Here is a 144,179-nt window from a genome sequence, read left to right as displayed (position 1 = left end):
TCTCACAAATGTATCAAAGTCAAAGTCAAAGTCAAAGATTATTTATTCCATAGGTAAAATAAATTTACACTTCGACACATCCGTAGAACAAAGGTCTACGTGTAAGACTACTTGTTCTCAGGACATAGTACATTTCGTTCGTTCTTCTTCGCTGTGGATGTCAGATCGACCGTTGTTCGATTTTATATTTCCGAAACAAAATAAGATATATAAATTCTCAAAACACCTTTACATAGACCTTGGTTTGAATAACGAAATTGTTCTCGTAACGTACTTATTCTCTTTTCGTTATATAATCACTTCGGACTCTGTTCTTCGGATGAGTCGACTTGAAATCGTCACATTTAAGCTACTGCTCGTTCACTACGCTGACCTCCCTGAGAAGAACGAGCAAGAAACTCTAGGGATTGCTCTTTTCAAATAAACTTAAATGCTATGGAATACACTTTGAATCAAATTTGTGTGGATTCTGGAGCCATGTCGTCTTTCCATACATGTTTATCTAACACGCAGTCTTCAATTTTGTAATATGATTTTTCGATGAAAATATTTTTAATGTAGTTTTTAAACTTAGGAAATGATAAACTTAATATATGCTCCGGAATCTTATTGTAAAAACGTATACAGTTCCCCATAAAAGAGTTGTTTACCTTGGTTAAACGAAATCGTGGTACCATGAGTTTGGACTTAGCTCTAAGGTAAGTATAAATACTAGAAACACCAAGGATCAGACAAGGCGTTAGACGGGGTTGTCCACTCTCACTCATTATATTTAATATCTTTATAGAACATGCAATCAGAAAGGTAGTAGAATCAGAGAAGGAGGGTGTCAAGTTTAATGGTGAAATATTGCAGTTCATTAAGTTTGCAGGTGTCATAGCTGCTTTAGCCGAAAACGCTCAGCAGTTGCAAGAGCTAATATCGAACATGGATGTAGTGTTTACAGAACTTGGACTGAAGATTGATATTAATAAAACAAAATTACTCACCAGTTGTAAAAAATCCAAAACCCTATACCGATAAATCAATCATAATGCTAAATAACAAACCATTGGATGAAATAACTAACTTTAGATACTTGGGCAGTTTGATAAGCAGTGATTTCAGGTATACTTTGGACATAGTTTCACGAATTGCAATAGCTAAAAAGGCTTTCAATAATAAAAACAACATCAAGAAACATAATAGAAAGGAAGATCGAAGGAAAGAGAGGCAGAGGAAGACCGAGACGAAGTTATTTAGATCAGATAAAGGTTAATGTTGTATCGTATCAGGATATCAAGGCTAAAGCTCTAAACAGAGATGATTGGCGATTACTCCACAGACAAGAGCCTAGCTTTTAAATAAGAAGGAGAGAAGAATAAGTGGAATATAAATTTCGATTTCATATTACAGCGTTTGTTCCTGGGTAATCAATTTCTAATTGGTTCTAACATAATAAAACAACGAATAACTTTATTTTATTGCAAAAATTTTCCTTTTGCAGTCTGAACAGTGAAGTTGAAATTTCCGTACCTATGTTACGCATAAAGTAGATATGGAAACGGACACGGGTTTCTTTTTATTTAAATACAAAAAGGAAACATTATATTTCAATTCAATATTATATTTCAACCAAAATTCTACAAATTTATGACAAAGACCTAGAAATGTTATAGATTTACGAGATTACGTAAATATCACTACGTGGCAATGTAAGTAGGTTGTTATGTAAATGCCACTGTGACAGCTACAAAAACAAAGTTTCAAGGGTACAGTTACTCTTTTCTATATATTTACTGCTAAATAAAACAGAAATCAATACTCTCAAATCAGAAACAGTACCTGTTTTGCAAATTTGTTACTTTGTAAATCAATATCACAGTATTACAATTTAAAACTAATTACAGGCACATGGTACTTAACCAGAGATGGGCAAGCACCCGGGTTTTAGCCCGCTTTGTTAACGCCAGGTTTAAATCGTATAAAATTAACTAACTAGTTCAAATTACTAACTTGACTATAATAAAACCTTCGGCCAGTTTTCTTCTCATTGCAGCCATAGTCGGTAATGAGAAGCAAAAAGGCCCTTCAAAAAACCCTCGGGGGATTTTATTTGGGGCATTATTGTCAAGTTTTTAACTATTTACGTGCAAATGTGATGAAAAACATTGTACGCTTCACGGGCGGTACGGGAATTACGAACGTCGACTCCGAAATTCCTCAGTCTTCGCCTTCGGGCTTCTAATAGAGTCTCGTTCGTAAGTCTGCATATAGTTATGTAATAATACTATTATCCTTATTATTCAAATCTGATTAAAAAGTTTATAATATTAGATATTACAGTATACGTTGCTCTGATCCTAAAATAAGTAACACAAACACTCAAACCCGAAACAATATAGAAAAATTTCGTTTTTCCACATTGACCCGAGACCAAAGAGATGGCGATACCATGAAAACAGGTGTGCAAGCCATTCTATCACGGAGGTGGATATAAAGGATATGAAGGACTTGAAATATATTATATATTTTAATATGTATTGGCCGTTTAGTTCTTTTATTATTGTACTTTTTTATGATACCATGTAACGGGACAAACGAGTCGTGCGCCTAATGGTAAGCAACAGTGCCACTCAGAGCTTTAAATCACAAAGATCTGTGGGGTACTGCCACTGCGGCCGTCACCCTGAGACATAAATTGACAAGTCCCACGCACCTGTAATTTCACCAGTACTCCTATTAATAGGTGAGTTGGCAGTACATCCCTGGAAGAACTCTTTTACAATGAGCTCTGCTGCGACTAAAGTTCGTGGACTAGGAGGTTTTAGGAGCCGCATCAATCGCCGCAAATGACACTTGATTTGTATACATAAACACTTAACGTGAGTTATTTTTCATTCAAATATGAAAACGTCCCTAAAACCACCAAATATGAATATTGTAGTCACTTGATACATAGGTTGCAGTATGCCAGGGTCGTAACCTTGCGTACTACGGCCAGTGGCCTTTACGCCGTACACTCGAGTGCAAAAAATTAAAGCCAATGTTTAACATTGCGGCCAGAGGAGTGCGCGTGTCCACGTTTTGAGAAATTTTGTGGGAATTATGACGGAACTTACCAACGTAAGAACATTTGGAAACGGGAATAAACGCGTTTACGTTCGAATAGATATTTTTCACACCTACCTAGTTTCCCGACGTTTCGGCCAGGTTGCTCTGGCCGTGGTCACGGGCTGACTACTACTAAGTAATACTCGACCAATGTCAAGTATGAAGCTTCATTCGAATTATGCATCTTATAATTCGGCCGAGTTTTACTTATTTGACAGTAATTGTTTTGGACGGATGTCAGATGGAGAATGGGAGTGGACACCATGAAAGAACTTGGTCTTTAGTAGAATTGGCAAATAGTACATTACTGCAGAGGCCGGGAAGTAAGGGATTGCTGGACGAGTATGAGTTACAAGGACGAGCGCCAGCGAGGCCTTGTATTAATACGAGTAAAATTAAAATATATGCTGCTAGCCGAACATTTTTGTGATAAAAGTTTACAATCTACCTACAGTGGTGAAATGAAGATGCGAAATGTCTATAATAATAAATTGTTGATACCGTCTTATCGAAATCTTTATGATAAAAATAAATTAAAATATATAATACCTTATCTAATAAACGTGATTGAAATATATAATAATTATAACCTTCTAATTTGAACTAACAACATACATAGGCATTAACTTTAAATGTATTATTAAGGTACTGTTCACAACCATTTATTACAATAGGCTCGTGTTCAGCGGTGGGATGTATATACAAGGAGCAAGGTTTAGTGACACCATATAATAACGTCTCTCACGCACACTAGAGGAATGTGAACATGCAGCAGTACGAACGAACACACTACACATAAAAATTATTTGTACAACTAAAAAACTAGAAAAATACTTTGTTAAGTTTATGTTATACTGGAATGTTTTGTTTTTTTAGTGCTTTAAATGTAATAAATAAATGAAAAAATAAAAGCAATCCTCTTTCCCGCCGAGGCATGTATAGAATTTTTCTCAAACAATGCGAGGAAATAATAAAATACTAAAGAGAGGAACACGTATAATAGAAAAAGTAAAAAAAAATAATTAATTAATTAACTTCTGATGATCTGTTTGAAAATATATCTTATTATTGTACTTTCGTGTTCGCTCTTCTCACTAGCACTCATTTTCGCGACCAAAAACAAAAAGAGGAAAAAGTAAAAGAATACCAAAACACTTTAGTTTACGTGTTACCGCCATTTTCTTTTTTTTAAGTAAGCGTAAGTACAGATACGTATTTTTATTTCTCGCAGTTATGAACACTGGGCAGTTGGCTGTATGAGTTTTTCTTTTGCCTGTTTACATAATTCATTGCTAGTAGGTAGATTTAAAAGTTTAGAGAAGATTACAGTAATGGATTTTCATGCTTACTTTAAAGGTGTATTCCCTCTGGACGGGGAAACTAATTAAATCCGTATAAATCTCTGGAAAGAGAAGAAACGACGGAGCACTTCTCTCCTGGGCAATTATGCCTCTCCTGGGTAATTATGGGGTGCAAGGTTGAATACTATCTTGACACACTTGGAAGTCTTTAAATAGACTGCGGGCTCAAGTCGGCCGAAGCAAGGAGAGCATGCACAGGTGGGGTTATAACTCTAAGAGCGCATGTATTTGTGGTGTCTCTCCCCAGACTATGACACATCTTTTGTCTTGTCCTGCGTGCCCCTACACCTGCACAGGCGAGGACCTGTTCAACGCCACTGATAATGCTGTGTCAGTCGCTGAGTACTGCTCCTCACAAATATAAACGTCAGAGTCGACACGCTAAGAAGAAGAAGAAGAAGATACTTACTTTGCAGGCCTTGGCCGGGAAGAATTAGGACGGTCCATAAATGACAAACTTTCCGTGTTCGTTTTTTGAAATTAACGCAAACATTTCCGAGAAAAGGTAGATGATTACTTGCCAGTTTAATCAACTTAATGGTAAAACAAAAACACGATTGGGGAAACTATTCTAGACGGATTTATATTATTTTCACAATTTTTAAAATATTTTTTCTTTGTAAGCCGTATTTTAGGCAAATAAATCATTCATGCATTCTAATATCATTCACTCATCACATAAACTCTGCCAGTAAGATACTTATTTGTCCTTGAAAGTCTTGGTCGTGTCCGACACGCTCTTGTTTTTGAATAAATGAATTTTAATGGTTTTCATGAGTAATTAATTACGACTTTTTGTATTCTTTGTTGAGATTATCACTTTTAGAATTAAATTGAAAGGACTTATTACTTGTAAGTGTATTACGAGGTTTTGTTTCAGAATATCTTCTAGAATCTTAAAATTTTGAGCTTATTACAGGTAAGGGTGTCATCACAATTATTAAGTTAAAGAGAGCATTTTTTATTTTTTTCATGATACCAAATGTTAGCCTCAATAATATATTCTCTAATAAATATAATTCTATTCTACTGCTTAAATACTTAATGTCATTACTATAATAAAAGTAGATTTAATGTTACTAAAATTATGTTCCGCTAGATGGCGTCACAGTGTTCCTTATACCGCTTAATATTAGAATGTTTACTTTTATGTAATGTAATGATTGACTTAGATAATGATACTTTAAATAATGTTATTAATAATAAGAATGTACCTTAATAAAATAACTTCTGCTAATTTCTGTTTTAAATAATTAAGTATGTAAATCACTGGCTGATTTGAAATAGTGCTTCTGTTAGATGACGCTAGCGGGAGTAGATAAATTGGAATGCGATATCGTTTTTTATTCAGACTGGATTGTATTTTGGAAGTTGAAAGATTGGAATTGTTTGAGTAGAAATAAAAGCTAAGTACAGTATCACGTGTGTTCTTCCGACATTTTCCTGCTAACACAAGTAACAGGACCAGTCGTGCGTCTGGTGGCAAGTGACACGCCTGTCCATAACAGTTACTGTGCCACTCAGAAGCTTTAAATGGTAAAAATATTAGGGGCTGGTCACTGTGTCCGTCACCCTGAGACATAAGTTGACGAGTCCCATGTGCCTGTAATTTCACCAGCACCCTTACTCTTCAATACTGGAACGCAGTAATGCTCACATTTCCTCTTGGCGTCAGAGATAGGTAAAGTGGCTGTACTTCCTTGGACGAACTCAGCAATAGAGCTGCTTGTGAATCAAGGTACTGCTACTATAAACTTATGTCAAAGTAATTTCTATTTTTATTATTTTTAGTTAATACTTTTGTGATTGACTGTCAATGAGTAAGTGAGGATCGCCGTGTAGTCATTAGGACAAATGTCAAATTTAACTTTAGTCAACTAATATGTTTGGCAAATCTATTATTAGGTTTCAAGGAGATTGTCGCCTACAACGGCAACTTCAATAGACTAATTTATGTATTCAATGACAAACATTGATATAAACAATGTTCAATCCTTTTTTCTACTCCTGTACGTCAATCATCGCTCTTTTTAGTTCTAAACCAAAGTCCTGTTTTCTATGGTATTTACTCGCTACTGACTTGAGATAGTACATTGTGTACTAGAGACGGTAAATAACTTATATTCTAAGGAGGGTCTATTAGAAGTTTCATAACTCGAGTTTTGTATGTTTTTACAAAATATCGCACTGCAATTTCAATAGTGTTGTAACTCGAAATATGTGAAATTGGAGATTATACTATTCCTGAACGTACAATTTGATGCTCTATACGTCAATAGAATATTGTGAGAAACAATTAAAAGATATCCACTTAACTCATAACGAGAGAAACTTTTTGTGAGCTAGTTTTAGACAAATATTGGCAAGGGAATTGTCTAGATGTCTCTTATAAAGTTTAACCCACATTTTTAAAGTTTGACATAAATTTTAATAATCTTTCACGGGAAGTGAGTGATTCGTTTCTCATTGATTCTGAAAAAAGGATGAAAGTTCCGAAACAGATTGATTATTAAAATTATTTTATTAAATAATATCTCAAAATCTTACTTGACAAAGGTACAAAGGCTTAAACATTTTCCAAAAAACAACTATTTAAAAACAATATAAAATATTAAATATGTATGACACTTCTCAAACCCTCTACCTGCACAGGTTCCCAAATTTTTCCGCTCACCGCCCATTATATAGATAATTCAGGTTTTCTTTTGAAATGCATCAACGCCCCCCAATTGCGTCTGAGACCCCTACCCCTTAGGATTCTTCAGTGCCGACTAGGGGACCACTTTTGGAAACTATGATCTATTGCCTACTGATAGTTGAATTTTAAGTAGTATTTGGCCAATCACGGACACGCTTTTATTATATCACATAATTTTTGTTTGTTTTGTAGCATTTGGCTTCGTTTGTGTTTGTTATCGTGGATTGTAAACAAATAATCTTTAAATAAGTATTGGGTTCATTATTTTATTGAAACACAACAAAGGGGGTGCACGAAAGGAGGAGGAAAAAGTATTGTATGCAATCATTAGATAATTAGGTCTTAAAATCTCCTATCTTACTTAGGCCCACGAGGCGTTCGACTTTAAGAACCGTCATTATGCAACGATAGCACAAGATACTGTTTTAAAACAGCAGAAAAATAGTATATTATAATTACATAACCGGCGTGGTCGAGTGGCTTGCATACCGGTTTTCATGGTTCGCCATTTCCAACGTCCCGGGTTTGATCCCTGACCGGATCAATGTAGAAATACTGTCTTTTGTGTTGTCTCGGGTTTAGTGTTTATGTGTACTGTCGATGTTTCCGATTTCTATAACACGAGTGCTTAATTTTTTCAAAGGCCCGCGCTAAGGAAACCCTGTATCGCGTGTGCCATGGACACACTAAGAATACCACAAATTACACCCAAACTGACAAGAGAAATAAATGTAGGCCATAGAAATATTTCCCCCGGCCCTGGAATTGAACCCGTCGAACAAATCGAATGTTTTATCTTTAGGCGTAAATTTATAAATCTGCTTTTACTTGTCAAGAATGACCCTACCAACAATGTATGATATTTTACAAAAGATGGTTAAAATAACTGGCCTAGAGCGGAGATAGTTCTTTGACATGTGACCCTAGGAATACGCGGGTCAAAGTTCGGTTCCGGGTTGGTTCCGAGATGTTATAAGGATGGTAATAAACTTTAAACAATGCTATAGGGCGTGTCAGCCATTTGCGAAGTGTTTTTGGTATTATGTTAGTGTTAGGTTGTAGCGTGTATACGTCGCTATATTGACCTAAAGCCATCGAGTATATAACCAGAAATAGAGACGAAATAAGGGCCATCGATCTCTGGCAACTCATCAGGAAAACTGGTCTTATATCACTTTTAAATATCAACTCTCGTTTGCGCTGAAATAACAAATTAGAAAACTAAAATAGTACAGCGCCAACAACTGACCTGTGTGTACGTCTCCGTATATTCCAAAAATACTCTGTATTTATTGTATATTGTAACAATGGGGGTTGTCTGTGTGTGTGGGAAAAACAGCAAAACATCTAATTACAAAACAAACGCAATCACATTTCATCGGTAATTAAATGTGTAATTTTTCAAAGTTCGTCCATTATGGCAAAGCTCAAGTTAAACTAGCCGATTTGAAGTGAAACAATTGACGACACCCGCCAATTGTTTCGAATTTGGGCTGGCCAATCGGGGTGCAGTTGTCGACGTAATGATTTGGCAGAATAGTTTTCAAATTAAATGACATTTCGTCTCTATTTCTGGTTATATACTCGATGCCTGAAGCATAGTCTAATGTTTGACAAGCCCAATTTACCTGTAATTTCACCGACACCCTCATGTTACTGCTTGGCGGCAGAAATAGGTAAAGTGATGCTTAAACCTTAGGTGGCGTACTTCCCTGGACGAATTTACAAGGAACTCTACTGCTATTAAAGGCCTATATCTCTAAAGTACCGAAATACAAATGCACTAGTTATGAAGGAGGGCAGAATTTAGAACCTCCAGCTTTTTTGAAGTCTGTTACAAAACGACCAAAAGATTGCTTAATTGAGAAGTATTTAATTTCAAAGTTACGTACATTTTTGTAAATGTTTAATGGAAAACATCGTGATGAAACCTATACAACCTTTGGAAAGCGTGTGAAGTTCCCAACTAGTGATGTTTCAAAGTAGGTTATATATATACGAGTATAGAAACTCATAATTGAAGCGTTATATGGCCTACTTGTGACCGTTCTGAGGAATAGTCAAAAAGTGTTAGACCGTCTTCCACGAGAGGTGCAATATAACATTAAATTTAATTAAAATTAAAAACTTTAAACTAAAGGTTACTTATACAGCTTCTGCGTACTTGGACAAAAGAATCCGTGGTCAATTTAAGATGTTTGACATAAATATTGTAAATAATAAATGTATTCAAATGTATATTTAAAAAGACAAGCAACCCCTAGAGTTTCTTGGTAATTATTCTCAGCGGAACCTGCCTTACGAGTAGAGTTTAATCAGCATGACTATTTCAAGTCTAATTTGCTAGCCTATGAAATAAGATTATTCGACTATGACTTTGTGTTTTCATTTATTTTACATGCTTATGCTAGCAACCTTAGAATAAAAATGAATAGAAACGTAGTCCGCACACGCTAAGTGAGGCAAATTGAAGCGCGCCCAAAGGGCCTACACGAGCGGGCGGGCTTTCAGTGCTCAAGGTCAACTTGCACCGCGAACAGATCAAGAATTTTAGCTAAAAATGACGAAATGTGCGGTAAATGAGTGTAAAAGTACGTCAGCCAAACTTAAAATAGATACTAACATCACATTCCACAAGGAAGTAACGCGTTTCAATTTGTATTTTTGTATAAATATTCACTAAAACCGAAAATTAACCTACTACTAAAACTAGCCTACATGAATTTGATTTTTGCCTCACTTGTGACAGTTCGTTTGATATGAAACTAACGTTCTATGCGTTATTATTCTAAGCTAGCAACTATCATTACACGATTAACCTAATGCAATAGAGTAGCCAAAATTATCCCTTGTTCCATATTAATATTATTATATTAATATGGAACAATTATAACAATATGGAACAAATATATTATATTCGACACGCTCTAGATTCCACACAAATTTGATTCAAAGTGCAAAAAGTTCAAAGAAAAGAGCAATCCCTAGAGTTTCTTGCTCGTTCTTCTCAGGGAAGTCAGCGTAGTGAACGAGCAGTAGCTTAAATGTGACGTTTTCATGGCGTAAATGATTCTTTAATTTTGACTTTGATTCAAAATTATACGATAACTACTAAATTATATTGTACCATATATTACAAACTGTAATTATATTCCGTAGCACATTACAAAATAAAGCTATTTTACTGAACCGCGTGAGTGAGAGAGAACAGACAAATAGGTAAATTTTCCTGCATCAATAACATTCAAAGTCCTCATCTCTCGTGTCAGTGGTACCCTGTTCAGGAGGTTGGTTCTCATATTGAGCCATGACCGCCAACTTATCGTAAGTGATATTTTTACATAGTATAGTATTTTAAACTCTACGCGTAGACATTTTCCGCCAAAAGGTAAATTTATCCTTAGTTCAACTGTTTTTTATATTTTAGTGTAACCGACAGAAAAAAAACTATTCCATTATTATTTTGTCAACCTCTTATAAGAGGGAAATGATATCTAAGCATGTATTTCAAGTTTGTACTCATTAGTAATACTTTGACATGATAATGTCAGTTGTTAAGAGCGCGGCAAGTCAGAGAAAGGGTTATTCATTTTCCTGAACAAAATTTCAAATTAAATGTTAAATTTTATGGTCTTCCTTTTATTTAAGATGCTATATTATTCAGAAGAAAATAAAATTTATGATTGAGGATTTCGGTCAGTATAGTTCTTTTTTCACATTTGGCGGGTTCGGTTCCCAATGTGATTATTTAAAAATCTTTGAATGCAAATTATAAGAAATGAAACTATTTTTCCGGATTTAAATCGAGTATACATATTTTTTTCCAAACAAACCAACGTTTACCACCTCAGTCAACCGTGACCACGGGACCTGTAAAGGGCCGGAACTTTGGTTTGTTTAAAACAATAAATATATCTACGCGATTTAAAAAGGTTTCAAAAAAAAGGAAAACTAGTTTCGTTTGTTACGTGTAACAATCGCAAAAACCTAAGAACTCGATATGCAGTTAGAATCGTTTTTAAAATCAAAATGAATTCTTCTTTCAATAAAATTTTCTGTTCACGGTAATTTCCCTCCGTGTGACATAGCCGTGTCACGCCTTGTATAGTAAAAATATCAGATCATAGTAAGGGTTAATCATAGTTTACAAGCCTGGGTGCGAAACTGACAGTCACACAGCCACCGAAACAATTAACTTATTGTAAACCAAATTTGTGTAGTGATTAACGTAATAGACCCACCATTTTGTCAAAAAGTGATTAAAAATTTTGATAAAAAAATCGACATCTGTAACTGTGGTCGTGGTGGACATTTATCGGATATCATTTTTCGTTCATAATTGCCCTACCTTACTTTTTTAATACAATAAAAATTTGAATCACTGTCATATAAATTTGTTGTTTTTTTACAGGTGTCCAGCTGTGTGATTGACAGATGCTGATGTAGAGCACTAGATATTATCATTATTACATAACGATTACAAAAGCTAATGTACAGAGACACTGGAAGTCAAAAAAATATTTATATGTCCTCATTTGAATACAAAAGTAAGAAAGTATATTGACTATTCATATTCTTAAGTGAAAGTAAACAAGGTACACGTTTACCTTATATAATTACCTGCCTAACTGATAATCAATTTGTATGGTTAGTAAAAGTTTGTGTTTTCCAGCAATTACATTGGAATTAATTTTGCTAAAATATTGTTGAAAAAATGGTGACATGTAATTCATATTCTCAACGTCATAATATTGTAGTAGCAGTAAAGAAAGAGCTCGTCTAGGGAAGTACTGCCACCTTGCCTATTTCTGCCACCAAGCAGTAATGTTTGCATTGTGTAACTACAGGCACATGGGACTTGTCAACTTATGTCTCAGGGTGACGGGCACAGTGGCAGTACCTTTCAGATCTTTGAGATTTAAAGTTCTGAGTGGCATTGCAACTGTAATGGACAGGCGTGTAGCGTATAAGTATTTAAGAAGTAGGTATGCGGCTGAATTGCAAAAAAAATTCTGTTTGCACAACATTTTAAGCGAATGTTTTAATTTTGAACTAAAATAATTAATTTTTATTTTGATAATAAACAAGTACATATCGAGTTCTTAGGTTTTCGCGATTGTTACACATAGGAAATGAAACTATTTTTCCGGATTTAAATCGCGTATATTTGTTTTTTCAAACAAACCGACGTTTCGGGCCCTTTACAGATCCCATGGTCACGGTTGACTGAGGTGGTACAGTCTTCAACCAGTTATGTCTAATATTAATGCAAACCACCCTATTTTTTCACTATAGTTACAATAGTTATTAATTAAATACCATATTTTTAATTTTACAAAGAAAACATTCCAATTTACGCTACATTAAGTTTTACAAATTATTTTATTAAATGAATTTTTATTATTAATTATTAATAGAAATTAGAATAAACTAAAACATATTAATTAGTACTGCAGTCTTATGTCTGTATGGGATTTTTCATTAGAGGAAATACTGGATCCCAAACTGGTGGTACGGAGAAACCATCTTCCCTGTTGAAATTAGGATGTTTTTTAATTTCAATGGCCTCTCGCAGCATCCTGGGCAGATAACGGACTTCTTTTGCAAGGACCTGGGGTTTGTCAAACTTCATTGAATGTGTAGGTTTATCTATGACATGCTCGCAGACTGCAGACTTGTTTACGCGACGGTGTTTGACATCAGCTATATGTTCTTTGACGCGGGTACAAATATTTCGCTTTGTTTGTCCAATATAAGAGAGACCGCACTCACAGTCAAGCTTGTAAACTCCTGCATCCTGTAAGCCGTTGCCGTAAACCGTCGCGTAAACAAGTCTAGGGTGTAATGGAAAGAAAAAAGTCCGTGGTCTTTATTTGGCGCATTATAGTCAAGTTAGCCACCATGCAATCATATCATTTACGAGCAAGTGTCATGAAAATAATATATACTGCGAGCTTCCTTCAGCGTTAAACAAGTTCTATCAAAGTGTAGACAGACAAAAAAATCTACAAGAGAATATAATTAAAGGTCATATAAAAAAAAAGCTTCCGATAACTAGTTCCACAAAAAACGTATAATATTCTTCCTTATCCATTGAAGTATGAATTATTTTGATGATGAACAATAATGCGTGGTAAAAGAGCGTAAAATGGAAGGCAATGCGTGGTAAATCATCTTAATTGGCTGTTATTCACTCGTATCAAAACAACTGGAGGTGTCCACCAAAATATACAGGTTAATACATACATAAACTTACATAGTTGGAGACAATCGATTGACACTTAGCACGATTTTGACAAACCTTTCCTTCGTTCATTTATTTATTTATTTACTTACAGCTTTACACCTACCATTACAGTAATAAACTCCAATGCGGCAGTGTACATATTCAAACGTATATACTTATATAATAACTACATTACACTAAACATATACTAAAACAAAGAAACCACAAATATCAACTTAATACATTACAAATAACATATAACATACAAGGTCATTCTTGTAAATTCACACAGAGTGCATGAGAACAAGTCTATCCTGTCTGCAACATCATTCAGGATTCGCAGAGCTCTTGTGAACGGGGCCTTCTGGATTAGATTAGTTTGGCCGCGCGGGACTGCCAGTAAGCGCGGTTTTCGTCGCCTCACTACGTAAACATTAGGTACACACAAAAACACCCGCTCCAGTATACTGGGGTTAAAGATTAACCCTCTGATTATTTTAAAAAGTATCTGAGCTAATGCAAAGTCACGGCGTACCTCTAGCTTATTGTAACCAACCATGCCGTGTAAGAACAAACTTGGATACATCTGTGGGTAACATGGGTAAACATATATTTTGGCATACAAATGTCGCGTTATTAAGGCGAACCTTCGGAGGAGAAGCGGGCAAAACTGTTTTGCTATATCAAATGGTTTTGGCGTATTAAATAACGGTATTTCAAGAAGTATACGATACATCCAAGGATATTGTCTAAATAATGTGCTAATTTATTACACGATAGGATGTACTATAAACGATCATATAGTCAGTAGATCTTGTGAAACGGTTCGTCCAGGGAAGTACTGCCATCTTGCTTATTTCTGCCGCCAAGCGGTAATGTGAGTGCGTTCGTGTTTTGAAGGGTATGGATGCTAGTGAAATTACAGTCATGGGATGACGGGCGCAGTGTCAGTGCCACCCGGACCTTTGTGATTAAAAGCTCTGAGTGGCACTGCAACTGTTAAGGACAGGCGTGTTGATTACCACCAGGCTTGTTAGTGTCATAAAAAAATGTGTAGAAAAAATCACAAAGTCTGTTGACTCGATCTGTAGCTCAGTTAGGTAAGGTACAGTCGCAGAATACGATTTGTGTTTTTCTTTTTAGAATATCAAGTGACTATGAAGTAAGCTACACACCTGTCCATAATAGTTGCGGTGTCACTCACAGCTTTAAATGACAAAGATCTGGGGGTACTGACACTGCCCTCGTCATCCTGAGACACAAGTTGACAAGTCCCATGCGCGTGTAATTTCATTAGCACCCTTACGGGTAAGGTGCGTTCGCATATACCAATATTTCTCCCGGGAATCGAACTCGGGATCTCAGCCTGGAAGAAAAGGACCCCGATTCAGTTCGACTGGATATCGTTCTCCAATCGAAGGGCGCTTTCCGAGTTATTCAGAACATTCGGATACGATATCGTTATTCAACAGCCTTTACGGAGTTAGTCGGTGAAATTGATTATAAGAAAAATTAATATCACTTTTAAGACTTTAAAGGGGTAAAATTTAGGAATGCGTTTTAAAACAATAGGAGATTTCCATATTATGTTCTTGCTTTGTAAACAATAGGACATTCGATAAGTGTGTTCTTGGTTCTGAATAACGTTTGTAGCCTTTGGCGGTCGAGAAGTTCGAGTAATTCTACGGGGGTGACGTCATTTCGGTTCGGTCTCGAATACGACAGTTTGACGTTCGATTCTGGTGTTGTGAATAAAAATGAAAAGAAATCGGTCGACAACAGAATTATCGTAAGATTCTGAATCGACCCCCAGTATGGTAACCGTTCAGGCATCGTGGCAGTTAACAACAAGTCAAACAAAGGCTTGAAACTTATAACTGCCCCTTTTTTGCGTTGGGGGCCAAAAATTAAAGTCACTAGAACAGTTAGCAAGGTGTGTGTTAAATAGCGCTTGAAGATTGCTTCATTGTTTTAGATATAGAATATAGTTATTGTCACCTCGTCAATCACGTAAGTATCGCTAAATAAACACTCGACCATTTTCACCTTACCAAAGAAATAGTAATGTCATTCACACAATTTCTTATTATGTCATACATACAACTCATACAATGTAATATAACAAATTGTGTAAGAATTCAATAGCTCTAAACTGAGAATTTATTGGTGACAGTTGCGACCGCGTGCGGTATTTGTATGGCATGTTTTAGTTCTCTTTGCGGCCGCTAGGTGCGTTGTAGGAAATGAGTATGTGGAGGAAGCGGAAGTGGTACCTACATCAAAAGCATAGAGAGTTGGTATCCATATTATTTGCTTACCCCATTGATAGACAGTCGTGATGGTGTTCATGTATTTATTATTTAAAATATAATATTTTTTTTGTGTACGCGAATCATTTATATTTTTTCTTTTTTTTTTATTAAAAAATTATGTGCATATTTGATCTTATGGAAAGATACGATGAGGTCATCGATAGAATAATGCCTATTCACTCACGCCTTGAAAAGGCCCAAGTTATATCGTTCAGGGAACATGTCTGCAGGCAGGGAATTCCACTCCATAGCAGTTCGCCTTAAAAATTTGGAAGCGACACGTTTCGTGCGAATTCTTGGAATATCCACAACACAGGGGTTAAACCCCAGCCTACGTCTAGCGCCCGATGGAAAGGGGAATTTGGAATTAAATCGTGCAGTACTGTAGAATACCGATAAGCAAGAAACGTAACGTAACGTAACGTAGGCTCACCTCTACTAATTCCGACTCACCCATAAAAATATATTTATTTTCTTAATGAAGTAAAATACAGATTTTTTTAAATAATTTTAAGTGACGTAACGAACAAGCCGTGCGCCTGTTGGTGTGATACACGCCTGTCTGTAACAGTTGCAGCGCTACTCAGAGCTTTAAAACGCAAAGATCCACCTTGCCTATTTCTGTCGCCAAACAGTAACGTTAGCTTTACTTCGTTCCGGTTATCAAGGGTAAGGGTGCTGGTGCAATTACAGGCACATAGGACTTGTCAACTGGACTAGTGTCGTCAATTGTTTCACTTCAAATCGACCAGTTTAACTTAAGCTTTGCTGTAATGGACGAAAATTAAAAAATTAATATTTAATTATTACGAAATGTGATTCCGTTTGTTTTGTAATTAGATATTTATAATTTTTTCCCACACCAATGAATGGAACAGCACGCCATTATTAGAGATATTGTCTTTATTATAATAAATACAGAATATTTTTGGAATATACGGAGACGTACACACAGGTCAGATGTTGGCGCTGTACTATTTCAGCTTTCTAATTTGTGATTTCAGCGCAAACGAGAATTGATATTTAAAAGTGATATAATGCACATAATATGCCTGATGAGTTGCCAGGGATGGATGGCCCTTATTTCGTCACTATTTCTGGTTATGTACTCGATGGTACCTACTTACGTGGTTTAAAATATTTATTACTTTACAGAATCTCTCTCTAAATAGAATTCAAACATTCATTTCATCATAAATACAAAAATGTAAAAAAAACCTTATAAAAATGAAGGAACATAGGATTCGTTACATACTTTTCCCATTCTACTTATATCTTGATTTGGTAACACGTCCTGACATAAACAAATCAGAACATATTCACAGTTACACAATAATTTTAGCACAGTTTCAAAATTATAATATTGATATAATTATGCTAAACAGCTAAAGGTCAACAATAATTAGGCGTCAATATTTTTTTAATGCAGGTCGTCAGCAATATTTTTTTGTACGCGGGACGAAGAAGTCGTGCCCCTGATAGGAAGCCTGTAATTTCACCAGCACCCTTACCCTTCAAAACCGGAACACAGTAATGCTGACATTACTTCTTGGCGGCAGAAATAGATAAGGTACTTCCCTGGACGAACTCTTTCACAAGGAGCTCTACTGCTACTAAATTACGTAATAGAACTGAATTTAAGAATAGCTGTAAGTATTTTATTTTGATCACGTGCCTACTAGAGGGCGCCAGGGTATTGATTGGGTGCTATGCCCACGGCATTACCACGTATATATCTATCTATACATCATCTATACGTGTAAAAACTTTTACCGTAATTTTTTTCTGCAGTTTTGGATTTACCTTATAATTTGTTTTCCGATTTATTCTACGTAAAGTAAAATCAACAATCTTTCACGAATATTGCAAGTACGTATTTTGCACACTATCTACCATTTTCTTGCACGTTTATATCAAACTATCTTTGAAACATTATTCGCGGGATCTTTAAATAGCTATAAAATTGAGACTTTATATAGCATTGCATTTTTTCACTTTTAAAATGTATGACCAATACTAGAATAACCATCTAACTATATAATATTCGTATTGACAAATCTTAACAAGTGTCCATAGTAAAACAAAGATATTATTTTTTCCACTAATAACAGTGTAAACACTACAACCGTGCAGACGCCAAAGTAATTTTGACTAGAATAAAATTTAAAAGAGGTTTTTATTAATTTGTGGTAAACTATCAATATTTTTGTTTTTCATATTTTAATAAAAGATATAATGTTTTTTAATCTTTAATTTGGTCATACATTGTGTTTAAGTATATCCAATCACAAATGAGTAATATACTTTTTAAGTTTTTAATCGCTCCTGCCATGTTGCAGATTTTCCTTTACCGTTAATTCGGTGGGGCCGTCGAAATGAGCTAGCACTGGCGCTTACGTAAGAATAGATCGGGAATTTTCCCGATGTGCAATATTTTCAAGCTCATGCCGCGTCTATAACTTATTGCATTAATAACTGATGTATTTAATATGTATTTATGACAATTTAATATGAAACTTGATTAGTCAATATCTAAAAGTCACAGTTATTGACAACGTTAATAAAATTTCTTATTTCGGTTTCATAAATACATCAGTGAATAACACAATAACATATAGACGAGACAACAACCTTCGGATATATTCATGGATCCCGAATTTTCCCGATGAGCAATATATACGACCTGATACTGTATTCCGTATTCTCTACGTCCGAAGGACGAGCTGTGATAGTGAAACGTATTTATATTCCGAAATGTATCCGATAGAAACATGTAATTGTAACAGCCTAAACAGGCTGACATGGTGGTAGAAGCTGTGGAAGCTGTTTTGCACCGTTTCCGTTCTACGCAGTATTCTATAAAACACAACCACTTCGTGTTACAATCGATTAAACAATTTCACAAACACTTCAAAGTCAAGATCATGACTTTGCGTGTTTGTGCGAAATTTCTTCCAATAAAACTAGAATTCTGCAATTTTAAAGTTTTAATTACCGTAGCAATTCACGGATGAAAGTATTGATAGAAATTTTGTGTTAGCTTATCCAATCAATTTGGTACAGGCAATACATATTAAATAGATAATGGATAACAACTCCAGGCACTTGACTAATATATTCCTGTATTTCTTAATTATATTAACACGAAACCATCCGATGGCTCTCGCTGTCACACAGAATTTCACTGTGATTTTATTTTTGAAATTCTCCGTCCAAACAAAATGGATAACAAATTATCCAAATGATGGTAAGTGGTGATAAGCATTTTAAAGTAAATAATAGATTAAACAATAGTTTTTGCTAACATTTGGTTTCACTGTACTAAAGAATAATTAAAAATAAATGATTATTTCGATCCGGTATGTTAATAAAAGCGTCAACAAATCAAAAAATGAAAAGTAAAATTAATAAGTTTCTGCGAGTCACAGGTGAATCTTCGTTGCCAACGAGCTTTCAATTGAAGCCTTTAGTAACATGGTTAGCTATCTTTATAACCGACTTCAAAAAAGGAGGAAGTTCTTCATTCGACTGTATTTTTTGTGTGTACATGCTACGCGATTTCTCTGTAATTTGTGAACCGATTTTGATGATTATTTTGTTGGAAAGAGCATCCCTCAGCATTAGTCCCATTTAAATTTGATGAAAATATTCCACCTCTAAGGGTAGCAAATTAGGGGTTAAATGAGGTTGGATTTCAAACACTTTCCGTTAACCGTTTTCAATAACTTTTGGTAAATAGATGTCATTTCACAAAGTTTTGAAGTTGGTTTAGTTTTTTAATAAAAAAGGTGTAATTATTGTATAAACACACAATAAAGTTCCGCTTCTCCGTTTACGGAAAACTAGCACCTTCCCAAATTCAAGTAGAAGAGTCCGCACCCTTTCACTGCTGTGACTCGAGTAGACTTCAGTATAAAATAAAAATTTGGTTAAAAACGCAAAATAAAATCAAATCAAACACGCCATAATATTAAAAGAAAAATAAACATTCATAAATATGACTGATATTAGTTTTGATCTTCTCGTTAAAAAAAGCTCTATTCAATGCAATCGAAAAGAAACCGAGTCTATATCTGTAAGACTATGCGTTTGTGCACGCTAGTCTCAACAAAACTGAAGAAATTTGTTAACAAAAAAAAATTAAAAAATAAAAACCTTAAGACGTAATAGTTGACAAGTCCCACGTGCCTGCAATTTTACCAGAACTTTTACCCATTTCAAATCGTAACGCAGTAATGCGTAATTCTTTCTTGTATTTTAGTTATATATCTATAGTTAACTGTCTCCGTGGCCGAACGGTTACCATGCTGGACTACGACGCAGAGGTCCCAGGTTCGATTCCCGAGCCGGGAGAAATATTTGTATGGCGTTTATTTATTTTTCTCGTGAGTTTGGGTGTAATTTGAGATTGTCCACCTATGTGTGTGTAATGGCACCCGCGACACAGTGTTGAGTGTGTGCGTTATTATTCTATATTAATTTGACAGAGCTCGATACTATTGGACATGAAAATAGTTAATTACAAAAAAATATTTATCATTACAACCTTTGGAAGCAGTACAGCACCTCGTGCAAGAGTTAATCCAGGGAAATCGCTTTACCTAATGCTGCCGCCAAGCTCACATAAAACTGCGTTCCGGTTTTGATGGATAAGGGTGTTGGTGAAGTTACAGGCGCATGGGACTTGTCAACTTATGTCTAACAGTGACAGACGCAGTGGCAGTGCCTCTCATATCTTTGCGATTTAAAGCTCTGAATGGCACTGCAACTGTCATGGACAGGTGTGTTTACCATCAGGCGCACAACTTGTTCGTCTCAGGTTTGGTATCATAGAAAAAAAATTAAACGACGTCATCGTTACAAGTCGGCTTATGTTACCCTATGACTACTAACTAAGGAAGCATTTTTAATATCGCATTTGGGTTGCCGGTCGTTAGGCATAAAGTTTAAAATCCTTTGTAATTATACTAGCAGTCTTTGAGGATAATAAGGAAAACGAAATTTAAAAAAATACATCAATCCAACGCAGTAAACACTTGTGCTTAAAACGCAATAACAAACGTAATGACTCTAATGTAGGAGCTGAATAATGGACGACCTTATATGCAATTTTAAATACACGCTATGTGCACCGACGAATCGTGTTACGGTTTTAAAGACTAGGAAGTGTGTTACAACCAGATTTAACGCATATTTGATACGGTTTAAGGCTTACAATCATCTGTTTTATATATAGTCCATTTTGTCATAATTACACGTAGCTTAAAATGTCGACGGCAAAACTAAATCATGTAAAGGTTTAGATATAAAACTTATATTTTCGGATCTCCAGACAAGAATTCCCAAGAATCTATCTAGTAAATGCATTGACTTACAATTATATGGACGTCGGGTCCGCGCTACAAAGTGTCCGAACTTATAGGGCGTTAAAATCGTATACAGAGCGTCATTCACGCTTTAGTCTTCGTTTGTTCGACTGACAGCGAAGCAAGCAAAATTAGACAGTACTGAGATGACATTACAATTTAAATTCAACGTTTTAGCTTTTTCATATTCCTTTACATGTCACTACGTTTAAATAGATTGACTTGGGACATTTTTTTCGTGGTTTTTGTATTAGACCCGTCGTCCATTTATTTGTAAGTCAATGAGTAAATGTCAAAGTCAAAGTCGAATAAATCTTATGCCCTGTGGGCCAGCTATACCTAAAGCTCGTTCGGAGCCCTGCGTATGCAAAATAATAACGCCTTCAGGAAGCTGCTGCGGCTGCCAAGGTTCTGTAGTGCGTCTGCTATGTTTGCTGAAGCTCGCGTCGACAGCTTCATGGTACTGTTACGGAAAAAGTCAGCGTCTTTATTAAACAGAATACGTGGCAGCAGTAATGGCCTATTGAAGACTATCGCGGATATCGTAGTAGAATTTAATTACGAGCTATTTTTGTTAATAACACTTCATGGATCCATGTTGTCCGCAATAATTTTTTTTTTATGACTATCATTATTTACTTATTATTATTTATCATTACAATATTTAATTTAAACATCGATCAAGTCTACCTGTAAGAGCTAAACACAGAAGCTGTATTACTTTTAGATTAAAGTTTTTAAATTAAATAGTCGGAAAAACCAGAGCATCACTGCAACTGTTATGTCGTTTACCATCTGGACCCTAAGCTTACGCTAAACTACGCTTGAAATCATACTCAAGTCCTGACTGTCTGTGACAAGTCTGTTAATTCTAAATCATCTCGATCATCGATAGAGTGTCTGTCAATAGCAACTGATTTTATACGTTTGGGATTCTTCTAAACTTTAAGTGTAGTGGTTTGTCAGTATTCTGTCAGCCATCGAGCTATTACTTATTATTATGTACTCGAGTAGTCTATGGGTTAGACATACACAGCGTACATACCATTGACTTACAATTATATGGACGTCGGGTCCGCGCTAAAAAGTGTCCGAACTTGTAAAGCGTTAAAATCGTATACAGAGCGTCAGACTCCGCTTTAGTCTTCATTTGTTCGACTGACAGCGCGATACTGCGATGACATTACAATTTAAATTCAACGTTTTAGCTTTTTCATATTCCTTTACATGTCCCTACGTTTAAATAGGTTGACTTGGGACATTTTTTTCGTGGTTTTTGTATTAGACCCGTCGTCCATTTATTTGTAAGTCAATGGTACATACAATTCAATACGAGTACAATACAATAAAATCTTCAGGATGCTGTTGGGACTGCCACGGCACTGCAGGGCTGAAGTTTTTTGAAGCGCGTTTGCTGAAGCGCGAACAGATGACTTTTATGCCATCAGGCGTAAAAATGTGTCGTCTCTGCTAAAGCGAGTGCGTGACAGTGGCAATGGCATCCTGAGGATGTTTGCCCATCGTTTTGACTGTACAATTTTAAAGTTTTGGGTAAATATTACAACTGGTCAAATTAAGTAATAATTGTGCATTTTCCAAATTTTAATATTTAAATTTTCTGTCAATATCTCAAAATTCAATGTCATCCTACTAACATAGTTCTAAGGTTTTCTTTTGTAACTAACACCATTATCTTAAGGGCTATGGCCTGAAATAAATGGTTTATTATTATTATTATTATTATTATTATTATATTATTATTATTATTATATTATTATTATTAGTCAACTGTCATTACAAGTTTTTTTTCTAATACCAAGTGACGGTACGAACAAGCCGTGCGCCTGGTGGTAAGCGACACGCCTGTCTATAACAGTTGCACTGCCACTCAGAGCTTTAAAGCGCCCGTCACCCTGCGAAATGAGTGTGCCTGTAATTACACTAGCATTCTTTCAAACCGGAACGCAGAAATGATCACATTCCTGATTGCAGAAATAGGTAAGGTGGGAGTACTTGCCTGGACGAACTCTTTCACAAGGGGCTTTTTTGCTACGAAAAGCTTTTTGATATTCTGCTCTTCAGTGGCGTGTCGATGACGTAGTCTTCTAATTAATTCACATAAAAACTACATTCAATTTGAAGACTAATTTGCGCTAAACGAGATAAATATTAAGTTAAGCATCGGTAGTTTTATTAAGGTTTTTCTTGCGATTTCGGCTTCGACTCATTACAGTGGCGTAGGGCCCTCGCGCAATGGTAAATTTCTACCGTACGTGAACTAAAATGCGGCTATGTGACAAAAGAATTTTTGAGATATCGTAAAAGACAACCAATAAAAGAAAAACCCAGTTTTAGAATACTCAAATTATGTAATGTCATTTTAGCTATGTATATAATTAGGGTAAGTACGATATGTCCGACACGTTAAATGTCTTTAAATAGTAACTGTTTTTAAATAGTGAATTTTCTCTATATCTTGTGCTATTAAAAACGGATGTTTGAGCACTTGTCACTTAGCCTAGCAGATTTGTCGTCAATATTATATCGCGGTAAAATGGACACCGCTTATTTACTCTAGCATTTGCTGAGGCTGTTTGTGACCTATAGGTGTGCGTGATGCCACGTGCTGCTGGCTACCCGGGGGCTAATCCATAAATAAAATTTTGTAAATAGATGTTATTCTAGGAACTTTTGAGGTTGGTTTTTTTAGTACTCTGTAATGAGATTATTTAATAACATTATTGGATGTTTGATCAATAGAGGTGCGCGTTTAAACGAAAAGCACTTAAAAAGCCTTCTTTTTAAAATAAGCGCATAAGCACGCTTTTCATTTTAAGCGTAAGCGTTGGTCACTGGTCAGTCTATGCGCTTAAACGTTTTCCTAAACGACTTTTTAAGCGTTTAAGTGAAAAGCGCTTTTACAAGCACGCTTTTTAAACGTACGTTTTAACGTTAAAACAATAAGCGGTTGTTTCCATTTCAACGGTTAACAACTACAAAAGTTAAACAATTTATGTTTTTGAAAGCTTTTAAACACCAATAAACAAATTGTTACTATAATAATGTTATGTCATAAATAAAAATATAACTCGTTTTTTTCAAAAAACTTATCCTAAAACCTTTAGTGTCATACTCTTGCGTTTCGCTATCAATACAACGTTGCAAGCTTTTTTTAACATAAAAGTTTTATGTGCTTAAACGTTTTCTAAACGATTTTGGTAGTTTCAAACTAAAAAGCCATTAAAAAGCACGTTTTTTTAAAAAAGCATAACGTTCAAACGTTTAAAAAAAATAAGCAGTTTTTCCCATCTCTACTGATGAATAAGAAAGTGTTTGGACCAATGATGCCTGTTAGTTTAATTCTGTAAAATGTATTGTGTTTTTTTTATAATGTTTCATGATTGTTTCTGTATTTGTAGCGACTTGGATTTTTTATCTATTATTTTACAAATGTAAACGATTCACCAAGGTAAACGACTCTTTTATAAGGAACTGTATACGTTTTTATAAAAAGATTTCGGCGCATATACCCATTAAGATTATCATTTCCGAAGTTTAAAAACTACACTAAAAATATTTTTATTGAAAAGTCATATTACAAAATTGAAGACCACGCGATAGATGAAGATGTATTGAAAATCAAGTTTCCACATAAATTTGATTCAAAGTGTATTCCATAGCATTTGAGTTTATTTCAAAAGAGCGATCCCTAGAGTTTATTGCTCGTTCTTCCCAGGGAAGTCAGCCTAGTGAACGAGCAGCAGCTTAAGTGTGACGTTTTCAAGTGTTAATTTATTTTACCTATGGAATAAATGATTCTTTGTCTTTGAATGTTATATAAATAAATAAGGAAACATCGATTGGGGCACATGTCCATGACTTGTTCATCCCGTTACATGATATTATATTTGTATCGTAAATTGTAGTACTTCTCGTGACCATAGCGGTCACGAGAGGGCGCTGTTTAATTTGTTACTTATAATTCTTCAATATGTCACGTGTACCATAGATATTATATTCAATGTATGATTTTGAAATACATCTCTATAAAGAACTGAGATTCCGGTCTCTAAGACAATCATTAGACCAATCATGATATCTGGATGCTGAACACTGATGTTGAAGGAGGAGAACGAGCTCTTATTGGTGAAAAGGAAAATCTTTAGGAAAATTCTGGGACCCACTAGGGATGCAGATGGAGCCTGGTGAATGAGTAAATATGTAGAGAACGAATATCTGGTAAAAGGGGCAAACATAATGGGAAAGATCAAATCAGCCCGACTTTGCTAGTTTGACTATGTCGAGCGGATGGGTGAGGATCGTGCAGTCAAGAGAGCATATTTGGTAGAGCAAGTCCATAAAGACCTGCGTGAGCTTCAAATAGCCAATTGATGACAAGCGGTATAGAAGAGAGAGGAGTGGAACATCTTAGTAACGGAGGCTTATTTTCAATTCGCGTCACTAAGCCAGCGAAGTTACTAAGTAAAGTACTTAGGGCGCACTATAAGTTTCCGGAACTGGCCACTTACATAAACAATATTTAAAAAGTAATTACAACATTTGAAAATGGAACTCTTTGGCTGGAGAATACAGTTTGTTTCATCTGACTGTCACTTGTTTTTACATTGTGACGTCATTTTAGTAATTGGTTGTCTACATCACCATGGATTTGACTCGTGAAAATTTTCGTAATATGTTTTTTTACGACTTAAAGTGTAATTTAACAGCTCAGCGGAGCTTTCCTCGGCTTCAAACTGCTTTTGGCGATGAAGCACCATGCAAGACGACTATTTATAGCTGGTTTGCAGAATTCAAACGCGGTCGTGTGAATTTCAGTGACGAATTTCGTGATGGTCGCCCGTCCACTGCTGTGAACAACAAAAATATCGATACTGTGCGCCGTATAATCAAAACAGACTGGCATGTGACATACCATGAGATTCGGGCGTGTTTAGGCATAGGCATGAGTCAAATACAATCAGTACTACACAAACATTCGGATGTGAAAAAGCTGCGCTCTCGGTGGATCCCACATAATTTGACTGAGGCTCAAAAAACGGATCGCGTCACTTGGTGCAATGCCATGCTTACCGGATTCAATGAAGGGGCGTCAAATTTGGTGTGGGACATAGTAACAAGTGACAAAACATGGATTTATAGTTACGATCCGATCGGCACACGACCATTTGTTTGCCGGAAATTATTGACAAACTCCGTAAAAATAGCCGTAAACGCCGTATCATCTTGGACCACGATAATGCCAGTTCTCACACGGCCAAACAGACAAATGAATTTTGAAGGTGAACAACATCGACCTTATGAGCCATCCCGCATACAGGCCCGACCGGGACCTTGTGACTTTTATTTATTTCCAAAAAATTAAGTACCAGTTACGCGGTCAACGATTTTCATCACCTGAAGAGGCTGTCGAAGATAATCTCTGCAATATAAAATACGTTTCAGAGATTGTCACGTAGGAGTGGCATAAATGTTTTCAAAATAGGTTCATTCGTATGAAAAAGTGCGTTAACGCTAACGGAGAATATTTTGAAAAATTATGAATTCATGTATGACCACTTATAGTATTTTTTTCTTATTCATTTCGGAAACTTGAAGTGCGCCTCACGTATTTTGAATTATCTTTTCGCAATTCGTCAAATAGAGAAGAACGAGTAAGGAAATCATCCCACGTAACAGCACTAATAAGCCAGTCACATAAAGTTTTACATATTCTTCATTGAAATTTAAGTATTCTTTACGGAAATGGTGAGCCTTTGATTTCTAAAAGAGATCTTTTCCAGCCAACCCAAGGTACAAGAGAGAAGAAGGAAAAAAATAATAAACGTAACCGATATAAGTAAATCAGTAAAAAAATACCAACGCATAAAAATACCAACACTTATAATAAGTATCATAAACACATAAAATAGTTAATGTACATATACACCAATACACATATTATATAAGACATATAAGAAACGAGAAAGTGCGCTATCAACCTTTTCCTGAAGGAAGCGATCGAGGGGTTAGTCTTGTATGTGGGAAGGGAGTCTGTTACACAACTGAGCTGCTCGAGAAGAAAAAGAGTTATCTAAAGAGTCAATACAATCTCAAATAGCTTTGGTTGATTTCACGTAACAGTGAGAGTGTTGAATCAATTAACTTGTAACAAATATATAGTAAAATTGAGGACTTACACACACACACATGTACGCACGTACTTACGCACACACCCGCACACATACACCCACATACGCACGCACACACATTTTTGCACTAGATAGCCTATGCTTTATTTTGTACTTTATTTGTATTTTTGTATTAAGTTTATGTCACGTTTTCTTACACTAAATGAGGGAGTGACCCTGGTGATCTCTTACACAGGTTTCCAACCTAGTACAGACTCCATCTGTCACTAAGGCACTTGATATTTGTTATTTTTATTTTTTGCAGTTAATAATTGTATTTTTAATGTATTCATACACTGTCACTATAACCTTATTTAGAGAAATAAAGCATATTGTATTGTATTGTATTCAATAGGTACTTTACATATACCAATTTCTTTTTCTGTCATTCTTTTAATGTCAACTGAACTAAATAGAACATATATAACATGCGATATACATTTTTCAAATGGCTTTATTTTTTTAAAGCCAGTGTCCCTGCCATTTTGCCCAAGCAAAATGAACCGTTTTAGTACAGGAAAAATTTAATTTCGGCCTGAGGTTACCGACTCTTACTTAATATTATCTCATAGCGAAACACACATCTTTTCAGATACCTTACTTTGGCTTAGTTACTTGTAGCGGGCGTCTTTATTTCCGACCGAGATCTATATTTACTTAGTTGCATAACTTGACAAATAAAGTTGCTTAATGTGAAAATCACAGTTATGTACTTAAGAAGAAATCGGTAATAACACAAAACCATGATTTTTGAAATACAAAGTTACTTACATAAGTAGGTAATTACTATGTATTCTATGTAGTCAGTTTTATGATTAAGTCAATTTGAACTGTATGTAAATCATATTATATAATAATAAAATTTTTGTAGTATGTTTCGATATTGAACAAAGAGTTTCTGTAGGCTGTCTGTTAGCGATTGTATCTCCGATAAGGTATTAAAGTTTCTAACAATATAATTTGGCATTTTGTTTATGTAATTTTGTTATTATACAAAATCTTTATTACTATTTATTCTGTGTAATGTCATTGCCTTACAATTATATGGACGTCGGGTCCGCGCTAAAAAGTGTCCGAACTTATAGGGCGTTAAAATCGTATACAGAGCGTCATTCACGCTTTAGTCTTCGTTTGTGCGACTAACAGCGAAGCAAGCAAAATTAGACAGTACTGCGAAAACATTACAATTTAAATTCAACGTTTTAGCTTTTTCATATTCCTTACATGTCACTACGTTTAAAAAGGTTGACTTGGGACATTTTTTTCGTGGTTTTTGTATTAGACCCGTCGTCCATTTATTTGTAAGTCAATGTGTAATGTACATATATTGTCACGTTTGTGCTGCTCTCGCATCGTCGCCGTAGCGCCCAATTCCACGAGCCGTGGCTCAGAAGTTGTTGCTGCTACCGCGTCTTTATTACACACACGTCCATTGTTACCCAGGACGCGCCAGACGAACTGAGGTGATCCCAAGGTGGCAGAAATAAATATAGTATCAGTACTCAGTCAAAAGCCAATAATCATTTTTCCATAGGATAAATTTTTACACTTGAAAACATTGACTTAAAATAAATGGACGACGGGTCTAATACAAAAACCACGAAAAAAAGTCCCAAGTCAACCTATTTAAACGTAGTGATATGTAAAGGAATATGAAAAAGCTAAAACGTTGAATTTAAATTGTAATGTCAGCGCAGTACTGTCTAATTTTGCTTGCTTCGCTGTCAGTCGAACAAACGAAGACTAAAGCGTGAATGACGCTCTGTATACGATTTTAACGCCCTATAAGTTCGGACACTTTTTAGCGCGGACCCGACGTCCATATAATTGTAAGCCAATGCTTGAAAACGTCAATTTTTAAGCTATTGCTCTTTCACTATGATGATCTCCCTGAGAAGAACAAGCAAGGAACTCTAGGAATTGCTATTTTCGAATAAACGTAAATGCTATAGAATACAATTTGAATCATAATTGGGTGGAATCTGGACTCTTTTTGTCTTTCCATGCATCTTAGTTTGGGCTTACTTCTAAAATAATATTATGGACTTAGAATAATAACGCATAGAATGATAGTTTCATATCAAACGAACTGTTACAAGTGAGGCAAAAATCAAATTCACGCGTAGGCTATGTAGGCAATGTAGGCTAGTTTTAGTAGTAGGTTAATTTTCGGTTTTAGTGAATATTTATATAAAAATACAAGTTGAAACGCGTTTCTTCCTTGTGGAATGTGATGTTAGTATCTATTTTATGTTTGTCTGACGTATTTTTACACTCATTTACCGCACATTTTGTCATTTTTAGCTAAAATTCTTGATCTGTTCGCGGTGCAAGTTGACCTTGAGCACTGAAGGCCCGCCCGCTCGTGTAGGCCCTTTTGGCGCGCTTCAATTTGCCTCACTTTGCGTGTGCGGACTAGGTTTCTATGCGTTATTATTCTAAGATTATGGATATCTTCTTTCTCAATGAAATTATGTATATTTTTACGGGCATACAAAATATTTGAGTAAATGTACTGTGATGCCACAGTCGTGATACCAGTCTCTTTAAGCTTTTATCTGAGAGAAACCCGATAGATGTTAGAATTAAACCAATAAACTACCTTTGAGAGGGATACCCTCTATCACCGTCAATATGTACTATTTTCCTGGACGAAATCTTTCATATATTATATCATATCATATCAGTCTCGAATAGAGATAAACAAAGACAATAGACCTCTACCGGCTACGCTTTTGGCATACGTTTTTCGCTTTCTCATCCCAGCGTCCACTAATGGTCATACAGGGTCATATAATCGTGTATGAGGTAATTGGTTATTTCAACATGACGCACATAAATTTGAAGTGGCATTTCCTATCATCGATCATAATTTCATACAATGTCTTTTAAGGTGCTAAAAAGAAAATTAGAATCACTCATTTTTGTATTTTATTCGTGTTCAACAGTATCCGTATTGTGATTTGTTGTATCACTTACATCATCATCGCTATAAATCATCATCAGAAAATATAATAGATGCGTTAATGTCATTTGTGTGTATCAACACATATTGTGATTTTTTGTGAATAATAGAGGTACGTTTGACCTCAATTTTATCACATATTAAGCGATGATGTCACCCTTATTGGTATGTCGTTTCTGTAAAAAAAGCCTATACTTTCTAGAATTGAATAGTACCTAAATGTAGTTCTCGGGAAACATAGTGTATGCCATTCTTCGGATGATCCATAACAAAACTTAGTGTTTGTAAATATATAAGCATCTTCACATCCTTAGAACGTAAATCTTTCATTAATTTGCGCTCGGATAAGATGTAGGTAGTTTTATATTATGTCGCCGGATGGCGAATCTCCCTGCATTTTTTCTTATATTCGTGCGGGAGGACTGTTCGACTTCGGGCTCGACCGAGTGATTTTATATGTGCACTTCTTCTCATTCATCAGTAATTTTTATTATTCAAAATCAAAATAATCTTTATTTCATAGGTAAGCATCGTCATGTTGGTTAAACTCTACCGCTCATTCGTAAGGCGGATTCTCCTGAGAAGAATGAGCAAGAAAGTCTAGGGTTTGCTTTTGTAAATAACATTTAACATTTCTACACATTCAACATTTACAATAAATATGAACACATTCAACATTTACAATAAATATGAGCAACCCCTAGAGTTTCTTGCTCATTCTTCCCAGGGGACTCTGCCTTACGAATGGACAGTAGAGTTTAATTAATATGACGATTTCAAATGTAATTTGCTTGCCTGTGAAATAAAGATGACGTGATTTAGATAATTTGTAAAGATAAAGAGTTAGATAATTTGTTTTGTTATTTCATTAGAAAATTTGGTATAATGTTTGATTATGTTTGACTAATAAAACGAATAAGATTTTCAGTATTAGTAAAGATCCACTATCCACTAAGTAATTTCTAATTTAAATACCTAGGTAGTAGCACTTTAAATACTTTAAAACTAGCAAGCGTCAAATAGTTACTATGTTTTGCACTGGTTAAAGTGACTTAAAAGATTTTTGACTGGTCACGAATTAGACTAGGTGTGCCACTAGGTTTTTAATGTTATGAAATTTCTGATAAATTGTAGAATCTCTAAGCGGCTGTCACCGCCATTAGGTGAGTATTTACTGTGGGTGTAGTATCTGTCAAGTAATATCAGCATTACTTTCGGTTTTGAAGGGCTAGGGTGCTGGTGAAATTACTGGCACATTTGACTTGTCAATATATGTCTCAGGGTGACGGGTGCAGTGGCAGTGCCCCTCAGATCTTTGCGATTTATAGCTCTGAGTTGCACTGCAACTATTATGGACAGGCGTGCCCATAATAGTTTGCACCATCACCAAAGTATTCCATTAAAAAACGATTCTCAAAAAAATTATCCCTGTTTTTCGTGAGCAGCCATCTTTTGTCGTACGCATTAAGAACGAATCGTGTTTTCTCGATTCCATAATTTTTGTGTTACAACAGAGTTTGGTTTCGTGTGTGATTTATAATGTTTAAGTTTTTGTTGTAAGAAGTATGTTTAACCATTGGTTTCGTATAGTTAACCAACAATGCAGTTAAAAGATTATACGTCGCTCGCTACTCCTTCATTACATGTCGTTTGTGTAGAACATTAACATATTTAACCTGATACACTGTGTACTCAATGCTTTCAATTTCGTAAATAGGACTCTATGTTATTATATCTTATATTGCTTACGGATTAGATAGAACGGTGGTAGCCCAGCCTTAGCAAAATTAATGAGAATGCAGAGAAGAAAAAAAAGGCTGTAACAAAATAAAATTATATAAAATAGTATATTATTGCAGAGGCCGGGAAGTAAGGGATTGCAGGACGAGTATGAGTTACAAGGACGAGCGACAGCGAGGCCTTGTATTAATACGAGTCAAGCAATCCCCGTTCCCGCCGAGGCATGTATAGATTTTTTCTCCAACAATGTGAGGAAATAATAAAGAACTAAAGAGAGGAAGATGTTTAATAGAAAAAGTAAAAAAAAATATTAATTAACATTAAAAGTAATATTTGACGTGTTAGGACAATTTCTAAAATAAAAAGTTATTGTTTTTTCAGGCATACTAGTTATTAGTCTGCTGAACTTCTGAAAATGTGTTTGAGTGTGTATCTATTACTGTATTTTCGTTATCGCTCTTCTCACTAGCACTCATTTTGAGACCAAAATCCAAAAAAGATGAAAAAACAAAAGAACACCAAAACTCTTTTAAGGTACAGGTACGTATTTTGAATTCTCGCAATTATGAACACTGGGTACGAGTTTTTCTTTTGCCTGTTTACCTAATTCATTATTAGTAGGTAGATTTAAAAGTTTAGAGAAGAGGACAGTAATGAATATTCATACTTACTTGGCTTTGGTTGGAAAGAAGTCGCATGGTCTATAAATGACAAACTTTCCGTGTTCGCTTTTTGAAAGTAATGCAAACATTTCCGAGCATGTTTGAGAAAATACAATTAATATTCTGCCTTGCCTTCTGAGCCGATGTGCGACTTCATACCGGTCACGATCGACACGAGGAGTCGGGTCGCCGACTCAGAGACAGTCGGGCTTGGTTCAGCAAGTGTCCATTGCCATCCAGAGAGACAATGCTACCAATATAATGGGAACTTTTGAGTATGGTATAATACAGGGCGGGATTTTTTTTAGGTTAGATTAGTTTTTAGGTTAAAAATCATTTGCAAATCCCAAAAATATTGGAGTAAATGTACTGTGATGCCACAGTCATGATACCAGTCGCTTTAAACATTTATCTGCGAGAAACCCGAGAACCTAAACCGCACACAGAACGAATTGCTCGTTTTTGCAATACAAATATGGTTTGTGTTTTTTTTTAAACACCAAGCGACGGGACGAACAAGTCGGGAGCCTGTCAGTAAGCGACACGATTATCCATAACAGTTGCAGTGCCACTCAGAGCTTAAAATAGCACAGATCTTAGAGGTACTGTCACTGCGTCCGTCACCCTGAGACACAAGCTGTCAAGTCCCATGTGCTTGTAATTTCGCTACCAACCTTACCCTTCCAAACCGGATCGCAGCGACGCTCACATTATTGCTTGGCTGCAGAAATAGATAAGGTGGCAGTACTTCCCTGGACAAACTCTTTCACAGAGCTCTACTGCTGCTAAATGTGTGTCTGTCGCTTTACTCCACATGAGAATCCCGTAGGACATTACAGTTACGTAAATATAAAGTCGAAGATCTGGAAAATATGGTTTGCAGTTTATCTGTTCTCTTCAATCGACCAATTGCTCTGACACATTTTTTTTTGTGTAATAAAAATGAGTTCACACTAATTGGCGCAGAATCTTATACCGTATCTTATAAGGAAGCAACATAACGGTCGTATGATTGAAAAATCCAGTCTCTATCTATAACTTTCCTAAGCATATATAATTTGTATACGTAAGTGTCGAGTTTAACAAAAACAATAGTTTGTCAATTTCATTTATCCAATTACGTAATTCAATTATAAATCAACGCCTCCAATGAAATCATCTTCATTAATTTATGCTAGTTGGGCTGCAGCTATCTGTACAACACTACCTTAAAAAAGCGACCCCTCAAGTACATATAACAGCTTCCTAAACTTAGGTCACGATATGCTAGTCGACGCCAAAAATAAATTGATCCCCTTAAAAGTGTTAAATGTATGTAACCAAAGGTCGAGCCGGGTGGTGAAAGCATTACCAAGAGGTTAAAAGCGTTGCTTGCGCGCCGCACGCGAACATTCGCCTCCCATACATCGACCAATCACGTTGCATTCCATTTTTGAAAAGTTTTCTGTGTGAATGTGAGTTTTTTTAAGGATATTTTCTTTCGGCCAGTGATTATAGTGTTGTGATTTTTTTTTAATTTTTACAGTTTTACCGTACCGGTGTTTTTTTTTGTAAGAAAATATTCACGGTGAGTACTCATTTATTAACTTTTTTTTAATTTTCTATTATTCACTGTATAATATGTAGCAATATTATATTGAAAATAAATTTGTGATTTGTACAAAAAAAAAAATCAATATAAAAATGAAATTGAATCTTGTTAACTTTGAATCATGGCAAAAGATACAAAAAAATGGACATAACTACATTTTTCAAATTAAAGAATTTTTTTTCGGATCTATATCATTTGTATATTTGTTTTTTTTTTTAAAACAATCGAGGCTTTTCCAGCTCGTTCATTAGACATCCGTCCAAAACAATTACTGTTAAATACCAAACATAAAAAAATTAAAAATACAATGGCAATTACGAAGACTCATTCGCATCATGTGTCTTAATTCGGTAGAGTTTTACTTATTTGATGGTAATTGTTTTGGACGGATGTCAGACAGAAAACGAGAGTACAGGGCTGTCCGAAGTGAGAACGTTGGTTTGTTTGAAGGACCAAATATACGCAATTTAGAACAAAAAAAATATCATAACTAATTTACAGCAACATCGAAAACTCAAGAATTCGGAAAAGTAAAAGTATCTACTACTCTGTTCGTATGTGGAACCTTCTCCCAGTCCAGGTCAGACAGTCACCTTCGGTTCGGGCTTTTAGAGATGTCCTTTTGAAATGTTGGGATTATTCAGACTCCTCATGTTAGAGCTTAGAAAATATTTGTTTAAATTTCACATATTTATTTATAGTCTTATTTCATGCATTAATTTTACTATACATTTTATATGTATTAATACATTTGATATAATAAAATCCTTAGTATGTAGAATTAAATTTAATGATTTATTAGATTTTATTGCCGACTCAGGAGCCAACTTTCCTTTCAATTATTCAAAGGTTAGCTGGAAGAAATCACTTTAGGGGATGAGCTCGCATTTGTACAATAACGTTCTATTTCTTTGTTAAAAATATGTAATTTGTTTGTTGTACAATAAAGTGTTTATATACATACATTATTATACAATATATAATAAACGATTAAAGTACATCACATACTATCGGGTAACAAATTAGCACATTCTTTAGCCTACTTATAACAGCTAGATACAAAAAAAAAAAAAAAAAGTTTAGAAATAGAACATTTCGTCGAGGGCCGTACCCTGAGGCTACGTGCCCAGAAGACTAACAACATTTCCTCTTTGAATGGTTAAACTTATTCCTTGGCGGAAATAGCTGCCAGTCTTGTGGTCACCGGAGGCTTCCAAGAGACGATCCGACAGCTCGTTCGCCAGAGGTTTCGCCTGTGGCCCCCAGAGAGTCAGGGTTTCAACCGCAAAAGCACAAAGCTGTAACACTGGGCAAGGTTGGCCTATTTGAGCCCTTTGCGGTTCTCGCTTGCAAGGACATGGGCGGGGGCTACAGTTTCCACACAGGTTGCGTCTCACACTAGCTGTGTCCCCAGTTTCCATGGACCGACAGACATACCGTCAGGCCTCTTACCGTCACTGCGAACTCGATACCAATATATTTTTTATATAACTAGGTATATTTCTTACAAACTATTCTGCCCTCCTTAATATGATAAGTAACGTAAACGACATTTTAGTGAAATTGAGTAATTAACACATCTGGAATCAGTGAAACAAGACCTACAATCCCCTAGAAGCGTTTATTTTAAATCTTATTTAGTTTCAGTTTTATTGTTACAAGTTCATACTATCTCATCTCGAATTTTTTTTTTCTCGTACTAGTGCGGTTAATTTTGCTTGGGTCGAGATTTCGAGATGATTTTTTTTACAAACGAAATTATGCCATTTGAAAAATGTATGTATATCGCATAGTATACGTGTTCTGTTTAATTCAGGTGATATAAAAAAAAATCGTTCCTTGGAAAATTTCGAGGTACGTTTGTGTTTTTTTTCCTATCGTAAAAATTTTTAGGAACCGTGTTTTCACACCATATAGTAATTAGTGCATATCCTCAATTTTACTATATATATATATATTTTTTTTTAAAGTGATTATGCAGAACCAACCAAAGTCACTTGAGGTAGGTTTAGAATCTTTTAGCAAAATCTGCCAATATCTAGAAAGTTATCAAAATGCAAACGCGTTAGTTACGACAACTTGTACAAATTAAGTAACGTTTATTTAGTTCTTTCTTTATTTATTTTTTTATTAGCAACACTAACAATAATGTTAGGATAATGGATAATGGATTTCATCCCTAGTTTGCCACCCCTAGAGGTGGAATATTTTCTTAAAATTTAAATGGGACCATTTCTGAAGTACCATCTTTCCAACAAAAAAATAATAATCAAAATCGATTCATAAATTACATATAAAAAAACATGCAATTGAATTGAGAACCTCCTCCTTTTTTTAGGTCGGTTAAAAATAGATCTTATTGATAAGTCGAAATAGCTCCAAATTTTACAGACCTTTCCGGGTCAACCCGCATGTTACTAATATAATTTAAAAACACAAAAGTAAATTGACGACCTCGGCGGCCCTCTAGTTAAAACGCAAGGTGCTAGGTTAAATTTTGTTTATGATACCAAGTGTCATGATGAACAAATCGTGCGTCTGGTGGTAAGCGACACGTCTCTCTATAACAGTTGCAGTGCCACTCAGAGCTTTAAAAGAAATAATATGAACTGCATGAAACAAATTAACAATTAATTTGAAAAAAGAATGGCTTCAATTGTCGTTTGGTTACGATTAAATAATTAAACCTTTTTTTAGACGTATACTTTCGAAAATTTTAAATATTTTTGATACAAAAATCGAACATAAGAAACACTCCTTCGATCCAGCTAGATTCGAACCAGTTTTCAGGCACTGTATGCCGAAAGCGCTGGTGCGAATCCAACCGGATCTAAGGTATTTTTCTTAATGTTCGATCTTTGTATTAGTAATTATAAGAAACTAGTGGAGTAATTTCACAAAAAATAATTGAATATCACGGCAGTAAAACTTCGTGATATTCAAGAAACCTAATATTATTGAAATTTTTTATCAAACGAAGATGTTCAGACAATTACATAACACTGTAATAATATTCATAAATATAAAAAAGACATACGACGATCAATTTTGAAACCGGAATGAAGATCGTACATCTTATTCAGTTACGACAAAGTGTCAGATACGACAGCTAGTGAAGAAAGGTACGATGTTATCTAGATTACTTAGGCGGTTACATAGTCTGTGAACCGATGGTATCGAGGTCACATAATGTCTTTCTAACTCTGCTGTATTGTAGTCTAAGCCAAGCAATCGTGATTTTTATAAGTTAAGAGGTGTTGTTGTGTTCCTAGTTATACATATGATCACCTCATTTTCTTACATTTAGTAGAAGTAGAGCTTCTTGTGGTAAGGGTGCTAGCGAAATTATAGACACATGGGACTTGTGGACTTATGTTTCAGGGTGACGGGCGCAGAGTGGCAGTGTCCCTCAATTCTTTGCGATTTAATGTTCTGAGTGGCATTTCAATTGTTATTGACAGGCGTGTCGCTTACCATCAGGCGCACGACTTGTTCGTCCCCTCACTGGGTATCATAAAAAAAGAAGTACAATATGCTTTAAACAATGTTGTTTTAATTTCCCCTGTTCAACGTGCATATTTACAGGAGATCATATTATTAGTTCACACTGATAGAGCCCTCCGTTCCTGATCGATGTGCAATGTATCCTTAACTGTAATCAAACTATTATTTTATAAGAAATGAAACAATTTTTCGGAATTAAATCGCGTGTATATGATTTTTCGAACCAACCATCGTAATGGGGGTCCTTTACAGATCTCATGATCACGGCTGACTGAGATAGTATAGTTATCAACCAGTTATGTCTAATATTAATGCAAATTAACCAATTTTTCAATATACTTACGAAAATTGTTAATTAAATACTTTTTATAAAAAAATATTAATTAAATTTTTAATTTTCCAAAAAAATCAATTCCAATCTAAAAAAAATATTAATAATTAATGATGGATTATTAATTATTAATTTAAAAAGGTATTTAATTAATAACTTTTAAAACATAGTGACAAATGGGGTGGTTGCATTAATGTTAGGCAGCTTGTTGATGACTTTACCATCTCAGTCACCCGTGACCATGGGACCTGTAAAGGGCCCGAAACGTCGGTTTGTTTGAAAAAACAAATATACCCAATTTAGATCCGGAAAAATAGTTTCATTTCCTATCAATATCCTAACAATCGCTAAGAAGTCGATGTCATTTTTGATCGACTTCAATAAAAAGGGAGGTTCTCAAACCTACTATATTACGCGATTATTCGGATCTTTGTGAACCGATTGCGATGATTATGTTTGTGTCGGAAAGAGGGCACCTCAGCAGTGATCTCATACAAATTTGAAGAAATATTCCACCTCTAAGGATATTGGATTTCACCCTTTTCATTAACCGATTTCATTCTTCTTATTGTCAACTCAATGCCAAAAATCAGTGGAAGTCTTGTATTATATAAGGGGTTAAAGTATGAAATTGCCGTTTTATTGCAATAGGTTCTTTGAATTTTCATAGAATCTTCATGGTTTGAGGTTTTCGAATGAAACTTTTTTCAAATGGTTTCTGTGATTTTTTTTTTAAATTTGAAACATTTGAATATCGACTTTCAATTGTTTTTGTTATTCGATTTAGACAAGAAAGATGGATACTGCGAAAATTCGAGTGATTTTTGAATACGAGTTCCGACGCGGAACTAACGCGGCAGAAACAGCCCGCAATATCAATGCTGCGTTTGGAGAGGGGTCTACTAATGAACGCACCGTGCGATTTTGGTTTAAACGCTTTCGTGATGGAAATTTCGACTTAAAGAACGAGCCACGAGGAAGACCGCCCACACAGGTGAATAACGATGAATTAAGAGAGATAGTGGAAGCCGATCCTAGTCAAACTACCCAGGAATTAGCGGCATGGTTTAACGTTACCTTACCCACAATATTGACTCACTTGCGTCAAATCAATAAAATAAAAAAATACGAAAAATGGTTGCCTCATGATTTGACTGATTTGCAGAAAGAAACGCGTGTTGAAACTTGTGTTGCCTTGTTGAACCGGTACAGAAATGAAGGAATATTGGATCGAATTGTAACATGTGATGAAAAGTGGATTCTTTATGATAACCGGAAAAGAAAAATGCAATGGCTGACCCCAGGTCAAATGCCACAACAGTGTCCTAAAGCAAAACTTACCAATAAAAAGGTAATGGTAACTGTTTGGTGTTCTCAGCATGGTGTTATTCACTATAGTTTTCTCCGATCTGGTCAAGCAACAACGGCAGATGTCTATTGTGCCGAACTCCGAACCATTAAGACAAAACTAGCAGTAAAACAGCCCCGACTCATGAATCGATCTTCACCATTATTGCTCCACGACAACGCGAGACCTCACACAGCACGAGAAACCATTTTGACCCTTCAGGAACTGCAGTTAGAAACCATTCGTCATCCTCCGTATTCACCAGACCTTGCTCCAACGGACTACCATTTTTTTCGTGATTTGGACAATTATCTACGTGACAAGAAGTTTTCTTCCCAGGAGGCAGTACAAAATGCTTTCACACAGTTTGTGCAGTCTAGATCGTCGGAGTTCTATCGCAAAGGCATTAATAACCTTCCCATTAGATGGCAGCAATGTATAGATAATAATGGCAACTATTTTGATTAAATAAATTTGTTAAAAATTTAAAAAATAAACAATTTAGATTTTCAGTACAAATCGGCTACTACGGCTACTAAAGTACTTTAACCCCTATTATTTCTTTCGCCCAGTAAGCCAATTTCATTAAAACTGGCCAAAAATCTATCTATAGATAGTAGATATAAATCTATGTAATTATTATAATAAGATAACGGAAACACCGTACAAGGTGGTCCTATTTCATCTCTGAAAACCCTAAAACCGTACACTGAAGTTAATTTTAAAAAGAACTAAAGGTAGATTGCATTAAACCTTCCCTAAATAGCTCTGCTTATCCATTAGTCAATAAAAATGGCGGATGCGTCCAATCTTCATTTGAACATCATTATTTACGCAACGTGTATGAATATTCTATGCACAATACTAACAAAAACATTATACTTCTTATTCCTATACAGTAAAGTTTAATTTTAATTGTGTACAGAATGTCATTTCGTCTGTGGTTTACTATTTTCGTAAGTATTTGCAATAAATGATTATAATTTGTATATAATATGTTTACAAAGTCGCATATTGCAAAATTTTTAGGAAGTGATTATTTCAACTAAGAACATAAAGATTTATGTCAAAAGTCGACTGTAGAGATATACAATCTGTTTTTTTAAACTGTGACAATTCGGGAAAATTCGAAAGCATAGAAGACACAGTAAAACTGCCTTAGGAACCTAGGGTAGGTATTTTTTTTTGTGAAAACAATTTTGACAGTTTGACACAGTGAAATTTTTCATCAAGCGTTGTCTATAAAAATGAATAAAATTATGTTTTTTTTTAATGCTGATACATTTAGTTTCATGTTAGGATAATTTTATTGTATTGAAAGATAAAATAAAAAAAGCAGAAATTAGTGAAATTAAATAAAAAGTTTTTTTCATACAAAATGAACAACGTTTCGTATAATTTGAGCACCTTCTGCTGTCCCGATTTTCTTTTTCAAATACAATGAAATTATCATTACAAGAAACTGAGTCTATCAATATTTTTTCATACAAAAAAATTTTTTGGATGAAAAAATATTTTATAAAATTTGACCAACTTCTGCTGTCCTGATTTTTTCTTCCGATTCAATTAATCGATCTTTCCATAAAACTAAGTCGACTAGTACTAAAAAAAATCTATCAAGCTTGACCAAAATGGTTTTCACAAAAAAAGACTCAATGATCCCTACCACAGTTTCTAAGTATCTTCTATGGTTTCAGATTTCCCCATACTGTCCCATTAAAATCACACCGTGTGTTATACCATTACATTATAAATAATTATTTATAAGCATCTCAGTAAATAATGGCGATTGGTTGGTAGGTTATTCAAGGCAGCTGCTAGCTCTACAGTCCGCCATTCGATCAGTTAATGTACATTTAATGTTTTTGTGTAATTATGGCCATGTATATAAGTGTGTATTTACTAATGAAGCCTGTAGAGGACATCATATTGTGAAGTGAATGTATAATAATAATTAATGAGTTTTAACACGTTAGTTGACATATAGACACACGATTTAACTATAGTAACGCTAATGCGTAAGTGCGTTTTTATACACCATTAAAAAAATTCAAAAAACTTAACAAAATGGTTAATGACACTGTGTGCATGCGTGATGGGTTGATATAGCTATTTGAAATATGTAGACGGATTTTAATGTTAATCGTTGCATGATGTTGTGTGTACTGCTAGGTTTTACTAAGTCACTCCAGTTTGTTAGAGTTCGAAATTATTAAGATATAATTTAATATAATAATAATTTATTAAGATATTATATTCTTTGATAATAATTATCCGGTATATATTCGATAATTATTCATGCTGATTTACAGTTTTATCTTTCTAATGACAAAAAGTGTGAAAACTAAATAAACACAAAGAAAAATCTTTTTGAAAATGGTTTTGGTTTGTGACTTTGTTTTTAAGATTAATTTTTGATACGTTTTGGTACGTCTCAGATACAAAAACATGACACGACATTGCTAGCGATAGCATTTTCTTGTTCTAATTAATTTTAAATCAAGATAAATTATCAAGGTTATTTATCAAAATAATTATCGTAATAATTTATCAATTGTAATCCAGTGCCGGGGACTTTATACGTCATCCAAAAATTATGAAATTTCTTCTAAAGAAGTACTAAAGCAGTTGTTAAGTTTCTTGAATTGCACGACGTTTGACCACCATGATATTTAATTATTTTTGTGAAATTACTCCATTAGTTTGTTATAATTATTAATACAAAGATTGAACACTAAGAAAAAATTCTTTCAATCCAGCAGGATTCGAAGCAACGTCTATATTCTATTAAAACTACAAAACTCTAATTTTTTGAGTCGCGTGTGTGTGTAGTAGCCCTGCATTGGAGAATCCTGTGTCGCAAGTGTAATCGACACTTAAACAGATAACCACAAATTACACCTTACGAGAGAAATAAATGTAGGCCATACAAATGTTTCTCCGGGCAGTAGTATTGCATAGTAGTATTGTAATTACACGACCGTAGTAATTTTACTAATTTTCGCCCTTTCTACAAACCATCGATAACATATAGAGTGTGTTACTTAAGCATTTTAGTATTTAAGACCTATTTTTTAACATTCGTGCCGTGCCCTTACAATGCTCAATGAGCTCGTGGGTAAGCACAAAATCTGTATTTATTGTCCTTTTCCCACTATAACCTATGGGATACTCTTGAAGTCCGTCAACGAAAACACAGGCCTGTTGAAAACTGTCAAACGGGCACTTATAACGTTATCAATTTAATTATTATTATATATCGTATATCATACAATGTAAAGTTTACACAGCAAACAATTTTGGCAGCTACTTTGTCTATTTCAAATTCTGGTAATAATTCAAGCAAAGAGCAAAAGTCAAACCACTTCTGACAAAATTAAATAACTAAGAGACAGTAACGAAGTACCATTGCTGCGTTAGAAATTGTTGTTTTACACATCGACACTGGATATAATAAATTTCAGGTGGAGATATTGTCCACTCTATTGTGTATTACTTCCTTGAAGCTTAAGTAAACATGCCTGGTAATACAGCAGCAACGTAGAAACAATGGCACTAAACTCCTCGACATAAACATAAAACTACCTTGACATTACGAGCCTCTCAGCGAAATCGAAAGTAAATCCCAGGTTAGGTCTTAGGTCAGGGAAAGTTCTAGGCTAGGTCTAGGGTTAGGAACTGGATAGACTGGTAATGTCCTTCGATGGTTCGCGGTAACCGGTAGTTCAAGTATGATGAGTATGTATGTTACTGTAAATAAATAAATGTTAGAAACTCAGAGTTCAGTCTGGATTCGAACTCATGGCCTCTGCTTGACCGGCGGTAGGTTACCACGGCTTCAAAAATAAGAAAACAAAAAGTTAAACTAATTCAAGCTTTTGATTTATACGAACTTAATCCTCAAGCGTTGACTGATTATTTAAATAAAATACAGGTTTTTTTTTAAACGGTCTCCCATTTCATTTTTATTCATTTTGTATGAAAAATCATTTTAATAAATTTTCCATAATAATCATCCTTATAAAAAGCTGAGTTTATCAGCATAAAAAAAAAGTAATTTTGCTTATTTTGTTTGGAAAATATTTTATGACATTAGACCAACTTCTGCCGTCCTGATTTTTTTTCCCATACAATAAAATGATCTTTACACAAAACTCCATTGGTCAGCACTAAAAAAACATTTGTCAGTTGTATTAATTTTTATGGACAACTTACGCTTCACCAAAAAATTTACTATGCCAAAATTGTTTTCACAAAAAAGATGTCTTAATGGTTCTTATGACAGTTTCCTTGCGTTTTCTAAGGTTTCGGATTTCCCCATAACGTCCCATTAAAAACACTGCAAAGTTTACCATACATGTATAACTGTTCACAATTTTCTATACTGTGCTCTAATGTTGTTGAACTGGGAAGATATTATTGTAATATTTACGCCATTACATCTAACGGACAGGTTTATGCATCGGATTCACCGGATTTCCTTTTCACTTATAGATAAATGTATATATTAGGTTTATCCGGAGAAATTTTATACGTTTTATTAGGAATAATTTCAGGTACACGTAATTAATTACACGCGGTTGATTTTGCTTGGTCAAGTGTAAGACTCTTTGAAAGTATCCTATCTACATTGACTTACAATTATATGGACGTAGGGTCCGCGCTAAAAAGTGTCCGAACTTATAGGGCGTTAAAATCGTATACAGAGCGTCATTCACGGTCTAGTCTTCGTTTGTTCGACTGACAGCGAAGCAGGCAAAATTAGACGGTACTGCGATGACATTACAATTTAAATTCAACGTTTTAGCTTTTCATATTCCTTGAAATGTCACTACGTTTAAATAGTTGACTTGGGACATTTTTTTCGTGGTTTTTGTATTAGGCCCGTCGTCCATTTATTTGTAAGTCATATCTATCTACATAAATTTGCAACCTTTGGGCCACAGAGGTAGTTATTCTTCAAATTACTTTTCGGCACACTTGCTCGTAAACCGTGTCATGACATGCAGGCAAAGTCGACCGTACTGTCCAAATTATGCACATGGGCTTTTTCATTGCATTATCGCCCTATGGATCTTTTACTTTAAGGTTAATGCCAAAAAAGTTTTGACTTTGGCTCCGCCCACACTCCTCGCTACCCGCACCTATCATTCGGCGCCCGCTACCAGGTCCTCGCAGAGCAAACTGATCAAAAGTAATTTTCGCGCGCTTATCGTGGACTCGTAAACATTGAAGCCATAGAGTCGTATTCGACAACTTAAAATTTTTATTACACTTCTTTATTCAAATAAACGTATTATGTATTTAAATATCTAACTCTAGTTCTAAAGTACAATTTGAAGAAAATGATTGAACACACTGCTAAATTTTAAATTTATTTATTTGTTTGTAAACTTTACAGCTTTTAAATTTAGTTTACAATTCTGAATAATTACATAGCCAGTTACAAAGTTTGTCAGATTACAATTTATTTTTTTACGTTATATAAAAACTAATTCGCTGCCAGAACGAAGCGACTTAAAATATTGTTTATCAAAGAACAATGTAACAAATTGAAATACATATTGATAATATATTATAATTGAATTCCGTTGTATAATAGATTTAGAGATTCGTTTTTAATTACTATATTTTTTAAATAAAGCGACTTATAAACAAATGGACTATAGTAGAGTATGCGCATTTGTGTGTCTACATGTGTCAAGATGTATGTGTACATGTGTGTATGTCTATGTAAATATCTGACAAATTTCTGCGAATGTTTTCATTTTTGTTTATAGTTTTTTTTTTTCTAAGCAAGCCAAACGACAAGGCTGCAATAATTCATTTCGTTGTCGTTTTCAATTAAAATACAAATTGATAGAAGCCATGCAAAAATGTCAACCTATTAGCATATTAAAAAAGATTAGGTTCAATATAAACATTGAAGAAAAGGAAGAGAAAATATGTTCTACAATTTACTTTAGAACAATTTAACAAGTATTATTTCTCAATTTAAAATCTTTAATTTGCCAAGAGCCCAGGTCCCTGCACATGGACAAATTCATATATTAAAGGTGATAATTTACCTTTAGTGCAACGTTTCATATGCATATGCTTTCCCTTGTCACTCTGCAAATAAGTTTTTCGCCGAACAATATCACCAACATTAAAGTCATACATTTTACGATGACGATTATAAGGACCACAATTCAATTTCTATCATGCGACTTTATTAAAGACTTTGTACATGATCGAAATTTTCTCTAAGTTTATCCACCGGTATTTTCCGCATATTCGCCTCTAGGCGTAAAAAATTCTTCGGATTGGTCGATATCAAGATTGTGGGAACAGCAAACTACCAATTCTCTCCAGTCGTGATGTTACTAACGGCAATATTGAGAGCAAATTGATTTTTTGGGACATTCAGATCCCAAGATCTGTGACTGTGATCATCGTCTATGAACGTGGAGAAAATATAAATGTTGTATCTCTATTTGGATGTTCCACTAATTCCCATATTCTTACGAATTGTAAACAGACACACGAAATAGTATGCTTTAAATATGGAAAGAAAGGCATTAGTACCCCTGAGTGTCCAGTTTGTGGTAAAAAAAATCAATCCATGAAGGTAAATAATTTGGATTGGAGAAACGGTAACACTCAGACTGGAACGAATGACTTAATTTTATAACTAACTTCTCGACTAGACATTCAGGGTCTTAAATCTTGGGAATTGATCCATATTTGAAGTTTGAGTGAAAACCGCTACAATGTCAATCCTTTATTGATGGAATATTTACATAACTGGTATCGAATTATTTAGAAACAAAGTGTCAGTTTGCGTGATTATAATTTCATAAACCATATCACAAAGGGGCTCTTTTTAATTTTAACCCAAATTCTATTGTCTAATGTAAAACATGTAAATGGTATCGTCATATCAATCAAGTGGCCTGCGAAAGCGGGAATAAACTAATTTAAATGTTACTTGGCATATAATAAAAATTAAAATCGTCTGCACGATCTTCACTCTTATACCGGTGAATTTATAGGGTCGTATTCCAGAACTCTACTCAATGCTCAAGTCAGGATTTGAGCAGACTTGAGTATGATTTCAAGCACTGGAAATGCGATCCTAATGGCAAGGGCTTGAGTATGATTTTCAGTACTCACTGCAATATTCAAGTCCTGACTTGAGTATTGCGTAGAGTTCTAGAATACGACCCTCAATCCTATTACTGATGAAATCAAAATTCGTAAGTTCTAAGTGCGCTTATGCACATGAAAATAATATTTTTTATTTTACCGTTCAACATAGGTAGGTAATTCACAAACATACCTTCGACAATTAGCCATAAATATTGATAATTTACGATGACGATTAAAAAGCTCAGCCGCAAAATTATAATCGATAGTGACTAATTTGTGAAACAAATATTTGCTTGAAGTTCCCGTGACGTACGACAGGAGATGTTGTCTTTTGCGCATTAAAAATGTCGTAAATGTCAAATTCGTTTTACCGGAATAACTTTAAAACTAAAGTGATTTAAAAAAATCTGTAACGACAGTAGTCGATCATGCATAAATATCATTAATCATCTAATTTTTGTCCTAATAATCCGTAGTATTTCGAGAATAAATCGAAAAAATGTGAAAATTAGAGGTTATTTCGGGATTTTTATCTATCGAGGAAACTTTGTTGTTTTATGTTTCTGATTAATGTCCATGCTTGAATATATCGTGTAGTTACTCGTACAATATTTTATTTCTAACTTTAAAGTGGATTTACCCCTCCAAAATCAAATCGAAGATTAGGAATTTATCCTCTGCTCCCTCTTGAGCAAAAAGTTTTTATGCTCGAATAATAGGAACGTTTGCAATTTAATTATATTTTACTAAATTATTCTATGCAAATTTTGCAATATTTTTAGAATTTGGAAATTATTTATTTTGTATCTAGTACATTGTGGCCATATGCGTCTGAGACTTTTATGACATTTTAGTTCGAGTTGTGTTACCTACGGAAGAATAGCTCGCAATCAATTGAAAAAAAGAAACAAAAATCCCTCCATTTGCACAATACATTTGCGTAAACGTTGTGTTGTGAAGTGATGTTTATTAATACATGAAAAAAATTATCGTTGTATCTATTTCCTCGCACAAACTACTTACTGTTTTGAATATAGGTTGCGTATATAAGTATGTAGTTAGTCATATCATATTATGTGTTATATTTATATTGTGTTTAAACTGTATATCATAATTATTTATAATATTCTTCCTATCTGTTTTAATGATCATGTTATGTACCCCTGTTCATTATTTTGAACCCAGCTCTCCAGTTGACTGATAGAGAATGCTTAATGGCATTAAGTCCGGTATGTGTACTGTTTTGTGTGCAATTAAGTTCAAATAAATAAATAAATTACGATCCTCGAGTCATTAAAGCCCTCAGCTTTCGGATTTGGGTTTTTAACAATCTCTTGTTAGTAATTACTTATTTATCGTCCTTGATACACGATGTACTATTGCAGATGTGTGCAGTTTCCTCTCGATGATCCTCTTCACCGAAAAGCTCATGGTAATTTCAAATTAAAAAAATCCTAAACTCAAAGGTTCAACCCCGGATTCGAACCCACGACTCTCTGCTCCAGAGGTGGTAGGTCAAACCATTACTGTGAGTGATAGTTAGACATGTGTAATGCAGATAAACTATATTTACGTAACAATAGATTGTAGTTTAAAAACGCCTTTAAATTTCCATGGTACGTTGTAATTAGTGCACAATCATTGGCGTATTAATCATTGCACAATATTTGTATTCAATCGAACTTGTGATTAAATGTCACAAACATTGCCAATTATGTCAAAATGTCAGCGGACTTATGACGTAACGAGTGATATAAGATTGCTAATTGTTATCTAATCTGTATAATAAAAATGAATGTTTGTTTGTCCCGTATGGTTTCTATTGTTTTTCATCCGATTGCGATGAAGCTTCCTTGAGTTGTTCTGCCTACTCCAGCAAAAGTTTCTAAAGTATTAGAAGTCTTTTAAAATATCTGATGGGCCTATTGTTTCAACAAATGTGTCTATAGTTGAAAAGGTGGTTCTTTTAATTACTTTCTTTATTTTAGAGCCATCATTAAAGTACTTTTTTATGATAAGTATTTGGACGAACACAAGCGACACCCCTGCTTGTAATCAGATGCAATTTCATTCAGAGCTTTAAATCGCAAAGGTTTAAGGACGCTGCCACTGCGCCCGATCCCTCCTTTACGTTGATAAATACACTAATATACGAGGAGTTTTTCTTATTACGTCACTTAGTAACCATCTACAATTTCCTCATTGGCCGGATCGATAGCTCGACCCAAGATTGGTCAATTTTCACCAGTTACGCCTCGTAGTTTGAATTTAGAACAGCTGCTTATTGGTCACGAATATGATTTTGAATTGCATTATTGTACTGCTACTGACGGTTTTCTCTCTAATTTGGTTTGAAATATGAGTATCGTTCGTCATAATATGCTCGCCTCTCTTTACATTTAAAGTTCAAATTCTATCTTTTTATTTATAACAGAAAGTGTTATTGACTGCGCAATTTGAGTAAAAACATCTTTGTAGAGGAGTGCTTATAACAATCGGGTCCTAGGGTCGTATGATTGGTGAAACATGCAATAGGGATAAGTGACGGTAAGTGGGGGTAGGTGACGTATGTGTGCCATTTATCGACTACTATTTCTTTGTTAATCGTCGCTTTGTTATGTTAACGGTAATTTATATTCATTAATATGCACAATTTGCAATATATCTCAGAGTTTTAAAAAAAAATTCTTATTACCTTTACCAAAGCACCTACCAAAAATAAGCTTATAGGTACCAGAGCATCAGGTGGGAATAAAATATATAATAAAAAAAAAGTATGCAGAAGTGGAAAAATGTAATGTATGTATGTTTGTATAGATGTACTACACAAACATTTGGGCCGTTAATGTCCTTGAATGTCCCTTGATTCGTAATTGTTAGCATTCCGGGTTATTCCCATCTGATCCCCTCATACGGATCCCCTTTTTATATTCCAATCGGATACCCCACCCAGGAGATCAATAATAAATAATTATATTTTATTCTCACCTGATATTCTGGTACTTACAAGCTTATTTTTGGTAGATGCTTTGGTAAAAGCAATAAGAAAAACTTTTAAAAACTCTAAGAGATGTTGCAAATTGTGCATATTAATGAATATAAATTATTCTTAACAAACCCACTAACAAAGCGATGATTAACAAAAGAAATAGTAATCCACAAATTGATACATGTTACTTGTGATTTGTTATGTCAATATTAATGACCTGTCATAAAAAAATGTCTGTGATAATTATAACATTTGATCACAATTGCTCAATTAATGGATACATGATATTAAAACTTATTTTTCCTTTGGCTGTGCGTACCTTACAAATACAACGAATGGATCAGTTGGGATTTAAAATTGTCGGTGGATCAGCTGTTGGGGATCAGATGGGAATAACCGTCCGTTCTTACCGTCTGTCGTAACACAATGTACTATTAGATTCAAGTATTTAAAGGTACACAGACGTAATGCTAGTATAAAAACAGTAATCAGTAAGCGAACTTTAAGATCTACTAATATGAAAGTCCCACAGCTTAGAACACGCCCGTATATGCGTTCTCCCACGCCTATGGTTATGCAAATTCACGATTAACTAATATGTCTTGATAAAGTGTCGTATACATTGTAATATTGTAGTTATACAAAATTGTGCCTTGTTGAAAACTAAAAAAAAAACAATTAAAATGTGTCAGACGACAACACCTAGTCTCAAACTAGGAAATTCTCTGTAATACCAGTGCCATAGTAACGGAATTCTAGGGCACTTCCCAGAACACCCAGACCAGAAAGAATTTAGAAAAGTTCATTTCTCAAATTAATAATTAAAATAACAAATAGTAGCAGCAGAGCTCCTTTTGAAAGGGGTCGTCCAGGGAAGTACTGCCACCTTACCTATTTCTAAAATGTGAGCATTAGTGCGTTTCGGTTTGTCTTAGGGTGACTGTGAGTGGCTTTACAACTGTTATGGACAGGCATGTCACCATCAGGTGCACGATATGGCCGTCCCGTCACTTGGTGTTTTAAAAAAAGCACATATACTTTATATTTAACAATGTGTCAAACTGTCTCACAAAGAGACTGGGTTAAGTTGCGCTTGCGCATGTGTTTAATAGTCTATTGTTGTTCACTTTTGGGAACGAAACTAACAATTAAGTAGAGGCCTTGCGTTGATCAACCTGATTGCGACGAGGTGCGGAATTGATGACATTTTCTGTCTTCAGTTTTTTTTGTATTTTTTATTATTATTTATGGCCTAAATCCATGCCTGAGAGAAGACCCGTGCCCAGCAATGAGACGTGTAAATCGGTGACTATAGAGTATCATGGACATTTAAAGGTCACACTTCTCCTCCCGATAAAGTTTTATGAAGTTTGCGAGAACCTCATCTTACTTGCAGAAATGTCATTGTAAAGTAAATAAATTTAAAGCTCTACACGTCTTGCTTTTTACGGTGCATGACTTTTTCTTTACATTTTTTATTTTTAACAGACTTCAAAAAAAGTAGGAGGTTCTCATTCGTTTGTATATTTTTTTTGTATGTGTGTTACACGATTGCTCTGGTATTTGTGAACCGATTTCGATGATGTTGGAAAGAGGATACCTCATTATTGGTTCCATTTAAATTTGGAGAAAATATTCCATCTCTAAGGGCGGCAAAGTAGGGGATGAATCCGGTTTCGCGCACTTGGCAAACAGATGTAATTCTACGAACTTTTCAGGTCCGTTTTTTAAAGAAAAATGTTACACTTGTACTAGGTACTAGATTACAACGAGTATAATCAAAAGGTTGGTCCAGAGAAGTACTCGTATTGCCAACATATCCACTCCTATTTCTGTCGCCATATAGTAATGTGAGTTTCAATACTTGTTAAATACGAATCTAATAATCTAAATGCCCGTATTACGCGAAACACACAACGTCTTTTTGGCTCTTACATAAATTTATTGCATCCAGCGGTACCGATGACGTTGTTATACGTGTCACGGCTTCATTATTCCACAAAATCTACGGAATTTTGTGGAGTATATACGGGTGAAAGCCAAAGCTACCCTGAGGTTTCCGTTTAATTCATTTACGGTGAGATTACCAACTCAACACCTGTCGAACTTCATGAAGGAGGAGTTACGGCCGTAGGGTGTCATGTATCGACGTTTCCAAGGTCGGTTACCGGACACCCGAGTTTCGTCACACGTCGCAGTCTATACGTGTAAATAAATAAATAGTGTTTTATTATAGTGTTATATTAAGTTGTATATATATTAGTCCTTATGGTATTTACTTATTTAAATACCATAACAGTTCACAAACCATGTACAATACTTAATATTAATTGAATACTACAACACTCTTTAGCTTGGAACATATGACAATTGTGCACAACATTGAAGTGAAACAGGTTTAGTTAAATATTCTATTTAAAAATAAAAATGCACGTTTATAAAATTAAAAGTAAGCAAAAAGAAGACCTAGTTTTGAGACCTCATAGACGCTATAAATGATTTTAAAGATTAGTGGAATATATGTACCTCAGTGTTAACCTTATTATAATTCCTGCACGTACGAAACAACGGATTATTGTACGACACGTTGTATGTTGTAATCCCAACCTGGTCTAACAATTCACTAGCATCCCGCACGGAGTTAACCAATTTATAGGTATATATTATATAAGTCATATAGCCTGAACGAAATAAATAAATAAATAAAAAAAAATCTTGGATCACGGTTGGGAAAGAATAAAGTATGTTAACACACAAAATATAACCGAACTCGTGACTTCATTTAATTAAGAAAACATTGTAAACAATACTCTGTTAACGCGATATCCATCTTTGAACTTCTCCAATTGAAGATAAAAATAATCTAATTATCACTACAATAAACGGAATGCAACAGATTTTAAACAAAGAATTACTTCACATTTATTTTCAGCTACAGACAAGATGGCGGCAAAAGACTCACAAAATTGACCTTCAAATAACCTTTCGCACCACAAAAGTTACGTCGAATTATTATGTAATTTTGTAACTTGTGCGTAGTTTTCGTCACGCCATCTTAAATTTTGTTGTGTTAGGAGAAATTTCTCTAAACACGCACTTGTATAAGCGGTAACTGAGATACACTGTCAATATTACGCCAAGCACCCATAAGCAGTTAATGGTCCAGTTGGGAAAAAAAATTTGATTCTTATATTAACTTGTATGCGAATTTCCGAGTGGGGTGATTCTAATATGTGTTTGATTTTTTTTACTGTATGTTTTTTTGTATGTATGTTACGCGATAACTCCGGTATTTGTGCACCGATTTTCATGATTCTTTTTTTTGGAAAGAGGGTACCTCCATAGTGGTCCCATTTAGTTTTGAAGAAAATCATCCACCTCTAAGAGTGCCTGTTCATACACGAAGATTCGTTTTTATAAATAGCGCCTAAATTTTACTATAAGTAGCAATTATTTTAATGGTTGATTTTGCTATTCTTTAATTCAAGGCGTTTTTCTCTCTCAATATACTTTGAGTAGTGAGAGCGCCTGGTGGTAAACGATCGCAAAGATCTTATGGGTACTGCCAATGCACCCGTCACCCTGACCTATAATGCCTATAATTTTACCAGCAACCTTACCCTTCTAAACCAGAACGCAGTAATGCTCACATTACTGCTTGGCAGCGGAAATAGCTAAAGTGGCAGTACTTCCCTGGACGAACTCTACACTATCTGGACTACTCTACTTTACAAGGAGCTGTACAGCTCGTAAAATTTTGATTAATTTGATTGATTGACTATGGGATGCGCGTGTCCTTTTGAATATATCATACTTACAATGAGATGATTTTGTATGATAAAATGGTGGCTATGTAGTATGAAACTTTATACAAAATCTGGTTTCTGGTTTTCTGTCCTGGTTCAACCTTACCTATTTCTGTACCCAAGTAAATTACAGGCACGTGGGACTTGTCAACTTATATCTAAAGGTGACGGGCGCGGTGGCAATGCCCTTCAGATCTTTGTGACTTAAAGCTCTGAATGGCACTGTAAATGTTATGGACAGGCGTATCGCTTACCACTGGCGCACTTTTCTCGATTTTTTTTTTAGTGTGGTAACGTAATTTCGGATTAGTACGTCACATTTGGAGATGTAGCTTGTTTCGAACTCTCTATAATAATGACTTATTTCTTTTTATTAAAAATAAGTGCGCATTTAACCTCCATCTCACCTGATGGAAAGTGATGATGAGGTCGATGATATAGCATGCACACCTTAATAATGCCTATTCACTCTCGCATTGAAAAGGTTCAAGTTATAGCGAACGTGGAACCGAAATGTTCGTGCAAATCTTGGGAATATCCACAACACAAGGGTGGAATCCCAGCCCACGTCTAGTCCCCCGATGATGGAAAGGGGAAGCCGGAATCAAATCATGCAATTCCATCGCACGCTCTCCGTTATATATCTTGTAGAATACCGATAAGCAGGCAACTTTACGGCGGTGTTCAAAGCTCCGCAGTTTCGCCTCTACTAATGCCGAGTCACCTATAAGCCTCTCGGCACGCTTGTCGACTGAATCCAAGGTGGCCAGTACTTAACAGATATATTCGTATATTGAGGTACCATGAGTGGTGAGTGTTCGCTTTTAAAACCTTTGTAAGTCAAAGTAAGATATTGCCATACCCATTAGTAACATGCCCATTTACAACAAAAACATTAGAAGCTCTACTTCCGTTCACCGTCCGATGGCATCGCATCATGCATCTTTTAATTTGGTCGAATATTGCTTATTTGACAGTAATTGTTTCGGACAGATGTCGTTCGAAGAACGGGAGTAGCACCCAGAAACAGCAGTTGGCGAAATGGTGTACCCATTTACATATTTTCTCAGCAAAATTTCCTAATTTCATCACCTTCAAAAGCAACTAATCAATCTAATGCCCCCATAAAGCATATCGTTCTGAATAATTTCCCTCCATACAATACACAATGCGCGCGATCATATCGCCGTGACAAAAACTAAAACATCCCACGGTTTACTGAGTCGCTTGTTATTTAAATTGACAAATTTATTACCGGAATAAATAGGTAATTTCTATCTGTTTTTAATGATTTTTCTCATTTATTCCTTTTTCTTTGATAATATTTCATCAGGGTTTTCAATGAAAGATGTTAAAGTATAATGCAATAGTTTGTCTACGCGTGGCCTCTTAGAGGCTAGCCTAACTAATCCAAATTTGTATGACTTACCAAAGTACCATCCCACGTTTCTTCTTTGCCAGCCTACCTTTTTCGTCTATATTTTGGTAAACGAGAAGTGAATAAATAGTGACATTAGTGCCTTCATTACCGTCATTTCCATGTACTTTAAGAACAATGGCAATTTTCATTCTCGAGCGGCTTATGACAATCTTTATCGTGAATCTTTGCCTTAATTGAGATACAATCAAACTACCTGTTTTCAGTGAATGTAATAATTTTACAGGCATTTAAAACTTCGTTAATTCTAATACGAAATTTGAATAAAAAAATTACGTTTTTCAAACAAAAGTGAATCTCATTAGCAAGATTGGGTCCGCAGTCTTTCGTCCAAGGAAGTACTGCCACGTTACCTATTTCTGCCACCAAGAAATATGCGAGCATGACTGCCTTTCGGTTTTGAAGGTTGTTGGCAAAGTTATGCTTCAGGGTAACGGCCGCAGTGGCAGTGCTCCTCAGATCGTTGTGATTTAAAGGCCTGAGTGGCACTGCAATTCTTATGGACAGGCGTCAATTGTCACTTACCAGGCACACGACTTATTATTCCCGTCACTGGGTATCATAAAAAAATAAAAAATATGACCACAAATGAAAAGCACTATCAAAAAATATGAGAAAAAGTTTTTAATAGCATTCAGTTATTGAAAAAGACCATCATCATCGATAGCCTGGTTTAACCTACTCCTGGATCAAATCGGATTATGGATTGTGATCTCTCGTTGTTTTGTGGTTTTTATTTTATTACCCAGTAACGGGACTGACAAGTCTGGTGGTAAGCACGCCTGTCTATAACAGTTGCAATGTCACCCAGACCCACTGCGCCTGTCACCCTGATGTCTACCCATCCTCATTAGGTTATTTTTTTAAAGATAAATAGATTATTTTCACTGTAGAAATAGGATACATCAATATTCTATTTTCTGTTTCGTATCTGAAATAAATATTTTAATTAACCTTATTGTTTACTAAGGAACAATAACTTGACAGTATCAAAGTAACAAAAACGGTTCTGTCCCACGCTTGCAGAATTTACAATTATTATACTGATTACTGCCTTGGTGCTGGTGTCACATTTTGATGAATTATTGCGTCTATTATTTAGAAGTTAATGAAGTTTTTTTGAACAATTTAATGAATCATTGAGTGTTTTACAAAGATTGAATCATTCGTGGCGGAATAACAGCGAGATGTATTGCAATCGTTTGGTGTTATTATTGATAAAAAGACTAAAACTAACTTCATATTTGACATAGTTTTTTAATTTGGTCGAGTATTACTTATTTGAAAAGACATCAAACGAGGAAGATTTGGAAAGGGTTGGGGAGGAGAGAAGTCTTTTGAAGGCAATAGAGAGGAGAAGGGAGAAAATCTTTGGACATTTGATACGTAATGACGAATGTGTGAAAGTGATAACTGAGGCGAAGGTAGAAGGGAAAAGAAAAAGAGGACGACCGAGAATGGCGTATAGTGAACAAATAAAAAAGAAGATCGAAGTGAATAGCTATAAAGAGGTCAAAGAACTGGCTATGAACCGCTCTTAAATAAGATGATGATTACTTATTTGACAGTAATTGTTTTGGACAAATGTCAAGTGGGGAACGGGATTAGACCTCCAGCACCAGCTCGTCAGACCGAGGCTAATCGCTCTCCCAACCGAGCTATGGAACGACTTAAGAGACAGACAGTCAATCGTGACCCTAGGACCTGTGAAGGGCCCGAAACGTCGTTTTGTTTAGAAAAACAAATATACGCGATTTAAATCCGGAAAAACAATTTCATTTCCTAAATAAAAAGAAGTCATACCGTGGTAAGAAACCTGATATTAGTGATAATCATTGAGTGAATAACCACGAAAGTCTTAAAATCTATATGACTTAAGAGACGTCATGAATTTTTTTATGTGCTTGTTGCCGATCTTTGGCTTGCACACCGGTTGTCATGGTATCGCTATTTCTGAGGTCTCGGGGTCAATGTAAATAGCCTAACTTTTAGTCCAATTGAAGATGATGGTTTGTTTTCAATCGTGAGATTGGCGCGGCGGCTCTCTGTGAATGTTTACCTCGCAAAATTTCTCAATAACGGTGAAGGGAAAAATCGTGATGTAATCTGCATGTCTAAGAAAGTTCAGTCTTTGAAAAATACAGAAGTGGAAATAGACAACATCGCATACGTTGCTCCGACCCCAAAGCAAGTAACCAAAGCACTTGTGTTGCGGAAATCGGAAACAACGACGGTATCACAAACATTTAGACCCGTGACAATTATGGAAAAGAAGGTGAAGAAATATTTTCATAGATTCTTACAGATGGCAAAAAAGTCGTTTAAAACCAAAAACAAACATTCAACAACATAGCACATAGAAATATTCGTAAGGTCCGTTGATTCGTTCCGTGGCTTAATTAGCATAGCATCCGGCCGAATCGAAGAATTTTTTCTAAGTGATCTTTCTATTAATAATTATAACAAAACTAAAAGAAATAATTGAATGTCATCTTGATTATAGAAAAGTTGGTTTTTCTACATTAAAAATAATCTTTATTTCATAGGTAATAAGCATTATTACACTTGAAATCGTCACATTGGTTAAATTCTACCGCTCATTCGCAAGGCAGATTCCCCTGAGAAGAATGAACAAGACACTCTAGGGGTTGCTCTTTGTAAATAACATTTGTACGCATTCAAGATTTACAATATATTTCTTTTTCTTTCAAACATCGAAGATCGAGACTATCTCCACGAGCTAAACGGGTTAGTACCACGGATTTTTGTCATTCAAGTACGCAGAAGTTGTATAATAACCTTTTATATAACATTTTTGTTTGTTTTTGTTCTAGGAGCGTATACACTGCTCCTCAAATGTATTAGTGACTTTGTGAAGACGACTATCAAAAACAGCCAGTTTATTTTTCTTCCTCGTATTAATTTTATGTCTGTCACTATTTTTCATAAATAAATTAATATTGCTCTTAACTTAAATTACATTTTCATAAATGTAAGAACGTTAATTTCCTTAAACTTATCTTTCTCTCGGATAGAACCAGGGACCTCAGAGATGGCAATACCATGACCGGTTGGTGTGCAAACCGCTCGACCACGTAGGTCATTAAATATACTCAAACCCCCTACTTAGAGGAGATCTGTAGTGGGTAGTAGATGGTGCAGCATGCCCCCAATTTCATAACTAACAGATAGCTTCACAAACATCGTATATCACTTTCACTCGTTTTAATCGCAGGCAATTAAGACCCATCAACACGTAAGAGTAAAGCACTCAACAAAATTTTTATTGAAGTCTTTTGCATATTTCGGATATTTCCGAATGTACATACATAAGCTCACGCTCTAGTACGAATGTATTAGAGATTTTACTCAAAGATGAGAAACTCACATCTTCAACTATAGTCATGGACGTAATTTAGAAGTAGTGGAATTCCTTGTGAATATGTTCGTCTAGGGAAGTACTGTCACTTCTCCTATTTCTAACGCCTACCAGTGATGTGAGCGTTAATGCGTTCCGGTTTTGAAGTATAAGAGCGTTTGTGCACTACGTCCGATTCGTATCAGGGGGGGGTCTACACTCGATCTCCGTCTGACATCCGTCCGAAACAATTACTCCCAAATAAGCAATACTTGACCAAATGAAAAGACGCTGATGCGAATGAAGCTTCATACTGGACACTTGTCTTTTTTCGATTTCAATTGTTTCGGACGGATGTCGGACGGAGATCGAGCATAGCCCCCCAGTTCCGAATCCGAGAAATGACGATCCGAAATGTCACATGGATCATTTTGTCTCTAGGGGTACAAGCGTTATTCGAATTACTTATTTACTTATTACTAAGAGCACAAGCGACTTCCGAAGTGGGTCCGAGTTCTCTAGGTTTGTATAGTCTCGGATTAGGAATGAATACGAATCGGTTGCAGTTCGCATATGCGCTAAGAATGCTGGTGAAATTATGGACACCAAAAATGTCACATGGAACTTGTCAACTTATGTCTCAGGTGACGGGCGCAGAGGCAGTGGCACTGCAACTGTTATGGACACCAAAAAATGTACTTCCAAATGTATTTTATTTATTTATTAACGTGTGTCATCCCTTTTTAAGAGTTATACACAATCCAGTGAAATATGGTTCATGGTTTACCACAAAGATAAACGAAAACTAAGTACACAACATTTCAATTTCATAACAAAAACCGAAACCACAACTTTTCGTAACATAACTGAAATAAACGAAAAGATGTAGGTCGATAATTTGTCTTATTAGATAGGTCGCCTGTCTTGTTCTTATTCACTGGTACAATAATTGTCCTCATGGGTGCCTCAGAAAGGTAAGAATGGCCTATACATAGATTTGATAGCAAAGACTCATTTTAGTGACGTGTAATCTGTTGATGAAAAATCAATCTCGTTAACGGTAAAGGAAACATCGTGAAGAAATAGGCTCGAAGAAAGTCTTTTTATGATACCAAGCCCTTCGCCTGGTGGTAAGCGACACGTCTATCCATAGCAGTTTCAAGCGTGAAATACACTATATATTATATCCCGCGCTCGCGGTCCGTTTGTTATCGTCCATATAAACACACTGAATTAGGCCCGCTGCGATCTCGACCCGACCCGCGCCCGACTCGTACCCGCTCTCTGTGTGTCTCACGCTTCAGCGCCAGTCAGAAGTGGCAAAGAGCTAAGGGACACCCGTCACATAACGAGGCATAAGTTGTCAAGTCCCGAGTACTTGCAATTACACCAGCACCCTTCAAAACTGGAACGAAGTAATGCTTACATTACTGTTTGGCGGCCGAAATAGGTACGGCGGAAATGTTCATCCCATATGAAATCAGCATGGCGGACTATGCTGTCCTCTTTGTCATAAAATCAATTACGCACATTGACTTACAAATAAATGGACGACGGGTCTAATACAAAAACCACGAAAAAAATGTCCCAAATCATAGGTTGATTTGGTTTGAACGTGGTTTAAACGTAGTGACTTGTAAAGGAATATGAAAAAGCTAAAACGTTGAATTTAAATTGTAATGTCATCGCAGTACTGTCTAATTTTGTTTGCTTCGCTGTCGTCGAACAAACGAAGACTAAAGCGTGAATGACGCTCTGTATACGATTTTAACGCCCTATAAGTTCGGACACTTTTTAGCGCGGACCCGACGTCCATATAATTGTAAGTCAATGATTACGCAGATTATAATTAATAATAAAACTGAAACTAAATAATATAAAAAAATCAGTTGTAGATCTTCATTTGCTGATTCTAAATATGCTATGGCCTAAACCCTCACCTGAGAAGAAAGCCATGCCCAGCTATGGAATGTGCATAATTGTAGCTTTTTTTCATAAAAAAATCCCGACCTCAAAAATTAATAACAATAACGCACACACTCAACATAGTCCCGGACTAGAAAAACACACACACATAGACAAAGAAGAAATAAATGTAGACCATGCAAATACTTCTCCCGGCCGGGAATCGAACCTGGGACCTCGGCGTGGCAGTCAGGCATTCGTGGAATTACATCTATTTACCAAGTTTTATAAGTGCGCGTAACCTGATTCATTCCCGAGTTTGCCACTCTTAGAGGTGAAATCGACTCATCCGTAGAACAAAGGTCTATGTGCAAGACTACTTGTTCTCAGAACATAGTACATTTCGTTCGTTCTTCTTCGGTGTGGATGCCAGATCGACTGTTGTTCGATTTTATATTTGCGTAACGAAATAAGATATATAAATTATCAAAACACCTATCCATATAGGCCTTAGTATGAATAATGAAATTATTCTCGTAACTTACGTGATCTCTTTTCGCTATATAATCACATCGGACTCTGTTCTTCGGATAAGTCGAAATATTTTCTTTAAATTTAAATGGGACCAATTCTGAAGTAACCTCTTTCCACCAAAAAATAATCATGGATATCGGTTCACCACGTTGGTGTATAAAAAAAATGACTCCCCTGTTTTAAGTCGGTAAAAAGGGTTAATGATGACTCAATTTTGATAAAAATGCCGATTACGTGGTTCATAATAAGGACGGCATTATGATCTAAATGGTCTCCTTGGAGGTGATGTTTACAGAGGTTGGTGATGATGAGTCATTGAACACTGTTACATAATGGGCTTTACAAGTGACTGTCAGTCATTTTAAATAAAAGGAAGTAATGGTTTATGTACTTATGATTTTAAACTTAAAATATATTTTTGTAAACGGAGTAACGTAATGCCAAAGTTGAAGAGTCATAAGGTTTATGAGTGTTAAATCAGAGAGGAATCAATCCAGACGGGCGGTTAAGACGCTGCGGTTTATTGAATTGACATAGATATATCTCAGTTGATAATGTACATTTTTTTAAATGTCTTCATCAAGAATTATCATTAATAATCACTTAGTAAACGAAATAGTCTGTATTAAAATTCCAGTGACCATGGTGATAAACGTTATGAATATAATTTGTTGAGTTTTTACACTTGTTTACACAAAAAAAGGTGTAAATGTCCGGTGAAAACTATATTATAAGATGTAAAATATTCTCACGGATGGCGTTACGGCAAAAAAGACGTTAAAAACCAAATTACAAAAATCTGCAACAAGCACATAAAATAATTCATACGGTCCGCTGGTTCATTCCGTAACCTTACTTGGCATAGCGTCTGACACGGTTTGCTTGAAGACTGGGTTCGAGTCCAGCCGGGTCGAATAAATTTTTTCTAAGTGTTCGATTGTTGTATTAATAATAGTAAAATATTGTATTGTTGTCAAAGTTGAAAGCAAAGTGATTTAATCCACGATAACCTCAATTTTCAATATATTTCGGTACATATCTTCGGGGATAGTGCAGATCCGCGTATGTAATACTGGTAAAAAGCGCGTATCTGCACCAAACCAAATTTCATAGAAGAGGGATTTAACATTATTACTTTGTTATTTCAATTACTACGACTTTCATTTTTGTACTAATTTATGTGGTCTACGGACTAATAAGAATATATTCTCTTAAATCACGCTGATTTGGTTGCCACGACATTTACGCGAATTTAACTTAGTGATAATAATCATAATAATCAAATGCTAGTTACGCGTAATTGCACTATCCCCAACGATATCAAAAAAAGTAAAATCAGCGTTTCAAACGCTCGTCTGCACCGTAAATAAGCAGCAAATTATATTAGAGTTACATAAAGCGAAATGTGTGTCGAGCAAACACAAATCTAACATACTGTAGTAACCCAGTGTATGCGTACCTTGTAGCGGTATTTATACTTATGTAATATTATCTGTGAGCGTCTTTATGGCATTTGACATGCGGATTTTAGTATACAATTGATGATAGATACTTAGTGACCTGGAAATTTATACAAAAATATTTATTTATTTATTTATTTATTCCGTTCACCAACACTATACACATTACATCATTCAATTAGGTATTTAACATTACAAAACTAAGAACTTAATGCTATAGCAGTTATAGGTGAAGACAACATGCAATGTAGATATATAATAACTTAGAATAATAACGCATAGAAACCTAGTTCGCACACGCTAAGTGAGGCAAATTGAAGCGCGCCCAATGGGCGTACACGAGCGGGCGGGCCTTCATTGCTCAAGGTCAACTTGCACCGCGAACAGATGAAGAATTTTAGCTAAAATGACGAAATGTGCGGTAAATTAGTGTAAAAAGACGTCAGACAAACATAAAATAGATACTAACATCACATTCCACAAGGAAGTAACGCGTTTCAACTTGTATTTTTATATAAATATTCACTAAAATAGAAAATTAACCTACTACTAAAACTAGCCTACATGAATATGATTTTTGCCTCACTTGTGACAGTTCGTTTGATATGAAACTATCATTCTATGCGTTATTATTCTAAGTATAATAAGATATAATAAGAATGTTAACATTTATTATTACAATTTGAATCGATCAATCATATTAAATTTAAAAGAATGTCAATAATATTAATAAAGCAGAAAAAAATTCCAAAATAAAGTAATTAAGCCATAAGAATATGCATATATATATATTTAAGATGAACTGTCGGCAAAGATGTGAACAAAGTCGGCAAAGGTGCAAAGTGGCCCAAATTGGAGTGGGAGCTTGGGGTACGGAATAGGTTAAAACATTTTTATTTATTACTAAACTTTCTGCTTCCGATTTTGATCGTGTGTAGAATAAAAAATAATAAAAACTGCCTCAGTGGCCGAACGGTTACCATACTGGGCTGCCACGCAGAGGTCCCGGAAAGAAGAAATCGGAAATAACCACAGTACCACAAACGCCCAGAGCCGAGACAATATAGAAAAGTTTCCTACGTTGACCCGACCGGGGATCGAACCCGGGATTCCAGAAATGACTACACCATGAAAACCGGTGTGCAAGCCATTAGCCAGAGGTCGTAATTCATAACATTAACTATACAGGTTGAACAAGATAAATATCTAAAGAGGCGAATGTGTAACTGATACCCATGTCGAAAACGTAAAAAAACTACATTATTAAAAAAAAGTGCAAGGAAAATACTGCCTCTAATACTTTGTCATACACTGCGCAAGATCGAACATGCAGCGAGTACCCTTACCAGTGAAGGGAAAATTGAATTATTATTAAGAAAACTCTTTAAGTTTGAAGGCTTGACACGCGGGAGTCAAATTTCCTACCGCTCAACTGTTCTTATGTCTGTTCATAGAGTAGCCCAAATAAAGAGTGTGTTAGCATTTGCAAATTAGCACAAATTTTATTTTTATTATGATTAGGGGCGATTTTTTTTACATATACGGATTAGATATCAGCTAGTCGTTTGCCTCTTTAAATATTTATCTCGTTTAACCTGTCACCCTGTATAAAATATATATACATATATAACGATAAATATAAATAGCTTATTTTATTGTATATTTAAATAAATCGATAAGTTATATATGAAATATGCATTTTAATGGCAGGTCACACCTAAACAGAATAAAATACGTTTATTTCTGTATTAGTCTGTGTCATGGACATTTACATTACTATAAGGCCATTTTATACGTAATATTTGTGTATTTCACAAGACCCCACCAAAACATCCCCACCAATGGGGATCCTAAGATATGTCTTCCAGTACGGAAGGCACTTTTTTATACAAAAAATAAGAGATCTAATACCTCCATCTCACCTGAGGGAAAGCGATGATGAGGTCGACGACCATACATACCCAAATAATACCTATTCACTCTCACCATGAAAAGATCCAAGTTATAGCGTTCGGGAAATAAGTCCGTAGGTAGGAAATTCCACTCCCTAGCCCTCGCCATATAAATGTGTTAGCCAAATGCTTCGTGTGAATCTTGGGAACATCGACAGCATAGGACTGGAACCCCAGCCCACGTCTAGTCTCCCGACGATGGAAAGGAGAAGGCGGAATCAAATCATGCAATTCCATCGCACACTCCGTGATATATCTTATAGGATACCGATAAGCAGGCAACTTTAAAGCTCTGCAGCTTCGGTTCTACTAAATCCGAGTCACCTAAAGCTTCACGCTTGTCGATTGAATCCAAGCACATAGATCATAATTCATTTAAGTATTTGTGAAAACACAGGTTGTAAAGAAGTTGACATATGACATATTGACATATGAGAGGAAACCCGTACCCAGCAGTGAGACAAATAAATGGGTTGATAATGACCCAGTACCTGACCCTGCAGGTCAATAGAGCTTGCTACACACTAATCATAATAGATGACAAGACAGAAATCGAACGACCGTATTCACAAAATATTGAAATCAATTACGCAAGATCTTCTTACCCCAAGGTCTTTATACTGCAGTTAAACTAAAATATGTATTGTATGGTTGTGAGGTGTCTAATTTTGCTAAAAATACATCTTAGAAGTGTAGGTATTCAGACTTTCGAGGTTATTCACAGGACGACAATCACTACTTACTTTTTATTATTCTATAGATATTGCAGAACTATTGCACGTTCTTTTATCGGGGGAAAAATAAAAAATCATACCATAGTGAGGCTGTATCATTCGGAAAATAAAGAACACGCAAAAAATATCGGGTCTTTAGCTCTATGAACGTAGGAACAAAACGAATAGATACGCTCAAGTTGGGTAACTTTGAACACTCTGTATTTAAATGATCAATTTAAATTTGCAAATGGAACAGGCAAAAAATCTAAACGTTCATCTTTTTTAATGATTGATCCTCTTTCTCTGGGACATAAAATAAATTAAATCAATTAATATTTGAATCTGTTCTGAGCTACGCAAAGAATGTTTGATTTGTATAAATTAACTTTGACTTAATGAGTATTAAAAATAAAATTTAGATACTTATTTTTAAAACTAAGTAAACGTTGATTATATATATCTAGTAATATTATATTCCAATATCTCAAGAAAATCCCTCTTTATCAACAAATTAACTGACTTGGGTAAGATACCTACACCTATTTTTACTTGTTAAGCTGACGATTTCAATATAGAAACAAGATCGTTCACAGCATCTACATGTTCAAACAAAATACTAACAATACAGTGATAGTGCTTTGTTTTAATGTTGAATTTTGTCAAAGAGTATCAATACTGCAGTACCGTGGACAGACATGACAGTCTATACCTGTCGGGAATGAGCTAGCCAGGCAGTTAATATTGAGTGTTGACCCTGTACGATACTTGTCCATAATTGGAGAATGAACGTGAAACCCCTGGCAAAGTCGCTATCGTTTGCGCAATACATTTTATTTTGTTCTGAGCCAGGGGCCTTCCGCTTACTATTTATAATTATTATATTATTATTATTAAAAAGAAAAACAAATTAAGTAAAAGAACAAAAATAGGCTCTGGAGTTTCTAGCTCGTTCTTCTCATGGGAATCTGTCTTACGAATGAGAGTTTAACCAATGTGATAATGTCAAGTGTAATATGCTTACCTACGAATACTAAAATCCGTTGCCCACCGTACCGAACTTGCAACTAGAAATCCGCGGGTAATAGGTCCCCGATTCTACGAACATCTACCCACAGACCTGTAAAGTGTTAGAAACGATGAAACGTTTTGTACCCGACTAAAAAACCTTTTATTGGATATTGAATTGTACAGTGTCGATGAGTTTCTTTTGAAACAATTTTAATTTTATATTTAAGCAGTAGTTATACTACTTTATTTTATATTCATTATTATTATTATAATTTTATTACTGACGATCATAGTTATCCCTTGACATTGTATTTCCAATTGCAATATTGTGACATTGATAACATGAAATAAATGATTCTATTATATTCTATTCTATTCTATGAAATAAAGATTATTTTGATTTTGATTTTTGTCCTCAAAATGCTTAAAAATGAAGAATAAATAAAAATAAATAAAAAATAAAAATAAATAAAAATAATTAAAAACAAGACACACGTGACAATACATTTTAGAAAATGGCGCGAAAAATGTATAAAACCAGCCCACCAGGCATAAGTACATAGTTGTCTACGTACCAGACTATATAAGATTAGTTATTTTTGAAATTTTTGATCATTGAATATTTTTCGTTCTTTTTTACATTTTTAAATTTGTACATATTTCGTAAGTAATTTAAAGTTTTTTTTTAAAACAATAATAAAATTACCCGCGTCCCGTTGAGGGGAGAAAATAAACCCACGTAACCCTCACATCACATTCTAAATCAGCTTCTTCAAAGAAGGCCGACGTCAATTCTATTCAATTGAAATCCTCATTACACCCGACACGGAAGCGATTCTCACGACCTTGCTATATCGTCGTCCGATCCGACCCATCGGAATATAAACACTACTTTCACCACCATAACAGGATATTTCACGACCGTGGGAGGCCTAGGTCTAGACTTTGTACTTAGAGACTAACTAGATTTTCATCTATTTTGGTTTGGAATATACTGATATTATATTTATCATTTTAAGTTTATTTAAATCCATGCTAGCATGGGTTAACGTACCTCCCGTCAAGCAGTAGCCGTGGAACGGCTTGCACCTGTATGTTTGTCAGAATTTATGTGTTCAATTTGAAATTTACCATGAGCTTTTTGGTGAAGGAAAACATCAAATTAGTCAAAGTTAAATAATTATTTATTCCATAGGTAAAACTTAAATTAAATTGGTTAATTTAATGATAATTTTTTTAAGCTACTGCTCGTTCACTACGCTGACCTCCTTAAGAAGAACGAGCGAGAAACTCCAGGGATTGCTCTTTTCAGATAAACTTAAATGCTATGGAATACACTTTGAATCATAATTGTGAGGAATCTCATATATACTCTTCAATTTTGTAATATGACTTTTCAATTAAAATACTTTTAATGTAAGTTTTAGACTTAGGAAATGACAATCTTAATATATTCTCCGGAATCTTATTGTAAAAACGTATATTGTTCCCCTTAAAAGAATCGTTTTCCTTATTGAAACGAAATCGTGGTACCATGAGTTTGTACTTAGTTCTAAGGTTAATATTATGGATATCTTCTTTATGTATAGTTTTACGGGCATACAAAATATTTGAGTAAATGTACTGTGATGCCACAGTCATGATACCAGTGTCCTTCAACTTTTCTCTGAGAGAAACTCGAGAACCTAAACGGTACACAGAACGAATCACTCGTTTTTGCAAGAGAGACGAACGTTCACAGCCCGGAAAAGTGTGAAGCCCCCAACGCCCGCAACGAGACCCGTGCCGAGTAGTGACACGGATTGTTTTTAATAACGTACATACTCATAGCCTCGCACTAGAGACACACCCATATATAATCACAAATTACACCCAAACTCAAGAGAGAAATAAATATAGGCTATAAAAATATTTCTCCCGGCCCGGGAATCGAACCCGGGACCGCTGCGTAGCAGTCCAGTATGGTAACGTTCGGCCACGGTGGCAGTTTGGGTTGATGATGATCTTTATTTAAAAAATAGGTAAAGTTGAATTTGTTTGGTAAGATGAGGTCAACGAAAGGCATAATAGCGAATTTGGCATTGACAGATGTTATTAGAATTTGGCATTTAAATATATAGCATTGGTGTTCAAAATAAAAACAGTAAATAACAATGATTACTCTTATTGCATTGCTAGAAGTGGATACTTTAACAAGTCATCATTATTGGAAGAAATCATTTTAAGAATAGGCAATTTTAAAACTAGGTAATTTTTAGAATAGTTTTTTTAATGCAATTTAAAGAGAAGGCAATTTTAAGAACAGGATGTTTTAAAAATTTCAAAAAACAAACATTAAAATTATTAGCATAAAATTTAAAACATAAATTAAAATTATTCTTCATGGATACAGCTGGGTAATGCGTTTTTTGTTTTTACGACTAGAAACGGTGTTTTTCCTACATACCTGAAAAAAATAACAACAAAAACCGTTACGCGACAACAAAAACAATAAATAAATAATTTTTTGTAGCAGTAATGCTCCTTGTCAAAGAGTTCGTCCAGGGAAGTACTGCCATCTTACCTATTTCTGCCGCTAAACAGTAATGTACTCGTTATTGCGTTTCGGTTTAGAAGGGTATTCAATTTACCCTATACCCACCCACCACACACACCCATTTGGGGCAGATGAAATTACAGGTACTTGTCAACTTATTTCTCAAGCACTGCAGTTGCTATGGACAGGCGTGTCGTTTACCACCAGACGAAAGACTTGTTCATCCCGTCATTAGGTATCAATAATCTCAGTACAGAGTACTAAAAAACCGACCTCAAAAGATCGTGGAATTACATCTATTTGCAAAATTTTATTGAAATCGGTTATAGGAAAACGTGGAACATTCATCCCCGAGTTTGCCACCCTTAGAGGTGGAATATTTTCTTCCGAGGTACTCACTTTTCAACAAAAAAAGAATTATTAAAATCGGTTCACAAATGCCGAAGTTATCGCGTAACATACAAAATAAAGACAGTCGAATAGAGAACCTTCTCCTAAAAAATTGAGTTAAAATTATTATTAATAAATGCTGCCTTAAAAAAATCTACATAATATTAAATACGTACATTTATCATCATTGTATTCGAATTTCAATAAACCTATGAATGAAAGAGCGTACAATTGCGCGTGCGCATTGCGCAAGGTTTATGTAAGAGTAGTATCGTTCTCTTTCTGTGGGAACTAGCATTTATGTTTTACAAGGTAACGTAGTACAAATGTAAAGTCGGACGGTAGATGGAGTACTCCGTTTACCTCTCGCAGGTAGGAATTGAAACTATTTTTCCAGATAACCAGTCATAACCATGGGATCTGTAAAGAGGACGAACAGTTGGGTTTGATTGAAAAAACAAATATCTGTGTGTGGCAGGGATGGGTAGTGGGTTAAAATCCAATCGACCCGGTTTTAACCGGGTTTTAACCCACTTCTGACCAAAATTGTGGGCGAAAACATTCAATGTGGAATTTGGCATAATTACATACTTATTACAAATTTCGCTATAAAATATTTTTTTTAGACGAAAAGAGACAACATTACCCACCTTGCAATCCTGTGGACTTTCACTAGAGATGTATGTGTAGATGATGTGAGATTTCGATTCGATGTGTATGAAAATCGATTTAAGTGTATATGATAACAAGTTTTTGATCGATTCAACAGAAAAGCGAAATACGTAAGGAAGCAATAAAAAATTTGTGATAATGTTTTTTTAAACATAACACTACTTTATTAGCTTATATATTATATATATTTAGTTTTATAGTAATAAATAAATATAAACAGTGAATATTTAGTTAAACTGCGTCCATGACCGAATGGTTACCATACTGGGCAACCAACCACGCAGAGATTCCGTGCATGATTCCCGGGCCGGAAGAAATATCGATAGTGGAAAATTGAAATTAAAGGGAAAATTACTTTACGACTAATGTGTTTTAGGACATTTCAAATTTCCTCGGTGTATTCCACCGTATGGTGGGCCATACAAATATTGTGAATGTAAGCATTTATTTCTCCCGTGAGTTTGAGTGTAATTTGTGGTTGTCTAAGTGTGTGTCCATTATTATATTATTATTACAAATAGTTTTTGACCTCGATGTGGGCGTTAATGGGTTTTAACCCAGTTAAACACCAGACACACCACATACGCGCCATGTATACAGGTACCAGTAGAAATCTCTTTCTTTTCTTAGATACGCAAATTACATTTGAAATCGTCATACTGATTAAACTCTACTGCTCATTCATAAGTCTGATTCCCCTGAGAAAAAAGAGCAAGAAACTCTAGGGGTTGCTCTTTGTAAATATATATTTCAATACATTTATCATTACGATATTTAATTTAAACATACATTTTAACATCGGAACTACCTGCAAGAGCTAACCGTGCCACTGCCACGGATTTTTGTCATCCAAGTACACAGAAGCTTTATAATAACCTGTAGTGCAACATTTTTGTTTCACTTATAGTTTTAAGCCTCGTATATGGTAAATTTTGAATGATGAATTTGAGACTTTAAGAAGACGACTGTCAGGAACAGCTAGTTTATTTTTATTCCTCGTATTAATGTTATGGCCGTCACTATCTTTCATAAAAAAAAATTATATTATGAAAAATAAAAACTACATTTTCATAAATGTACTGTGACGTAAGAATGTTAATCTCTTTGAAGTTATCTCTCAGACACTGGGGCTTCAAGAAATCGGAGGCAGTAAAGTTCGAATGTCGTACACCGTACCTTATGTAAATAAGTCATATATGATAACTTAGTGGTTACATGCTCTTTTGGTATGACAAAATGTTAGTTTTCATTTTTTTTTCAATTATAATGCAATAATGACACAACGATGCGTTTCGTTATATTGCAATAAAATTAGACTTGACATCTCTTAATTTAAGCATAAAATATTCTTTGTCGATTATGTTTTGAATATAATCGGTAAAATCTGATCATGTGCCAATAGAGATTGCAAAATTATCGATTTAGCTCATCTTATAATAAGTATTTTTACGTAAAAGATTTTTTAAATAATTTGTTTTAATAATTTGTTTATTTAGATAATTATTATCCAAAAATATCTAAAGTCACTGAGATTCACACGACTGCGTTTGAATTCTGCAAACCACCTATAAATAGTCGCCTTGCAAGGTGCTTCATCGCCAACAGCAGCTTGAAGCCGAGCGAAGCTCCGCTGTTAAATTACACTTAAATTCGTAGAAAATCATACTACGAAAATTTTCACGAGTTAAATCCATGGTGATGTAGACAACCAATTTCTAAAATGACGCCACAATGCAAAAACAAGTGACAGTCAGATGAAACAAACTGTAATTTACAGCCAAAGAGTTCCATTTTCAAACGTTGTATTTACTTTTTAAATATTGTTTATGTAAGTGGCCAGTCCCGGAAGCTTATGGTACGCCCTATGTAACATTCAATACTAAAAGAGATGAGATACACGAAAAAATAATAAAAATTTGACTTTTTTTTATAAAATATAAGAATCGGAATCGATCCAATCGGGTAGCCCATCCGAGTCTCGAAATCAGATGGGTTTCCGAGCGAGAAGATGAACCTGATTCCTACTACATCTTTCTAATTTCTGAGTTAAGTCAACTATTGTTTCGATTTGAAATGTCAAAAGTTTTCGATCGACCAGTTGTGAATCGCAATTATACGCCTCGACTCTGAAAAGACGTAGTTTCTGATCGGGAGAGGCAAAACTAAGCTGCTGTTTGTTAAAAGCTAAATACGAATCCTAGACCACAAGCTGTTACGCGTTTGTCTAGCAAATGTCAATACTCAATACTCAATATATTTATTGCATTCATATGGTACACATGTCTAAAATTTAAAATAATGCTACACATATGAGCCCTTTATTAGGGATAACAATAACAGCAGAGGTAGGCCGAGGTTTCAATTATTAATTAAAATTGTTATTTATCAAATAATAATATTTAAAAAAAATGTCATATAATAATAAAGAAATACGTCATATTATGAGTAGAATTATGTCACTTGAGAGTTTAATTAGATTACAGTAGCATAGCTTTATAGTATTTAATTAACATTTATTTATTATTCAAATTTATTATATTATCATTATTTTTATTTGTCATCAAAATATTCATTTAAATTGTAATAGCATTTATTAAGAAGATGTAATTTTAATTTATTTAGAAACAGTGAATACTTTTCCTCGTTTTTAACAATGGACGGGAGCTCATTGAATATCCTCACCGATATCGAATGGGGACTTGAGTTGTGTATGTGTAGCCGAGATCGTGGCAGAAGCAATCTATTGCGTGGTCTAAAAGTCTATTCACTCTAGCGTAGAATAGCCCTAAATTGCTGCTTACGGGAAACATATACACATGCAATTGCTGTACCACTCAGAGCTTTAAATCTTCCACTGCGCCCGTCACTCTGAGACATAAGTTGACCAGTTCTATGTGCGTGTAATATCACCAGCGCCCCTACACTTCAAAACCGAGATGCAGTAATGCTCGCATTAGCGTTTGGCGGCAGAAATAGGTAAGGTAGCAATACTTCCCCGGATGAACTCTTTCGCAAGAAGCTTCACTGTTAATAAATTAAACTGTATTGGTAACTTTGATCTGCATTTCTCTGCATCAGAATTAGTAGCTTTAGGCGAAATGTTTATAGGCTCATGGTAATATAATAATAATTTCAAAGTGCTACTAAATGCAACATCAAAACTGAGTGCTATAATATTGTTATATAATATATTACAAAGTCAAATTACATAAATTATACAACATAATACCGCCATATCATTACTTTCGTTTATCGTCGCTTGTAGCGTTCAATGATTCTCCAATAAGTAATATTTTAACTATTGACAGGCGTGTCACGCTTGGTATCATAATAATCTCAGTATAGAGTACTAAAAAACCGACATCCAAAGTCATTCAGCTCCTTACTTACAGCTCCCTACTTTGCCACCCTTAGAGGTGGTACAGAGACACCCTCTTTCCACCAAAAAAAAAAATCATCAAAATCGGTTGACAAAATCACAAGTGTTATCGCGTAGCATACATACAAAAAAAACATACTAATGTCGAGTTGAGAACCTCCTCCTTTTATGAAGTCGTCGATCACACGTCCAGTGTCAATTTCGCGACTACTCATAATTGCACTGTCGGCGCGTGCGTTCTGCGCTAAACGAAAACGTTTCTTGTGCGCAGCGCGTATGGTTGCGGATGGATCAACCCTGACGATGATTGCTAAGACTGATTGGGTACACGGAAGGAGCGTCCCAACACGGCATGCGATTCCTTTTCTGTACGTTTGTCGCACAACAGTCAGCGAGTACCTTACGCCGATTGGCAACAGTCCCATATTTTTCTACATTAGTTTTGATTATAGTGGCCCTCCCTACCGACCCTTAGAGTATACGAGAAGGGCATTATGACTTGTGCGAGCAAACTCGCACAGGGACCATCTAAGTCAGGGTCTAACCCCGGATCAGCACGTTTGCACGGACTTCATCCGGTTCTATGTAAGGCTAGTACCTTAGGTGAGCCACTGGGTGCACGTACAGCACCCTCCCTATTTACCAGGCACCGGAGCTGTAGGCACGCTCACTTCCCGTCGCGCTCCGGATGACTAACGGTTGCCACCGCTGAGTCGCGGACTTTAAGTCGACTACCAAATCTCCTCATTGGTGGCAGAGATGTAAGGCATGCTCAATTCCCAAATTCCGGGATATATCCGGCCGTAACAGCACGCATGATATGAGTGCATGACATCGATACGATAAAAAGAAGAAGAAATGACGACTTGTATAAAACAGCTCTCTGTACGGCCCGCCGCTGTATCTATGTCGTAACAAAAGTAAATATTATGCCCATCACGTATTACACAATCGCCAACTAACCACAAAATACATAAGATCGTCATGATGAATCGATTGAATGATACATTTTATCGATACTCGTGATATATTGTTCAATAAAATCGATATTTGCGAAACGAGAATACGAAATACCATGGATAAATAGATGAAATGTGATTGTGTTACACGTAATAATGTTGTTATTTTGCGACAAATTGTAATGTAATCGTAAATTATATTCGTATATGTGTGCTCGTATAAAACATGTTTGTAGACATTTCAAGATTTTGTGCTATAATTTGTTACAACATAACGTAATAGGTATGTTTTATACCGTACGTGGGCCCGTTAGGTTCAATTTATATTGTTACATGAAAGCCAATTTTTGGAACCATGGCATGAGGAGGATGGAGGTATGGACAATTCTGACCAGGGAAAAACAAAGAATTGATGCATTTGAAATGTGGTGCAGGAGACGAATACTGAGATTACCTTTGACTGCTAAACGTACCGATGTATGAAACCTGTCTCAGCTCCAAATTTAAACTCAGTTGTCCACCATATGCCGCCAATGCATTCTTTCATATTTAAGCCGTTTGATGCGCAGAGACGATGAAAGTTCGGAGAAACTGATTGTAGGTGAAAATACGGAAGGAAAGCGATTACGAGGCCATGCACCAACAAGATTGTTCATTGATTGACCGGCTGAGTGAAAGACTCATCGTCCTCCAATTTTGCTCAGTAATAAGTGACGCGTTGGACAGAAACAAATGATGGCAGATCACCCGCTTCAGAGGTAGGCACGAAGCTGACCACGGTCCTCGCACATGAGGGAACGACGAAAGAGAAAGAGAGAATTAGATAGGTACCAACTAAAACACAATCTCGGGAATTTCCGCGGACACCATATCCTTAGAACAATTATTAAACATAGGAAATGAAACTATTTTTCCGGATTAAAATCGCGTATATTTGTTTTTTCAAACAAACCAACGTTTCGGGCCCTTTACAGGTCCCATGGTCACGGTTGATCGTGATCAGTCAACATCTTTTGTGTCTGATTCTTATGTGTAACAATGGTGAAAACCTAAGAACCTGATACTATTGTTAAACTTAGGACAAAGTCCAAACTCATGGTACTACGATTTCGTTTGTGAGAGCGCTGCTGGCGCTGGTGGAGTTCTGTTGACTGTTCAGTAGGATTGTAATATTGTCGGGAGAGTAGTATAGTAGCCTCCGCAGCCAGCGCGCTTCCGTACATCTTGCTTAGTACGTTTAAAATTCAAAGTTCAAAACGGTAAAGAACTAGTGGTAATAAATCCAGTTTTAACAATATTTATGATCTTTAAAATGTTTATCGTAAAAGAGATTTTTAGTAACTGGTAAACGGCTCAAAAAAATAAGGAGAGAAGACGTGTTCGCTGCCGCGATCGGGCAGGGACTGACGATGGATCGAAGCAAAATCAGAATGCGAGGCAAAAGAACTATGGAAATTCTAAATTTAAATTTAAATACGAGTGGCCAGGAACCGGAGAAAGGCGATAAAAAGATGCGATGACGATGTAAGGAGGTCATACTGTCACACGTTTAGCTGAGGTAAACGATGCTTTTATGGGGATCTATACGTTTTTACAATAAGATTCCGGAGCATATATTAAAATTATCATTTCCTAAATTAAAAACTTACATTGAAAGAAATTTAACTAAAAAGTCATATTACAAAATTGAAGACTACATGTTAGATGAAGATGTAATAGTATGGAAAGACGACATGGATCTAGATTTCACACAAATTTGATTCAAGGTGTATTCCAAAGCACTGCTCGCTCTTCACAGGGAAGTTAGCACAGTGAACGAGCAGTAGCTTAAAAAATGACGTTTTCGAGAGTAAATTTATTTTATCCATGGAAGAAATGATTCTTTGACTTTGACTTTGTACGTTACATAATTGAGATAAAGTACACTATGCTATGTACAATTTCGTTACAAATTTCGTTAAATTGAGTCTTATTTCGTAGTTTAATCTACGTTGAAATGATTTGGTAGATCATTATCACCTCAAAATTCATTATATATTACATTGCTGGATGCGGGGCTTCTCTAAGGAGTGTTAAACACGCACCGGAGGCTCTCACCCAAGGCTCTAGTCTTTTAAGAACAGGATGAAATCTGGACCTGACTGATAAGGTCCATGTGCAGGCTTGCTTCCACAGGTAATTGTGCCCTTCCCGTAAAACCAAAAAGTTTCGTGGGCAAGGGAACTATAATCAAAACTTATTTCTCTGTTCCTGTCAATTCATGGTAGAGACATTGCATCGACAAGTCATCGTTTACGTAAACATATGGAAACAAACGTAAACATCGCTAACGTTCAGTTAGCAAGCCGTGTTTGTAGAAACATTTCGGATAAAGAGACAAACATTGGAATTATGTAAGGTTAGTTTCTATTGAGGACGTGGGGATCCGTTAACTTGCTACTTACGTTAACTTCCGACTTTTAACTGTGTTTGCAGATGTGCGAAATGATAAAAGTTTTATTGTAAATTTCGTACGATACCTACGCTAAGGATGCTCAAATAATTTATGAAAGATATATTAGTTTTACGCAGGTTATTTTCTTTGAAGAAAAAAATGCGTGGTAGCCAAGGTCATGGGTTCAAATCCCGGCTTGCACCTGTATGTTTGTCGGAATGAAAACGTCGTGATGAAACCTGCATGTCGAAGAAGGCTGACAACTCTTGAAAAACGTGTTAAGTCCCCAACCCGCATTGCATAGCGTCTGGCGCGGTTTGCTGGCAGACGTTGGTTCGAATCCAGCCGGATCGATGAAATTTTTTCTCAGTGTTCGATTATCACAAACTGTTGGAGTAATTTCACAAAAATAATTGAATATCAATTAACCAAGTAACTCGACTCTGAACCTTCAAATCAAGTGCAAGTTAACCAAATTGTCAAATTATCGTCATTTAAATAATTTCCTTTACATATGTTTGAGCAGTCCAATTCTACAATCATGCCAAGGTCGCTCAAAGTTCCATTGTTCAAATGCTGATGCTAAATCAATGTGGGAATCAAACCAACCACAATGAACAATTAAATGCAATCGTTTACGCAAAACTTGGGAAAAGGGGTTTTTGGATTTGGCTTTAATTGTTGAGTATCTTCACTTTTTATTATGGAGTAAGCAATAACTGACCATTTAACAGTGTTTGTGACAGATTTTTTATAATATCAAGTGACAAGACGAAAAACTCGCGCGCCTGGTGTTGAGCGCCACGTTTGTCCATAACGGTTGAAGTACTACTCAGAGTTTCAAAATCTCACAGATCTGAGCGGCACTGCACTGTCACCCTGAGATATAAGCAGACAAATGCAGTTGCCCGTAATTTCACCAGCACCCTTACCCTTCAAAATCGGAACACAGTAATAATAATAATAATAAATTTATTTCCTTCACACACAATTTCAACCATAATTAAACATTCTTAAGTAATAAAACATTTGTTGTCTGTGAAGGCTGGAGCCTAAACTAGGATACCCTGTGCTATAGGTCTCCAGGCCTCCGCCTACGGATAAAGTATCAATAAAACATTGTCTGCGTCACGAATGATTGCTATGAGAGAAAGTTAATCCAAAATTTAGTTTATACAAATAAAAAAATTATAAATATAAATAAAATTCAAGACTGGGCAAGTATTTTGTTCTGTGTGTGTGAGCGTGTGTGTGAGAGTGTGTGTTTGTGAGTTTGTGTGTTTGTGAGTTTGTGTGTGTGTGTGTGTGTGTGTGTGTGTGTGTGAGTGAGAGTGTGTGTTTGTGTGTGTGTGGGAATTAACTATATATAGTAATGTTGACATTAATACTCCTTGTAGCAGAAATAGGTAAGGTAGGTAGCAGTAGGTAGGCAGTACTTCCCTGGACGAAACCTTTCAAAAGGAGCTCTACTACTACGGAACATACACCAGCACGCATACCAGCATAGTCGCACTCGGCGTACCGGTGCCTGCCGAAGTATCCCCAAGGCTGCCGAGGCATAACCCCGGCTGGGTAACCTATCAGAAACTCGAAAATTTTTTTGTCCGAATTTTCATTACACCGAAACATTTGTTCTTTCAGGACATGTCGAATGTTTATCGCAAAGACACGATTAGGTTCGGTTAGGTTAGGTTTAAAAGAAAAAAACATTTTCCTCTCGAAATTACTTTCGAGGTTATGAAATTTCGACCAAACGTTATTTCTGGAAAATGCGATTTCGGACTAGTACTGATAGGTAACCCCCAGGCCGCCGTCTCGGCATCCCTAAGCATGCGACGCATTGGTTTTGTAGCTACGACCATTATCATTGAAAATTCAATTATAAAACCATAATGTTAAGGTTACGTGGTGTGTCTCAGGATATAAATAATTTTTATTGAATAAAATGTTAAAACCGTCTCCCGCAAAACGCTGTCGTAGGCATTGACACCATCTATTCACATACATTGTCTGTACATATGCATATACAACAGTATATTACTTTTAGTCACAGAAAAATCCTCCGCCGAGTCCTGTTATCAGTGGGCACTGGGCCTTAGCTTCACTTCATGTAACTGATTGTCTTGCTCGGGTGGTTGTTTACTGTTAAACAATAAACACAAACAAAGACGCTAACGTGTACACGAGAGGAAGCTCGACCTTGTAGCATTCTTGAAGATGCCACAACACGACAATGAAAGATTCTAGTTGCTAAACTGTTTTATTAGTTATCACGTACTTGGGTTGCAAAATTTACAATTTAATTGTATATTTGAACATCGTTTTATAGCATTCTTCCATTTGGAAGTGACTCCTCAGCAATTGTGACATGGTTTTAATGAAGCATGACTTGCAAATAAAATTTGTCAATCTTGTAAGTCTACAATTTGATTGCAATCTTTGTTGATGGGCTGTTTTGCATTTTCCAGATGGTGCGGTGGGGATCCGTGGTGGCGCTGTGCGCGCTTGTAGCCTGCGCAATGGCAGCTGATTCTTCGTCCAGATTGCGTAAGTTAATCCTATAAAAACTTAACCTATAGATAAAGAAATCGAAGTCGCAGTTACCGATTTAACTGACGGTAGGTAACTAGCAAATTTTATTTTTGTTTCTTGGAAATTAAACTATTTTTTTTTATATAAATCGGCTAACTGCCGTGACCTGTAAAAAGCCCGAAACGTTTTTAAAAAAACCGATCTCAAAAGTTTGTGAAATTACATCTATTCGTCAAGTTTTATTGAAGTCGGTTAACGGAAAGTGTGTGAATTCCAATAAACCGGAATCATCCCCTAATTTGTCATTTTTCATTAAAATTTGAATGATATCACTAAATACAACAAAATAAGAATAATCGAAATCGGTTTACAAATGTCGGAGCAATTGCTTAACTTACACACAAAAAATACAGTCAAATTGAGAACCTCCTTTTTTGAAGTCGGTTAAAAATAGTTTAATTTTCAATTTCTTGTTGCATTGCTTAAGTCAAATAACGTATTTGAAGGTTCCATGACGGATCCAAGGTTGATGACAAACCTTCTGTAAATTAACAAGTATTTATCTTTTTGCAATGACTAATGAAATCATTTTAAATACCAGTAACTAATATCTATAACTTATATGTATGTATAATACGACAATGTTACTGTACTAACAATAAGTGATAGCGCACTGCTATTATAATAGTGTTCTAACTCAAAATATGTGAAATTCAAGTTTATATTGTCGCTGTTTTGTAGCAAAAGGCGAAAGCGCCCTTTCAAAAAAATTTACAATGGACCTTGTTTTAGGTTTTAATGACTGATTTAAAGTATATAGATAGAGACTTTATTGCTCACACACAAGACCAAAAATAGTACGTTAACAACTTAAACTAATGTGGGCAAAGGTCTCTTAGAGCGATCTCTTCTAGATAACCTTTGAGATAGAGGAAACCTAATCGGAGCGGGAGCGGGATAATTGTATAACTAAATTTGTATATTAAATTAAATAAAAACACATATTAGTTTATCAAATATTTAATAAATAACGATATATTGTACCCACATAAATATACATGTATATATATAAATATATAATATTTACGTCCTGTTTTAAAGTACAATTTTGGTTTTAATTAAGTTTAAGTTTTAAAATTGAATTTAAGTACGTTAATATTTTAAAACAATTGTGAAAAGCTAAAAACACGCTCCCCTAAAAATTTTTCGAAATAGCGCTTTCGCCCTTTTTACAAAATACCGACGAAATCATAGCTGAATGCAAAATTTGATTCCTCTACACGTCAAAACAAAAACAATAAGAAGATATTTACTTAAAATGAGACAAACTTTATGTGAGCTGATTCTGGCTAAAACAGTCCTTACATGAAATTATTTATTCTTTAAAAAAAAAAATATATATTTGGCTTATAGAAAATTGTTTAGATGTCTGTAATAAATTTTAACCTATCCATACATTTTAATAATCTTTCACGGGAAGTGAGTAATTCGTTTTCCATCGATTCTAAAAATACACTTTTTGAGTTAATACACTGTTGTATTTAATAGTGCGATATGTGTTTTCGCGATTGCCGCACATAGGAAATGTAACTATTTTTCGGATCATGAATGAGCCTGCAAAGAGCCCAAAATATTAATGGTTGAAAATATAATTGTGGCATTTGCGGTTGAAACCCTGGGTCCCTGGGGACCACGGGCGAAACTTACGTAAGGCCTTCGAGGAAATTGTCTACTTATAAACTTTATATGTAGTGAATTAAAATAAAATAGAAATAATCACGATTGAGATCCGAAATAACAGTTTCATTTTCCTAGTCATGTGTGCTTTAATGAAAATTGAACGATGTGAAGTGACATAAGCATCCTGTTATGACGGATAAGGCTAGTCCTTACAGCCTGTCTTTACCATCAAACTTCACTGCGTGATTGATGGATGTGAGTGAAGCATGAGAGGTTCTGCCTGCTCCTATGAGAATCCAAAGACGTAAGTATACAGTGTGATTTTTTTTTAACTAGGACAGTATGGGGAAATCCGAAACCATAGGAGATAAAGAGAAACTGTCTTATGAACGAAATTAATCGAATTTGATATATTAATTATCCGTTCCTATGAAAGAAATCACACTGCTTATGTTGTATATTAACATAGTCACATTTTAAAGTGTACCATGTATGAATATATATGTCGTATGATCACATGGTTGCCTCAGACTTCTAGACTTCTAATATTTGATAGAACTACTTTGAACTTTCAGAAATTCTGTATATACCTAGTAGCAAACATCTTTTGTATATAATATTATATATAATAACTTCTAAAACAAGGAATATATACTAAGTTTAAATCATCTTTGTACACTAAATTGTTTGTTTTAATGTGGGGGTTATACCTACAAGCTGTAAGGTACAAATTTCTACACCAGTAGGTTGACCTTGTATGTCTTTCAAAATATAACAGTTTAACATTGGTACTAAATTCAACAACATTCTTACAGAACAAAGAAAGCGATCTAGAAATGGTACGTACACACACCCACTTTACCACCTTACCATTTTACTATATCACTTAAAAAAGCATTACATCACAACGTTATAGACGTAAAATCTATCCTACCATGCTAGTAGAAAGCACTAAACACATATTGTAGTCTCATAGTTTCTTACATACCTAATTATATAACTACCTTACATTTAACAGTATTATTTATTAATAAAAAATATGGCGCGGAAACTCTTTTTCAACTTATAATTTAATATTTTATAGTTTCATTAATACGTTACAAGTTCTTTCGTTAATTTCTGGAGGAAGTTATTATCTTTTATCACCTTCACACCTTCTACCATAAGCTACTAGGTTTCTTTGCATTGTCTTGTATGAAAACTGCTTTTTATCAAGGTACAAATATAGAATATTTTGCGCGGAATACTTGATCATGAATAGGCTCCTCGAAGTCATCTTAGTAAAAGTTCCTATTAATGGGTATTCTAGTACCACATTCTAAGATATAGTGAAATAATAAAAAATTATCGTATATAAAATGTAGTAAGAGAGAGTTGCGGGGTGGAAGAAGATGTAGAGTCAAATATAGAAAAAAAAGGATGTTAAGGTTGCCCAGACGTATAGAAAGATGAACTAAAGAAGATTGACGAAGCAGATTTATAAAGCAAGTATGAGCAAGAATATTGGTAAAGGCAACCCACTACGAGCAAATTGAGGATGTGATAAAGAAACGCCAGGTCAAGAATATCCTTAACTGACGAGCATGTATGAAAGCATTATTGTTTGATGATGCGGCAAAAGATGCCAGGATCGTAGCAAGCAGAAGGATTGTAGACTTTGTCTAGAAAAAAGGCTTTAGGTATATACGTTACTACAGCAGAAAGGCTTCGAGCGTGATTGTGTGAACGGTTTTTATACTAATGACAGTTTCCATTGCGGCGATAAATTTGTTTTATTACTGTAATCTCTATATACAAACGTTTTTCCAAAGCTCAAACATTTTTCCAAAGCTTAGGACACAATAACTGTCGTAACAATTCTCAAACTGTCCATCAAAACCGTGCAATCAGTCTTAAAATATTAACAAACAATTTGTACAAAGCGGCATTTAATCTGATACTAAAGCCGATTCCCATATCTCCTCTACGAGTAGCAGCTACTTGCATAACTAAAGCCTATTATTAATATCTGTTAATCTCCAAGACATTGTTTCTCGTATAAGCTTTGGTGTTATCTCCCTAGAAATCTGTGTACGCAACGCTCCTTGTTTTGATAGCAATATCTGTTAGCTTTATGGTGTTCTAACGACTAAATTTTTTTTTTATTGTTTATTTAGGTTGGTGGGCTGAATTGCAAATTAGGTTGCTAGGCTTTGGTCGATCGAATCGTAAAACTTAAACGTGTTTTGTTGCGATTCTGTCCATTTCTTCTTTCTAGCCATTCTCAACCATATCGGTATACGTTTCCTTCAATTACTGTCACTACTCTCAGTTCTGTACCACCTGAATCCTATTCCACCCCGCCACTTTCTTCATGTCATCCTTCCAAAGCATTTGCGGTCTCCCTCTGGGGTGTAAGCTACACAACTGTCTATAACAGTTGCAGTGCCACTCGAAGCTTTAAATCGCCACGATCTAAGGGGCACTGTCACTGTGCCCGTCACCTTGAGATATAAAGTTGACAAGTTTCATGTTCCTGCAGTTTCACCAGCACCCTTATCCTTATGTGTCTGGTGGCTTTACTTCTCTGGACGAACTTTTTCACAAAAAACTTGTGACGATGCTGATCTCCTTCATCATCATGCTGATATCCCTTTTTACTAGTTCCTGGCCACTTTTAAAATTTTGAATCGTCATTACTCCCATCAAAATTCTCAAAGTAGGAGGACGTGCTCATGGATCATATTCATGTAAAACTTCACGTGATTTACTGTTTTTAAATCATTAGATACACGTGTATAGGCCCTCTTGAGGTAAATGTTTGGACTGTTGAGTAATAAGTGTTTTATACTGTTTGTTTTACATAATTTTATAATTGTTTCTTACAGTCTTTCCTTTTCGTTTTCTACTTCTAATAAATGTATGTGGATCCGAGCCCTTCTCCTTAACTTTCGCTAAGGCTAGGCCACAAACTCTACTGCTATTAAAAGTTTAATTCAAGATTCAGATACTCATTGGAATACTTCATACACGTACTGGACATCAGAGTTGTATAGTTTATCTTCTTCACAGTCATCCGTACATTTTTCAGATCCTCAACCATGCAAACATTCAAACACAACATCATTGGCACATTCACGATGTCCAGCTCAAAGATATGTCGTGCAAAAACTTCGTAAGACATCGTAATTACTTTAAAATTCGCACGAGTTTCATTCACGAACAAGCAAACCTTGAAAGCACAAAATATTGTTAAAATAAACCTTATCACTTTGCTGCAATTGCACATTCACACATGCACGAAGCATAATGCCACGGTAGATAATACACAGTTTCTTTCTTGAACTGTAGCTAAATGTACAAAAAAATAACGCCAAAAAGCTGTTCAAACCAAAAACAAAGATTAGCAACAAGTACATAGAGAAATTCGTGTGATCTGCTGATTCGTTCCGTAGCTCAGTTGGGAGAGCGGTTAGCCCCGGTCTGGGAACCAGGCGCTGGTTCGTATCCAGCCGGATCGAAGGAATTTTTCTTTCTGTTTGTTCAATCCTTGTATCAATAATAGCAACACCAAACTGTTGGAGTATTTTCACAAAAAATATATGATTGTCGTTGTGCTAAAAACATCATGATGGTATTCAATAAAAAAAGTACAAAGAATAAATTAAGCGATCGAAAGAGGAGTCCAGTGTCTCCTGAGCCCAAGGCGTGATATTCTATGACATTCTTAAATATTACTTCTTTTATTTAATACCTGAATATTACAGAATCTCATTACGTGAAAATAAAAAAAAAACTCATTTCATACGGCAATCTGAATTTGACGTCTCTGATTTTAATATATACTAGCGTTCGACACTTTTGATGCTTTATTTTTTATTTATCAATTAAATTACGAATGCAACCTAGAACACAATTAGTTTTCTATCACAAATCACAATTAGTTTATATCAAGTTATCAAAGGTAATAAATGAACGCACTCTTGATGCAGTTCTTTCTGGTCCTGATATAAATAATCATGTGCCACAGACTAAATGCAATCATAAATGAGATACAATTTCACTCTATTACTCTAGCTCTATTCCCAGGACTTAAGCTTATAATGTATCTATGTCCTTATAATGTATGTCCTTTATCGCGAGGCGTCCTCTAGAACACTAATGAATGTAACGTCAAATTTTAACAAAAAATAATAAATTACATGAAATTCTGGAACTACCTATGTATATAAATAACTTTTGTGTACCAATTTACGTCCGTTCGTTGTAAAGGGGTGGATATTGCTTGAATAAAATAATTATAAATACACATATTTCCAATATGATAAATGTTATAAACTAACAATCATCAACATCGATTATATAACCAGAAATAGAGACGAAATGTCATTTAATTTGTTTGAAAACTATTCTGCCAAATCATTATGGTGACAACTGCGCTCCGATTGACCAGCCTGAATTCGAAACTTCACTTCAAATCAACCAGTTTAACTTGAGCTTTGCTATAATGAACGAAACTTGAAAAATTACATATTTAATATATAATTAGCGACGAAATTGTTTTAAGCTTTAGTAGCAGAATATACAGTACTACATTTAGGTTTATTTATTTTGTTTCCTTTTGCTTACTATCAAAATGTATAAATACGAGTCCAATACATATCCATTACGGATTACTTAATTGTGTCCACTAATTTACTTGCATGCTGTGTTCGACTGTAAAAAAATTGTGCAATTAGTATAATACTTAACATTGCAATAGGTTACAATCATAATGTTATTGCAACAATTGTTAATGAACCTTAATAAATAAATAAATGTGATTCCGTTTGTTTTGTAATTAAATGTTTTGCTGTTTTTCCCACACCACCGAATGGAACAGCCCCCATTGCTAGAGATATTATCTTTATTACAATAAATACAGAATATTTTTGGAATCTACGGAGACGTACACACAGGTCAGTTATTGGCGCTGTATTATTTCAGTTTTCTAATTTGTAATTTTGGAAAGTTGATATTTAAAAGTGATATAAGGCCTATTCGCCTGATGAGTTGACAGGGATGGGTAGCCCTTATTTCGTCTCTGTTTCTAGTTATATACTCGATGACTATCAATAACGCTTTATTCTGATCAATTCAAAACTGCTAGTATCAATTTTCAAATTCCCCATTTATCATGAAATTTCGACAAGTCTATCATGCAAAAAAACAGAACTTCATACTTCCAAATAAAAAGTTTAATTAACATCTTTCACAGTTAATTAAGATTATACACACTTTCTTCGATTAACACCAGCGAATTGCAAACACACAATTAACTGCACGCAAGTATCAGATTTTACGGTAATTGGAAACCAAAAATATTCTCCGAGAAAGTAATTTATTAAATTTCATAAATCGACGAAACATATTATACGAATTGTCAGTGTCAATTAATCAATAAGCGTTTTTCCGCCTCGTAGAAGCCTCCATTTTCCAGAAGGCTAACAAACGCTTCCATCAAAGCTCTTCAAATTAGGATGATTTCTAATTTCAATAAAAACGGACTTCTTTTGTATGGGCTTGAGTTTTGTCAAATTTAATTGAATGTGTAGGTTTATCCCTGACATGTTAATATGTTACTATATTTAATTTTTTTGCTTCTATATTAATCATAGTGTACTATTTCCTTTAATCTTTTTATCGTATCAATGGAATATATTATAATACTTGCCATCGTGGTGAAAGCATTTGTGATCGGCGTGAGGTACTCGCTGAATGTTGCCCAGGATACGCCAGATGTACAGGAAAGGAATGGTATACCGTGCGGGGAGGCTCCTTTCGTGCACCTCATTACCTTTAATAAATGCACTAAATAGGTAGGTGCCGACATTTAGCTATTTGATTGATTCATTCATTGACACTGAGATTTTGTATGGTTCAGAAAAAACGCTCATTAGAGCCAGTCGATATATGTTCAAGCTCAATTGTCGACACTTTTACATCACTCAAATGAAATCTTTTCACATCACTGACAATTTAATATGCTTGTCATACTTCGTCATCTTTGCTTTTTTCCTTCAGGTCTTTATGTTAATTCCGTTCGCATTTTATAGCTGTTTGTTTTTTATTTTCTACCCAAGTTTGAATGTATACCAAATCAAAACAATTCCAATTTTCACACTGTACATAAACATTTGTAATACATATTGCAGTTCTTAACAATCTATCATAACAAAAGATCATTTTTTTCTTTCTTTTTACTTTATCTATTTGTTTTTGTTTACTTTCACAACATCAATTGTTCTAATTAAGCATTACATTGTATAATAAAAGTGAATTATGAAGGATTGCTTTAAGATATTTCTTAGGTCATAAGGTAAGTTAAGACATGTACACAATCGCGAAAAAAATCAATTGTTACATTCTTTAAATTGATGTATGAACATTGGAAAGCGACATCTGATATATATTTGTAATTGCAGAGTTATCACGTTAGTAACATCTCTCCAAAACTATTGCAGTGACTAAAGAAACACCTGGTGCAAAAAAAGGGATTTAGGCCATTACAACTCGTATTCATAATCTATAACATAAAGACTTTACTAACATATTAACTCAATCAACAATCATATTGTTCATCCTCCTCCCAAAGGACGGAACCTTTACAAAGTAAATCAAACTCTTATTAACCTATTTTTTATTTCTTTTTCAAAAATAACAACTGTATCTGATCGACTGAAAGACCTTTAGTCTCGACAAGACAAAAGTGGCTGTAGGCAGCAGTACTAAAACAGATGACAGTGAAGAGGTAGAACAAAGGCCCAAGGCCGAAGCTGTCGACCATTGGGTTGAAGATAATGAGAGTCATAAAGTTGGTAATCCACATGCACGCCATTACCATGCTGTTGCAGAGACCTCTGACCTAAAATTAATTTAAAAATATCAGGATTTAACAGAAAACGTCTATGCTATTAAACATTATAAAATGTTTCATGAGTTTGTTTTAATTTTAGTTTTCTAATTCATTCTGAGTGTCTTTATTTTTTATATTAGTTAAAGACTTTTCATATCCTCATATTCTAAATTCCTGTAAGGGTAGTTTCTTCTGAAAAGAATGAGCATCTCTAGAGATTATAGTATAAATATTTCAAATAAAAAATTTACTGCTTTTATGTTACAATAACCTGATCTTGAGTCCAAGTAACCTTGTATGAGTATTCTACACTTTATCGTCTAATACATGATTTCCAATCAGAATTTTTTTTCTTCAATTATATCACCAAAGTCTTGGAAACTTCAATATCACGTCGCTATGTTGAAGTATAGGCACAAAACTTAAATTATTATATAGTACCTTCAATCTGGCTTCACTTACCTCGGGCAAAAACATTTCAGCACCCATAATCCAAGGTACAGTGCAAGCTCCGACGTTATACACAAAGCAGTAAGCATAAATAACGAATGCAGTAAACCAGTACGGTGCAAAACCCAGTTGAAGTTGCAATGCGAGCAAGAGAGTACAGAGTCCTGTTGCTCCTGATGATGCTGTCATTAGGAACTGGAAAAAAAGTATCTCTATAAAATTCAAAATTTCCTAAAAGTTATTTGTTTTTCATTGTTCAAATAATGTTTTCACACATTGCTTTATGTTTATTTTGATAAAGGCTTTTCAACGGTATTTTCAAATTGTATATAGGTTTAATATTAATTCTATTTTGCAGTGTTTTAAAGAAAAAATGTTTCCTTACCTTTCTTCCAAACTTGTCGACTACCAAACAACAAATAAAGCTGGCCACCATTAAATCAACGGCTAGCAATATTGCACAAGTGTTTGGATGCACCGATGGTACCGCTTCCTTGAACAAAGGCTCAGCGTAGACTTGTAGTACAATGACCCCCATCATGATGTTTGCCGCCATTAAGATTAGAGCCATGGCTAAAGCTTTTTTGGAAGATTCAGATTTTTCTGTAAGAAAGAAAGAAATTGTATATACAAATTCTGATGCTTGCACCCCGCTTACGATGGGGTCGGGCTCGCCCTGTGGTGCGTGGTTATAATATCAATTTTGTCTTTGTCATTGGAGTTTAAATAATAAAAACATTTATTCAAATTTAAGAATCACAATATCAAATATACTTAAGAATTTCCATGGTGTAATTTTAGGGACTTCTTCGGCGTGTTGAGAATTGTTGTCAAGCAATTCCTTTTCCTGTGGATCTGAAAGAGAGTAGATAGCCTGGAGTATCTGTGCCGGTAAAAGTAACATTAAACATTTTAACAATCATTGAATCTGGGAGTTGAGAAGATTACTTGAATTTGAATTCTAAGTTAATCAAAAAATCTTGTGTATCTTCAATTTTATTGCTCAATCGTCACCCTTGTTCCCATCGGCGTTATAAAGGAAAAGTAAATACTTACTTTCAGTCTCTCCTTGCAAGATTTCTTCAATTCTCGGGTCTAATTGTAGTTTGATTTTCTTTATCTCGACCTCAACTTCTTTAGAGGTGTCTTTTACTCTTCTGTAAAAGGCAATTGACCTCTTTGCTTCCTGCAAATATTGTCTTTAGTTTTATGGCAGCCTGGTAATTTAGTGAAACTGCTGTTATTTTGTTTTGTTTTTGTTTATAATTGTGTTCAAGGTAAAAAGATGATAATGAGTTTATTAGTGGTATCATTGTGAGTTTGTCTTAAGATATCATGTACTGAAATAGATGCAGGACTAACTTTGACACTACTCACTATTTTTTTACATATATATATTTGTTTTTAATCCTATGTGATCTGGTGGTTGGTCTCAGACGAATATCAAATACCTTACCTCCTCTCTCCCCATTTGTACTAAATAAACTGGTGATTCTTTCAACAATCCCAGTGCAGCAATATACAGACAAGATACCGTTAAATGTACATATAAAACTTGCTGATACGTCAAGTATCCTCCTGTGAAATAATAATTGATAAAAATATTATAGCGCCATAAGAAATTAGTAATTTAAAATTACATATCGTGCCAAAGGTAAAATTTCAGGCAGCTTTCAATTAGAAAAGTATCGCAAATTGGAATCAAATCAGATATAAATTATTGCTTAGTAAAGAAATGAAACTCTGAAGAACTGGATTTCCCGTAAAAGCCTACTAAACCTACCGCCTCTCAAGCAGAGGGCATGGGTTCGAATCCGGGTTCGCACCACTAAGTTTCTCGGAATTTACATGCGAAATTTTATTTGAAATTTGCCACGAGATTATCGGTGAAGGAAAATATCGTGATAAAACCTACACATCGGAGAAGGTTCACAAGCTTTGGAACCTTTGTGAAGTCCCCAAGCCGGATTGGGCCTGAGAGTAGACTCGTGCCCAGTAGTGGGACGTAAAAATTAGTTGATGATGATACTAGGTTTGAAAAACGAAGTAAATTTTCCATTATACACACCTAATATATATGAAAACAATAACCCGATAAAGTACATCGTCACACATGATGATGTTAACATTCCTCTAATAGAGTCTTGTACAATTTCTGTAATATACACTGCAGAGACTACTTGGCCGGCTGCACTAAAGCCAGTTATTCCAATTGCGACAATAATAAGTGGTGTGTAGTTTGTCAAACATATTATTAACCAGCCTATCTGAAAAAGACAATTTTTTAGAACAAGTGGTAATGCTAGCTTTTGACAAAATTACTTTTTAACCTCAGAAAATTTCACAAGTCCTGTATGTTATTGCAAAATTATTATTCTAACACAGAACTTAAGGAAGTATCTCGAAGGTGATATTACTTTTTATTTAGCAACTTTGTATACTGAACTACCCATTCGTATAAACCAAATGTGAAGCCTATTTGTCATGGTAAAATGGACCTAATTGTTGGAATAAATAAGAAATTAAATTTATTCTATGAGATAAAGCCAGAACACATAGATCATAATTGGTGTCAGTTAAGATTGATATTTTGTCTTAACTATCATCAGAGTCAGATAAAATGGGAGTTCTAACAATGTTAAAGTATTAATACCTGTTGATGAACACAATTATGGTCAACGAAATACAATTTAAAAATAATTCGAAAGATAAAACGATCGACAGCTCAGCACAAAGCATTAAAGGTATCAAAATGCTTGTGAAATCGAGAGTTATAAAAATTGTTGACCGAATGAACACATTATTATAAAATGTGCAAGTGCCTGACTTAAAGTTTAGAGCAAATATTATTACACGGTTATAAATATACAAGGTATGGAGCGCCTTGAGAAAAAGTAATAGCAACTTTTTGGGGAGCTTTATTCTAAAGAAGGGAGGAGAACTATAAAGGCTTCAAATATAGCTTTAGTGAGTTAGTAATTAGTGCTGTCGAGAATATAATTCAGTCCTTAAGCAACACAACATTAAAAGTTCAATTTTTTTTAGGTATAATTTGGTTAACACTCGGTCTAGCCATTTGAACTTTCAAGGTATTGAATTCGCAACCTCTTAGTAATTGTAAAAGTGCTGAATTGAACCGGAAGTTAGTTCATTTTTTATAGTTCACAGCCTAAACAGAAAAGTCATGGTCTCAATAGTACACCTTGAGGTACACCGTGCGTAATTTCTATAAATTATTACTTAAAATGATACACATTATAAACTCTGTCTTCCGGTGGAGTGGGTAAAACTTATGGATTTCCTCTTGAAGCGATCTTAGGTACTTGTAACTACGTCCTCGCTTTGCATTATTTTAAAGATAGGGTCCCGGTATTGGACCATAATGAACTCCGTCTTTATGTTAAGATACTAACGTATAAAATGGACGTTGTGAATGGTTTATGTGACTTGAAGTGAGCTATAAAGTGGTTCAATTATTTAACAACAAAAAAACGGTTAACAATTTGTCCATTCCTTTTATAAACGAATAGTAAAAAGTCAAGGCGTCAATTGCTAGTCGAATTCCATTTTACTCTAAAGCTACTTACAACATTGGGCAATCCAAATAGCATAGCTGAATATCGTCTTCCAAACAAATGAAGAGCAAATCCACAGAAAGGTGTCATAAATAAAGCGCCAATGTTAGTTAAACTCCCGATTAGTGATTTTTCCAAGGTAGTTAAAGGCCAGGCTAAAACGGTGCTGTTGGATTCGAAGTTTTCGATGTTATATGATGGCCAGGCGTAAACAAAACCAACGAGGGCTATCAGACTTGATACTGAAAAGCAGTTTTACGGTTATAATATAAAATAAATTTACACATTTTTTAAAATAAATTCACCAGTTTTCATAAAGTTTTCATGATAAGTCATGTAGTTGTTGTCGACAGTTTTATCGATAGATTGTGAAAGAAAGTAAAATTTTGCCAAAAATGTTTGAATTGTGAAAGTTATGACATCCTAATGATTACTAATAGCGTTGTTCTTATTTTGACAGTTTGCCTACTAGTATCGAAATCAATTTTCATTCATATACATTTTAGTGAGAACAGGCGGATTTGATTATCTATATTGAATTAAAATGAAAAACTTTAAAGTATGTCTTCTCTTTGTACTTTTATAGACATAGTTCTAAATGCAGTGCCTGCAGCCCAGCAGTTAGACGAATAATGGGCCGACGATAATTCAAATGAACCAAGTTCGGCTATTTATTCCATAAGCGTAACCAATGTTCAGTCGGCAGTCGATATAATATTTATCGACTGCAATCACTAGCCGCAAGCGGGTATCACTTCTTCCTCAAAAATAGACAGACTATACAATAACCAACATGGTTGAAATGGTAATTACGAGTACTAAGCAAACAATGATATCGGAGTAATGCTGGTTTCCTAAACAATCAAGAGAGATAAAACCTATTGTCATTCAACTTAAGTAAAAAATTGTGAATTCGATTACAAATTAAAAAAAAGTGTAAATTACAAAAAAGAACTTGTTTTAATGGTATAGAAAAACTTCAGGAATATTTAAAATTATATGAAAAATTAAGATGTCCGAAACGATGGAACTTTATTGCAAAGCTAACCTGAGTAGCAAACAGACACCTGTCGAAATAAATGTCAAAGGTTAGAATGTGTTTTTTTATAATACTGATGGGAGGAACAAGTCGTGCGTCTGGTGGTAAGCGACACGCCTATCCATAGCAGTTGCAGCGCTACTTAGAGCTTTAAATTGCAAAAATCTTAGGGGCACTGCCACTGCGCCCATCACCCTGAGACATAAGTTGACAAGTCCCATGTGCCTGTGATTTCACCAGCACCCTTACACTACAAAACCGGAACGCATTATATAGGTAAAGTGGCAACACTCTTTCACAAGAAGCTTTACTGCTACGAAATTTGACTTTAATTTCTAAGATATGGGTATTTGTAAATGTTTGGTAATAACGAATGAAAAAGAAAGCTTTAGAGTGAAGCAAATCCAAAAGTCCATCTCACCTGATGGATAGTGTCAATGAGGTCGCCGTTGTAGCATGCATATCTAAATAATGCCTATTAAATCTCGCCTTGAAAAGACCCAAGTTATTGCGTTCAAGGAATAAGTCGCCAGGCAGCAGGGAATTCCACTCCGTAAACATTCGCCATTTAGATTTGGAAACGACACGCTTCGTGCGAATTCTTGGAACATCCACAACGTTGGGGTGGAACTCGAGCCTACGTCTAGATGTCCAGGGAAGTACTGCCACGTTACCTGTTTCTGCCACAAAGCAATAATGTGAGCATTACTGAGTTCCGGTTTAAAAGGGTAAGGCTGCTGGTAAAATTATAGGCAAGGAAGAATTGCCAACTTATGTCTCAAGACAACGGGCGCAGTGGCAGTGCTTCTAAGATCTTTGCGAGTTAAACCTCTGAGTGGCACTGCGACTGTTATGGATAGGCGTGTGGTGTAATAAAAAAAAACGATTATAGAAGGCGGAATTAAATCTTGCAATTACTCTTGTGATACAAATATATAATAATATATATCGTCTGCTTAAAGCCACATAAGTGACATTCCACAAATGCACAAAAAATCTCCACATTGTGTACCTGTTGTAAGAAAATCACCATCATTCTGCAGATAAAACCACTTATTGAGATTGTAGCTTTTTTGTTATTGTGTTTCACTTGCAGAACGATAGTGATTTTCTTACCATAGCTTTATAAAGATTTTTTATAGAAATGTCACTTATGTGGTTTTATCTTTATACAGACGATGTAATAGATAGATACATTACCTATTTGACATAAATAATATATTCAAACAAAAGCGCTTATTTACTTACTTGCCAGAGAACATATTAGTTGCATACAAAACGCGGCCACCGTTACTTTCTCCGCCATACTGAATTTACAAAAATAAAATGACACTTCTATGGCACCTACGCACTAAGCATTAGACGTATACTGAGACATTGGTACAGGTATAATTCTTAATAATGGGTTTTGAAATACTAAATAAACTCCATTTGGATCAAGCGTCAAGAGATAAGGAAACAGTCTCTGTTATCGGGCATACAGAAATCTTTATTAATGCCAGATATTTGTCACTAGATGAAAGATCGTGTCACTATCCGACAGGACTTAATCGAATACTATAGCAAAATTTTCAATCTATAGTTACCGTAGATACAATGGAATTGGACAATATACACAATGCCCAGAAATGTACTTCGAAGAGAAATGTGACCTACCATACCTATTTTTATTGTTAAACTGAAATTTGAGCTTTATTGCGTTCCGGTTTTGAAGATTTGGTGAAATTATAGGTACATGGGTCTAATCAACTTTTTGCCCCTCGGATCTTTGCAATTTAATGTACTGACCGACTCTTTAACTGTTATGAGTAGGCGTGTCGTTCACTATGCATGTCTTCTTCGTCCCGTTACTTGATATCACAAAAACAAGATTCTCTCTAACTATAGTACATCCTGTACAAAGCCAGAGTTGTAATTTATCTCCTTGTTTACTACATGGAACAGCCAGTTTGCGATATGACACCAGGCGATGATAAGTGCAGTAGTTTGATAAAATATTGCCTTACTCTGCGAAGAAAAGAAGCAACAGAGTGACAATTTTCACTGCCCTATTAGTTTTTTACCTTATTCGATTGTACTACTTCAAGAATTTTCCTGCGACGTGCTTTTTATAAAAGAAAAAGTACCTGGTGTTATATAGTTTTCGAATAACATATCTAAAACCGCACATGGCCGCCTGCATTTGATATTTCCTCAAATTTTCACCTCGAAGTCAGCAAGTCCGGTTTTAGCTTGTAGTTGCCGCTAGATAGCCCATCAATATTTTCTCCTGCTACTTCTTTTCTCTGCTACTATTTTTTTACTACTACTGATACAATATCTAAAAGTAGTATAATTTCATTCCACAGTTTTTTTTATAGTATTTCCTCTTCTTCTACCTTCTATTAAATACCTCCTTCGTTAGTTGACGTCGTTACATCCAACTACACTTATCCAATAGTTTGCAACAATAATCTGGTAGTGATACTACGCTATGCCATCTTAAATTTTTCAGTTATATTTTTAGGCGTGATTGAATTGGACTTTAATACTAAATTGCAAAAGATTGCAATTGTAGTGAAGAATACCTCGAGTTCTGATATTCTAGATCCGTACAAATCTGTTTAGCTCTAGGATGTATTGTTTGCTATGTTACGGTCCTTGAATAAATATATGTATACGTTTGCTTATCTATCTAGCTTATTCAGTATAGACATTAGCTTTATCTCAATACAATTTCACATAGATACATTTAGAAACTCATTTACGTTTAAGACGTTGCAACATCTTGTACCACTTTATGTCAATTTCGTTTACGTTTTATAATTGTTTGTAATTTTTCCACCTATGTTTGAATTTATGCAAATTGTATAAATATTTATGACTAATCCCTTTATCTATTTATTTTTACAACCACACTGTACTATTGTACAATAACTACTTACAAACATCTTACAAATCTCTTCTTCTTTGTAAAAAGTAGTTTGTTTCCTTTAAAATTTTTACTTTCTTTCCAATTACTCTATTAATATGTTTTAAGTTTCAAAGGAATATTTGTTTTACGTATTGGTACATCTGGAAAATTAGGTGTTATAGATAATATTGCTAGCAGTCACTAAAACTCATGTTATCTTATATCGATTTTAATGAAAATTCTTAACTAGGCCTCTGCTTGTAACCGGAGTATCTGCATTATATCCTTTGGTCTGTTTGTTATTGTATATTATTGTTAGTTGTTGTCATCTTTCCGAATTTCTCTTTTTAACTTTATAGCATGTACCTTACTCACGTCTTCGTACGTATACTATACTTTTATCACACTAAAAATGTATGCATATTCTTTCATGTAACAATCAAAGTGTCCATTGCATGTCTTTTACCTTTTGTATAGTTTCGACTTGTTCTTGTGTTCTCTTTCGTCTTCACTTTACTTAAAAACATTTTCTAACTTCTTCATTTACTACAAACCGAACCTGGTGAAGGTTTCTTAATTCTTTCATCGTTATCGATGATCTTCCTCATGCAGTCCTGATTTCCAGCGGACCTCAATCCTGGTCAGCAAGCAGAGGTGGATGAGATGGTGCACAACCTGCTTCATTGGATACAAAATTTATATCAACAGAAGACTAGGAAAGGTATCTTTCCCACACTAGCACGTAGATTTATGCATTTCTAATCTTATGAATTTCTAATCATTATCATATCGAAATAAATCTGAATGTCTTTTTAAGAAATTAATTTGTTCTTTTTATATTTTCAGCTCGCCAATACTTTGGAGGAAAACCTGAGAAGCCAAGACCTTTCGAACCTGCAAGTTATTTACCGCCAGCAACTGGTTATCCACCAGCAGGTTCTCGCCCTACGCCATCTTACAGTGAAGGACCCGCACCTACCAATCCACCTTACCAACCCAGTCCATCCCAGCCACCTTACCAACCTAGCCCTTCTCAACCACCTTACCAACCCAGTCCCTCTCAACCACCCTTCCAATCGAGTCCCACCCAACCACCCTACCAACCATCCCAACCAGATCAACCTTATCAACCCCAAACACCAACTTACCAACCATTCCCAGGTTATCCTCCCAGTCAACCAACTCAACCACCTTATCAACCTAGTCAACCACCAACATACCAACCTAGCCAACCAAGTGGGACATACCCAAGCCCACCAACGGTGCAGCCGACTTACCGACCAAGTCAACCAAGCCAGCCGCCAACTTACCAACCAGATCAGCCGTCCTACCAACCCGACGAGCCGTCATACCAACCATCTCAGCCAAGCTACAAACCTAGTCAGCCGACGTTTCCGCCATACCAACCTAGTCAACCAAGTACCCCTGACATCGATACTCTACCACCTTACCGACCTACAGGCGAAACTGAATCATCTAATACCGTGACTCAAGGAACTTCAGGTGATGACGACGACCGCCATCCTCCCCATATACACGCTATCACTGTTGACTGTGGCAAAGAAATGATGACAATTAACATAGAATTCAATAAAGTTTATAACGGAATCATTTATTCTCAAGATCATTACAACGAACCCGAATGCGTTTACGTTAGAGAGAATTCAAACCAAGTGAAATATTCTTTCACAGTGAGTTTAAATACTTGCGGAACAAGATTTTACAGCGATTTTGAGAACGAAGGACAAGCGTATTTAGAAAATGTTTTGGTATTGCAAAACGAACCTGGTATCCAAGAAGTGTGGGATCATATTAGAAGAGTTAGATGTTTGTGGGAAGGGAATCTTACAAAACAACTAGTATCATCATTGAGCGTAGGAATGCTGAATCAAATTACAAGTAACTTTAGTGGTGATACTGCAATGGCTCGATTGGACATCCAAATGGGACGAGGTCCATTCGCACGCGAAGCCAATGGTCTCGTCAAAATCGGAGAAATCATGACATTGGTCGTCACTGTAACTGGTGACCCAGGCTTTGATATTTTTGTTCGTGAATGTATTGCAAGAGATTCTGAAATGCGTCATGTAGTTCCATTGACTGATAGCAATGGTTGTGTACTGAAACCTAAACTTTTCGGTGCGTTCCAGAAAACTAGAGAAACAGGAAATACAGGAGCTTCAATAATCGCCTATGCATTCTTCAACGCCTTTAAATTCCCTGATGAAATGGATTTGATTATCCAATGTGATGTTGAGCTGTGTAAAACTGATTGTGAGGTATGTCCCAATCCTGGCAGCATAGAACCTAGAAGGAAAAGACGAGATATTATTCACTTAGGCAATAGAACTGCGGAGCCTGTCACAACAATTGGAAAAGGTTTAAGAGTGGTGTTCGCGGAGGACTTACCGTCTGAGAACAATAACGGTTTCTGCATGTCACCTTCCGCTGCTTTGTGGGGCGGGATTTTAGTACTTGTCGGATCTTTGATGAGTAGCCTTCTGGTTTCATACTGTTGGCAACGATCCCGTGCTTCTAAGATTGCGTAATATTAGATTATAGTAAATGATATTATACTGCCATCATTATTAAGATCGAGTTTGAAGGATATTTCTTCAGTTAAAATTTAAGTTTTGTTTCAAGTTTTGTGACATTGTGATAAAGGTTTCTTTCGTTTTGTTTTGTTAGCTCTATTTGAACAAAGCGTGTAATATTTTTACCTACTTTATGAATACCTATTTACTATTATACATACTCCCTTAACTGTAAGATATCTCTCAAATTATCTTTATTTATATTATTTTCTTAGCCCTGTTCTACTGAGCAAAATCGTCCCTTTTCGTCTTCCTTTTCGTTTTCACAGCGATATTTTTCTTTATTATTTATCATTTTGTCACGTAACTTAAATAATAATTTAAGATAAAAGCTTTGTAATTTATAGATAGAATACCAGTATCATGCTAGATTTAAATAATATCGACACTGCCAATATACTGCTTATAAAATAGTAATTTTAATTCCAACTTCGCTTATCACTCAATTGTTTTTGACTTTATGTAAGAATGAATATTGTAAGATCAAACTACGTTGTAGAGTTTACATAAGAAATAGAGAAAGCCTAAATTAGAACTTCTGTACATAGTAGCATTAGAAAAAATCATAAATGTAAAAAATTATTATCATCATCAACCCAATTTATGCGTCCCACTGCTGGGCACGGGTCTCCTTTCAGGCGGCTCAATAAAAAAATATAATAAAATGATATTTCTTAAAAAACGTGTCAATTCCTTTTATTTTCCTGTTAATAGATGTATTATTTTTGATCTTCATTCCTTGAGATCGCCACACTAGGCGTCAAAAAATTTCTTAAACAGCACAAGATAAAAATAAGCCATTATCTCGCTTAAAAATAGTTTAATGATGAAATAGGTTTTATTTAGACAGATAATAAATACATAATAAGCGCACATACTTAATGTAACGTATATTCATTCGAAATCGCACTATAGTTATTTTAAATAGATATTGGTGCAATGTTGAAGTAATGAAACAGAAATAAAATAGGTTCCACATCGTGTAGGCAAGTGAAGCAAAAGCTTCTGAGAGAGCAGAATGACATTTATTACATTGACAAGAGTGTAGCAAGAAAATTGATTTTAAATAAAGACAAATAAACATGGTATTCGCATTGGAAACTGTAGGACGGACTGCAATGGGGTAAGGATACAGTAGTGTCTAAGGAAAGGGAAATAGATGCATGGCTCTAAATTGTAAAATAATAAAACGTATTTTATAAAAATAACGGAACTGACAAAATTTGTTGATGAAGAAGTTGATAAGGTGGCAATACTTTCCTGGACGAACTTTTTCACAAGGAGCTGTACTGCTACTAAGAATGTTTGACTGTAATAATGGGTCCCCCTTTTGAATCATCAGCTTTCGGATTTGTCTTATACACCTAAATGACAATTAATTACTGTACTGATAAAGTAAATGGCAATATATTAGTATTACTATAGTCCCACAATATACAGGTAAGGTACAATAAAAGCTTAAATACTAGAAAGTAAAACTAGGATTAAATTATATAAATAAAATTGGATCCATGCGGCAAGGTGCTCAATGTGCTGGCAGCGTTCCTCCAATTGGCAATTTTGTACAGATGAAGGGCTGTAAATCCTGGTTTATTATTCTTTCCGCCAGCTCAGCTGCGCAGTCAGCCCTCTTGCTGGTATGCTAGAGATTGGATAGGTCAAGCGTGTCCGCACATGTGGCGTCTCACGCCTTTGCCCGACCCATACTTTAGTCGCATTAGATCTCCTTGTGAAAGAGTTCGTCGAAGGAAGTACCTTACCTATTTCTGTCGCGAAGCATTAATGCTGTGTTCCAGTTTTGGTGAAACTATAAGCACATGGGACTTGTCAACTTTATGTCTCAGGGTGGTGGTCGCAATGGCAGTACCTCTTAGAATTTTGTGAGTTAAGCTACGTCTAGCAATAGCAACTGTAATTATAACCAGACCTATGACTTGTTCATCCCGTCACTTGATATAATGAAAACCTAAATCCTTGAAGGACAGAGCGCATGATATTATCGGTGAAGCGCGCCCAAACCGGAAAGAGAAAACCGTCTGGCTATGTATGACTGACCGGTAGGGAGACTGACATATGCAGCCATTGACTTACATATAAATGGACGACGGGTTTAATACAAAAACCACGAAAAAAATGTCCCAAGTCAACCTATTTAAACGTAGTGACATGTAAAGGAATATGAAAAAGCTAAAACGTTGAATTTAAATTGTAATGTCATCGCAGTACTGTCTAATTTTGCTTGCTTCGCTGTCAGAAGAAACAAACGAAGACTAAAGCGTGAATGACGCTCTGTATACGGTTTTAACGCCCTATAAGTTCGGACACTTTTTAGCGCGGACCCGACGTCCATATAATTGTAAGTCAATGTATGCAGCATAATAGATGGTCCGTGCCCTCTTGTTTAGATGACTACGTGATATCGACCAGCAGCATGATCGATCGCAAATTGCAACCGATCTTGACTCTCTGCGTTATTTTTTTTTAAATCTATGTGTTTATGAATCATATTATGTTGAAAGAGGAAATTTAGGCAAGTCAAAGTCAAAGTCAAAGATGATTTATTCCATAGGTAAAATAAATTTACACTTGAAAACGTCACATTTAAGGTACTGCTCGTTCACTACGCTGACCTCCCTGAGAAGAACGAGCAAGAAACTCTAGGGATTGCTCTTTTCAAATAAACTTAAATGCTATGGAATACATTTTGAATCAAATTTGTGTGGATTCTGGAGCCATGTCGTCTGGAGCCATGTCTTTATCTAACACGTAGTCTTCAATTTTGTAATATGCTTTTTCGATCAAAATATTTTTAATGTACTTTTTAAACTTAGGAAATGATAAACTTAATATATGCTCCGGAATCTTATTGTAAAAACGTATACAGTTCCCCATAAAAGAGTTGTTTACCTTGGTTAAACGAAATCGTGGTACCATGAGTTTGGACTTAGCTCTAAGGTTAATATTATGGATATCTTCTTTCTTATTGAAATTATGTATATTTTTACGGGCATATAAAATATTTGAGTAAATGTACTGTGATGCCACAGTCATGATACCAGTCTCCTTAAACTTTTCTCTGAGAGATACCCGAGAGCCTAGACGGTACACAGAACGAATTGCTCGTTTTTGCAATACAAATATGGTTTGAATATCTGCCGCTTTACCCCACATGAGAATCCCGTAGGACATTATACTATGGAAGTAACTAAAATAAACTAGTGTAGCAGTACTAACATCGGTAAGCTCACGTATTCTGCGGACTGCGTATGCAGCGGAGCTTAATCTGCTGGCCAGGGACGATATATGTGGAAACCACTGAAGTTTACTATCTAAGGTCACTCCCAAGAAGACTGCTTTATTAACAAGGTCTAACTTTTCTCCGTTTATTTCTATGCTTGGACTAGTCGATTTTACGTTAGGTAATTCAAATTTAACACATTTTGTCTTCTTGGCATTAAGCAATAAATTGTTAGCATTAAACCAATAAACTACTTTAGAGAGGGTATCATTAATACGGTCATAGTCAATGTCATGTCTGTCTGTTTTAAAAATCAAGGATGTGTCATCAGCAAACAACACTATTTCGCAATGGTCCTTAACAAAGAATGGCAGATCATTAATATAAATCAGAAATAAGAAAGGTCCAAGTATTGAGCCCTGCGGAACACCCATTTTTACTGGAGAACCCAAAGAAGTCGCTCCATTTATGCCTACTTTCTGAATTCTACCGTTGAGATATGACGAGACAAGTTTCGACGCCTTGCCATTTACACCGTAATGTTCCAGCTTACTAATAAGAGTATTATGATCAACGCAATCAAATGCCTTTGAGAGGTCACAGAAAACACCAATAGCGTTCTGGGACCTTTCCCAAGCATCAAAGATGTGTTTTAGTAACGCTACCCCCGCATCGCTAGTCGATCTACCACTAGTAAACCCGTATTGTTCACTATGAAAAATATGATTCCTACCGAAATAGGACAGTAATTGAGTTAGCATAACCTTTTCGAATATTTTACTTAAAGCTGGTAAAATTGAAATGGGCCTATAATTGCTAGGATCAACTTTCCTACCGCTTTTGAATAAGGGAATAACCTTGCTGTATTTCATTAAATCGGGAAAAACACCTTCGTCAACGCACCTATTGAAAGCTACAGCTAACTGTGGGGAAATGAGATTAATAACTGAGTCTATAACTTTAGTTGATATGCCCCAGAGATCTTCAGTTTTTTTAACATGTATTGACTTAAAAGCTTTTATGATGTCTTGTGGATTAACATGACGAAAATTAAATAAACTGCCACAAACGTTAACATTTTCCTTTAGGAGATCAATAGCAAGTGAAGGGGAGGAATTTAATGATTTTGTAGTGTTCACAGCAATTTCCGAAAAGAACGATTCAAAAGCTTGGGCTACTTTATCTTTAGATTTTATAAGTTTGCTGTCTAATTCTAAAACTATATCTCTATCGTGTAGTTTAACCCTGCCTGACTCTTTATTTATTATGCTCCAAGTAATTTTAGATTTATTTATCGATTGTCTAATTTTGTCGCTGTGAAACTTAACCTTAGCAGCTACACAAACTTTTTAAATATTTTCGAATAAATTCTAACATATTCTATGAAATTGGAATTAGTATTATAAGTTTTCATAGCATATAGCTCATACAAACGAGACCTACTCTTATGAATACCTACTGTTGCCCAGTCGTTGAATTTAGTCTCTCTATGGAAAGTTAATGTTTTCGATTTAAATATATTGTCAAATTCATTTTTAAGGCAGGTTGCTATCTGGCTAAGACCCATGCCACCGGGAAGTATTTTAATTATTATGTATTTTTCTTATTTTTATGACTTATTCTAACTTCACAAAACTCACGTGTTCTTAACAATAAATAAACATTTACTTAAATATATAAGTCTGCGTGTATCTTTATGGGCTCTGTATTAACTAACATGAGACTTTTTATCTCTTAATGTTTGAAATAAGATTTAATTTTTTTCTCCCGTTGTAAATGATTGCATGAAAAATTAAACATTTGGTATGTTCAGCATTTATTTATTGAATTTTTAGTGTAAATATTCCATTAGTTTCTTATTTTTGCTGCTGCCAAGAGCGATGGCCCCGGCAGTTCGTTTGAAGTAACATAAGTTGTTCAATACCTTGTACATAGTACAACTCTTCCATATACTAAATCATTATGATATTCAATAAATAAAAATTGCAATTACCTAATACAACGACATCTGTCGTCAGTATCTGGTAGTTATAAAGACTGAAATAAGAAATTCATTAACTTCTCACAGGTGGCGTTGGTGGTAAAAAATCCATTAAAAACCAATACAAAGGTCAGTAACCAAAATTTAGAGAAATTAGAAAGATCTGCTGATTCGGTCTATAAGGTTCGTGAATTTTTGTTTTAATAATAATAATAATATCATTCTTCACTATCAATCAGAAAGACTTTAGAAAATAAAAAGAAAACAAATGTTATTTTATATGTTGCAGTTATTTTTATAGGGAGAGGGGAGTCCGTTTCTACGAAATATACCTAGTCAATGAGGGTGACAGCTGTCTTACCTGTAAATCCAAACAGTTCACGAGAGCTATGCTGTTGGGCCTCGCAGAGTCGAGCTTTTGTTGACGCAATTGGTCACAAGTGGCACAAGCTGAAGTCTCTTATTTTTTTCTATAAATAATTTAGCAGCAGTAGAGCTCCTTGTGAAAGATTTCGTCCAGGGAAGTACTGCCACCTTACCTATTTCTGCTGCCAAGCAGTAATGTTAGCATTACTACATTCCGGTTTTTAAAGGTAAGGGTGCTAGTAAAATTACAAGCACATGGGACTTGGCAACTTATGTTTCAAGGTGACGAGTGCAGGGGCACTGCTAGCCCCTCAGATCTTTGTGATTTAAAGCTCTTGAATGGCTCTGTAACTGTTATGAACAGGCGTGTAGCTAACCATCAGGCGCACGGCTCGAACGTTCCGTCACTCGATATTATAAAAAAAGACACTTGGCTACAATCTCACCTGGTCTTAAGCGACGATGTGACCGACGATGGTAAGGATTTGCTTAAAAAATACCTATTCACTCTAGCCTTGAATAGCCCTAAATTGTATTTATCGTGAAACATTTAAAGCGTTATATTACATTAACTTGTCGTACGCATCAAAAAGGAGGAAGTGCGTCAACGATATAAGGACGGAGTGTGACGAAGAAGAAACGGCGAGGGTGGAACTAAATCTTGTCACTTAATAGTTTTATTTTATATCTACACAACCAAATTTTTTAACAAGTAACTATTTATTGATTTTATGCAACTACCGGAGTACGAATACAAAGGATCAGAAAAGATATATTGACTCATCATTATTTTTATAATGGACTCTTGACCGCTAATCGATGGAACGATCTCACCTAGAATTCGTCTATTCAATCGCATTTTAAAGATATTCGGGTTGTGTGTACTCGGAAACACCGACACTGGCAGGGATTCCATTTAAAGGATGACGAAAAACCAAATGTCAATTGAGTAAAAAGGGAGCAGACAGGACGAATTGGTGCAACTCATGGGCACGCTCACCGAAATATAATCTGTAGGATTTTGTCCGACAGGCAACTTTATGGGCTTTAAACTATGATTTTTGGGCCAAGCGCCCATTGGCTAGATTTTATGGCAAGGGAACCTTCGACATTCTTACATGCAGTGCAAAACTGAGGGTAATTATACCGCGGTATCCTTAGGCATGCCGAAGCGTACGGTCGTAACGTTGCAAGCTGGTTTATTACCAGTACCAGAAGAACGAGAGAACCATATTCCAAGAATAACAATATTAAGGGCGAATTACCTTCAGAAGACTGCCGAAACTTCAAGAAGGCTGCCGGTTTGATATCAATAAGCTTACCCCCCGCCGCTTTGTTTTTGTAGCTATGACTATTACAATTGAAATTGCGAATATAATGTTACTACTTTAAGGTATATTAATATTCGTCATCTAAAAATATCATGACCTGCCGTCTCATCAGTGGTGAGATTATTGTTTTTTTTTTATACTTATTGAAATGTAATAAAAAAGGATATGAAGTACTTTGGTGTTTTGTGATGTTAACTCCACCCATGTACTTGTTTAAAAAGTCCATTAAAAAGCAATATGTATTTGCCTGGTATGCTCAAGACGCTGGTTCGAATCCAGTCTATGAAACATTGTGATATTCAATAATCTTCATAAAACAATATGAGTAGCAAACATTATAGAATATATATTAAAGAATATAACAAAATATCAAAGACACCTCGTAACATAGAAGAGCCACGCTATTGCAAAAATGTATTTGCCCATGATTTCCTTCTAATATACCTCAGTAGTAAACTACATACATTTACTACAGGCATTTCTATACGTGATCGAATCAGAAGTGAGGAGATCCGTAGAAGAACGAAAGTCACCGACATAGCTCAAAGGACTGGCAAGAAGTGGCTCGTAGAACTGACGGCCGTTGGGGCAGAAAGGTTCTTGAAAGGAGACCACGAACCGGAAGGCGTTCGTGAGACGGCCCCCTACTAGATGACGGATGACCTGGTAAGGGCGGCGGGTAGCCGATTGAGTCGCGTCCGACTGGCTAGTCTGGCAATCTTTGGGGGAGGCCTATGTTCAGCAGTGGACATCTTCCGGCTGATATAATGATGATGATATCTCAGTATTTTCGTATATACGTACGTATCACATCTCTCAATACGTACCACATCTCTATAACACCGAGCTAGGCACAAACTTGCAAAACCCGTCGAGTCTTTTACTTCCAACAATGAGTACATCTCCAGACATTATGCACATTATCCAATTCAAATGTATGTACAGCGACATACAGAAATACATTGAGAGCTCTCATTATACCATTAGGTCCTGTTGGATAGCTACGTCAGACTCCTTCTGGCAATAAATATGTTCTATTAATAAAGACGTCTGTGTACCTGATAACAGAGGCTCTTGCCTTATCTCTTCGCGCTTGATCCAACTAATAAACTTTATATATAAACTCAAAGACATTATTATGAATTATAAATGTTAAAATTCGTCAAGGTGCATTTAGTGTTGTGTAAAAGTAGGTGTTACAGTAGCATAACGTTTTTTTTTAAATTTAACTATGGCGGAAAAAGTTACCGTTGCCGCGTTTTTTATGCAAGTAATATGTACTCTGGCAAGTAAGTAAAAAAGCGTTTTTTTTGTAAATCGATATACATTCATAACATGTATTACTCATACTGGTTAGCACTCCATTTAAAACCAAACTATTCTCGTCTGTGGTTTTAACAGAACTTTTGCGCTTTTTAATTAAAATTATTATTTGACACATTGCATTATTTAACATGTTTTTTATAATACCAATTAACGGGATGAACATGCGCCTGGTGGTAAGCGACACGTCTGTCCATAACGGTTGCGTTGCCACACAGAGCTTTAAATCTCACTGCCAAGTAAAAGTTCATAGTTTAATTAAACAAAAATAAACAAATTGCAAATAACATTTTGAAACTTAATGAATATGTTAAAAAAATATGCTAAATAGTCGCTGAAAAATAAAACAAAGACCCGACAACAAGCACATAGAAAAATTCGTGAGGTTCGCTGGTTCCTTCCGTGGCTTAGTTGGCATAGCGTGTGACACGGTTTGCTAAAAGACGTCGGTTCAAATCCGACCGGATAGAATTATTTTTTTCTAAGTGTTCAATCTTTGTATTAAAAATTAATGAATATTAATTAGCCATATGGCTAAGTCAATAGAAAATGTGTATACTTTATATAAAATTACTTCACTTTGTGATGTGGTCACGTGCCTCCGGTGCAGACCGGGCTTTTTATAATATTTACAAATGTGTTGGTACTCTGGTGGAATACATCAAGATCTTTGAATGAAACATTATACTGCCTGCATAAACGTATGAGAGTGTGAGGCACATTATTTTTAGCTGAAGGCACCAAAAACAATGTTCACATTATTATTGGCGGCAGAAATAAGTAATGCCACTTCTATACTTCCATTCCACGAAATCTTTCACAAGGAGCTCTATATTGCTACTTATTAAATTTGAAACGTACCACGATGTTTTTTTGCTCTGTATATTTCTTATTGTTATTAATACAAAGACCGAACATAAAGAAAAATTCCTGCAATCTGACTGGATTTTAACCGCTGTGTGTTGCCATGCCGTGGCCACCGTACTTAGATCTTACGAATTTCTCTATGTGTTTGTTACAAATTAGCATAGCGACTATGAACTGGCAATCGGTACTATTTCAATTTTGACAATTTTACGGGTGAAAAAGAAATTGTTTGCGACATTTGTATAGCATCTGATTTATTAAATAAAAATACGTAGGAAATGAAACTATTTTTCCGGATTTAAATCGCGTATATTTGTGTTTTCAAACAAACCGACGTTTCGGGCCCTTTACAGGTCCCACGGTCACGGTTGACTGAGGTGGTACAATCTTCAACCAGTTATGTCTAATGTTAATGCAAACCACCCTATTTTTTCACTATAGTTACAATAGTTGTTAATTAAATACCTTATTTTTAATTTTACAAAGAAAACATTCCAATTTACGCTACATTAAGATTTACAAATTATTTTATTGAATGAATTTTTGTTAAGTTTAATTCATTATTAATTATTAATAGAAATTAGAATAAACTAAAACATATTAATTAGTACTGCAGTCTTATGTCTGTTTGGGATTTTTCTGCACTGCTGAAACTGGTGGTACGGAGAAACCATCTTCCCTGTTGAAATTAGGATGTTTTTTAATTTCAATGACCTCGCAGCATCTTGGGTAGATAACGGACTTCTTTTGCAAGGACCTGGGGTTTGTGAAACTTCATTGAATGTGTAGGTTTATCCAAAAAATACGTAGTTTTTAAATATTTTTATTACACATACACTACGTACTTTTGTTTAATAAACCAGATGCTATATAAATGATGCAAAAAATTTCTTTTCTTCATCGTGTAAAGTTGTCAAAATTGAGATAGTACCAGTTGCCAGTTCACAGTCGATAGGGTTTAAGGACTTTTTTCTTCTTCAGCGTACCTATGAGAAACTTTATGAAGTTAGTCACTTAGCTTTACTGCTACCAAAAGCTGACGAGAGATGTCGCTGTGATGATTGCAATATTTATTTATTGAATATCATGATGTTTTCAACCAACTTCAAAAAAAGAGGAGATATTCTCAATTCCACTGTAGTTTTTTTTGTATGCATGTTACGCGATAACTCCGGGTATATGTGAACCGATTTTCCACCTCTAAGGGTGGTAAACTAGGGGATGAATCCGGTTTCGCCCACTCTCCGGTAACCGATTTCAATAACTTGGCAAATAGATGTAATTCCACGAAATTTTGAGGTTTTTTTAATAAAAAGTTATTATGATTAATTTATTTTTTGTGAAAATACTACACTAGTTTGTTATTATTATTGATACAAAGATCGAACACAAAGAAAAATTCCTACAATCTGTCGGACCTCGAAGTAGCGTCAGTCGTCATGCCTGAAAACAAATATTGCAATTAATACAGCAACATCTCTCGTCAGCTTCTAGTAGCTACAAAGATGTGTTTCATATATAACCAATAAAATCGGTTTTCAGTATCAAGCCTCGTAGCCCTCACAGGGTTCGTCTACGCCTGGCCATCGTACAACATCGAAAACTTCGAATCTAACAGCACCGTTTTATCGTGGCCTCTGACAACTTTCGAAAAATCGCTAGTTGGGAGTCTAACAAACATTGGTGCTTTATTTATGACTCCTATGTGTGGAATTCTCCTAAACATGATTGGAAGGCGGTATTCGGCTATGCTGTTTGGATTGCCTATGGTTGTAAGTAACTTCATGTGAATTAAATTAATATGGAGTTCTTAAGGGTCGCAACTGGCGCCTTAACTTTTAATACTTTATAAAATCAGTGAACAAATCGTTTATAGTGCGGTTAAATACTTGCTAATAAATATTAACCTCTCACATTTCACCACATGTCATAGATAACAACGACTGATAACTTCAATTTTGCTTGTTGGTATCTTTAAATGTTGTAAAGACACAGAGGCCTCCATTTTTTACTTAATGCAAAAGAAGGAAACACAAATAGTACACTACGTTGATATTCTTCACCGGGAGGCAAGACTGACAATATGTACGATTCTAAATAAGAATGTATAGAAATTGAACACTGCGTTCTCCAAGGTGCAATATTGAAGCCTTGACATTTCTGTTTAGACTGTGTGCTATAAAGAATGAAGTTGTATATTTGTATATTGTAATTGGTTGTATATATGAGATTTAAACTTTTGATCATAGTAACTGAGCACTGACTGAGGAACTGTCATAAAATACCTCTGCATAAAAGATTATGCCACGTACTACCTAACACGTGAAAAGTTTGTTTAGGATAAACAAATGATTGACTTTGTTAAAATTCTCAGTTTCTTTTTTGTTTAAAAAAAAATTTCAAATTCTAGAAACTTTCCGAAGTTTTGTCATCATTACCATCTACCCACTGCTGAGTTTTGGCTTTCAGTAGTATATGCCATCGATCATGATACCGTGCTAATCCCAAGACAACTATCTATGAACAGCAAATTTGACAATATCGTCCACCCATTTCGCTACAGGATATTCAGATTCCAGAGATCTTCAGTTTTTTTTTAACATGTATTGATTTAAAAGCTTTCGTGATGTTTTGTGGATTAACATAACGCAAATTAAATAAACTGCCACAAATGGGCTACCTTGTCTTTAGGTTTTATAAGTTTGCCGCCGAATTATAAAACTATATCTCTATCGTATTGTTTAACCTTGCCTGACTCTTTATTTATTATGCTCCAAGTAGTTTTACATTTATTTATCAATTGTCTAATTTTGTCGTCATGTGAGCAGCTACACATACTTTTTTAAATATTTTTGAATAAATTCTAACATATTCTATGAAATTGGAATTAGTATTATAAGTTTTCATAGCATATAGCTCATACAAACGAGACCTACTCTTATGAATACCTACTATTGCCCAGTCGTTGAATTTAGTCTCTCTATGGAAAGTTAATGTTTTCGATTTAAATATATTAGCAAATTCATTTTTAATTAAACCAAATATCGTGCTATATAAAGTATTTGGAACTTACGGTATATGGGGTAGGGAATTTAAACTATTGCCGATATTATTTTGAAATCTAATGATTCGTTCTGTGGTAATCGGTCTGCAGAGAAATCGGTCTACCTTATTGCTCATTTTACGATTAGAAGAAGCCAATTGGCCATTATGGTCTGTCTTAAGCAATTTATTATTGATTTAGACACTGCGTCTGTGTTACAAAGGATGTTGTCGATACAAGTAGAAGAGGAGGCAGTGATGCGAGTTGGTTCTAAGAAAAGATTGATCATGTTAAAGCTTTTAAATAAATTAATGAGTCTTACAGAAGTAGAACAGTTTTCCAACAGGTTTACATTGAAATCTTCCCATATTACTACGTTTTTCTTTTGTTGGAAAAATCCGCTTTAAACTATTTTCCATAATGAATTCAAACTTGTTAAAATTAGCAGAAGGGGGCCTGTATACACATAAGACGACAAACTGATCCAATTTCACATATAAAATCTCAATAGTTCGTTCAGAAGAAAGATCTGTGGTCTATGATTACGCTCTTTAAATTTTAAATTACGTTTAATAATAATCATAGATCCGCCTCTACTTAAATTCTTTTTTATGAATGAACTGACATACATAATAGTATTACATAATTTTGTATGTTGTTAATTGCTTCGTAGTCTTTCAACCACTGTCCTGTAACACAATACATGTCAACGGAAATATCGTGTAAAAAGAGACAATATATTTCTAATGTTTTGCCAGAAAATCCTTGACTATTTTGATGTATTACATGGAAACGATTAGACATTTCTGTTGTCGTGTTTTTCAGTTTAAATTATGGTTAGTAAAAAGTATACTGTTGCTACTTAAAGTAGGAGCATTGTCGTGGGACTGTGTTCTATAACAGCGTCCTTAATATTAAAAGATAACTTCTCCTCTCTTTTTCAGATAGGCTGGTTAATAATATCTTTAACAAACTACACACCAATTATTATCATCGCAATTGGAATAACTGGCTTTGGTGCGGCTGGCCAAGTAGTTTCTGCAGTCTATATTGCAGAAATTGTACAAGACTCGATAAGAGGAATGTTAACATCATCCTGTGTGACGATATACTTTACTGGGTTATTATTTTCTTATATAATAGGTGTGTATAATGGAAAATTGACTTCATTATTCAAATCTGGTACATACACACGTGTACTTAGCGTTTTATTTCTTATGGTGTGCAATAAGCTTATCGAACCTCTCGTATCTACCAGAAATTTGACCTTCGACATGGTACACAATTTCGAAGTAATTTGTTCTAGTGCTACAATTCCAAACATTCGAAACATTGTCCGAAAGCTATTTGTTATAATTTAATTTTCTTAAGATCTAGAAACATATATTTATTAATGCTATGGTATGGTGTGACTAGACAACTAGACGTCTAAGCGCCTATTTTACACATATTTCCATGCATTTTGAAGAGAACTAAATAAACAGTCATATATTTATAATTAATTAATTTTACAGGAGGATACTTAACGTATCAGCAAGTTTTATACGTACATTTAACGGGCTCTTGTTTATATATTGCTGCACTGGGCTTGTTAAAGGAATCACCAGTTTATTTGGTACAGAAGGGGAGAGAGGAGGTAAGGTGCTATTTTAGTGGTTACGGTTTCAGATCTAGTAAATGCCTGCAATGCGATTGTCACAATTTTATGATTGCCTTCATGCATAGTCAGAATATATAAAAAGAACATTGGACTGTTAAGCTGTTCCCAACCTTGATTTATTAAATGTTGGGTAGCGCAAAAAGAGCCTCAAAGTAGGGTTAATTATGTAGAAAGGGAGCATAGAGCGGTTCTGTACGTCTTAGAAACACAACGAAGAACAATGTAATAAAAAGAAAGCTGGAATAGGAAAGGGAATGCTTCTATAGTCTGATCATATACAAAGATTGAATGAACAAAGTGGCGACATAAATATGAAAAGCGAACGTTGAGAGAAACGAGAGTGAGAGCGTATCAAATTTCTGATGGAAGTGGATAACCGAAAAGAGATGTGTATATGAAATTATAAGACAAACTTAAACTTATTAACATTAATAAACATTTCTTCTTCTTCTAATATCGTTATTAGATCACCAGGTAATCATAAAGCTAACGATATTATTTTCAGGAAGCAAAACAGTCAATAGCCTTTTACAGAAGAGTCGAAGTGACGGCCAAAGAAGTTGAAGTCGAGATACAGAGAATAAAATTGCAATTAGACCCGAGAATTGATGAGATCCTGCACGGAGAGGCTGAGAGTAAATATTTTCTTAAATCTATTAATGGCGATAGCAAAAAAGATAATGATTTAAGGATATTTATTTAAAATAATAAAACACTAACATCATACGAGACGATGATAGTTCACCTGAAAGACATCAAATGAACGAAAAATGTCCGAAGGTTCCTAGAAATTATCAGTACTATGATATACAACGATAAAGTATGAGGTAGTCAAAATGTTTTTTTGGCTTTTGTATCATAATCCGAAAAGGTTTTATAATTTTTTTGATATAAATATAGATATAATGCATTAAACCCTTTCGTTAAAATTGTATTCCATCTTCCAGACCCACAAGAAAAGGAATTGCTTGAGAAAAAATTTGAACCCGTCGAAGAAACGGAGAAAGTGTCACAATGGAAATTCCTAAGTATGTTATATATTTCGATGTTCGAATGTAAATAAATGAAGTTTATTATTTTGTACGCTAACTACAATATTAATGGTACATAGTTCCCTAATAATATAATCCCTCAATCTGATTGACTATTCTCTCCGATCTCGCTCAAGAATGGTAGCTCCCGCGTGGCAACTTACGCTGGTTTGAATCCAGTCAGATCTAAAGAATTTTTCATCCAACTTCGTCATGACAATGACATCCAATAAAAATAGAATTGGTCTTTATTACTTCAAGACAAATAGGTCTTAAAGTAATATTAGATAGATTATATATAAGTAGCGGTGGATGAGTTACTTAAGTACCGCAACTATAGTTATTCCAACCCTTCTACCTACCAGGAAAACAATACCATATTTTCTATTAAAAGTTTTTTTACCATGCTTCAAAGAGTTTGATATACCTTCGTTGGCATAAGCGCATATAGCTCTTTGTGGATGGTGATGTCAACCATATGTGTTCATGCCGAAAGGTAAGAATCCACCATGACCGTTGAAGCACTTTGTCATTTTGTAAAGTACAGCTTATCATATTAAGACAACAATAACTTTTTCCACGTCTTCGTTGCAATTACGTACTTTATTTATATTTTTTTCCTTCTTACAGTGAAATCCGAATCTTCCAAAAGAGCGCTAGCTATGGCCCTAATCATCATGTCACTAAACATCATGATGGGAGCCATTGTTCTACAAGTCTACGCTGAACCATTGTTCAAAGAAGCTGTACCATCGATGCATCCAAACACTTGTGCAATATTGCTAGCTGTTGATTTAATTGTAGCTGGTTTAATTTGCGCTGTGTTAGTCGACAGATTTGGGAGAAGAGTAAGAACAATTGATTGTTTGGAATACTATAAAATAGTAAAAAAAAAGTGTACGATTTTGACGAGAACATTGAAGTCTGGAGCAAAGTATATTCAAATTTATGTAATAACGAATAATTCGGTAATGAATTTTAAGAATATTCTCTTTTCCAGTTCCTCATGACATCATCAGCAATAGCAACGGGAATCTGTACTATTTTACTCGCATCACAATTGCACCTGGGCTATGGACCGTATTGGTTTACCGCATTTCTCATTTACACTTACTGCTTTGTATATAACCTCGGAGCTGCTACCGTGCCTTTTATTATGAGTGCTGAAATGTTTTTGCCTGAGGTTAGTAAAGATAGTAAAGAAGGAAATAATAAATAGCATATCTGTATATTCAACACAGATAATCAACTACGCAATAAAAATGTTCTGAGTGGAGTTCACGTGTAGAACGATGCCTCACGTTTAGTTTAGACAGTTGAAACGAAGACCTGGAAAACGTTTTTTGTTTTGTGTAATATCAAGCGACGAGAAGAACAAGTCGTGTTCCAGGTGGAAAGCGACACGTCTACCAACAATTGTTGCTCAGACTACTCAGACTTTTAATCGCAAAGATCTGAGAGGCACTGCCACTGCGCCGGTTGTCTTGAGATATAAGTTGACAAGTTCCATTTGCCTATAATTTCACTAATCAACGCCAATAATGCCTTTGGAAGGACTGTATATGTTTAGCAGTTAGTGGATAGTTTACAGTTCATAATATGAAATACTAGTACTGCGATAATTAACACTTCTTGAGTTGCTCATTATTCAAGATACTTTGAGTTTGACGTTCAAGCCTATTGAAGTTATAAAACTGTGAACAGAGACAAGTTCATAATAAACATCTTAAAACTTTTGATCGAATAGACTTCTTTTGCTAAATTTTGATAATTTTGTACTGATTTCAGGTTCGAGGTCTCTGCAACAGTATGGTGTTGGCATGCATGTGGATAACCAACTTTGTGACACTCATCATCTTCAACCCGATGGTCGACAACTTCGGCCTTGGGCCGTTGTTCTACTTCTTCAGTATCGTTTGCTTTACTACAGCCGTGTACAGCCATTTTTACCTCGTCGAGACCAAAGGCCTTTCTGCCGATAAGATACAGTTGTTATTTTTGAAAAAAAAAGAAAGAAAGCAATAAGGTTTGATTTATTGAAGAGCCGTATTTCAATTGGTAGACAGGGTGTGACAATTTAAGCGGTCTAATTCATAGAAAATTATATATATTGTCAGTACAAATATTTGTCTCTTGAGTCACAGGACATATTTTAAGGGGGGTTGTCACTCGTCCAAAAGATGCCTATTCAGTCGCACCTTAAAGATAATCGGGTTGTATGTTGTCGGAAATACAGTTGCAGGCAGAGAAATCCATTCTTGGGCTATGCGTATAATGAAAGATGATGAAAAGCGCTTAGTACGCCTGAAAGTAATATCGACTAAGTAAGGATGATAACCCGCCGCACGTCTAGATGTCCGATGGTAAAAGATACACCGAAATAAAATTCTGTAGAAAACCTACCGACAGACAGGCAACTTTGCGCCGGTGGGTTAAACTGTGACGTTTAAATTCATGCTTATCGTCGTCAATAAGTGTAAGTTATTGTTCTATAGAAATATTAATACATGTTATTCGACTAAAATGTATATGATGTTTTCTTCTTGATCTTTTGAAGATTCTTTGTTTTCATAAATACAATCAAGTCTTGAAATTTGTTCCGTGACCCGAGAAACAAATAAAATGCCCCTGATGGAGTAGCACAAGCTTAAGAAAGGTTTAGTGAAGGTTAATCTGTGCTTTCGGAGACGGGTTGGGAGAATAAGTTTCTGGATTGAGTAAATATATTTATGGGCGCGTTTACAAACGCCATCTGTGTTCCTTTAGATAAACTATTTGCAAGAAGGTGTGTTTATGCAAACAGGGCGCTGTCATCTATCGTAGTGTGAACATAATAAAATCTCATTTAACTAAAATGATTATATTTCTAAAATAACGTGCAAAATCCTAATGGTAAAATTGTTAAATAATGTTTGTAATATTGTTATTCTTAACAAGCTTTTATTTTAAAATTAAACGTTAACAAAAACGTAAAGATATTGTATTGACGTAAAATCGACTCCGCAAATCAGAGGTCGGCCAAAAAGAATGGCAATAATTGTGTTAATGTTTTTCCGCGCTTTTTTTGTAACAACCGCGATTATAACCTCGGCTCTGTAACTGAATAATAAAGTTACTCTGAATTGCATTTATTTTGTTAATATTAACGCGAGTGTCCGTTTCGCAATAGAAGTTTTAAGTAAAAGTGTAATTTCATTTTTTTTTTCAATTCTAATGAAAATTTGTGCATTTGACCTCCATTTCACCTGATGGAAAGTGACGATGAGGTCGACGATGGAGCATGCACACTTTAAATAATGCCTATTCACTCTCGCCTTGAAAAGACCCAAGTTATAACGTTCAGGGAACAAGTCTGCAGGCAGAGAATTCCACTCCATAGCCGTTCGCCATATAAATGTGGAAGCGTAACGCTTCGTGCGAATCTTTGGAATATCCACAACATAGGGGTGGAAGCCAAGCCTGCGCCTAGTCCCCCGTTGATGGAAAGGGGAATGCGGAATTAAATCGTGTAAGTCCATCGCACACTCTCCGTGATATATCTTATAAAATACCGATAAGCAGGCAACTTTACGGCGGTATTGAAGGCTCTGCAGCTTCGCCTCTACTAGTTCCGAGTCACCTATAAGCCTCTTAGCACGCTTGTCAATTGAATCCAAGGTGGCCACTTGATATGTAGCAGAGCCATCCCAAAGGTGGCAACAGTACTCCATACACGACCGGACTTGTGGTTGATACAGCTGAAGTAACAGTCCCGGTGTGAAGTAACGCCTCACCCTTAAAAGGATGCCAAGCTTCCTGGCTGCATTTTTGGCCATGGATTCAATGTATCTGCCGAAGTTCAGATTGGACGACAGGTTCATTCCAAGTAGCTGGAGATGGTCGGCTATCGGTATGGATATATCACGAAAAGTTGGAGTTAGCTCAAAAGGACTCTGTTTAGTGGAGAATAGACACGCCTGCGTATTGGTAGCGTTAAATTCAACAAGATTGCCATCGCCCCAATCGGAGACTGCCTTGAGCGTCAAATTTAAACGGTTAACCATGGACTCTCGACAAGACTGGATTTCCTCTCCGCTGACCTTTGCATTGGTCAAGTACCTGTCTACAACTGTGCTGTCATCAGCATACGCAAAGGTACCTGGAATTAACATATCATTGATATGCAGCAGAAAGAGAGTTGCAGACAGTACGGATCTATCGCCACATGTTCGGAAGAGTAGCCTTCTAAGACCACTCGAATGGAACGTTCAGTCAAGAAATCTTGAAGCTTGCTTAAAAGGCTTGCGTGTCAGACCCTGTCAAAGGCTTTAGAAATGTCCAAAGACACTGCAAGTGCTTCGCCTTGCTTTTCTATAGCCTCGCTCCATATGTGATAGGCATACACAAGAAGATCCCCCATAGATCGTCCTCGTCCGAATCCATACTGGCGATCACTGAGGAGGTCATTGTCTTCAAGGTATGACAGGAGACGGTTGTTGAGTATACGTTCCATAGTCTTGCAGAGCATAGTGTAGTCATTTATCTCGTGATGTCTGAGCGTCCTGACGACGACAACTTACAATGGCCGGATGGTTCCGCGCCGACATATTCGTAAACCATTCATCAGTGCTAGTTGAAATGGCCTAAATCATTTCTGGTGTCACATAACTGCCATAAACTATTTTTTTATGATTTCAAATGACGGGAAGCACAAGTCGTGCGCTTGGTGAGTGACACGCCTACCCATAACAGTTGCAGTGCCACTTGGAACTTTATATCGAAATGATCTGACGGGCACTGCTACTTCACCCTTGACCCTAAGACAAAAGTTGACAAGTTTCATGTGTTTCTTCATTTAACCAAAATCTTTACCCTTCAAAACCGTAAATACGTACTTTCCTGAACGAACTCTTTTACAAGGAATTCTACTGCTACTAAACCTACTATTGTCTTGTTTTCTTCGATTTCAAGTGGGCAAAAGTTGTTTGTTTTCATGAGTACAATCATCTCTAATTTTTCCATTCTCAAGATTCACTTGAAAAACGATGTCCCAAGTAGATAGGTCTAACTTCAGCTAACAATCGCGTTCATAAGGTTTTCATTTCCAATGTGTAGCAATCGTGAAAACCTATGTACATACATTGCAAAATTTATATAAAAAGAAGAAGTCTAAATTATAACTTTTTAACCGACTTCAAAAGAGGAGGTTGTCAATTCGACTGTATTTTTTTGTATGAATGTTATGCGATACATTTGAGAACCGATTTTGATGGTTCTTTTTTATTGGAAGAAGGTACCTTAGTATTGATCCCATTTAAATTTGAAGAGAATATTCCACCTCTAAGGTTGGTAAACTAGGTGCTAAATCCGGTTTGGAATTTTTCCTGTAAACTATGTATTTCAATAAAACTTGGCAATTAGATGTAATTACATGAACTTTTAAGGTCGGTTTTTAGTACTCTGTACTAAGATTATGTACATAGTAACATTAGACAAAAATAATGAATGTTAAAATATAATTAATTTATGTTTCTAAAAACGTGTGTTTTTTATTTTCCTGTAACCAACTTATTTCTTTCTGTGTCTCTACCATGAGATTACAGTGTCAGTTTTCGGTAGCGACCGCGTGAAATATTTGTATAGAAAATGTTGTTCCTTCTTGTGACCGCTTGCGGTACTGTATGATTTGCCATACAAAATTGTGAAGTAAAACGCGGTCGCTGGCGACAATTGTCTTAGTAATCTCGTGGTAGAGGCACTGTTCCTCATTCTCTGACATCTGCGACTCTATGGTAAAAAAAACTTTACACAAATTTCTTTCCGCTACTAATGAATAGAGAAACAATCATCTCGCTCAAAAGAAAAATGTTATTATGACATTTTGTAGTAAATTTAACATTATTGTACAATATGATGACTAATGTAGAAATGTTATTGAGATTAAAGTAGAGGACAGGCATGGGAAACAAAGGTCAAAGAAAAATGAAATCGACAAGATAAAAACAAAAGTGGGTATCAAGTCGTATATTTATTACACCCACAAGAACATAGCCTAAGAAGAAGGAGAAGCAAGGACAGTGGCGTTATTTAGCCGAATTACGAGGTACATGGACCCTCCTACAGTGCTGCGTCGCTGTAGCAGGATATGATATCGCACCGGAAACGTAATTGAATAACAACAAAAATTATGTATTTATTTATGTTTACATATAAAGTTCATGTATATGTGTATGTCTTTCATATATATGTATGTCATTATCAATTATATATTTTATTCATATTTAAATTTTAATTTTATTGTACAATAATTAGTCCCGCTGACTTCATTTCTACACCACGGCTAGGGTTGGCGGAAGAGATCTCTGAGACAAGCTCACCGTTGTATAAGTCCTTTGTAACATGTGTTTTAGACACATCTTTTCTTTGTGCAATAAAGAATGATTAAAAGTCTGAATATTGTCGATTTATTAGATTTTTGTGTGAATGATATTGTATTTTAAGGTAATAAATAGTACTGTACTTTGAAAAAATAAGGTCCTTTACAATTCTCACTTTTCAACGGTCATGATAAACTTAAATCAGATTTGAGTATTTATATTGTTATTATAACGATAAAATGTTTATTACATACATTAAATGGTTTGAAAACCCCGTAGTCTATGGAGGGACGTTGGCTCTCCGTGTGTATTCTTCTATTTACCGGTGAGTGTTCAGAAGAACTTATCGAATTTGACATCGTTACGATTGCTTTATTGGATAAAATAATTACACATTTGACCTCTCTCTCCCTTGACGTAAAATGAGAGTGAGATCGATGAAAGAGCCCAAGTTATAGTCTTTAGGGAACAGATCTACATGCAGGGAATTCCTCTCCAAAACCGTAAAGGAGTAGAACTCGTCCCCATGTCTTTGATGTCTGGCGTACCAAGATCAAGCGGACATCACGTTCGTTCCTTTCTAGAACCTGCAAGTTCTTGAATGGGCTCATTCCCGAAGTGTTCTTCAATAGTGTCTTTATAAAGAGAGTCACTCAGTAGTTCAACTTCCAAGTCTGGCAATGTACAGACAGTCAAAGTCCAGGGAAGTACTGCCACCTTTCCTATTTCTGTCGCCAAGCAGTAATGTCAGCATTACTGTGTTCCGGTTTTGAAGGGTAACGATGTTGGTGAAGTTACAGGCACATGGGATAGATGGCGTGTCGCTTATCATCAGGCGCACGACTTGTTTGTCCCGTCACTTGATATTATAAAAAAAAGCTCTTCTAATGTTCCAAATGTCCATTGGTAACGATGCCCCGTCATATGGCCCGTCTGCTGTTGGAAAATTCAATGGCATAAAACCAACATTAAAATAACTAAGTAATGTAATATTTACATCAGAAATTTTTATTTATTTAACGATTATCACGATAATGCCACGTTGGCAATTTTGACGCTAACATTATGGGTACGGCTAGCAAAATAAATGCTAGGGTATATTATTACATTATATTTTTTAAGTCAACATGATATTTGCGTTAGTAACATAAATTGACAACTGTTGTATTAAATTACCTTATTACGTACGGACAACGGTACGCCAGACCACACATTTTTGTTCGAAAATCGCCTCCAGTGCAACATAACAAGATACGTCAATGTTTAGCTAGATGTGCTGGCGTGTGTACAAATATGGTAAAAAATTCTGACTACGTATAAAATACAGAGAAAATAGAAAAATTAAAAAAATAATAACAATCATCACATAAAATTTAATATTTATTCTTGATCCCTTGCGCAATATATATTTATACATCTTTATTGGATAAAATAAGCATGTGGCTTTAAGAATGAACGGCACTCGGAACTTGATTTTTAGCGTAACGATTTGACAACTCGACCACTTATTTATTTATTTTATTTATTGGATAAGATTCCGAGATGTATCCGTGCCGATAAGGGACCACCTTTAGCTACTTGATCTGGACTTATCATCCAAAAAACTTTGGGTTACATCGAGTGCTGACAGAAAACTACGCATACTTTACAAGGTCAGGCGGTACTTCACACCGGAACAGCTTTTAAATCTGTATAAAGCACAAGTTCGATCGTGTATGGAGTACTGCTGCCACCTTTGGGACGGCTCGGTTATCAATCAGCCGCCTTGAACTCGGTGGAGCAAAGAGGCAACGAGACTTATTAAAAACAATTCTCTTGTAGAGTCGAAGCTACAAAACACTCGACCACCGCAGAAAAGTAGCCTGCTTGTCGGTTTTCCATCGGATACATTTCGGGGAGCGTGTGCAGGAACTTTTCAATTTAGTTCCACTCTCGCCGTCCCTAAGCGCTTTGCTTCCTCTTTTCTGATGCGTACGGCAAAGGAATGGAATGCTCTATCTGTATTTCCCGAAAAGTACAAATTGGGGCTATTCAAGGCTAGAGTGGATACGCATTTTTTTAGATAAACGCGTCCCATCGTCGGTCAAATCGTCGCTTAACATCAGGTGAGATTGTGGCCAACCGTGTGTCTATTATGTGTTAAAAACAATGTACAAAACAGTTTATATGTTTACACAGCATGACCAATCATGAGTAAACAATTTTGTTACAATATATTAATAAAACGTCCTTAGGTATAATAAAACTGTAACCATGATTATATTTGCGGTAATCAGTTATAATTTTGAAAATGGTGCGCTCACATGTCCACAGTGCACGAGTATTATCGTATAGCAACATAAACCACATGCGAGTCCACTGAAAGAACTGAAATGGACATCTTGGCGGAAATCGGCTGGGAGCAAACAATTTGAATTACAAAGCTGTACAGGTTCATCCTCTAACGTCAGCGAAATTTCTAGGCAATAATTCTATCCAAAGACATTTCTATTCACATGACCCAATTACCTATACAAAATAGACATCACGGAGAGTATCCGATGGAATTGCACGATTTGATTCCGCCTTCCCCTTTCCATCATCGGGAGACTGGACGTGGTCTTTGGGTTCCACCCTTATGTTGTGGATTCGCACGAAGCGTATCGTTTCCACATTTGTATGGCAAGTGGTTAAGGCGTAGAATTCCCTGTCTGCGGACTTACTCCCCGAACGCTATAACTTGGACCTTTTCAAAGCGAGAGTGAATAGGCAATGTTTAGGTGTACATGCTTCATGATCGACCTCTTCCTCACTTTCCATCAGATCAAACGTTGATGACTTGACCTGCACTGTTAGCGTTTTGTTTTCAAAATCTTTCCACGTGTTAAGATTTAAAGTGGGAATTTCGACAGTTAGATGTGACCAGGAAGTATATTTTTTCCTATCTCTATAAAATTCAAGTTTTCCTAACAAAAGCGAAACATTGAGTTGACTACCGTGTAAATTTTCCTATCATAAGTTCACTTGTATCTTTATGGTTTAATCTCTGTCTTAACTAATACTCTTTATCTATTTATGTTTGTAATGAGATTTAAATTTATTGTTAACACGGGCTGCAACTGATTTTAGAGGAAACTATAAGTTAGTAGAACAGTCAATTTAGTTAAAAATTAACCGCCTGACCCTTTTATTGCTTCATTTTGCACTAAGAACCACTGTTCAGTCACTTCAGCTTACGATGAATACAATGGCAGGCGTTGTTTCAATAAGAACATCAGGGCCCTGATTTTAATTCAAATGGGAATCGATCCGATCGGGTAGCTCATTCGCAATATTATGCGTCTCGACTCGAAAAAGCAGTTTCCGATCGGGAGAAGCAATCAAAATCAAGCTGCATGAAACTTATGTAGAATTAAGTATATAGGTTAATAACAAAGCAAGTATATATTTGAATATGATGGTATGATATGATATAGAATAGAAATTTATTTCGTATAAAAGTCACAGTACACACACAATAAAAAAAACTTAAATAGATAATTATGTAAAGAATAACAATAAACAAAACTGACCGCGTGTGCGCTGTGCTATTACAGAATTGATCGTCCACTCAGCTAATTGCCCTTTCACTGAACGGCGCTGTTTTTCAGTATCCACTGAAAAACAGCGTCGTTACAGAAATACACGTGTCATTGAACATAGCAGATGTATAACTAGATTACATTGTCATGAGCACTATTTCGACACAACCAATTTTATATATGATTGCCAAAATTTAAAATCAGCACGTAGCTGCTGTTTAAAGTTCAGTTGAATTGAATATAGTTTCACTATGTCTACTTGTTTTAAATACTGAGCTTCTGTCATCTATTTTAGTGTCGAAGAAATTTTTTGGATGTAAATTATTTGTCTACCAAGTTTTATCTGTATCCACCAAGCCGATTTTGTTTTTATAAACATAGTATTTTTATAATTCAAGTGATTGGATAAACAAGTCGTGCGCCTGATGGCCTGTCCATAACAGTTGCAGTGCTACTCACGAGCTTTAAATCGCAAAGATCTGAAGGGCACTGCCACTACGCCCGTCACCCTGAGACATAAAGTTTACAAGTCCCATGTCTGTAATTTCATCAGCACCCTTACTCTTCAAAACCGGGACACAATAATGCTGATATTACTGCTTGGCGGCAGAAATAGGTAAGGTGGCAGTACTATTCTGGAGGAACTCTTTCTCAAGGAGCTCTGTTGCTAGAGTAGGTATTAGTAGGCTGTACTAAAAAATATTAATCATGTGCTCTGCTCGTTATTGATGTTACTTTTTTCTAGGGCGACCAAAGAGTATCAAGCAAATCGTCTTCCCACACAGATGGTAATATTTTGATTTAATTATAACAATTCTACCTTCGTTTGTTTTTCCGGTACGGCCAATTCGATAATCAACATTTCAGTCCTAACGTTTTATTTTATCGTTGAACGACTGTCGTGTCTAGCTGTTCCCAATAGATAGTGATGACAATTTATAGGTTTACGGCAGCCGCTTTGTCGTATGCACTACTACAGAATCGTTTAAAGCTGCGATTATCCGTCGTCACATTTTTGCCGTGACGTTTTATTTATCGTCAGACGACTCGTTCTAGCTTTTCCCATTGTCGCGTCAGTCTGTCGTCGTAAAGTCAAAAAAGTCGTAATCGACAGTTAATCGTGTTGTGACCAACTTCATTTAAAAATACAAGCCACGACAGTTCAAGTTGCACGACTATCTGTCGTCACGACATTATGGTGAGGGTGTAATAGTGGCTCAAGGTGAATTCAGATTTTCCTAATCATACAATACCCGCGACTTTTCTTTATAAAAGTTCGCGTTCTTGTTATAAAAGTACTCCATACAGGTTGTGTAATGTTTAAACTATCTATATCTCAAATTTCATCCAAATCCTTCTAACCGTTTCGGAATGAGACGTAATAAACATTAATCTAGTGTGTATGTAAAACGAATACGTTAACAAAGGTACGTTAATACAGATATGAACACAAAAGCCTACTTTTCGTGAAATTTGACACAGAGACCGTTGTTTAGTCATCAACGGCTACTTAAAAATTTATGAGTAAAATCGATTGACATATTTGTTTTACTGATGGCTGGGTTTCTCGTGCACAGCCTATGTGGGTTGGTATTTCTGACTTATTTATTTCTATCGTGCTAGTCCAAATCGAAGGGCTGGTCACATGTGACTTGGGATCTTTAGATGAACCACGATTGTTGACGAACAACGCATGTTGTTGTGTTACGGTTACATCCTTGTTCTCCCTACCTTTTTTGTCAACCGCTGTCTACCCAATGATGATTGTAAGTTTCTTTTAATGCCTGCCTCATTAAATTTTTCCCTATCGTTTGGCTACCTTTCTCTGTATTTTCACTCAACTACCCTTATATCCTACCTGTGGTCTTGCCCGAGGCATATTATGACCTGCTCAGTTCCACTTTCTGCTGTCATCTTGGCGATGTCGATCTGATTTGTCCTTATCCGGGTCTCTGTGTTTTTCAACCGGCCTCAGTTATCATATAACTATCTATCTGCGGTATTTGCCGCGATAATAAAGTGACCAACGTGCGAGACTTGGAGAGTGCGATTAGGATTTCGTCGCTCATAAGGCGGACGGCTTTAAAAATGCTGTTAGCTGGATGATATTGTTTAACGCTCTCTCTCTCTCTCCTAGCATTCTTGGGTATTATTCTGTTGTGTAGAGCCCCCATTATAAGGTGCATTCTAATCGATTGAAACGTGTGCAGAGTAAAATATCTTCGGCTTGTTTATTACGGTTAAACGCAAACATGTTATGTCCATCAGGAAGGTTGTTGAAACTTAAAATAAGTAATGTATACTATGTGGTTTGAATACAATTCGAAGATATAAGTGCATGGCTTCTGAAGTTCAAAATTTGGAAAGTTACGAGACGTATGACGAATCAAGTATGTTTGGCGGGTCAGTTACGATAAAATATTTTAATGGATCGGGGAAAAAGTGTGATAATTATATATACTTTTTTTATTAAAAGAAGGAAACGAAAAGAGAAGGATATAAAAATTAAAATAATGAATAATGAGAAAAACATTTAATGCATAACGCCGCTTAAAGAACGCAGTTTAAACAAGACTTGAAATAAATGTTGGATTCAATTCTATCGTTCTATATTATATTTACTTCTAAACTAAAAATACTTATGAGGTAAGGCCAGTGTAGCAAATTAAGGTGTTTTGTCCGTTCTTCTACGTTACATTTCACAAGGCTGACGGAGTCAATAAAATAGAATTGTAGTAAGTAATCATTAATACAAAGATCGAACACTCAGACAAAATTCCTTCGATCCGGTCGGATTCGAACCGACGTCTTCTTGCATACCGTGCCAGACGCTGTACCAACTAAGCCACGGAACGTCGTGTCTTTGTATTTAGTTTTTCAATGACTTTTTAGTCGTCAAAGTTTCTAATTCTAGTAAATTTCACAAAAAATAATTGAATATCAATTCAATAAAAATTTAAAATGTAGTAAGTAATTTGCAGCAACAGCGATGTAGTAGTAAATATACCACCACTGTTGTTACGATCCATCTCTATGTTGCAATTAATAAATAAAATTTTACATTAGGCGTGTTAGCTGGTTAAAAGCACGTTATTAGAAAAATAAATAGATGGATGATTAGATAGTACAAAAAATAATTTGTTTCAAGTTGTTTTATATATTATGTTATATAGTCACGTGAGACTTCTTCCAGTGATAAATATACTCATTTATAAAGACACCTGTGTCTCCGACAATAGACGCTTTTGCCTTATCTCCTGACGCTTGATCCGACTAATAAAATTTAAATAGAATCTAAAGACATTATTATGAATTACACTTATAACAATTTCTCAGTTTGTATTTAGTGTTTTGCAAAAGGTGGTGTCATAGTAGTGTGAAGTTTGTTCTATAAAAATTAAATATGGCTGAAAAGGTTACCGTCGCTGCGTTTTTCATGCAAATATTATGTACTTTGGCAAGTATGTGTACCTAGATTAATATTTATGTTTCACAGGAAGTCTGAGGAGAGTAAATTAGGAAGTCAGATGGTCCACTTGACACAAAACGGTTTGCTTCACTTGTGGACAATGCAATATTAAACATTAAGATGTAGGACATAAAATCTTAAATCACCTGTAACACCATAGGTTCTATCTAGCCTTTCCTAGCTGTCATAATTTATTAATATATTAGATAGAAATAGGTAAGGTAGTGGTGCCTAGTAGAACTCTACCACCAATAAAAGAAATAGTTTTGTCTTTTGTCGTTTTAAATAGTTAATCAAATCGATTTTAATACACAAAAGTGCATGTGTTATTGTTGCTCTACATTGACAATGGCTCAATACGGGTTGGCGATTTCATGAGCATTTAAATCGCTTTAAGACCTTTCTTCATCATGAATGTTGACTGTTTCGGTAGACTGCTAGTGCAGGCTTTTCCGGTGAGAATGAATCCGTAAAAAAGACAATTGTTCTCCCGACTAGGCTGTCATTGGTGACTTCCACATTTTTGGCTGATAAATAGGCTAATATGCTAAGGTGTATAATTATATTATACACCTTAATAAAGGGTTTTCCATCAGGGGCGAGTAGATTGTTACAGTTCATAGCAATCATGTTGTTGAGGCTGCTTTTATTAAATCTGTAGTTTATTTTTCAGTCACTAAAAACAAACCATCATGGCAAGTTACAAGTTCAAGTTTACAAGTTCGAGCAACACGCGCAAATGATAAAAAAATATTATCATAATGGGTGTTCTATTGTAGCAACGATGCGCGCGCAATAGACAGACTCCCTCGGGTTTTCCTGAATACTTTCACGAATAGCGCGAAGTTTTCGGCAGATTTTGCGTTTCAATGACGTACGAGTGTTGGATGATGATTTACTGAACAAGTCGACTCGAATTTGGTCACCAAACATTGAATAGTCAACTAGGAAGGATGACCACATAAATCGTAAAATGAGCACTTTGTTACTTGTCAATAGAACACCCATGATAATATTATTTTTATCATTTGCAAGTGTTGCTCAACGCTGCGCTGTAGCTTACCATGATGATTTGTCTTTAGTGATTGAAAAATAAATAACAGATTTGACAAAAGCCGCCTCAACAACATGATCGCTATGAACTATCAAAATCTACACGCCCTTGTTAAAAAACCCTTTAGCTTTATTATTAACTATTTTATGTTACTTAAAATGGTGTTCTTCTAGGTGACGATTTAAGGGCATAGTTCTAAATATCGAACATGTAAGCCTCTTCGCCGTGTTTTTGTGTTTTACTGTATATTTAAAAATGCTTTTCAGTATCAGGCCTCATAGCTCTCATTGGGTTCGTATACGCCTGGCCATCATACAATATCGAGAACTTCGAATCTAATAGCACCGTTTTGTCCTGGCCTCTGACAACTTTCGAAAAATCGCTACTCGGAAGTTTAACTAACATTGGTGCTTTATTATTGACTCCTACGTGTGGATATGCTCTTAATATATTTGGAAGACGATATTCAGCTATGCTCTTTGGATTGCCTATGATTGTAAGTAACTTTATGTGAACATAATTAATATGGAGTTCGTCAAGGGTCCAAACTGATGCCTTGATATTTTAATATGCTTTGCAAAAGCAATGGACAGTTAACCGTGTGATTAGTTCTCAGTTGTTGTTCAACAATTTCTATGGACAACGTCATTTTGTTTGTTAGTATCATGAAATATAGTAACGATGAAGAGAGACCTTAAAAATGAATCTACTAAATCTACTACAAACGGATGAGGTAAAAGTATATAAGTAAATACTCGACGATCATTGCAGAGCCTATAATTGTAATAGGCAACAATTACACTTCTTTGCACATACTACTTGCATACACAATATGTATGAGTTTAATTAAATAAGGCAAAGATACGCGGTGTAATCTAAGGTCTATCCTAAATCCTTGACTTTTTAGTTTATATCAGATAGACATTTTAAGATTAATGAGCAGCCTATTTTCAACAAAATTAAATTGTTTTAATTTTATTATTATATTATAATATTTTTAAGCGTTGATAATACCAAATACTGAATCAACCAAGCTGTGTATATTTAACGCTTTTATAATTTTTCCACGATCTCAATATCTACAATCCCAAAAGATTGCTATGAAGTTTTCTCAAGGCGCTTTATAATTTTAAGCTTTTAATAGATTTTGCTCCAATCTCAGATAAGGATATACATATCAGATAGACATATTGTTGGCGCTGCTAAAAGCACAAGCACATGGGTCTTGTTTACTTATATCTCAGGGTGACGGATACAGTGGCAGTGCCCCTCAGGTCTTTGCTGTTTAAATCTTTGAGTGGCACTGCAACTGCGATGGACTGACGTGACGCTTACTACCAGGCTCACGATTTGTTCGTGAGTCGTCATTTCTTTTTTTCTTTCTTTTTCTTAATTTTAGATTGGCTGGACGATAATATCTTTAACAAACTACACTCCATTAATCATTCTTGCAATGGGAATATCAGGTTTTGGAGCTGCTGGCCAAGCTGTTACTTCAGTCTATATTGCAGAAATTGTACAAGACTCCATAAGAGGAATGTTAACATCGTCTTGTGTAACGATATTCTTTGCTGGGTTATTGTTCTCTTATGCAATAGGTATGTATAATTCAGTATTCGAAGTAAATACACGTACATAAGTAATGTGATTTTAAGTTCTAGTCATTTTTATTTATGCAAGGGAAGGCTCACTAAATTTGAACTCTCCAAATGTTTTTAAATTGATACAAGTAATTCTTCTAGCACAACTAATTCGGGTTGTTTATATGCCCCATGGTCATGTCCGGCTTGAAAAAATAAATATACTCCACTGAGATACCGAAAATAATTTCATTTCCTAAAGCCATGATTTAGCAATTCATTGTCATCATTAGCATATACATTTGAGTGAATTTACATTTATTTTCGCATAAGAAAACAAAGGAAATGATAACAGAGTACAATTATTTACATAACAGGCGGATACTTGACGTATCAGCAAGTTATATACGTGCATTTAACGGGATCCTGTCTATATATTGCTGTATTGGGATTACTGAAGGAGTCACCGGTGTATTTGGTACAAAAAGGGAGAGAAGAGGTAAAGTGTTCAAGATTGTATTACCTGAGAGATTAGACAGTACTTGCGTGCTTGACGTTGGTTACACAAGAGTACTGAAGTTACAGACACGTATGTACTTATTCAAATAATAATAATAACGCTTACAATAGCCCCCGCACTAGGGAAACCCTATATCGCGGTTGCCATGGACGCCCACAACAGACAGATAACCACAAACTACAACTAAGCTCACGAGGGAAATAAATGTAAGCCATAAAAATATTTCTCTTGTCCGGGAATCGAACCCGAGACCTGTGCGTGGCATGGTAAATCTTCAGCCACAGAGGCAGTTGATAATATGAAATAAGAAAGAGAAATGTCAAACGTTTAAACCTCTGTGTAAATCAAATCATAAGAGAATGCATGAATCTGAAGTCTATAAAATGCATAACCGAAAAAAAATACTGAAAATCATAAAGTCTGCTGTACCTTTATAGACTTGGAAAAGGCTTCTGATAGATTAGTCAGGAATAAGCTATAAATATTACTGTCCATGTATGGCGTAAACAGCAGTCTAATTCAAATTCTTTACTCTGATTCTATTAAGTAAAATGAATGGAAAAAAGTAAATGGAATTTACAATGAATGTTCTTCTTTGACGTCTTCGTGGTTGTTCAAACTGCTCATAAGTTGTTTGTGAATAAATTGTAACTACCCTCAAAACAGATTCAGGAGATGGTAACTGTTATGTGCAAAGCGCTTGAAAGAAATTACGTTAACGACGAGAAGTTAGAACAAGTTAAATTGGGTAGTAGTTAATTTGAGGTGGTAAGTGTTGAGGTGAAACTTTTAAATACAGAATAATTAACAGTTTAATAGTAATAAATAAATGATTTGACAGAAATTCACACAATATTCATGTAGAAAGTATAGATGTTAGTAGAAGGAAATATAGAGAAAGATCAACTCCAGCGTATAATATACTTTCACCGTATTGAATATGTCTTTAAAATAGCCAGGTTATAAACACTAAGAACTAAAGGGCGTGTGTGAAATATTTATGACATTGGAGGGAGCGAGAGAGATATGTTTAGCGGCTGAACGTTCATAATCACTGACTACGGCAGTGATATGACGGGCATGACGATATATACGTATGTGATAATTAAACTTCCAACATTTTCACTAATAAACGCTTTAATGTATGTATTCTAACTAAGTAATTCCAATAATACTAGCATTCCAGTGTACGATAAAACACAGGGCATTGTTTCCAGGATGCAAAGAGGTCAATAGCATTTTACAGAAGAGTTGATGTGACCTCTAAAGAAGTAGAGGTCGAAATAAAGAAAATAAAACTACAATTGGATCCAAGAATTGATGAGATCTTGCATGGAGAAACTGAAGGTAAACTATTACTTAATGGCGTGAAAAGGGTAATTGAACAGGTTTAATGAACGTACATTGATTTTGTTAACAAGCACATTTCAAATTTAAATAAACCTGATAGGGTCCAAAATTAACTGATTTCAAAATTAGCTTTAAAATTCTTTTCTTAAAATTTCCATTGTAATTCATTATTTTACCTATTTGGTTCGACTTACTTATCTGTCATACAGCTAAAGGCTACCGCATCAAAAACATCAAATGGTTGTCATTTGCTGTAGTTTTCTATCTGCAACATTGGATGTACACTAGCGCCACAACTCAAGTTAAACACAAATAGTCCATCTAGCCATTACATTTGAATCGGTTGGAAATACTGCAATAAGATCACATCATGATATTGATATCATAAAATCTTGAGATTTTGTAATTTCACTGCAACCTTACAATTATCTTGCTAAATATATAAAACAAAAATCCTTTCCGTTATCAAAATCATCACGTTAATGATCTTGATACAATCGTAGCAAATATTAATATCTACAAATGCAAATAAAACATGAACATAGCATAAGCAAAAATAAATATAGATTTGTTTTGTTTGCAGTAACCATATCAAAGTACACTTAATTTTAGATCTTGGATGTTGTTTCTAGGAGTGATGGAAAATGTGAGTGTTGCAATTGATAGTACCGACATTGTAAGGATGGAGTTTAATTGGGTCTGATAGTAAAAATCAAACATATTAAGTATTTTTTCAATACTTAATATATTTATGCTGTATCTTTATTCAAATGAACTATCAGATAAGGATGTCTGAAATTTTTAAGATTATTGTCACTTTTTACCATAATGTAATAATAATAATTACTTAATAGTTACATGGCATAGATTACAACTAACCAGGTTTTGTACAATACAATCTGAGCAGGTGGCCATACTTCCCACCTCTGAATTAGATGATAATCTTTGTTTCAGTGTGTTTTTTCATTAAAAATGTGATCCAGATAGTGCATCATTTCAACAAACTTGATTTTCACCAGATTCTTATATAAAATAGCAATGGAAAAGTGAAAGCAAAACGTATTTAAAAAGAAAAAGTAAATAATGAAAAAAATACGATGCAGTAAAAAGAAAAACGTTAAAATACATGAAACGAGATGCGATTGATGAAACGCGATGCGATTGTACAATTAAAAGACCTAAAAGGATGCTTTGAACTGACGTTCTTATGAAATCAATGCTTTTTACGAAGCTATTCTAGAGTCATGGTTTGTACTGGATCGGCACTCACAGTGTTGTATCCCTCTAGGTTTACCATTTGCATGTCCTAGATATCACTGTAATGGATGAAAATATTTTTTTAGTCGGTACAATATTTTGATTTTTGACTTATAGTAAAAGCTGTTGTCATTTTCAGTAACATAATAAACGCTACCTACAGTCAAAAACTTTCCGGATGTTTCTAGAAGATAATATTACTTTTATTTAAAAACAAAAAAAAAATTGTAATACAAGGTTTGATCACCTGTGGACAGTACTACATCTTGTCTTTTCAATGTGAAAAGTTCGCGTGGTTTTTCGTAGAACCTATTATTACTACTACTTTTGATACAAATTTATTGCAATGATACTCATTCTTTCAGAACCACACGAAAAGGAATTGCTTGACAAAAAACTTCAACCCGTCGAAGAAGTCAAGAGCGTGTCACAATGGCAATTCCTGAGTAAGTTACTTAGTAAGAATTTTGATATTTTAAGGAGATTTGTTCATCATTTTCTACTCTAATGATCAACACAAAATTGATACTCTGGCCTTTAACATTTTAAGACCAATAACTGTGGGTTAAGGAAGTACTGTTATAACTTTGATATAATCCCACACACCAGGAAAAAAAAGTGCTTGATTTAGATTTTTAAGTCTATTACAGATTCTGTCATCAAGTCTTCGTTTTTTTTGTATAAACGTAGATTCTTACATAATGTTTATCGGCACCAATAAATGATCGGATATGTAATGAGCTTCTTGTTTAATAACTATAAATTATTATCTGTTTATTTGCTACTTCTTTGTTTCGTACAGAAAACTCCGAATCTTCCAAACGAGCTCTAATGATGGCCCTAATCATCATGACAGCAAATATTATGATGGGGGGTATTGTACTGCAAGTATACGCTGAGCCTATGTTCAAGGAAGCTGTACCGTCGATGCATCCAAATACTTGTGCAATATTGCTAGCCGTCGATTTAATGGTGGCTAGTTTTATTTGTGCTTCTGTAGTCGACAAGTTTGGGAGGAGAGTAAGGAATGATTTTGAAAATTTTTTTATAGAATACTATGAAAAAAAGTTCCTATTAAAACAATTCAATGAATTGCTGCTCAATTTTTCTTATTTGAAATTTGTGACACAAAGTTATAGGCTCTGGACTAAACTACTTTCATGCTCATAATGCTATAACCGCTTAGATAAAAAATATTCAAAGATACCTTCTTTGCAGTTCTTAATGACAACATCAGCGATAGCAACGGGAATTTGTACTCTCTTGCTCGCATCACAATTGCACCTAGGCTATGGACCTTATTGGTACACCGCATTCCTCATTTATGCTTACTGCTTCGTGTATAATCTCGGCGCTGCCACGGTGCCTTATATTATGAGTGCTGAAATGTTTTTGCCTGAGGTAAGTCAGGAAAGAAAGAACTTTACACAGATTAATGGAATGGACTTCCATTTGTACAAGAGTCGTGAGATATAGTCCAAAGAATTGGTAATGGGTTAATGACATAACTCTCAAAGCTCACTAATTGTAGATCAGCAGCAATGGTCTAAGTGGAAATCACATGTTAGAAGTTGCAATGTAGAATTAGCCTCAAAGGTCGTTTAGGTAGTAGTGGGATCGAAGACCTGAACGTAGCATAAAGCTCATGGGTGGGTTGTGTGTGCTTAGCAATTAATGAATGTTTTTCAGTAGATGATTCGAAATATATAGTATCAGCTTGTGTTTCTATCTCATTTTTTTTAAATGTATCTTTGTAGTAAGTACCAGTAGCAGAGTTATAAATATGACTGTTTGCAAATGTTGTTTAATGAGTAAGAATAATAATAATAATGTGGTTCAAATCAGCTACCAAGCTGTGAAGAATAAAGTAGTAGATAATAATAATAACGCACACATTCATAACCCCGCACTAGGAAAACCCTGTATCGTGGGTACCATGGATGCATAAATAGACAACCACAAATTACATCCAAACTCACAACAAATAAATATAGGCCATACAAATATTTATCCCGGCCCGGGATACGGACCCAGGATCTCTGCGTGGCAGTCCAGCAATAGCCGTTCGGCCACAGAGGCAGTTATGAAATTATAAAATTCGGTGTATATCATCATCATATCAGCCGGAAGACGTCCGCTGCTGAACATCGCCCTCCCGCAAAGATTGCCGGACTAGTCGGTGTATATAATTATTTAAAATTGTTAATGGTGTATGTTTTCTCGAAATTCTGATTATTTCTCTGATTTCAGGTCCGGGGTCTCTGCAACAGTATGGTAATGGCTTGCATGTGGATTAGCAACTTTGTGACTCTCATCATCTTTAACCCGATGGTCGACAGCTTCGGTCTTGGGCCTTTGTTCTACTTCTTCACCATAATTTGTATTAGTACAGCCATTTACAGCCACTTTTGTCTCGTTGAGACTAAAGGCCTTTCTGCCGATCAGATACAGTTGTTGTTTTTGAAAAAAAATAAGAAAGAGAACATTAAGGTTTGATTTAGTGAAGGTCCACCTCTCAATTTGAAGAGCGCGTTGTGACGATGTAGTTGTTGATTGAGTGAATGTATTAGAAAATTATTTATATCACCAGTAGAAATATATGTTTCTTGAGTCTCAGGACATATTTTAACGAGGTAATCGTTTTGATCAATATAAAGAAGGTAATATAAGGTTGGTAAATTGTACTAATGAAAAGCAACTTCTAGTAATCTGCATTAGAAGTTGCAAAAGAAGTTACTATTCTACAGAAATATTTATAGTAATATTATTTTCTTAATCTTATGAAGACTGTAATTTTCAAGTTTATTGAATGGCACGATGTTTGTCACCATGATATTTAATTATTTTGTGAAATTTCTCCCACTAGTTTGTAACTAGTAGTTTATGTGATTGTTACATTAGAGGCACTAAAATACGAGTATGGGTTTATGAAACGAGCAGACAGGCGAGTTTCATAAAAACATCTCACGAGTGTTTTGATGCCTACTTATGTACAGTTACATACACTGCTTTATCTACACACACATTAAAGCTCTCTATGATGTGTTCTGGGGGGTGATTCACGTAATCGAACCATTACGATATCGTAGCGATTTAGTCGTTGAACTGCTTTTTCGTATTCACGTCTGACAGTGAACGTCAACGAGTCCCATTTTAAAGTCGTTCGATCCAAATGTCGTTAAAGCGTATTCTGGTATAAGAATCGACTCTAAACGACAAGTCATACGTATTCTGCTAAAATTTTGACAGTTCTTTCAATAGACTTTCGACCACTAGATGTCAAATTTCACAATCCAAGATGTCGTTCATAGTCGTTACGTTTCGATTCAACTCATATCAACATTCGTTCAAGTGATACGTGAAAACTCATTTTGGATAGGACTACGTAACTTCAACGATATTTTGATATCTTGAACTTACGTGAATCGCACTACAGGAACCGCATGTTACGACTGGCGAAATGGCGGCAAATAAAAACTTTTCTCACTCATGTCACACAACCGTAGTTTTTATTTTTAATTCATAGACTAGAATCGGCCCCAACTATCATATCGTTCGATATCAAGTAACGTGTGAAATTGTCAAAATTGTTTGCTATTGACATTTCATTTCGAATAAAACTTCATCTCGACTGATATTAGAATTGAGGTCCAATTAAATTGTATTGTTTTTCCGCGATGTTCGAAATTTATAATAGCATTTTTACATATCGAGTTCTTAGGTTTTCGCGATTGTTACACATAGGAAATGAAACTATTTTTCCGGATTTAAATCGCGTATATTTGTTTTTTCAAACAAACCGTTTTTCAAAAAAACAGTCAACCGTGACCATGGGACCTGTAAAGGGCCCGAAACGTCGGTTTGTTTGAAAAAACAAATATACGCGATTTAAATCCGGAAAAATAGTTTCATTTCCTAAGCATTTTTACAGATAAGAAATTTGTTCTAACAAAACAGTTTACCTTTATCCTGGCGTGACATTCAATAAATTTTAAAATTACATTTATTAAAGCGACATCTCTAGTCTGCTGCTGATACCTGTAAAGGTATCTGGCTGCGTGAAGAAAAGCTTTCATAGATTTCTCACAGATGGCGTTTTACGACAAAAAAGTCGTTAAAAGCGAAAAATAAAGACATGCGTCTTTATTTTTCGCAAGCACAGAAAAATTCGTAAGGCCCGCTAGTTCGTTCTGTAGATTAATGGGTATAGCATCTGGCACGGTTTGCTGGAAGATGTTGGATCGAATCCAGCCGGATCTAAGGATTTTTTCTGAGTGTTCGATCGTTGTATTAATAATTACTACGTATAAAGATTGATTTGTGATATGTATCTTTATACGATCAAGTCTTAAAATTTGTTCCGTGACCCAAGAAACTTCAGCTGAGGTCATATTTATTTTAATAAACATTTTTAGAGCACATAAAAGTGGTTTTTACTTAATATTCCATCGACTGCGAATATTTCAAGTAAAATTTTCTTGTTTAAGGCGAGATATTTCAACGCGTTGTGAGGTGGGGGGGACTGATATGAATAAAATAAGAACAGGCGGAGAAAATTTGACACAGGTCCGACGTCGACAAGCGACGGCGACCGATGGCGACGGACGGGGCAGCAGGCGACGCGGCGCGTCGTTAAGCCGCTGGGCAGTTTTCACATTTTGGGATAAAGTGAATTTAATAACTTCAGGGCTTCATTTGAAAACCAACATTTATCAGTTGCTCTGTTATTACAGATACAGATAAATAAAAATATGGAGGTATTTCTCTTTAAGTAATATAAAAATTATGTGCAGATATTTTATTTATATATCGTCTGCTTAACCGCTCACGCGATGCGCTCATCCTACCGCAAAATGGCAGCTATTTGGTTTCGCAAATTAGAAAAGGATTCAGTTTAAATACAAGTTTTTATAAATAAAAATTATTATTCTGCATTGCTAAATAAATACCCTCCGTACTACAACAAAAACATCTCAAATAAAATGCAGTAATACACCGCAAATCCTGCACTTAAAAAGCACTAATGAAATTTTTGGTCTACTTGGGTAAATATGATAATATTCTGTTTGAGTGGTTCTAACGTTTACCATGAAATTACTCCTTAAAGTATAGTTTATAAACATTTATATTCAGGGCAAACTTAAAAAACGCTACTTACGGTATGTTTTCAATAAATAAACACAGAAATCACCAGCCTAAACAATAACACACACGATTGTCGTGACGTATTTTTGAAGTTGTTTATTTTTTTAAATGACAGACCCAGGCATTAAAAACTTTATGGTTTGCTCGAATAGTTACCGAAATAGCAATTAGTATTAGTTCTTTTACCTGTTATAACTTCGATATCCGATAAATCGGTATAAAATCATCACCGGCACCTCTAGGTGTGGTATGCGTCTATGGCTGCATGTATCGCGTGAGCGGTTATAGGTAAAACTACATAAGTGACATTTTCCGCAAAAAAAATCCAAATTATGTTGTAAGAATTTCACCAACTTTCTGCAGATAAAACTGTTACCATACATACATATATAACTGTTTACCATAGCTACATAAATTAAAAAAATTTTGTGGAAAATGTCACTTATGTGTTTTTACCTTTAAACAAACGATATGTAATTCATCCGATCGTATCAAATCCCGACAATTTAGCCTTTTCCAATATTTAATATGATCGGTTGAATTACATACTATCATGTAATATATTAGCACATTCTTTGAACAATATCTTTGGGTGTGCACATTGACTTACAATTATATGGACGTCGGGTCCGCGCTAAAAAGTGTCCGAACTTATCGGGCGTTAAAATCGTATACAGAGCGTCATTCACGCTTTAGTCTTCGTTTGTTCGACTGACAGCGAAACAAGCAAAATTAGACAGTACTGCGATGACATTACAATTTAAATTCAACGTTTTAGCTTTTTCATATTCCTTTACATGTCACTACGTTTAAATAGGTTCACTTGGGACATTTTTTTCGTGGTTTTTGTATTAGACCCGTCGTCCATTTATTTGTAAGTCAATGGGTGTACAGTATATTTTTTGTGAGACTATTATTTAATAGTAAATAGCTAAACCATTTGATATAGCAGAACAGTTTTTACCGCTTCTCGTCCGAAGACTCGCCTTAATGAAGTTGTTTATCACGGCCGACAGTTGAAATTCGGACACCAATATATATTAATTGACATATTACTACATTAATAATTGAAGATACGTGTAGGCCCTCTTTTGGAGATATCCATATACAGTCTGCTTCAATATTGTTAAAAAATCAGACTTATTTTAATGTTTAAACAGTCTCTTTTATTTTTTACTGAATTTCGTGTATAAAAATTGAGACAAGATTTTAGATGAAATGAGATTCACTCAGTAGTAGTGGAGCTCCTTGTGAGAGAGTTCGTTGGCTGCTGCCAAGCAAAAATGTCAGCGTTACTGTGTTCCGGTTTTGAAGGATAAGGTTGCTGGTGAAATTACAGGCACATGGGACTTGTCAACTTATGTCATACTTAGGGTAGTATTTCGATTACTAATGGAAATAACTATTCCTGAGACAGGTTCTGGTCGTATCCTTGCCATCAGGCTCATTGGCAGACTTTTATTAGACAGTGTTTTTGGTTTAAAACCTATTAGCAGTTAATGAACTTGCAGGTTTGGTTCTGCCTTACCTATTTCTGCCGCCAAGCACTAATGTGAGCATTACTACGTTCCGGATTTGGATGGTTAGGGTGCTAGTGAACATTACAGGCACAGGGAACTTATCGGCTTATGTCTCAGGGTGACAGGCGCAGTGCCAGTGCCTCTAAGATCTTTGCTAGTTAAAGCTTTAAGTGATACTGCAACTGTCTTGGACAGGCGTGTAGCTTACCATCAGGCGCGCGACTTCTTTATCCCGTCACTTGATGTTATTAAAAAAAACTGTGATTTTCAGATATTTTTGTACTAGTTCGTCGTTAGCCGTGGTAGCTTAATTTAAACAATCGCCTCTCAAGCATAGGGTCGTGGATTCGAATCCGGGCTTGCACCTCTCAGTTTTTCGGAATTTACGTGCGAAATTATTACTTTTTTGTACTAGGGAAACCCTGTATCGCGGACACACATAGATAATCACAATAGCGTGTCAGTCCAGGATGGTAACCGTTCGGCCAAGTAGGTAGTTTAATTAATTATTATTATTAGGGCAAACTAGGGGATTAATTTTTTTCTCGGTTTCCGACGTTTTCCGGTAACCGATTTCTATAAAACTTGGCAAATAGATGTAATTTCCGTTAACTTTTGAGGTATAAAAGTTACAATTATATTCATTTTCTGTTTTGATCCTTTCTTCACACTGTATTAGACGATTTATCATATCGCAATGCTATTACAACAATGTTGTAATACAAAAAATATGAAATTTAAGATAATGTTGCTGAAAGATTTGAATTTGATTCTCTACACGTCATTAGAACCGCCGTTCGGATATTGCAAGAAACAATGAACGGACACTTAACTCAAAATGAGACAAACTTTATGTGAGCATGTTCTGGCCAAACCAGTCCTTACTCAAAAATATTTGGCAAGTAGGAAATGTAATTTCTTGTACACTTTAACACGTGCATAAATAGTAAAGCTCTTTCACAACAAGCGAGTAACTCGTTTTTCAATGATTCTGGAAAAACACTATTTTTGAGTTAACAAACTATTGTATTAACAGTGTCATATGTTTTTTTATTATCTTTTAATATATAAGTTAAATTGGTTCTTCAGTGTCTATTATTTGCTTTGGTACTTTGTATTTGGCATTGTGTGTAAAATATAAACTATAAACAATAAAATGTAAACAATAAATAAACTCTTTATATTCTGTCTTTTAACGTGAATTTTCGTAAAATAACATTTGGAAAAAATCCTAATGACATCTAAATGCACCTTCAATAATAAAGTGGCATAATACAAAAAGTAAATAGTTTGGGAAACTGATAAAACAGATTTTAAAAATAACGTATATACTTTGTTGAATCCTAGTAAATTCTTAAATTCTAGTAAAAAAATCCTTGTCTTGAAAAAAGTAATATAACTATCAAATTAATTTTGTTGATAAAAAGTTTTATTTCGCTTATTTCCTCAGTGCAATACAAGTGAAAGAAATATCTGGAAATTTTTAATTACGTGTTTCAACAAATAATATGCTAGAAAAAGAAATATGGTATTAACCTATCACTATAATAATGAAATAAGTCCAAAAACAAGTAGTTTTATTAATAAGTGTGGTGAATAAATATGTTCCTATTTTCTGTTAGACAAAGTATTGACCTGTACGATAAAACAAAGTCATTATATGTGCGTATGCGCAATCGTGTTAATTTGCATGAAACTTAAACCGAACAATGATTAGAAAAATCGAGTTCTTTTATATTCGCGACTTTAGGAAACGAAACTAAAAATTAGAAAATTTCTTTATTCTTATCTCTCTCTATACATTTAGCAGAAAATCGACGATAGATTTATTTTAGAAGCTGAAAACTTTTGTTTTTTCTATTTTCACTTAAAGTTGTTCAAACGTACACTTTCAAATCGCAAAATATGACTACACCTTTTAGTTTCATCCTGTATTACTTGTCAATAATAACAGAAAATATTAAAAGTGGCAATTCACTTCTGGGCTTTAAAATATTTGGCTTAGCATTGACCTCTGACGTCAACGTTCGTGTCTTCATTATAAGAAATTAGTTTTTTATAATCCCGAAATGGCTGCGGTATGGCAACACGCCATCTCATAATTTTGTAGGTGAGAGGTAAAGGACCTTAAGTCCATATTTTGGAATTTAGATGTTTCTATAAATATTTAGCTTTATCACGCAATGCAATTATTATCGGTAAGAGCAAACATGCTTGCCCGTAGATTCGTCCGATGTACTGCTGCAGTGAAGTTTACACTCTTTAGAGCTTACTGCACATCACTGTACACTGGCGCTCTATGGACAAACTACACCCAGCGCTCCCTGAATGCTCTACGCGTGCAGTATAACAACGCTTTTAGGGCGCTGTTGGGCTTGCCACGTTTCTGCAGTGCGTCAGCCATGTTCGTGGAGGCGCGAGTAGACGGTTTCATGGCTGTACTACGTAAAAAGTCGGCGTCGCTACTGAACAGAATACGTGACAGCCCCAACAGCCTCCTGAAGACTGTTGCGGAGAGATGTGAGTGCCCAATTATGCGGCACTTAATAAATAGTACTAGGTCAATAGTAGAGTATAAGTACTAACATAGTTTTAAGTCTGTACTAACACTTTATGGATCACAGTTGTCTTAAATAAAGAATTTATTATTATTATTATTATTATTAATGGTAAAAAAGTCCTATCGTAATTTACTTTTGTAAAGGAGGAAGGATTCTCGACCGTGGGATGACGTCACGCAGCTCCAAGTAAGTCAAAACTCCAAGTAAGTTGGTAGAAAAATGGTTATTGCCGTCAATAACAATTTCACCCTGTATGCCGAAATTACTCCCTATATGCGGAAGGTCCGGGCAGTTGTTCCCAAGAAGGAACTCACTCTTGGAAATCGTTTCGTATACACCCTATTTATGATGCGCAGTAAAGTTTCACCTTATATGAGCGTACTTCGATATCAGACTTAACTCCTAGATTGACTTACTGAGCTCGAAGTATTTTCAACATAAACAAAATTGTGTTGAAGCTATTCGAGGGAAAATCTTAACACCGCAATCAGAAAATCTTAGCATGTAGCGGATTCTTTATGAATTTAAAAGTAAACATTCTTGCTTAGGGACGTCTAATATATAAATAGGTTTGTTACACATTTATTTAACATATTTTACTTCATGTTAAGATTACCTAATTAATACCTCATTCTCTTTAAAACGCTCTGTAATAAAAATCACTATTTGGCCCTTAAAGTTCTGTCTTTACCTCTCATCTGCAGAATTTCTTAAAAAGATTGCGTAACAAGGAGCAGTAGTAATCTACAATAAAATATTAGTATAGGAATTTGTTGTGCGACTTTGTGTTACTATTTATTTAGCGCAAAAGATACGTCGAGTAAGATTTCTGTTTCGAGGCTTATTTTATTATATTATTTTAGTTACAAATGAATAGTCATTAAGAAAGACGTAACAGGCAAAATTAGAGCTTCAGTAAAAAAATCGAAAAAAAATATAAATAAAATGGGGAAATTGCGACAATGTTATACGGCATTTACGGGTAAGCTTTATTTCTGTTTTTTTTTAAATAATTTTTAATAGCAGTACCCAAGCAGCACACGCATATGTATCTAAATATGTACTATAAGATATCTAATAGAATTTAATTCGATTGAATATTTTAAGAGTTCTGAATCTGAATATGAATATTTTAAGAGAATTCCCTCAAGATATCTCGAAGAAGTTTTCTAGATAATTTAAAGTAAAAGTGGGCACAACTTTATTAGTAGATCACAAGAGTACTTTGAGAAACTATCTGCAGGTAGTGTTAAGAGTAATTCTTATCTTTTTTGTCAAGTAACCCTTCTAGAATGCTACAAGACCATTTGTAGAATGTAGACAGTTTTTATTTAGTCTTGTAGACAGTTTTTAGATAATTTATAGTCTATGATAGTTTTCTTAGAAATGCTATTTTAAAACCAAAATACTAAAGCGTTACAAACATAAGACGCAATTCTCTTAATACTAATAGATTTCAAGTAGATTTTATTTAAAAAAATACTACAATTAGGGTTTTTACTCTATAGGACCTTGTAAGAGTTCATGCAAAATGGATAAAGTAAAGAATATTAAAAGATCTGGTGATGGTGGTGAACCTTGGATATTAAATCACATCGTTCGACACAATGCCAATTGTTCAAGATAGAGAAATAAATGAAGGCCATACAAATATTTCTCCCGACCCGGGAATCGAATCTGGGACCTCTGCATAGCAGTCCTAGTTTTTCAACTTATGTCTCAGGGTGGCAGGCGCAGTGCCAGTGCCTCTAAGATCTTTGCTAGTTAAAGCTCTGAGTGGCACTGCAACTGTAATGGACATTCGCGTTGCTTAGCATCAGGCGGACGACTTGTTCTAGTTTTTAACTACAGTTACAGAATTTTTGTAAGCATCATTAATTACCTTATAAACTATCGTAGCCGTATCCATGGGACCTGTAAAGGTCTCGCACTTAAAGTTTAAATCTAGATATTTAAAGACGATTAAACAAACACAAACAAAAAATCTTTCGATCTGACTGGACACTGGAACCAATGTCTGTGTGCCTAATCATTTCATTATATTTGTGTGTAATCATTATTATCAACAATAACAACCTCCTGTTGTAAAAACTTTTTGAAGGTCTCAGAATATATTGCTTTGATCTCTGCAGACTATCAGTTACAGTTAATGTTTTAAAATGTCATTTTAACAAAATTTATGTTCACAGTATAAAAAATTTATGCATACTTAATAAATGCGTCGAAAACGGTAGTTGCGACAAACGTTATTTAAATTTAGAATTATAGTCAGTTGCCAACATCGAGTATTTAACCAGAAATAGAGACGAAATAAGGACCATCCATCCCTGGCAACTCTCAGTTACATGGTACTAATATCACTTTTAAATATCAGCTCTCGTTTGCGCTGAAATCACGAATCAGAAAGCTGAAATAGCACGGCGCCAACAACTGACCTCAGTGTACGTTTTCGTGTATTCTAAAAATATTCTGTATTTATTGCATCGAGTATATAACCAGAAGTAGAGACGAAATAAGAGCCATATATTCCTGGTAACACATTAGCGATATAGCTCTTATAAATATCAACTCTCGTTTGCACTGGAGTATAGACAGGCCATCTACTGACCTGTGTGTACGTCTCCGTATATTCCAAAAAATATTCTGTATTTATTGTAATAAAGATAATATCTCTAACAATGCCGTACTGTTCTATTCGGTGGTGTAGGAAAAACAGCAAAACATCTAATTACAAAACAAACGGAATCACATTTCATCGGTAATTAAATATTAAATATATAATTTCGCAATTTTCGTCCATTATAGCAAAGCTCAAGTTAACTGGTCGTTTTGAAGTGAAACAGTTGACAACACCCGTCAATTGTTTCGAACTCGGGCTAGCCAATCGGAGCGCAGTTGTCACAGTAATGATATGGCAGAACAGTTTTCAAACAAATTAAATGACATTTCGTCTCTATTTCTAGTTACATACTCGATGATTTATTGTAATAAAGATAATATCTGTAACAATGTGGAGCCGTTACATTCGGTGGTGTGGGAAAAACAGCAAAACATCTAATTACAAAATAAACGGAATCACATTTCATCGGTAATTAAATATTAAATTATGCAATTTTTCAATTTTCGTCCATTATAGCAAAGCTTAAGTTAAACTGGTCGATTGGAAGTGAAACAATTTATTGACGACTCTCGTCAATTGTTTCAAATTCGGTCTGGCCACTCGGAGCGCAGTTGGCAGAATAGTTTTCAATCAAATTAAATGACATTCCGTCTCTATT

The 144,179-nt window shown here is 35.3% G+C and overlaps 4 protein-coding genes across 5 annotated transcripts; 3 read left to right on the top strand and 1 right to left on the bottom strand.

Moving 5' to 3' along the window:
• Nucleotides 1-34,002: 34,002 nt before the first annotated feature.
• Nucleotides 34,003-98,295, top strand: LOC113229035 (myosin tail region-interacting protein MTI1-like). Of its 2 annotated transcripts, XM_026462507.1 has the most exons (6): nucleotides 34,003-34,065; nucleotides 34,137-34,178; nucleotides 78,521-78,599; nucleotides 81,080-81,103; nucleotides 95,721-95,816; nucleotides 95,942-98,295. In XM_026462507.1, the coding sequence occupies exons 3-6, from the start codon at nucleotides 78,521-78,523 to the stop codon at nucleotides 97,642-97,644; spliced, it is 1,902 nt and encodes a 633-aa protein (XP_026318292.1). In that variant the 5' UTR covers nucleotides 34,003-34,065; nucleotides 34,137-34,178; the 3' UTR covers nucleotides 97,645-98,295. The 2 variants fall into 2 exon arrangements, with proteins under 2 accessions (XP_026318292.1, XP_026318293.1); XM_026462508.1 differs by lacking the exon at nucleotides 81,080-81,103.
• LOC113229036 (facilitated trehalose transporter Tret1-like) lies at nucleotides 86,766-93,811 on the bottom strand. The gene is made up of 9 exons (XM_026462510.1): nucleotides 93,451-93,811; nucleotides 91,176-91,405; nucleotides 89,657-89,855; nucleotides 89,045-89,166; nucleotides 88,645-88,774; nucleotides 88,363-88,443; nucleotides 87,974-88,191; nucleotides 87,601-87,783; nucleotides 86,766-87,147 (listed from the first exon to the last, which is right to left on the bottom strand). Exons 1-9 carry the CDS (start codon nucleotides 93,506-93,508, stop codon nucleotides 86,923-86,925), a joined length of 1,446 nt encoding a protein of 481 aa, XP_026318295.1. The 5' UTR covers nucleotides 93,509-93,811; the 3' UTR covers nucleotides 86,766-86,922.
• A 7,541-nt stretch (nucleotides 98,296-105,836) lies between the features above and the next one.
• On the top strand, nucleotides 105,837-114,664 carry LOC113229049 (facilitated trehalose transporter Tret1-like). The gene is made up of 9 exons (XM_026462531.1): nucleotides 105,837-105,894; nucleotides 108,338-108,567; nucleotides 110,783-110,981; nucleotides 111,353-111,474; nucleotides 112,004-112,133; nucleotides 112,446-112,526; nucleotides 113,160-113,377; nucleotides 113,530-113,712; nucleotides 114,318-114,664. Exons 1-9 carry the CDS (start codon nucleotides 105,837-105,839, stop codon nucleotides 114,552-114,554), a joined length of 1,458 nt encoding a protein of 485 aa, XP_026318316.1. The 3' UTR covers nucleotides 114,555-114,664.
• An 11,184-nt stretch (nucleotides 114,665-125,848) lies between these two features.
• Nucleotides 125,849-134,720, top strand: LOC113229028 (facilitated trehalose transporter Tret1-like). The gene is made up of 10 exons (XM_026462499.1): nucleotides 125,849-125,906; nucleotides 127,235-127,464; nucleotides 128,368-128,566; nucleotides 128,926-129,047; nucleotides 130,286-130,444; nucleotides 131,707-131,764; nucleotides 132,041-132,121; nucleotides 132,478-132,695; nucleotides 132,894-133,076; nucleotides 133,926-134,720. Exons 1-10 carry the CDS (start codon nucleotides 125,849-125,851, stop codon nucleotides 134,169-134,171), a joined length of 1,554 nt encoding a protein of 517 aa, XP_026318284.1. The 3' UTR covers nucleotides 134,172-134,720.
• Nucleotides 134,721-144,179: the final 9,459 nt, after the last annotated feature.

Source organism: Hyposmocoma kahamanoa, unplaced genomic scaffold, assembly GCF_003589595.1.
Source record: "Hyposmocoma kahamanoa isolate Upper Pololo Valley unplaced genomic scaffold, ASM358959v1 270, whole genome shotgun sequence".
Classification (NCBI taxonomy): Eukaryota; Metazoa; Arthropoda; class Insecta; order Lepidoptera; family Cosmopterigidae; genus Hyposmocoma; species Hyposmocoma kahamanoa.
The sequence above is the reverse complement of the archived record's forward strand: the minus strand, read 5'-3'. Positions and strand labels throughout refer to the sequence as shown.

Bases quoted from the DNA above. Each gene is read 5' to 3' on its own strand.
- LOC113229049 (XM_026462531.1), top strand. From the start codon at position 105,837: ATGGCGGAAAAAGTTACCGTTGCCGCGTTTTTTATGCAAGTAATATGT. The intron at 108,568-110,782 runs GTAAGTAACTTC...TCTCTTTTTCAG, and splicing joins TGTTTGGATTGCCTATGGTT to ATAGGCTGGTTAATAATATC. The intron at 113,713-114,317 runs GTTAGTAAAGAT...TACTGATTTCAG, and splicing joins CTGAAATGTTTTTGCCTGAG to GTTCGAGGTCTCTGCAACAG.
- LOC113229028 (XM_026462499.1), top strand. From the start codon at position 125,849: ATGGCTGAAAAGGTTACCGTCGCTGCGTTTTTCATGCAAATATTATGT. The intron at 132,122-132,477 runs GTAAGTTACTTA...TGTTTCGTACAG, and splicing joins GTCACAATGGCAATTCCTGA to AAAACTCCGAATCTTCCAAA. The intron at 133,077-133,925 runs GTAAGTCAGGAA...CTCTGATTTCAG, and splicing joins CTGAAATGTTTTTGCCTGAG to GTCCGGGGTCTCTGCAACAG.
- LOC113229035 (XM_026462507.1), top strand. From the start codon at position 78,521: ATGGTGCGGTGGGGATCCGTGGTGGCGCTGTGCGCGCTTGTAGCCTGC. The intron at 78,600-81,079 runs GTAAGTTAATCC...ACATTCTTACAG, and splicing joins TGATTCTTCGTCCAGATTGC to AACAAAGAAAGCGATCTAGA. The intron at 81,104-95,720 runs GTACGTACACAC...CCTGATTTCCAG, and splicing joins AAGAAAGCGATCTAGAAATG to CGGACCTCAATCCTGGTCAG.
- LOC113229036 (XM_026462510.1), bottom strand. From the start codon at position 93,508: ATGGCGGAGAAAGTAACGGTGGCCGCGTTTTGTATGCAACTAATATGT. The intron at 91,406-93,450 runs GTAAGTAAATAA...ACTGCTTTTCAG, and splicing joins ACTAATATGTTCTCTGGCAA to TATCAAGTCTGATAGCCCTC. The intron at 88,775-89,044 runs GTAAGGTATTTG...CAATATTTGCAG, and splicing joins TACAAATGGGGAGAGAGGAG to GAAGCAAAGAGGTCAATTGC.